At 48.3% G+C, this 129,398-nt stretch overlaps 5 protein-coding genes across 9 annotated transcripts in view; 3 read left to right on the top strand and 2 right to left on the bottom strand.

Moving 5' to 3' along the window:
- The first annotated feature begins 7,798 nt into the window (after window positions 1-7,798).
- Window positions 7,799-79,799, top strand: LOC126533863 (maleylacetoacetate isomerase-like). 5 transcript variants are annotated; one of them, XM_072289322.1, is made up of 8 exons: window positions 7,899-7,989; window positions 8,067-8,118; window positions 8,459-8,523; window positions 11,089-11,169; window positions 13,713-13,790; window positions 18,531-18,657; window positions 30,170-30,341; window positions 79,595-79,799. In XM_072289322.1, the coding sequence occupies exons 1-8, from the start codon at window positions 7,981-7,983 to the stop codon at window positions 79,707-79,709; spliced, it is 699 nt and encodes a 232-aa protein (XP_072145423.1). In that variant the 5' UTR covers window positions 7,899-7,980; the 3' UTR covers window positions 79,710-79,799. The 5 variants fall into 5 exon arrangements, with proteins under 5 accessions (XP_054928433.2, XP_072145424.1, XP_054928432.1 ...); XM_055072458.2 differs by lacking the exon at window positions 8,459-8,523 and having other exon boundaries at window positions 7,799-7,989; XM_050181059.2 differs by lacking the exons at window positions 30,170-30,341; window positions 79,595-79,799 and adding an exon at window positions 21,569-23,696.
- LOC129385546 (sulfotransferase 1C2-like) lies at window positions 58,177-71,399 on the bottom strand. Its single transcript, XM_055072191.1, has 5 exons — window positions 71,376-71,399; window positions 67,937-68,016; window positions 63,965-64,060; window positions 63,783-63,813; window positions 58,177-59,165 (listed from the first exon to the last, which is right to left on the bottom strand). The coding sequence occupies exons 1-5, from the start codon at window positions 71,397-71,399 to the stop codon at window positions 58,203-58,205; spliced, it is 1,194 nt and encodes a 397-aa protein (XP_054928166.1). The 3' UTR covers window positions 58,177-58,202.
- On the bottom strand, window positions 71,712-78,419 carry LOC126533871 (sulfotransferase 1C2-like). The gene is made up of 3 exons (XM_050181065.3): window positions 78,285-78,419; window positions 76,735-76,816; window positions 71,712-72,742 (listed from the first exon to the last, which is right to left on the bottom strand). Exons 2-3 carry the CDS (start codon window positions 76,777-76,779, stop codon window positions 71,780-71,782), a joined length of 1,008 nt encoding a protein of 335 aa, XP_050037022.1. The 5' UTR covers window positions 76,780-76,816; window positions 78,285-78,419; the 3' UTR covers window positions 71,712-71,779.
- An 11,702-nt stretch (window positions 79,800-91,501) lies between the features above and the next one.
- LOC126533870 (sulfotransferase ssu-1-like) lies at window positions 91,502-96,063 on the top strand. The gene is made up of 2 exons (XM_050181064.2): window positions 91,502-91,658; window positions 93,973-96,063. Exons 1-2 carry the CDS (start codon window positions 91,614-91,616, stop codon window positions 94,936-94,938), a joined length of 1,011 nt encoding a protein of 336 aa, XP_050037021.1. The 5' UTR covers window positions 91,502-91,613; the 3' UTR covers window positions 94,939-96,063.
- Window positions 96,064-106,405: 10,342 nt separating this feature from the next.
- Window positions 106,406-129,398, top strand: part of LOC126534665 (phospholipid-transporting ATPase ABCA3-like) — a 130,955-nt gene continuing 107,962 nt past the window's right edge. The window contains exons 1-9 of the mRNA XM_050181927.2: window positions 106,406-106,512; window positions 108,771-108,820; window positions 112,067-112,344; window positions 113,461-113,727; window positions 117,205-117,505; window positions 117,819-118,067; window positions 121,272-121,460; window positions 125,795-125,979; window positions 128,547-128,678. Coding sequence (XP_050037884.2) covers window positions 106,406-106,512; window positions 108,771-108,820; window positions 112,067-112,344; window positions 113,461-113,727; window positions 117,205-117,505; window positions 117,819-118,067; window positions 121,272-121,460; window positions 125,795-125,979; window positions 128,547-128,678 — 1,758 coding nt within the window. The remainder of the gene's footprint in view (window positions 106,513-108,770; window positions 108,821-112,066; window positions 112,345-113,460; window positions 113,728-117,204; window positions 117,506-117,818; window positions 118,068-121,271; window positions 121,461-125,794; window positions 125,980-128,546; window positions 128,679-129,398) is intronic.

Below are 129,398 nucleotides of genomic sequence, written 5' to 3'. Positions count from 1 at the left end.
GATCCGGATCATGAGACTGAAATAACCAGAAGAATAAGAATTGGTTGGGGTGCGTTTGGCAGGCATTCTCAAATCATGAACAGTAGGTTGCCACTATCCCTCAAAAGGAAAGTGTACAACAGCTGTGTGTTACCAGTACTCACATATGAGGCAGAAACCTGGAGGCTTACGAAAAGGGTTCTGCTGAAATTGAGGACGACGCAACGAGCTATGGAAAGAAGAATGATGGGTGTAACGTTAAGGGATAAGAAAAGAGCAGATTGGGTGAGGCAACAAACGCGGGTAAACGACATCTTAGTTGAAATCAAGAAAAAGAAATGGGCATGGGCCGGACATGTAATGAGGAGGGAAGATAACCGATGGTCACTAAGAGCTACGGACTGGATTCCAAGGGAAGGGAAGCGTAGCAGGGGGCGGCAGAAAGTTAGGTGGGCAGATGACATTAAGACGTTTGCAGGGACAGCATGGCCACAATTAGTACATGACCGGGGTAGTTGGAGAAGTATGGGAGAGGCCTTTGCCCTGCAGTGGGCGTAACTAGGCTGATGATGATGATGATGAACTTCTCTTCTACTGAACGCATTGATGAAGTTTTATTGCGGCAGAGTACTTCCGAAATAGTTAAATTGAACTTCAAATGCATTTCTCGACTTGGATATTAAATGTTTTTGGGCCCCTTTACGACCCATGAAATCTGCGTTAAAACGCGATAATTTCAGGGGTTTGCCTTTTGTGCATTTCCCGAGGAGAAATCTGTACACGCAGCTTCGGCAGTAGTCAAAACATGCTAGGGGTTCGTTTATAGTCAGACCTTTCGGTCGATAGGTTATGCTCAAAGGGACGTTTCTTTTTCTCTTTTTTTCCTTTTTCGACGCCCAGCGCAGATGGCACCGCCATGCATGTTCACTTATCGTGTCTCGTTCATTCTCACCTGTTCAAAAAATTACGGGTCCTGAAGCTCTATGTGTGCCTGAACACTACGGTCGGCTTTATTACACGGAACACGCATCCCCAGATGTATTGCTAATCGCGTAGTGCCCCCCCCCCCCACACACACACACAAAAACACACAAACACACATAATGTGGTTAGTTTCTCTACGGAAACATGAACCGATATCGTCGCTGTTTTTCGGCGCACACTTTACCGGCGCACACTTTACACTTCCATCTAAAAGCCGATATTCTTCATCGCACAGTACATCATCACCACGTGCACATGGTTCACGTTCGCTGCGAAGCATCGATTGCTATAGCAAATTAATAGACGACTATACGAAGTAAGCATGGTAGTTTCATGGGCCGTATGAACTTATATCACTCTGTATTCGCTTACTAACTAAATTAACAAGCATGGTTTCACTCGTGCACAGGCAAACATGAACATATCTCACTCGATGATCGCGGACATTCGCTGACGCGAGCAAGAGGGGCAGCATCAGCGAGCCGTTCGCGCTGCCGCTCGCTATATGGCCAGTTCATATTCGAACGCTGGACAAATAACAAATATAGTCACAAGAGTCGAGGAAGAACTTGGCAAATGGCCAAGAGTGGGAATATAGTGAGCTTCTAAGTGTAATAACGACAGAAATACGGAAAGAGAAACAACATTGTTCGTCGGAAAGGAAAAAAGAAACCGAAAGCTGGTGGAACAGGGAGATACGAGAAGCGATCGCCGAACGACAGAAAGCTTCCCGAGAGGACAGGGAGGCAACAAAAAAGCGCAGTTGCTGCATGATGAAGTAGCCAGTAAATGAGAAATATACCGGGAGAAAAAAAAAAACTACGGTTCAAATACTGGTGCAAGCAAAGATAAAAGGTGAAAGCGAACGTTGGTTGTCAGAAATACGTGAGAAAAAGAAGGCCGCACCTAGAGTTTTCTGGAACCATATAAAATTATTAGGCAGGAAGCCAACAACAATACAACAACATATCCTAGACGACGATGCAAATAAAATGGAGGGGGAAGCGACTATAAGTTACATCCGAAAAATAACAGCCGAATCTTTCCAAGGCAATGACGAGGTTATATTTGAAGAAAAAAAGAGCATGAAAGAGAACCAGATGGAAAAGGAGCTGGTGCTGACAAACTTCAACTGGAAGAAAGCCGAAGAGAAAATTTCTAAGCACACAGCCACGGGGCTAGGCTTGGTTCCCGTTAGGCTGATTAACGAACTACGACCAAAAAGTAAGGAAGCTGTGGTGAAAGCAGTGCAAAAAAACTTTAAAAGATAGACGAATATACCAGACAGTTGCGACAAAGTAGAATGAACTTAATTTATAAAGGTAATGGGGAGAAAGTTAGAATTCACTCGTATAGACCGTTGACCATTACATCGGTAATATACAGGTCAGCAATGCAGGCAACCAAATTAAAGCTGTAAGCATGGGCAGGGAATAATGACATTTTGGGAGAACTTCAGAATGACTTCAGAATAGGTAGGCGTTTGAATGATAACTTTTTTGTTCTTACTCAGTGTATTGAAATATCAAGAGTAGAAAGCAGACCGTTATATGTGGAATTTTTAGACATTACATGAGCGTATGACAACGTAGACCGCAACATATTGTGGGATATATTCTGGAAGGGGAAGGCTTAGGCGACGGTTGTCTACAGCTTTTAAGAGAGATTTACCTAGAAAATACCGTTTGCGCTGAATGGGAAGGGATGAGGAAGGAGGAGAAAGTTGATATCAACAAGGGACTAATTAGGCAGGGGTGCCCTTTATCCCCACGGCTGTTTATGATCTACATGGTGAGGACGGATATGGCGCTAGAAGGAAGTAATATTGGGTTTTCTCTCATACAAACAGGCGGGTACAGTAGAAGAGCAGCAGCTTCGAGGTTTATCTTATGCGGAGAACATTGTGTGGCTAGCTAACAGGCACAGTGATTTGTAACATCTGGCTAATATATGTGGACAGGAAGGCGTGAATTTAGGTATGAAATTTAGCGTTAGAAAATCAGGTATTATGGTATTCAATGAAAACAGTGAACAGACAGTGGCAATAGATCTCGAGGGCCAGGATATACCTCGGGTAACAGAATATAAATACCTTGGTAGATGGATAAACGAAGGCAATATATATATATATATATATATATATATATATATATATATTGTTACGTGTGGAAAGACACAGACGAGAGATGCTATTTACACGCTATTTACACTGGAGCCAGGCAGCCAGGCTGACACTCGCTCGTGCCGAGGGCACCGACCAACTTCGTCGTCGTTCTCGCGGCTGCTCGTCTCTCGCGGAATCATATCGTAATATTACCCCCCGGCGGCAGAAGCACCGTCACGGTGCTGTTAAATATCCAAGGGGCATGGAGAGTTGTAGGGCTTGAGTCGGGCAACGTGGACAATGTCACTGGTTGTCACAGCGGAGGACGTCGTGGGCGTGGCTAGAACGATTTCATAGGTGACATCGGTCACTTTGCGTATCACGCGATATGGGCCTGTGTAACAGAAAAGCAGTTTTTCACAAAGGCCGACTTTACGCGATGGTGACCAAAGCAACACGAGGGCTCCGGGCACAAAATGGACATCACGGTGACGGAGGTCGTAGCGTTGTTTCTGCTTGTCTTGAGACACTTGTAGACGAGCGCGCGCAAGTTGGCGAGCATGGTCAGCATGGGCGATAGCATCACGGGCATAATCGCTAGTTAAGCTGTGGCGGACGGAAGCACAGTGTCCAGTGGTAGCGTCGGTTCGCGGCCATACAAGAGGTAAAACGGGGAAAAGCCAGCAGTTTCGAGACGGGAAGAGTTATATGCAAAGGTAATGTAAGGTAGAGCCAGGTCCCAGTCACGGTGGTCGTCTGAAACGTATTCGGATAGCATGTCTGTAAGGGTGCGGTTCAAACGCTCAGTGAGGCCGTTCGTTTGGGGGTGGTAGGAGGTGGTAAATTTATGCTGTATTGAGCAGGCACGCATGATGTCGTCAATGACTTTGGCCAAAAAGGTGCGGCCGCGGTCTGTAAGCAATTGACGCGGAGCACCATGCATCAATATAATATCATGTAGCAGGAAGTCCGCAACATCAGTTGCACAACTGGTCGGAACAGCACAGGTTACGGCGTAGCGGGTCGCGTAGTCCACCGCGACTGCAACCCACTTGTTTCCTGATGTAGATTCCGGAAATGGGCCTAGAAGGTCCAAGCCGACACGATGGAAGGGCTCGGCAGGGATGTCGAGCGGCTGCAGGTAACCAGCGGGGAGCTGGGAAGGCTTCTTGCGTCGTTGGCAAAGTTCACAAGCGGCGACATAACGTCGTACGGAACGGGCAAGGCCCGGCCAGAAAAAACGGCAACGTACACGGTCATAGGTTCGAGATACGCCGAGGTGTCCTGCCGTTGGTGCGTCGTGAAGCTCTTCTAGAACGGTGGAGCGGAGGTGTTTAGGTACTACAAGCAGGAACTCAGAGCCGTCTGGATGAAGGTTACGACGGTACAGAGTACCGTCGCGGAGGACGAAGAGGCGTAGAGTAGCATCGGCCGGAGAGTGTTCAAAACGGTCGATGAGTGCTCTGATGTAGGCGTCACGGCGTTGCTCATCGGCGAAATGAAGCAGCTGGGATACCGAGAATACGCAAGAAGCACTGGCAATATTGGAGGAGTCAGAGTCGTCAACAGGGTAACGCGACAAACTGTCAGCGTCTTGGTGCAGGCGGCCAGACTTGTACACCACGGAATATGAAAATTCCTGTAGCCTCAAAGCCCATCGACCAAGCCGGCCTGTAGGATCTTTTAGCGATGAGAGCCAGCAAAGAGCATGATGGTCAGTGACTACGGAAAAAGGGCCACCGTAAAGGTAAGGACGGAACTTTGCAACCGCCCAGACAACAGCAAGGCATTCGCGTTCCGTAATGGAATAGTTGCGCTCCGATGGTGCTAGGAGGCGGCTCGCATAAGCAATAACGCGATCCTTGCCACGCTGACGCTGGGCTAAGACGGCACCTACGCCATGACCGCTGGCATCTGTACGTAATTCTGTAGGGGCATCAGGGTCGAAGTGGGCGAGAATGGGTGGTGAGGTTAGAAGAGTGACGAGACGAGAGAAGGCGGCGGCTTCTGCAGTACCCCACGAGAATTGTACGCCTTTCTTCAAAAGATTAGTTAGGGGCCTAGCAATTGTCGCAAAATCTGGAACAAAACGACGAAAGTACGAGCACAGCCCTACAAAACTTCGAACGTCTGCGGCTGTCTTCGGAACCGGAAACTCTCGGACAGCGCGAGTTTTGTCGGGGTCAGGCTGTACTCCGGAAGCGTCAACTAGATGGCCCAGAAGAGTAATTTGTCGGTGGCCAAAACGACATTTCGATGAGTTAAGTTGCAGCTTCGCCTTTCGAAATACATCAAGTATAGTTGTGAGACGCTCAAGGTGAGTGTCGAACGTTGGCACTCACCGAGAGACGAGAGATGCTATTTACACGCTATTTACACTGGAGCCAGGCAGCCAGGCTGACACTCGCTCGTGCCGAGGGCACCGACCAACTTCGTCGTCGTTCTCGCGGCTGCTCGTCTCTCGCGGAATCATATCGTAATAGTATATATATACATGTATGTATATGGAAACACAGGGAAAAACAATACCACTGAAGGGAAAGAGAAATGTAGCCATAATGAAGCACAGAGCGCTATGGAGATACAATAGGTACGAGGTGCTCCGAGGTATGTGGAAAGGTGTAATGGTTACAGGACTTACTTTAGGAAATGCAATTGTTTGCTTTAAATCACGGGTACAATCAGTACTCGATGGGAACCAAAGGTCAGTGGGACACCTCGCATTGGGCGCTCACGGGAAGACTACAAATGAAGCTGTGTAGAGTGATATGGGCTGGACAAGTTTTGAAGTGAGGGAAGCTAACAGTAAAATTGATTATGAAGAACGACTGAGGAATATGGAGGAAAGTAAATGGGCTGGGAGAGTGTTGAGGTATCTGTACAGAAAAAACATTGATTCACAGTGGAGGAAATGAACTAGGAAGCTCACCAGCAAGTATGCAGCCTCTAGGGTGAGCAACACAGCAACAAATAACGTGAAGCGGAAAGTCAGAGAGGCTGAGATAATCTCATGGGTGGCGGCAATGGAAAAAAAAAAAAAAACCTGCCATGAGTAACGACTTAATAGGAAGAAACGAAATCAGCAAATAAACAATTTATGATAACTCAAAGGGAAGCTGATTACTTTCGAAGCGAGATCAGGATGCCTGAGAACACGCACTTATAAAGCGAGATATAAGAATGTAAACGATAAAAGAAAATTAAATTATGGGGTTTTACGTGCCAAAACCACTTTCTGATAATGAGGCACCGTAGAGGGGGACTCCGGAAATTTAGACCACCTGGGGTTCTTTAACGTGCATCTAAATCTAAGTACATGCGTGTTTTCGCATTTCGCCCCTATCGAAATACGGCCGCCGTGGGCGGCTAGGTATACGATGGAGCATGTTTTATTGGAATGTGAAGATATCTGCCGAGCGGTTGATTTAGGCACATCTGGCCTCCATGAAGACCTTGGGTTCAGCGAGAGCAGGGGGAAAGTAAACATGTCCGCATTAGAGATTAGTAAGAGACGATTCGAAGATTGGTGGAAGCTAAGTAGGCAAACTACAAACAATGGAGGCGCACAATAACAACGTGCCCAATAGGGATTCAGAAAGTTTGGTACAAGAGCTTGGTGGCACAACTCACCGCTTCGTTCCAAAGGGGACGCTCAAAGCATCCATCCATCCAGCCTATATCAAGCGGCACTGGCGTGGTGCCGGCAGTTCGGTTCGGCCAGTCAAGGAGGCTGTCCACTTTCTTAATAAATAACTTCCTAACTCGAAACAGAATTAACCTCTGAAACATTTCGAAGTCATTAGCCACGGACGTACGCACGGGCAGCCTCAAGGGGCGACCTCACTAAAACTTATATGGAATGTTAATGCCCGCTTAATGCACACTCGAATTCGTCAGAGCAGAATTAAGTGTGCCGGCTTGCCATGGAAGTTTGTGTGTGGGGGGGGGAGGGAGGAGGGGGGGGGGAGTCAAAACACTCTCCACCCACGCCTCTTGCATCTGCCAGTGGCCATTTCGTGCTCGCCTGGGCGAGTCGTCGGGTTATATGATGGTGCCTCCGTAGAACTGTGGCAATTGATAGGAAAAGCACTGCTCACCCCTCTGAGCTATGAATTGCTTGGCGTGCTAAAGGAGCCCTCCCTCCCCCCGACATACTTCAATAACGGATATTATTAAACGAATTGGTGGCTTTCCGATTTTTGCCCGAACCTTTCGTTCACAATAAGGGCCGCGATAAACATTTCTGCGAGCTTTATTTATTTTAGGATACCTTTTTCTTTTATTTTTTCAGATCTTTTGGCGTCACTTTCGGATGTAATCACACCACACTCACAAGTCGATCAGTCTCCTTTCTAAAATTGACGAATGTACATCGCAAAGAAAATCACTGCTGTGTACTACTGTGCTCTTTCTTGTCCATGTTTTGTAAGCTTCAGGATGGAAAAATTGATCGGAACCAACTAACACAAAGAGAAAGAAATGTTGTGTTCATAGGGTATATCAAACGTCTTGTAGCGTAATCTACATATATATATTCGCCAATTCACGCGGCGTTCAAAATGTAGCGCGCAGAAACCGACGCTGCACAGATTCCTTACGTACGTTTTGGAGTGCGAACGTGCGGGATTCAAATCTGGCGCCACATCGATGACGTGCTGAGACTTGCAGCTCGCAAAACGTGGCCTCCAAGATGTCACAGGCGTTCCTTTGTAATCTTGGAGGCCACGTCAACCGCAAACCGTTTTTTGTAAGCGACAAAAGATGGCCCTACCACCGCAAGCGATAAACAAAACAAACATCACCACCGTGCAGAGAAAGCAGACAGCAACTGTTCAGTACGTGAGCTTGCTGTTGGCTGCTAACTTTTTCTGCGTCCGCTTTGCGTCTGTTCGCTCGTCGGAAAAACAACTACCATGTCGAGGGTGAGTTTTAACCGTACATTGATCAGAGTGTGAGGGGATGAAGCTACCAATAACTAATGACAAACTATGTATTTCAGCCGGTTCTCCTGTCCAGCTTTATTAGTTCCTGCGCCTGGCGCGTTCGCATCGGTAAGTTTTACGTTTCCTCTGATTACTGTAGTGGCCTCGAAACGTTTCCTTTACGGCGACGTGAGGGCGCATCGCGCGTGTCTCGCACTGAAAAGAGACAATCGTGTCAACTGCTAGGAAAGTTGCCTCGATGTATCTCTCAGAACAAAGCTACAGATTCGCAAACACGGCCCAACAGTCAGTCAGACGTGTTTTTTTATAAACTGTCGTTCGTGCCGCGTCGTAGGCGTGGCATCACGCCGTGGGTGCGCCACTTATACCGCGGCGCCAAAGTTCAATCTTGGCGACTGCATATATAATTAATAATGACTCTTAATGGAATGATATACGTTTATTGCAGTCTTGGAAGTGAAGAAAATTGACTTCGAATATCGGGCAGTGGACTTGAAGCCCAATGGTGAGCAGGTATGTGAACAAAATGCGCGCGCGCTGTAAGATGTTTTGCAAATTTAATTCCGAGAAGATTTGCAGAGATACCTAGATCTCTCTAGATGTAAGATAAAAATGAAGAAATCTGTTGTTTACAAAAGAAAAGTGTATCTATATAAACGAATATGATAGAGATAATATTGCTTGTGCACACGAATAAAGAATATAATCAAGTTGGCACTCTGCCACAGCAAAAAAGAACTATTTATTGCCTCATGAGCAGCTGGAGTACGTGCTTGATCACTGATCAAAGGTATAGCTCTTTAAAAAAATGGCTGGTGGCTAACATGTGCTAAAGAGACAATCACTGAATCTGCATGCACCCCTGCCATGAACTCGTTTGCATGCTCATGCACATTAGACAACAATATCTTGTTACTCGTACATCCTTCTCTCAAACGACAGTTTTTAGCACTCTTAAATGTTTAAGTGCTCTTGAGAATCTACCTTAAGATAAGAAACAACCACTTTTGTGGCTATATATATCTCACTGTTTATGGACCCACGCTACATATCTTTGGGTGCTTGAACAGGGCAAGTTTATCACTGGAAGTTTTTCTCCAAGCCACGTAGGGCATGTGCTCGACGAGGACAGTTGTGTTATCATGCACGCCTAACCTCTGTTGGCCGTGGGGGCTGGCATGACAAAGTCGTGATTTTTTTGCAAGGAGGAGCAGCTGTGGTTTGCATTTTGTCACTTGTGGGAAAAAGACCCAACACGAAAGTAAGATGTTTCTTTCAAAAAAAGAAATAAGGAAACAATGCTAACAGTAATTACTTCAGTCTAACAAAAACAGCCCTAATGTAGTTTTTCTTTTTTTTTTTTCAAAAGTGATGCCATGTTGATGACTCCTTATCGTGTCTTGCTTTTCAAGTGCCACAGTGATTTCGCGTCTTAAGTGGTACCACAATGGAAAGCTGACTTTTTGTACAATACTAATATACAAGTACAGGTCTTTCTGTTGCTTGCAAACCATAGTTCACAGCAGCCTTGTTCACTGAATGCGCCCACTAGGTTTAGCAGCTGAGAGGTGCAACCGCACTTCATAATAGTAGTATTTGCTAGAACAGAATGCCATGGCTGGCTGTGCTTAATTTTTGGTGAAATTTGTCACTCCTTAATGTTTCCTATTTAGGCAAACTGCACGTAAGGTGTTGAACGCAGGAGCTGCCAACCCGAACTGTGTGCGTTTCATTTTAGCAAAGCAGAAAATGCATGCTTGACAATTGAGTGCAATGCAGAAGGCGTCCTTAACAAATGTGTGAGCCAGAGAGTAGGTCTTTAAGTTTTTTGGATGTGCAACGAAGCCTCTGACGGCACATGGGCCTGATCAAATAAAACAGTTGTGCTGCATCTAGATTACTGCCTTATATCTCTGACGTCTGACTCAGCAGTGCTATTGTTCTTGTTTTCTCTCTTTTTTTTTCATTTTTACCACACCTGTGAAAGCTTGCGTTCCTTTGTAAGAGGTTTGTCTGTGAAAACATGTTTGATTGCAGCAACTCTGGTTAAGCAATGTTATGCACTTCTCTGAAAGAAACGTGCCTAATTTGGTAGGCTCATTGTAAAAGGAGGCAGGGTCGGCAACCAAGTCAGGATTACTTCAGCTAAATAATGGTTTGGCCTCTCAATGAGATGAAGCCTTGCAGAAAGGGAAAAAGAATGCCAGTTTTGTTTCATAGAACAATGCATGCATGCTGGATGAAAGTTGAGAGACATAGTTTGATTGAATCCAAAGTGGTGAGGACGAGTCCTGGCAAAAGAAAGTGTGGCATTCAGAGGAAGAAAAGCATTAGGGGAAATTGTCACCCACTTCAAAGTAACATGAAGTTACAAAAGAAACCCGTGCAGGTTTGTCGACAAGAAAGCTTTGCAGTTGGAGAAAAACTTAACCTGTTCTGGGAATTGAAAGCAAAACAATGATGGGACTATAATGCTTTTTGAAGCAATTGCTCTAGTATTGGAGAGGAAATCAAAATTACGAGAAATGTAATCTCGGCTCCCTGTTAAAAAAAAGAAAGAAACCTAAGTCAAATTTATTTGCTTTTGTAATGCTGCAATTGGATTGCCCATCTGCTGAGAATTGAAGTTGAACACTTGGGGATAGTAAAGGTTCTGGGATGTTAACGATCATTTACTGCAGCCCTGTTAAAGTATTATTGGCACAGTGAATTATCGGATACAATGAAACATGTAAATCTGAAATGTTTCTTGCCAATACAAACGTGTACCGAATATATGCTTACAACATGTATTGGACGTAATGAAGGTATCTTAGAGTCTGATGTGGATACTTTACCACAAAGTTCGACAATTTATTAACCCTATTGCTGCAACACATCAGCCTGCTTGGGCACTGTACACAGCGTTTATCTTCATAGCCTCCACCATGCTTCCCAATAAAAGAAGACCAAGTTTAAAGAGATATTGCATAGCCGGAAATGAAGCCAGTGTGTAGCCTGCTTAAGCTGTTCTAAATGCTACACTTTCAGAAGCTGGATGCTGTCACAATAATGATCACATGTTGCCCTCATTTTCAGCAAACTGCGAAATTCAAAACGGCGAACCCAATGGGCCAAGTTCCTGTGCTGCTTGCCGACGGAAAGCCCATCAGCCAATCAGTAAGGCTGCACATGTTGTCAATCTTTGCTGCAGCCATGCATAGTTAAGCAAACTTTGATTTCATACATGAGAACCAATCAATTCGCACCATGAACTTCAGCAGTGAAAAAAATTCAACAAAGAAATCAGACAGACAAAGAAGATGCAACTGAATTCTTTCGTGTCTAGTTTTTTTCCTAAGCTCTTTCACCGCTAGAAATCGTGATGCATTACTTGGTCAAAAACTTGCCCAATGTCTAGCCTTAAACTAATTGGTTGTTAGCTAACGCTGCTGTCTGGCCAAACAATTTCTGTTGCATAACTAAGGCCTACCATCATTAGCAAATCAAGTCGCGTCTTGCTTTCTAATTTTGTTGTTTGTCTTGCTTAGTATATTGCATGCGTCATCAGGCTGTCTGAAAAATGACCCGCCGTGGTTGCTCAGTGGCTATGGTGTTGGCTGCTGTGCGCGAGGTCGCGGGATCAAATCCCGGCCACGGCGGCCGCATTTCGATGGGGGCGAAATGCGAAAATACCCGTGTACTTAGATTTAGGTGCACGCTAAAGAACCCCAGGTGGTCGAAATTTCCAGAGTCCTCCACTACAGCGTGCCTCATAATCGGAAAGTGGTTTTGGCACGTAAAACCCCATAATTTAATTTTTAATTTTGTCTGTAAAATGGTGTACTGCCTTCATGCTCTGCACTGCTGGTGAAATGTATGCAGTTATCTCATAAATGCATTAGTTGTGTATTCTAACTGTGCTAAAGCAATGACTTTTGCATTCTATGCTAGTTTTAGTCTTCCGAGACTTGGACGAAGAAAATACATCATATAGGCAGCTGCTGAAGAGGCCTTAGGTAGGAATTTGGTATTTAGGTAGAGGCTTTCCATGTTGGCGAAATGCTAGAGTGGAATGAGAGAGATGACTGACCTTTTTAGTGCCATGAGCCGCCAAAGTGTAGCAACGTTGAAGAAATATTTTTGTCCTACCGTGTCACGATTTAAAACAACAAATGTCACAGCTACCAATACAGATAGAGATGTACAGTACTTTCAGTGGTTATGGCCTCCAAGAGAACTAGAACTACAACAAAAACGAAAGCACCTTTATGTTTATGACAATTCAACAGAAAACAAAATAACATGCTAAAGAACTGTCTGATAGTATAGAAAGGAACTCTTGCCTATTTATTGTTATTTAGTAGAAAGAAACAGAAAAATTCGGGACATTTGGCCATTCCAACAGGGCCAAGTCGGCATGAGGGACATTTGCACATAAGTCGGGAGTGTCCCAAATGTTTTGAGACAGTTGGCAACCCTAGTCGAATCCAGATGCAATGAACACATTCATTGCACAAAATGTGTTTACTGTATCAGAAGTTTGTTATAGTGGGACTTGCCTTCAAAACTACCAATCCATTACTCGAGAAAGTGCAAAAGAGACGCTTCATTTCGAAAAATGAAGCACAGACCATTTACTGGCATAAATAAGTGATTTATCTTTGTTTAGTAGTTCCCACCCGACTGTGGTTGTCTGCAAGTCTGTTGAGCTGTCGACGCAGATGTAGGTAAACCCCCTGATGTATACAAAATGCTTTAATGAGCTATTAAGTTTAAAGCAGACGACGTGAAGACCACTGGGGGCCAATTACTGGCTTGATGAGATATGGCCACACTACAATTCATTCATGTTGATCTAACCAAACTTAGCAGAGCACTGGGTCATTATAAGCAGATGGTTCTCTCACAGACATTTTGTTCCAGAAAGTGTTGATCAGTCAAACCTTCATTAGAAGTAGGATCATTAGAAGTAAGATTAGAAGTGGACTTTAGTGCCACTCAATGTCACTCCTTCTATGATCAATGTGGCATTGATGACAATTTAAAGCTCTGCACCAAACCAAGAACACTGAACTTCTCAACTTCTTGCAGCTATTTTCTTTAGATGACATTCAAACTACTGATGGCAAGCTGTAGCTCTGATACCAACCTTTCTTGCTGTATAAAAAAAATTTTAGCAGTGTTTTTTCAATGCAAAACATTAATTTGAATAAAGTTGGATGGCAACTAAGGAGCCGTACTTTCTAATTTGCAAAAATTATTAAAGGACCATCAATGAGAGATGCTAAAGTAGTGCCTGGTTCATGCAAATAATGTGTCATTCAACAGTTAACCCAGTGACAGAGAGTAAATGACAGCTAGAAGAGCACAAATTTATTGATGGTGTGTAAGAAATTATATCAGGGATTTACAGGAGAAGCTGTCACAGGTTGTGACTGTATTGAAACCTTTCTGCATAAAATATTGCAGAGTGAATAAGCAGAGATAACAGAAGAATGGCAATGCGAAAAGCAAAAGTATGTACAAGATTTTTCAAAGATTAAAGAATAATTGTGACAAAAGCTACATTTGAAGAGAACATTTGAAGCTTCACCCTCTCACTATATGAATGAAAATGAGCATTGCAAGAATACTTCAAGAGTGTAAGCAGCCGATTTAGTGACTCTCTGTAGTGTCCTGTATATGGAGTGTTGCATAAGTTATCAATGTATCATGCACAGGTGGCCATTATGGAGTACTTGGAGGAGAAATATCCTGAGCCAAGAATGCTGCCCGCAGACCCATACCAGAGGGCCAAGGTGAATATCTAACAGCAAGGACAACGTCCTTTATTACTGTGTCTCAAAAGAGCCACATTTTTCGTATGTTTCACATGTGGCTCATTATACCAGACCCGTGCAGGCCATACGGCACAGCCGAGAGCACGGAGCTACCAAAGTTTTCCACTTTCCGTAGTTATTGCTACAGCAAAATAGTACCCAGTGGTTCACCAAGGACCTTGCATGAGCTGATACTATTGTGGAACTGTTTCACATAACTGCCTAAATTATCTCCAAATTGCTTTAGACTGCACAATGGTAACACCTTCAAGCATCATAGCATCGGTGCGCGCAAGCCAGCAAAGAGGAACTGCTGCATGCTGGTTGTCAGACATTTCCATCTCGCCCAATGAAAATGTCCATGTACCTTATGCCATTACCTAACCAGTCATCACACCTGTGAAGGATATCTAACCTTTCTGTTAGTCTTTTCGGAGATGATGCATGTCCAATGTTGTTGTTTTTTCCTCGGATATTGTAAAACGAACACAACAATTTATTTTCGGTTATGCAGAAGGGTAAAGATGACATAGATAACGACAAATGCTTTTTGGGTATGGTCTTCACATTCCTTTCTGACGTCAGTGGCACGACGTGACAGAAACGCAAAAATGTGCCAGCGCACCAGTGGCACTGGAAGGGTTAACAATCTAAAACGACAAATGAATTAAACCTACCCTCTACATGATGAGCGAAACGAGAACAAGGTGAAAGCAGGAACCAACGTTTCAACAAGTGGACTTGTCTTCTTCATGACAAGTCCACTTGTCGAAACGTTGGCTCCTGCCTTCACCTTGTTCTCGTTTTGCTCATCGTCTTGCATTTCCATCTCCTGCCTTCCCCCTGTTTTCCCTGGATTTCTAAGCCTCTACATGTCTTTCGAAGTTAGCAGAGCTCTTTCTCAGGGACGGAGGGGTACAGTACATCTCCTCCCCCTCTAGCAATATTTTTTTCTGCCTCAGCTATCTTTTGTGGGAAACAATGATGCTTGCGCAGTATGACTAGTCATATAGCAGAGAGGGACCTAATGTTTCATGGTGCCTTTTCGAAATAATATTGTTGGAAATAAGTAAACTGCTGTAGTGTTCGGATTCGTCTCCTTGTGTTCTTCACGCTCCATGTTTTAGCAGTGCAGTATGAACAACCCCAACCTTATCCACACTTGCATTATAATACTAGAGTGATCATTTGTAAGGTTTCTTCTCATTCACTTCTACCTATTCGTATTTCATTTTGTGCCGATAGTATGCGTTAAAACCATCCTGCCATCCGTCCATGCCATGAAAATTACAAAGTGCAGCAATGGCTCGAAAAGTAGCTGCAATAAACAGCACTTTGAAACCGAGAAAAAGAACAGCTTAGGTGAGCACTTTCTTGGCTAAAGTGCAATGTACGCAACAATCAAACTTGGCCCTCCAGAATGTGTCTCTGCGTGCGTTTGGGAGAATTCATTTGGAGAGTGGTATGTCGTACGGTACACTGTCTACTCATGCATGCGTTGAAACTGCAAGGGAAAAAAAAACTAACCAACAAAAAAAATGATCTGTAACAAGCACAGTTGGCTGATCGGAGACAGCAGGTGTCTGTACAGGAAGTGCAATGACGTTACCAGAGAGAGAGAGAAAGAGACAGGATATTCGTCTAAAAATATGCCCCTAATCAGATGCTACAGAGCCCACTTCGTGAGCTGTCATCCTCCTATTCCACTTTCGCTTCATTTTCTTTTTGTCTGTTATTTTTTGTCACTGAAAAAAACATTGGCAGGATGCTGTACTACAGTTCAGAGTATAAACGGCACAAACGAATGACATGCAGAAAGAATACGAACAAAAATTTTTCGTTGCTTGTTTCCTTGCGATGTCTCATTCTTTATTTTTTTATACAAACTGCAAGTGCAAACCACTTCTGTGATCCAAGCAAGAATGGCCTTCGGTCGTGCAGAAGTGAACAACAAATACAAAGACTACCAAACATTCAAAAGAAATACAGAACGTAAATGTCATGCACTTGGACAGTACATTTAGCAGCTGCAAAAGTGACTATCCAATTCGTGCACGAAAGCATTGGCATCAAAGATACTTGGAGGCCACTCTGTTCTGACTCTTCTTTTTTTTTTTTTATGGTATATGAAAAATTGCTAGTTGGAACAGATTTATGAAGCACTGTGAAACAAACAGCAAACAGCCAGAAGAAATGTAGAGGAACTTGCAAGCTTCTACATGCCTCATTTGTGTGAAATAATCAATCAATTGAGCAATCCTACAACCAAACATTTATTATTTGCACTAGTGCACTTGAATACTAGGCCAAAACATGAACAAGGCAAGTGCGGCATAGAAAAGTATACGAAGTAACAGAAAGTTGCAAACAAGGGAGTAAAAAAGGTTGCGGGTTGAAATTTATAATGAAATGTGGCAGTGAATTGACATTACTATGGAGCTGATATTACTATGACATTACTATTCTGAGAATAAGCTGATATGAGTACAATGCTTATCGCATGTTATTTGAGTACTACTGATAGCAATGCAGAGTTGTGCCTTGCTGGGCTGGTTGGGTCAAGTCTATGGAAAGGATTAAGGAGTGATGGGGCTTTTAAAGCGGTTTTTTTATTTTTGGACCAAATTTTGTCTAAATATTGCCAAGCTTGTTTAGTTTCTTCTTCTTTTTCTAAGAATGCTGCATATTTTTTCTGCTGGTTCATTATTTGACGAGCTATTTTAAAGCTTTCTTTTCTCGTTTTGAGAACAATTGACAAGTAATCACCACACAAAATTATACAACTGGCACATGAATAAATACCAGAAAGCATAAGGCACGCAATGATGGAAGGATTTTTATGACTGGATCATGATTTTTTATTTTATAGCACACTGAAGTCCAGCATTCTGAACATGGGCATGCAGTGGTCACGGAAAAGACAACCTTTAAAAACTTGAAGACAAAAATATTTTTAGTCTGCTCCTGACATTGTGTGTTCCAAATATCTAGCTTCAGACTGCAAAATAATTACTCTTTATGCAATAGGTACTGAAATATCACAGTAACAGATTTGCTCGGTGGGCAAAATAAGTATTTAAATAAAATGTAAAAGAAAGGACTGACACTTGACAAAATGAAAATGAAAAAAAAAATGAAACTTGACAAAACTCACTGAGCTGTAGATGCTCAATCTGTTCAGAAGCTGCATGTTTTTTTGTGAATCTGGAGAAGTAAGAAATGTGGTGAAACTAAAGTTTCACTGGACAGAATTAATTCATGCCTGGAGGGGTTATAGAGTGTTCATGATGATGGCATTGATTAATCATATTGCAGGTATGCAGTGGACAACAGTGATAAATGTCATTCTTTTAGGTTTCACAGGAAAACAGTGGGGAGGGGGCTAAGAGAAGCTGGCATGGAGAAATAATAATCCATCATTTGGCTGATATGAAAATGCCTAATGTTTAAATTAGGATGTGCCAGGATGTAGTAAAGGTTGAGAGACATAAAACACACACACACACACACACACACACACACACACACACACACACACACACACACACACACACACACACACACACACACACACACACACACACACACACACACACACACACACACACACACACACACACACACACACACACACACACACACACACACACACACACACACACACACACACACACACACACACACACACACACACACACACACACACACACACACACACACACACACACACACACACACACACACACACACACACACACACACACACACACACACACACACACACACACACACACACACACACACACACACACACACACACACACACACACACACACACACACACACACACACACACACACACACACACACACACACACACACACACACACACACACACACACACACACACACACACACACACACACACACACACACACACACACACACACACACACACACACACACACACACACACACACACACACACACACACACACACACACACACACACACACACACACACACACACACACACACACACACACACACACACACACACACACACACACACACACACACACACACACACACACACACACACACACACACACACACACACACACACAAAAAGCAGAATTTAGCAATAAGCCTGGCAGCTGGGCCACCCAGTGAGCACAAGATTGCAGGCTTGATATACCTAGCTTCCAGAACCAAACTGTTGTAGGGGCAGAAGGCAGATACATGCTTATAAACTGTGATTTGTTCCTGTGCAGACTAAATAAACACTAAAAAAAAAAGTGAATTGAAGTTCATTTGTAAATTATGCTTTTACAATACCGTGAAAGGCACTCATACCGTGAGAGGAGGTTCATTAGCCCAGGATAGACGCAAGTTGAAGTTGCCGAACCAGCTTGCTGTGACATCACAGATTTTCAGGGCATCTGTGTGTGCCCTGTACATTTTTCATCCCTCACGATGGACTATTATGTATTGTAAGAGAAATAAAGAGAATTGCCCAGGTACTGCGAAGAGAAAACAATTTTTTTTTTCACAGCATCCATTGGCCTCCGAACTTTGGCTTGCGACTGTGCACATCGTTCATCCTGTTTGTTTGTTTTCTCAACAAGCAGGCCAAATTAGCACCCTACTTCTGTGTTCTCTGCTATAACACAGAAGTAGGGTGCTAATCTAAGTAGGGTACACATACTTTCTATGCAGTGTCGTGAGGTGGTGGAGCTTCTCGTTTCGGGAGTCCAGCCACTGCAGAGCATCGGCCTCATCCCTCTTCTCGGCAGAGTGGAATGGAAGAAGTGGGCTGACCGCACCATCACGCGTGGCTTCGCAGGTGAGTGAGAAAAACTGTAAGTAAACTGGGAAGGCTGGGATCAGTGGGCGGATATCGTACCAGCGTGCGTCACGTTTTGACAAGAAGAAGACTGACATGATAGCAGCAATGTCCCCTTCAGGTGGAAATTAATTTTCATTGGTGCTTTTGCATTTGATGCGCTCACTGTCTTGGAGTGCACTGTTATGCACACAGCACCTAAACAGAATATGCATGCAGGTCAAATGCCAAACTTTGCACAGATAGCAGTAACAAGTGTCGACTTTCCTGCATTGATCACAACAAGCATCATCAGTGCCTTCAGAGCCAAATCAAATGAGAAGTCATTCTGAGTCCTACTTGCTTCCATTGAAGGTGATAGTAACTGCATTGTTAGCTGTTTGAGAAAGTTCTGCTATGATTTAATAGATGTGCATCCTGTGCACAGGAAGTGAAGGGGGCTGAATGATTCATAAAGATAAGTGGTGCTTTAGCTAGTGCTTTCTATAGCTTGCAATTTCTTGTTTTACAAATTTGTCTGTCAAAAATGTTTTTGCCATCTGTGCTGTTCCTATGCCTTAATTTGTTTTCATGCTGAGAACACGCCGCCTTATAAGAAAACTGCCATAGAATGTTGGAAGTATGTGTCACGTCATAAGTTATGTGGTCTGAAAGCTGGCAGCAGTGGCTCTATTGGCCAACTATTCTGCAAGATCTTTCTTGACGAAGATATTGTGCACAAATTAGAAGTCAACCACATTTTTTTTTAATTTCGAGCAGATAACATTAATGAGCATGGGTGTTTATAGCCTCGACAAGCCGCATCACATGGTTGGCCGAAATTGACTCCAAACGTGTAGATAACAGGACTGGGTTTTACTCAAGGTATCACTACCACAGAGCCACTTGCTACAGCCTCTCAACCATATAAGTTTGCTAAAATTGCCCAGACTGTTGGCAAACTTGTACAGAGTGGTCCACTGTTAACAGGAACACTTGAGTACCGAGCATGTCCCGATTTCCCTCGCTTGCAAGAGTACATGGCCTAGATTTGCAGGAGACAACTTGTGGTTGATAGCTCTGACTCCCTTCGACACACCTGTGCAGCGCACTGACATTGCTTCCACAGACGCAGCTAGGGCATCAGCAAAGTGAATGCTACATATATGAGTGTTCCTTTTAACATTGGGCTGCAGTGTACATGGTAATTGCGCCACGAATGCAAGAGGCAAAATGTATTGTATTGCGCCCTAAGCTTAACAATGTCAAACATATTAACTGGGTTGGTTGCAATGCGCTCTAGGTGTGTCCTACACACTACTGTATTTACTTGCATAATGATCGCACTCGCGTAACGATCGCACCCCTGAATTTTGTCGTCAAAATTATATTTTTTTTCTTCTTTCCCCTGTAATGATTGCACCCCGAACTTGCCGCAGCAACATGTTGTGTGCCAAGTCTAGCTAATGATGATCACGCTTACCATCTGTCGAATGCTGTCGAATGCTACGCGAACGACTCTTCAAGACAGACCAAGCGGTCTGCATGCACCGAATGTTCTTAAGCAGATGCCCCATTTTATTCCTTTCATCACTTTCCACACTTCCTTGGCAAAAAAAAAGCTTCAACCAAATGTGCCTTGGCTTTATTATTTGCAGGCTCTATAATGGTTGTGGTCAACAACAACAAAAAAGATGCCTTTCGGTTCTCGTCTGCACTCGTGGGCATGCAACAAATTGTGAGCGGCAATAATAGTAGCCACTTTTACACTGATACTTTAGAAGTGTACCCTATTCAGATATTCGACCACCCTTAGCGGAAACATGTCGTATTAGAATAGTAGTGAAGACAAATGCCGCAGTTTCTGTAGCATACCCACCCTGTGTTTCTATGTCACTGGCAGCTAAGCACGCCCATCTCTGTTTCTGTCCCCTCAAAATGGGCAGGGCTAAGTTATTGCCACAGACTTGCCGATATTAACAATATTATTCATTACTGATATGGAAGAAATTGTTTCAATGCGTGTAATGTACTCGCGAAAAGAAAAAAAATCTCGTTTGGTGCGTTCGGCTTGCTCTGCTGGCCGCCATTTTTGTTTTGGTGTCCTGCACTGTTACAGCAGCAGCTGCCTGTTTGTTGACCTATTGTCATCCCGCACCAAATGCTGATGATGAAAAAAAAATTTTCTTTCCATGGGAAATTTAACCCGCGTACTGATTGCACCGCTGAATTTGTGGCAATTTTTTTTACAAAAAAGTGCCATCATTATGCGAGTAGGTATGGTATATGGCATGGAAGTGCATGTAATAAAACAATCCATTTCTTGTAGCTTTAGTTCGTCACCAATGTTGGTTTTGTTGAGGGTGACCAGATTGTTTGGGGTCGCGGATTGAGTGGATTTGGCACGAAGCCAATGAAACGACACACAACTCTCAAGCTGCCATTTTGTTTAATAGCCCAGAGAAAAAAAAGCAAGAGGGAGAAAAACAAGAGTGGCTTTAAGAAGGTGAAACGGCGACGGCACACCAACGGATACATGGCGCCATCTCGTGACTGGCCATTACACTGCTGACACTCCCCCATAATAGACTGTCATTTCACCCACACTTTTGATGCCCAAACATTCACAGTGTTTGAGAGTCATTCTTCCATTTAAGGCCTTAGTGAAGAGGTCAGCACAGTTGTTTTATGATTCGACGTACCGGAGTTGTAACTTTCCCTCTTTGACCTTTTCTCTCAGGAAATAATACTTGAGGTCAATGTGTTTGCTTCTATCTGAAGTAACTTGGTTTTTCGCAAGCGCAATTGCACCCTGGTTGTCAGCCATTAAAATCTGTGGTTCGTGCATGAATTCGTGCACATTAAGTTCCTTCGTGAAATTTTGGAGCCACATTACTTCCATTCCCTAAAAAAAAAAAAAAAAAACTTGCAGCCCTGGAAGCCATCTTCGCAGAGACGGCCGGCAGATACTGCTTTGGAGATGAGGTGACGTTTGCAGATGCCTGCCTCGTACCTCAAGTGTGCAATGCATACCGCTTCGGTGTTGACATAACACCCTTTCCAACGGTGCGGCGGATCTACGAGGAGCTTCAGCAGCACCCACTTATCAAGAAAGCTGATCCGTCATGTCAGCCAGACACCCCTCCAACAGGAGTGCCCAACCCACTCAACCTATTCCAGGGCCCTGGGGACCAATAGCACTACATAATAACCATATTGAAGTCTATATTTTGGTAAAATTAAACTAGCATTCTTAAGATGATTCTTGCATTCTTGGTTCTGGACATCTCGCCTTCATATAACTTGCCAAAAATTGTTTTGTCGACCCATATTATGGGAGGAATATATGGAAGGGATCAAAAGTGAGCTGGTATGAGCTTGCGAAGTATGCTAGGCACTAGCAGAGAAGGCACATATAAACAGCTGTCAGAGATTTCATAAACGGGATACAGAAAATGGTGACATGTTTCCTTCACTGAATGCAGCAGTTCAAGCAGTGGTTGTTTTCTGGACTAGCAAAACTGCTATGGTGATACACGCAGCAACGCCGTCCTCTAATTCTCAAAGCTGCTGCACGTGGCATCAAAAGATATGGAAACTAAGGGGTGTGCGAATATTCGAAACTTCCAAATAACGAATCGAATGGTGAGTCTCCGAACCGAATAGCCACTGCTTATAAGTGCGAATATTCTTCGAATACTTCTGGAATGTTTCGAAACATCGACCGCACCCAAGTAAACAAAAGGACAGCAAAAGTACAGTAAATTTTTACTCCCGCAGCTGTAGTATACACACATAGAACATGAGAACTTGTGTAGTGGAGCAGGCTATGTCACTTTACATACCTTACAGGCTGTACAGTGTTCATTCGCACACTCTGAAGACCTATGTGCATGCGAAGAAACTATTTGTTTACTCCTAATGCTCCATTTGTGCTTTTAACAAGCAACGCTTGACAGCATATTATGTAGCTACAGAAACTTTCTAGCTTTAGTAATACTGGGATATGAACATTGTTTTATATTATATGTGATAGCAGCTTTTTATTATTTAAATACTATTCGGTATTCGATTCGATTTGCTTCTGGCACTATTCGATTTGTATTCAGTTCGGTCTAAAAAAAACTATTCGCGAATCCCTAGGAGCTATGGATCTTATTGCAAGAACCTTGATGGGTGTTGCCATGAAGGCTGGACTGTGGCACATATCTGCCAATTGCACTGAAGCTAGCTGAAGATAGCAGATGTATAAGGCTTCTGCTCGGGTTTGTGGCTGTCCAGGAAATTACAATTTTATCGGCAAGGTGCAATGTAGCCTCGAACCACCTAGCCGCGCTGCTCTCCTCCTTGCACTGGTATGTGCAGAGCGCAGTTTCTCTCATCGGAAGCTTGGAGCAGTAGTGCTTTCATTTCAAATTAGTGCGATTCTAGTGCATTCTGGAAGTGCTTGCTGCGATGTCAGATGACTTAACATCAACGGGCTACCACTGTGCTGTATTTGGCTGCAAAGATAAGCTTCGGAAGCGAACATGAAGTACTTCTTCATCTGCGGCAACTTCATGGACTCCGCCACTGCAGTTACAGACAAGTGCCCACTTTGAATTGCCAGCCTAAACAGAACGGACTTGATGCCATGAGGTTCGTCGTGTGTATGTTCAGAAGATTTTGTTTCCAATGGGTGCACGGCGACGAACTTGGCACCCATGATCAAACGGGGGTGTGAATGAAAGGTGCATATTTGAGTTGGTCAACTATTGTGAATGACTGAAGTCAACTTTTTCTTCGTGCACGCACATTAAAGCTATTCTGTACAAATGTCTCCTGAGATTATCATGCTTGGTAACTAACGTTCTGGTGGAAGTTGACCTAGTATGTATCATGAAAACAGTACATGCCAACTAAGAAAATGAAGCTGTGTTCTTTTTCGTTGTCTAACGCATGCCGGCTACCTTTAATTCAGATGGGTTCTCCCATGCATCTGATTCTCACCGGCAAGTTCTCTGGCCGACGCCATTCATCGCGTGCTGTATTATCTCAGAAAATAAATTTGCTGCTGCAAAGAGTAGTTGTTCATTTTCCAGCTCTTCGGAGTCAGCGAGGTGCCCTTGCACAGGCCCCACTTGAGACCTGAGAGTGCACATATTCTTTCAACGCGTCGCTTGCGTCTTCTTGATTCTGGCATATTCGTGGCCAGTGTCATTAGGCTGTTTTATCCATGTTGACGGCCCTTCCGGTCGAGTTATTTTGCAGTTTTCTTTTGTAAAGCCAGTCCAGGTTGCCAGGTAAACAATGCTTAGAAAATCGTACCGCAGAAATTTTACAAGCACGAAGGCTATCAAATAGTGTTTCCTGGCAGCTTTGCAGTTACCTGTTTTGGAATGTACACTGGTGTGGCACACTGCATGGCACACGAAGGCACCTCCGATATCACCTGAGTGATACTTTCGTAGAGTTCAACGCTACACATACAATAATAACACATTGCACGTATGTTGCGTATCAACAATGTTCAGACTTGACTCCTACTTCAATCACAGGCCGAGCTGTGGCAGCACCTTTAGGCCCGTCACCGTTCGATAATGTGGCTATTCTTAAGCGAGAAGCTTAGTAACAGCAAGCTAAAAAGTTTACCAATCACAAAAGCTTGTTGACACCTCTCAGGAAAACGCAAAAACTTGGCACTCATCGTCAACGGCACGTTCGCGGTGCACCCTCTAGCGCGATCCCACATACCGGCATGGCATTGGACAATAAGCGGCGCTGTGATTCGCGCCACACTTCGCTCTGTTTGCAACGTGCCGCACGAGACAGACTGTCCTCGCCCGACAATATGTCGCCAAATTAAACGTATAGAGCTGCGCTCAAATTTCGCATTAGGGGGTATCGTCAGTGAACTTTTTAAGCTCATATTTCGAAGCAGTCGCTTTTCTAAACAAGGCAGGATGACAAGTCTCTGCATATCTCTGCGCACATGCTCAATTATTGTGAATTTTCACTTTTATAATGCAGTAGTTTGTGAAAATGATCAATATGCACAGTCGCAAAGTTGTTTGAAGTCAGAAAAATGAATTTTGGGGAAATCCATGTACTGCGCCCATCATTTTCATGCTGTTTGAGCTACCATGCTATCTATCTATCTGCCTATTTTCTCTCTATCTGTGGTTATCTCAGAAACGCTTTTCTGAGAAAACAAGGGTCGATTGTAATGACACGTGTTGCATTTGAGAGAGAAAGTTCAATTTTAGAGACTATTGGAAGCGGACTTCTGATTTAAGGCGTGAATTTTTAAAAAGGGATTTTCAAAAATTGGTGAGTTTGAAAAATAATAGATCTCCCACACCAAGGCTGGAGGATCACGTGACACATACGTCACGGGCCCCGCCGCCGCCTCTTTTTTTTTCTCTCGCTTTTTTGCTGCGCGGCGAACTTCTGCTGACGGTCTCGCGTGCGAGCTCTTGCGTTTGTCTCGATTCGCGTAGCGCACGATTTTGCGCGCTTTGCACGACAACACCTGACTAGCGGTGTAAGTCAGTGCTACACAAACACCGAGGCAGACACAAGCGGTTCGCAGAGCATGATTGCGCGCTGGAACGCGGAAGAAAACGACGTAGTTTCGGCGTCTGCGCTCGCGACTGCACGACGTGGGAACAAGCAGATAAAACAGAAGTGCATCTCTCTTGCTACGGTACGAAGTAAAACAAGAACTCGCAGACATTCTGTTCCTGTGTTTTATTATTTCTCCAAACATTAATTTATCTATTAAAGCAACAGATTATACAAATAACAGATGTTGCCTTGGATAATTCTCGAAGTCACGTGAGACTGTGAGCGACGTCACAGCACAGACATGTGCGTAGGCGCACTTGCGCTTATACGTCACCTCTCCGGCTGTGAGTGCGGCTTCCGGGAGAAGGGCAAACGGCATTTGGTTTGAAATTTCAGCTCTTTCCGCGGCGCGTAGCGATGCAATACTTGACAGACACTACCGTTATCGCACATTGTATGTACTGAGCTTGTCAGTGCAAAATGGACAGGCTTGGTGAGGGGCCCTTTAGGAAAGGCCTACCTGTCGACGGTTTTCGCACGAGATTTTTGCCAGTTGAAAATGAGGATGGGTTCTCAATGTTGAAACAGCGCTAGAAAAACAGGATGCTCTGTCATTTGACCTCAGTGCGCTCTTGGGCCTTCATAGCATTTCGCGATCCAGGATGGCAGTTCTGGACGCCGACGTGAGGACAATAAGGCTATTAAAGAAGGCGTCAGTGGGATTGTAGCTTTATAACAGTTTCAGACCCGAGCTTGAATGGTTCCCAAAGAATTGAAGCCTTGTTAACCATGCACGGGTTTTAACGTGATCGTGCAAAGCCAGTTACTAGAGGCCGATACCCCCGAATGTACCGTATGCTGTACTTTCGTTGTTCAATGTGGCAATAAAAAAAAAGCAATTGTGGCCTAGTGGTTTGAGCACTGGGCTGCTGTGCTCCGCATAAGAGGTTCAATTCCACCATCGGTTACACATTATTTTCTTTTTATTAAAGCGAGGCTAGACAGGAGTCTGGCTACCTACCTACCGCGAAGTCACCCCCCCCCCCCCCCCCAAAGAAATATACGGCAAAAAATGTTTCGCATTAATACGGGCATTCCTTGTGCAGCTGAGGCTGACGAAGCTTGCACACCTTGTCATCTCGCACATTAAAGTCTATGGATTGCGGACAACAGGCTCTATAAGTCACTGTTGCAGTATCTCTATGAAAAACGGCCTACATGGTTATATTTAGCTTCATTATGACGTTATGCCGCGTGGTAACCCAAGCGAAAAAAAAAAGTCTGTCGCATTTCACGACATAGTACGTTTTTCCTCGGTTCTTCCACATTTTAAATAAATAGTACTATAAGCGATTCTTGGCGGAACGTTGCCTGAGCGGCGGCTGGTCCCTCCTCGCTCTTGATTTGAAAGGCATTTAATGGCGGCGGGCTTGTGGCGGTCCCTGGTGCGCGGACTGCTCACTGTAGAAGGTCTATAAACCGGTGGATGTCCGCCGATGCGGATCGAACTGCTCATCCACCCGACCGTAACTACGTACTACAGTCGGGTGGATGGCATTATATATGCGGACTTCCGCAGAACTGATGTGCCAGATATATGTAACAATTTATTGAAGTGATCATCACAAATCGCATAGAAACAGCAGGTACCTTGAACAAATGCCAGACGCAACATCACGAGTTTCATGATGAAAAAAGAAACAAACAAAAAACAAAAGCGAGCTATTCCACGCGCCCAGGGTATCAATCCGTTGGTCAAGCGCTGTCGACTACAGCTTGGAATTCGGCCTCCAAATCGCACATCTCTCGTAACCTCGCTCCGGCACATCCGGGCTCCGGAAACGTCCACTCTACCCTCGCCAACCTTCGGAGCACGCCAATAAGGCCCTTCCACGTGCCGCGTTGACGCTCGACTGCGGACCGAACCAGCGCTCTTATCTCAGCGCCGTAGGCCTCCATCGCGTCGCTGTGCCGTCCCTCGCAGTAGAGCCGGAGGACGCGGTGCACCGTCACGTGGTCCTCGATCAGGTTGAGGACGTACAGCGACGAATAGGTATTCAGCTCGAACAGCGCGCCGCGCCTGCCGTCGGGGCCATCGACCGCGGGAAATCGACGAGTTCCGGTTCCTGAGGGCGTCGGGATTCGTACTTCGTACATCGGGATCAGAAGCGGCGGCGTGCCGGACGTTCCGACGGCGCCGTGTCCCTCACTCGGGGAAGGTAAGTTCTCGGACAGGACAAAGACGCCATCGCCGACAGGTCGTGCGCACTTGTTGATAGGCGCACTCGTCGTCCCAGGGCTACCAGATGATGCAGAATTGGTGCTGGGTGCACCGGATTGAACGGTCTCTCGAAGCGGGCGACTTAAGTCCGGTACTGTGACTCTTGCGCCTACGGCTTCCACGGGAACGCTGTGATCACTCTTCGGTCCATACGACGTTGTGAATGAATTAGGACACTGTGACCGGCCGGCGACAATGACGTCCGTCGTTGACTGAGTAGACGCACCACGAAGTTCAGTCTGATGGGTATCCCCTGTCGGATCGTTGCAGCCAGTAGGCGACTCGCAAAGGGTGGCGCCAGCTACGACCTCTCCTGGCACGTCTTCCCCGCTGTTTTCCTGAAAAGCGGTTGAGCCGTCGCAAACTTCAGTCGCACCGCTCGAAGCTCGACGCTGTGCTGGTTCGTGACCAGAACAGCCGGTCACGTCGTCCATCTCGCGCTCCCCTTCACTACAGCAGCTGGGCGGATCGTACTCGTAAACTTCGGTCGCGTCACTATTGACCTGCGAGCCGCAGCAACTCACTTGCCGTTTCTCAAGCGTCTCGCCGACATCGCTCACTATGCCCTCTTCCTCAGACTCAATAGACGAGAGACAAATCAAGTTTTCAGTCGCAATACTCGTTGATAAGCTTTGCGATTCTTCGTCTGATTCCGAGTCCTTAAGGAAGTGTGGACCACTCACGGAAGCTTCGGGAGCGTGCGCGGAAATGCCGAAACGTTCGGTGCCTTCAGAAGCAGCGTTAAAAGCGTCTTCCGTGCCGACTTCTTCAAAGGCGGCCGCCGCGGGGCACAAGAAATGTTCGCTGGTCGCTCCCCACTCTTCAAGTGACAGCAGTTCTAGTGACAAAGGGACAGCTTCTTCCAGTTCTCCACCTTCTGTCACGCTTGCGACCTCGCACTGGGCGCCCTTCTCAACAGCCTGGCTTGGGTTTGCAGTGCTGTCAGCAATAGAAATCGACGGAATACGAGCCTCAGGGCCAGTTGGCCGTTGCACGCATTCCTCCCCGGCCAAGCACGCGGGTTCCAAGTTTGTATTTCTGTCGGACGAACGTGAATTCTCGGCACCCACGCGAACTCTAGCAGCGCTGATCGGCGGTTGAGACGAACTACGGCCCGCTTCCGTTTCCGGGCCAGAAGTATGTCGCGTCATGCGCAGGTTGTGCGGCGCGCCGCTGGAAGACGGCTGCCGAACTGAAGGAACGTCGCCTCCCGACCTGATCTCGCCGTCCGAACCAAGGTCCGAACTGCGTCGTTCCTTGGTGCTCAGTTTGGGAATCCTGTACTTCGAAATCTCGCGACTTATCTTTACGGCAGATGCGACCGCGGTCTTGGGTTTCGCGGTAGCTTTACCCACGCTGCTTTTGCAACGCTTGTCACTACGCGCCTGGGCTACGCCGCCCCCTCGCGTTTTTCTCACCGAGTCAGACGCTGTAGACGCCTCACTCTTAATCTGTGGCGGGACACTGGTAGACACGCGCGATCTCTCCTTTCTGCTGGACAAATCTTCGGCGCAGCCCGTCCTGCGCCTCTTGTCGGAGCTGTCGGCGTCGTGCTTAGCGTCACATCCGGGCAACTGGTCGTACATCCGCCTGGCTTTACCGTCGCAACTCCTCCCTACATTCGGCGACCAGCGCCTGCAGACTGAAGCCGAGCGCCTGCTGTCCGTCGCTTGTGAAGAGGAACGTTTGCGTCGGTGCGGCTGTTCGCAACACAAGTCTTGGTGTTCTTCCGACACACCGCTCGCATTGTGGTCGAAAGCACGCTCACAGCCGTATATCGCCTGCGGCGTTAGTTGCGGCGAATGCGAACGCTGCCTGGGTAGTCTTTGACGCTCCCGGAAAGCCTCCGAGTGACCGTGCGATAATGGCGGAAACGATGCGCCATCGTAGTTCTCGCCGTTGCCAGACTCATCGGTCCCTCTTTGAGAGCGGCGCGATTGGCTGGAGAAACGGTTGTCTTCGAGCAAGGTAGAAACGAATCGCGGTGACGACTGCCAGGGGAAACGGTTGTCTTCGAGGTAGGTAGAAACGAACCGCGGTGACAATTGCCTGGGGAAACGGCTGTCTTTAAGGAAGGTAGAATCGAACCGCGGAGAAGATTGCCAGCGAGGGCCGTTGCAGATAAAATTTGGCCTCACCGGCGGCGTAGGCAGCAGCGGAGGCCGGCGGCCTGCGACGGACGCCTGGCGGATGCCGCGGCCACGACTGCGTGCTCGGAACGGCGGCCTCCAGGCGAAGGAGTGGGCAGCTTGCCACGGCGGACTGAAGCCGAAGACAGCGTCGCCGCCATTGCCGGAAACATTCGAACGCCAACCTGCGCCTCTGCGAGCACAACCGTCGAAGTTCCCGTCGTCGGATCCGTCCATTTCGCCTTTTGGAGGTGCTCCAATCAACACTGAACGCACCTCCAAAGGAAGACAGGCGACTGCTGCGGCAAGTCCTTCGCTTCACCGGTTGCTAGCTTCTTTCTTCGACGATCGAATACGCTGACCGTTCTCTCGATGATAGTGATCTAACGAAGGAAATGACGCTTCGAGAGCGCGAGCCCGCGGCCACCGCCTGTAGGAGTTTGCTCCAATCGCGGAGCAACCCGGCCTCGGAGCAGCCAATCGCAGACACGGCGCGCGCTTCAAAATGCGCCGGTCAACGCTACGCGCGCTTTCGCTGATTTTTGCCTTTGGTTTCTCCTTGTTTCTGGCTTCGCAGATGACTCGCGACGTCGAAAGGTTTCCTCCTTGACGGCCGGTGTAGCTCTCTCTGCCGGGTCAGCGTCCGTGGGTGTCCGGAACCTCCAACGTTCTCCGGTCAGTGATGTTGATGCGCGCCGAAGGGATGCTGACGCTCAAGGATGGAAGACTCATCGCCACCTCGTCGTGAAGTAAAAAAATTTTGACTGCGTGCGCTACGGCTTAGTTAATTGTTCTTTCGGTAAAAATAAAAATACGCTATACTGTTTAGAACGACAGAAAGCTGAGCTAGTTGGTAAGGATTCATTATGCAAAAAAGGTGAGGCGTGCAGACAGGACACAAGAGTAGAGAAGTAGACAACACGTGTTGTCCACTTATCTACTATTGTGTCCTGTCTGCACGCCTCACCTTCTTGCGCTATATTGTGTTATAAAGAAGGGAATTCAAGTTCATTCGAAATTTTAAGAGGCAATGTGGGGGGGGGGGGAGGGGGGGGGCAAGATGAGAAAATACGAGAAGAAACATGAATGGCACTGGAGGGAGCTACTGCAGCAACGCGGGCGCTGCTAGCAAAAGAAACTCGGGAATCCTCCACACACATCTGCGGCGCTGCTTTCTTCCGCGCCGGCGGGAAAAAGGGCTTTTACTTCTTCGGATCCTCCTCGCTAGTCGTCCCCCCACGTGAATGTCAACCCCGCTGTCATGATGCCAAGGAGTTTTCCTTCCGGTTCTCGGAACTTGCTGAGAACGGTCGGGCCACTCGTCTAACCGCCCGGACACTTAGGGGGCCGCGAACACGACGAACCACACACCCACACTTTTCGTGCACGCGTTCACAGGTTGCTGAATATCAGTGGTGCTCAGTGCGACGTCTCGAGGTTAATAATCCGTGCCGTCTTGCACAAAAGCCTTGGAATGTGTGAGCGGCGGCGGTCGATTTCCTTGCATGAAGCTGCGGCACCAGGCGTTCCGCATGCCGTATCTAACAGCTGCTCCCTGGCCAGGAAATCTTGAATGACTGGTGAACACATTTCGCTGTCCATGAGAAACGCTGAGGTAGACTGTTGAATGCTCACCAAAGGGCGTCGTGAGAGGACAATTTTACAAAATGTGACTTTTCCTAAATTCGTGACAATGGTTAAGGCCACGCATCTATAATATTGCAAATATCTTTATTTCCAGTGCAAATGGAAGTAAAGGGGAAGTAACTCATGACATTTTCTGGATTTGTGAACCAATTACCTTCTTAAGAAAGATTCTCCGAAACCTTACATTTTTCAAACGTGCTCATGCGTAGGACTGTTTCCACCTTTCTGTACATGCAAGCTTGTTGAGATTTACCGCAGAGAAAAACTTTTATTCGCATAACGAGCCTGTGCAATTTTATTCTTGTACTAACCTTTGAAGTAATGCATTTTTTTTTGCTCAGGACGTCAAAATTAGAAATATGTTACTTTATTGAAAGTGTACATTAAAGAAAAACTCTCAATCTCGTTAAAAGCGACCCACGTTTATTTCCTAAGACTGGGGAATAATATGAAAGAAAAGAACATGTTGCATTATTTTTATTCGAACAAAGTTACAAATGTTCTATTATTGTGTTTCGGAACTGTTTCAACTAAATGCTAGCGCGTAGTTTATTACTTCATAAGAATGGTCGATATTCCTCGTAAACGGGCGGCGAGCGTCTTTAGTGCCCTCCTGTCTTTTTGTTGCGATAGCTACACTCCAGGCACATTTCTGCCGTCGGCGTCGCCGTGATGTTCTGTAGAAAGTCCAAGGGCGGTAACATTGTCGCCGCGCACCGTATGCTGTATGTGCGAGTGACATCGTGCTAGGGTGAGCCGACGATGGCGGCTTCATCTCGCGCGCGCAAGGGAGGAAAGCGGGCACGATGCGCGCCGTCTTCCGTCACACGCAAGACACCGGGAGGAGGGGAGGGACGAAGAAAAGCGTTCTACTCCGGCGACTGCTGCGTACGGCGCGGCCGCGGGGGCCCTATATTGAAAGGCATCTGCGATGAGGATAGGGTGCGCCCAGTGCTGATAGCTTCGTGTGCGCTGTGTTTTCGGCGCTTCGTTCGCAATCGCGAGCGAGCTCTATGAAATATTCGCTCAGCGAGTCACCGCTGAGTCGTCTCCACAATGGCACTCACACCCTCAAGCCTCAGTGGGACAGTGACCTGTTTCAATGGTAAAGCTTGAACCCCTAAGGTAGCATGAGAATTTCTGAACACACAAAAGGCCACAGGCCTGCGCGGCATACGCAGCACAGTAACAGTAACCACCTCTATTCCAATTATACAACTTGGGCCACTGCGTATTTAAACATTATCGGCTAATCCCCTAGACAACTAGAACAAGAGGCGAGAAAAAGCCGAGTGTGGCGCAAGAAGTGAACAAAAATTCGTAAGTCTGCTTACATGTGGGAACGCAATAGCATTATATAGTCCCTTTGGTGAAATGTGCGTTCTTTTTTTTCTTTTTTTGCCCGCGTTCCTTGTCTGCGCAAGCCCTGCATTGTAACTGCGCCTCGGTAAGGCCAAATCAAAACGCGCCGAGCGTCTCAACGCGTTCGCTTGCTTGCCTGTGACGTCACGTGTGCGCTGACGTCACTGGCAAGATCCGCGGAGTTGCCGTCACGGAGGGGGAGCGTGGTCGTCTCGCACCCCGGAGAGCCGGTTTCCATTCCCACCCAAAGAGAAATTTGCCGCATTTTCTATTCAAAGGCATTGATTTACGTCGTTCACAGGAACTTCCCTGAGAAATGTGACGTCAATCCAAGGATATTGTGGCGTCTTTACGGCGTCGGCCATGTTTGGCACGATCCTTTAGTCACGCCGACGGATTTTCACGTAATGGGGCATACAATGTTTTCGCATTAAAAAGGGACCAGAGCGTACATTGAGCCTGGAAGAGTTGTTAGATAGTCAGTAACAGAAGCAGCAGTGTGTGGACAAAATGGAACTACATCGTTTATTGAGCGAGAAGCATTGGGATACATAGAAGTGACTAAGTAAAATGATGACGTTTCAGTAAACATCACAGAAAATTGCGCTTACCACCGATTCCCACATATACTCCGATTCGGCGACTTTTTTTTTCGAACTCAGCAGCTTTCGACAATATTCGTACAGACTACGGGGCCATAAATAAAAATTATGCTTGTTACAGTTGGCAGAATTAAGAATTATAAAAACCAGCATTACAAAAATAAACACCAATGACGTCAGTAACCTCATTACTGTAACGCACTGAACCGCGAAAATAATTCAGAACAAAACACGCGAACAAATATATCAACCAAATTTACGCAGCTCTAATCAACACTACGCCTTTGCGCAAACATCGACGTGCTACTGCAGCGCCATCTCGCATCGGTCACAGCAGCGCTACACTCGTCTAAACGTCACGGTGTCTTCGAGGCACACGAATCTCCTCGATCTTTGCTCCGGCTCCTGTTCCGGCCTCCGGAACCACCCAGTGCGCCCTGGCCAGTTGGCGGAGCACACCGGTCAAATTCTTCCAAACTACGCGCTTCCGCTCGACCGCGGCGCACGCCACCTTGCGGATCTCGGCTGCACAGGCCGCCATTGCACCGGCTCGCCTGCTTTGGGCATAAAGCCGAATCACCTGCTGCTTCGCTTCCTCGTCACGGCACAGACTCGCCACGTACAGAGCCGTGTACGTGTTCAATTGGAACAGAATGTCTTCCATCACTGGTGCAGCATTTGTCACAGCAGATTCGCGGTCGGCGGGCAGCTGCAAGGACGCGGGCAGCAGGTCTTCCACCGAGGAACTCATCGTCACCGTTGCCGCGTCCGACGAAGCCGACATCGTCGCGGCGCTGCAGCGTGACAGGGACGCTGTGTCTCGAGTGGGGAAGAACTCGGACAACACGATCACCTCGCCGTCATCTTCGTTGCCATTACACTGCGCTGTCGATGCGAAGGATTCGGTATCTTGCTCGCAGTCTACCTCGGTGGACAAAGAAACTACAGCGGAAGGAAGTGGCGCTTCGCGTTCGACGACCCGTTCGAACGAAGAGGAGACAGCTGGAACGACGACTTCCCGACTTCGGCTCGCCTCGCGACTGCTGCAGGTCATGTCGGTGGCGGGAAACGAAGACCGCAGCCACTGATTAGCCGCGGATGTGACGTCTTTCGCCGGACGGACGAACGGGGCCAGCGGGTCAGCCGACGCGGCACTTCTGTCAGAGCGTCCAGAGGGTCCCACTGCTGCATCAAGACCAGTGTCTTCAATTTCCTCTGCATTCTCATCATGAACCTTGGAGGAAGAGAACGTGGATCCGCCATCTGTGCGTGCTGAGGGATCCCTATTGCTCTTAGACGAAGGTCGGGCAACACTGTCCTCATCGAGACACTGGAAGCCCGTAAGGCTGACCGGATCGTGAGCTTCTGTGTCCTCGACATTTCTAATAGCAGACTCCAGATACTCATGCTCGTCCGTCAGCTTAGGCGCCTGGATACGTGTAACTTTCAGCATGTTTTCAACAGCAGCTCCCGCTGCCCTGTACTCCGAAGTGCTTGCTGCCTCATCGAGCTGGTGTTGAGTTCCTTCGTTTGGACAAGACTCAGTCGAGGTGTCAACCCTTGCGGTCAGTGCCTGGGAAGCCCCCACGTTCTGCGTGCATTGCGGAATGCCGATCTGCTCACCGGTGCGGACTGCGCCATTTTCTGCTGCATCACAGCGAAGCCGATTACCGCGATCGGCAGGTACCCTTGTGTTACGACTTGGAGAGGGAAGGCGCCCGTCTCTGCTGGAAGGCTGCAAGGACGCAATACGTTCAGCGAACCTGCCTCCTTCCTTCGATGCGGACTTGCCATCGTCCTTGCGGCGTTTGTCCTCCGCGATTCGCTTACGGGGTGAGCATGGATCATCGTCTGAGCGTAATTTAAGTTTGGGTCTGACACGGACTTCTCCGTGACACCCGGTATTCATAACTTTCCTTTCAGAAGCTTGCTCCGTTTTATTGCGAGCATCCGCAGTAGCTGATTTGGCCACCTTCAAAGACGTGCCTTCACCGTTGCTCTCGGAGGTGCCACGGTGGTCTGTTCGGACGCACAACTTGGTCCCATCCCCGTTTGCGCCTCGGACGTCGTCTCTTCCATCGCGCGCCGTGAGCGCGCTTCTCCTTGCCCTGGCTGCAGCAACAGCGGCAGTGCTCCGTCTGTCTCTCGACTTGTACTGACCACAAGACCATGTTTCTGCGTAGTCTCGTCTGTACCGGCTGCCACCATCCTCAGAGCCACATTTGCCGTCACCAGGCCTAAACGTGTCATGATGAGTCGTCCCCTTGCGCTGCGTGTGCTGTCCGCTCTTTCTCTCGTCTCCCGACGTCACCTGATTTCGCAGAGACGAAGTCTCATTGCGAGAACGCCCTCCAGCGGCGATACCGTCGCACCGCTCAGACAATCGGTGACGGTCAGATCTAGCTTGCGCATACGCCGAAATATCATCCCGGCCCAGTGGTGACTGGCGTGGAACGCACGGTGCGCTGCTGCCCGCTTGTTGGTTGTGTACACAGTCGGCCTGAGGGCAAAGAGGAGGCCGGTTATCGAAGCCACCCCGGTGAGAATGCCCTCTTTCGCAGTGGAATGGTCTCTGCATAGGAGTTCGACGCACGAGGAATGGCCTCCACTGCGTCGAAGGACCAGGAACTACCCACGGTAGCGGTGGCCTACGCTGCGCATGCGGCGGCCGCTGCCCAGGACCGAACCGTGGATTGAAGTCGCCGTCTCCGCTGTACGACGCGTCGCGTCCGCGAACCCCCCGCGGTAAGAACGGCTGCCTCCTGCCGTGGTATGGTACGGGAGGCCGCGGGAAACGTCTGCAGGCACCGAACTGGAAGTTGGCGGGTTCGCAGAAAGTTCTGACGGCGCCGTCGTCGTCATAATTTCGGGAAGCGCGGCGGCTTCCTCCGTCGGCATGGGCGTCTTCAACATGCCGGCGGCGACGGTCATTGTTCTGGGCTTCCAAGTATCGCGGCATCTCCTCCAGCTCCGAGAATGCCTCTGCCGGTGGCTGGCGAGCAGCCGTCGGCGAGCGTGTGTTGATCGTCTATCGCGCACCAGCCACTTCTCCCAGTCCAGGCGGCGAGTCGCCGTCAGGAAGTTGGGTCTTCGCTCGCTTCTGGCCGCGATAAAATTGCGAGACGCGTCTGAGAGTTTTCTGTCTCCTCGCGGGCACGCGAGCACGCGGTGTGTTGCCTACGATATACTGGCTAGTGCGCCAAGCGCCAGCGCAGACACCGAGAGTAATGCCTGCCGTTGGCGGCCACGTGGTGCGCTGCAGTACGCGCCCGTGCAAAACCCCTCAATTTTTCAAAAGTAGCGCCATTCTTAGATCTTTCCGCCACCCCGCTCACCCTGGCGCGTCCTCCTCCACACCTTTAAAGCCCCTCAATTTTCCAAAAGTAGCGCCATTCTTAGATCTTTCCGCCACCCCGCTCACCCAGGCGCTTCCTCCTCCACTGCTCCTGTCGCCCCAGCCTCCTCCGCTCCCCCATTGGCCAATCTGTGTCACGTGAAAGCAGGCCCCGCGCTTTTGTATATTTTTTTCTTTCCGGCGCAGAGCAGGCGCCGCGCTTTTGTATATCTTTTCTTTCCAGCGCGCTGCGACCCCCATTCTTGGGCCTGCGCGACGAAAGTACGGCAGGCGGTTTGAAGGAGCGCGGTAGTTTTATACAATGTGTTAGGGCCGAGTGCTTAATTGCGATGCCGTGCTGCTGCGCCTACGGTTGCCACAACAGACCCAGTGACGGCAAAAAGCTTTTTGCTTTACCATCCGCCGGGCGCAACGCAAAACGAAGAAAAGTGTGGATTCACAAGATCGGGCGGGCTGACTTCGAGCAAGTGGCAAAGAACGCGCGGCTTTGTGAAGTAAGTGCCACGGCTCCTCCAACCTCTTCTTTTGACGCCCGTGTCAAAACGGGCCTGTGTCCAGTGCGTTGGGGGCGCGTTAAAGAACCCCAGCTGGAAAAAAATTAATCCGGAGCCCCCATTATGGCGTGCCTTATGAGATCGTGGTGTTGGGATGTAAAACCCAAGAATCAACTTTTTTTCTGTCTTGTGTGCCTTGACTGTTCCAGTTAACGCAACACTGCTTCCTTGTGAAAACTTACAACGCAAAAGAATACAGACGCACGTAGTATACAGAGATAAAATTAGCACTTCAACAAAAGTGTTGCTGGTGCCAATGAGGGGAGGGGGATAATTATTTTCTGAACCTCTTTCCAGTTGTCCCATCAAGTTCCTTCTTTTTTTTCTATCAAATTCTAACCATTTGCACTGTAATCAATAAATAACGATTTCATATGCTGGTACGTTGTTCAAATAATCTATACCGCCTATGTGTGAAAACGTTGCTCGTGGCCACCACAACCTGTGCATGAGCTACGTACATCTGTAAAAGGCGCGGAACAGAAACGGCCCTGCTGCCAGGCATTGCTGACCGCAGACAGTCGGAATCTCTCACGCGCCGGCCGAACAAACGCATCCTGCAGGTACGTAAATTAACCTACGAAACCACGTGCACATACTTTCACGCTGTCAAAACCTGAAACTCTGGTAATTACTCGCGTGTCTGAGCACACCGCGTGCTTGTGTCGTGTTTCAGCAACACGAACTTTCAACGTGCGCGCGCTTTACGCCTTAAATACGCCTTGAATAATGGTGCTTTTCTCTATTTCTTCCGCAAATCCGACACGACATTCTTAAGGTCAGTTACCGACTGACAAAGCAAGATCTAGATTGAAAAAACTGCTCCGCAGGACTCGAACGAACTTTTCCGCGGATTTCCTCCCGTAGCGTGTTAGCCGTCGTCTGCTACGGCAGGCCCACCACCGGCGGCGCCACCGTCGAGGCCGCATCGAGCGGAGGAGGAGGGAAGTGAATGGCGCTACTTTGGAAGATTGAGGGGCTTTACACACCTTCTGTCGCCCCAGCCTCCTCCGCTCCCCCATTGGCCAATCTGTGTCACGTGGAAGCAGGCGCCGCGCTTTTGTATATTTTTTCTTTCCAGCGCGGAGCAGGCGCCGCGCTTTTGTATATTTTTTTCTTTCCAGCGCGCGCCGACCTCCATTGTTGGGCCTGCGCGACGAAAGTACGGCAGGCGGACTGACGGAGTGTGTTAGCGTAATAGAATGTGTGGGGGCGAGAACTGAATTGCGATGCAATGTTGCTGCGCCTTCGGTTGCCGCAACAGACACAGCGAGGGCAAAAAGCTTTTTGCTTTGCCGTCCGGCGGGCGCAACGCAAAAAGTGTGGATTCGCAGGATCGGGCGGGCTGACTTCGAGGAAGTGGCAAAGAACGCACGGCGTAGTGAAGTAAGGGCCACGGCTACTCACAAACTCTTATTTCGAGCCTAGTTCACGCCTTCCGCTTCGAAAAAGTGTGTGTTCATTCTCTGCGTGGTATTTAGAGCGTTGTTTACTTTTTTTTTTCTTTCGAATGTGCTCTCTTTCTTTCATGTAGTTTCGTCTTGCGGTGAAATGCACGCATCTGCAGCTGGCCTGTGACATAAAAGCGACTTTATTCAGAGTGTGTTCTGAGCTCCACCAGAAGTTAGCATATTCTCGACGCTTTTGAAAGGCTCAATATGACTTACGATGCAGTCTTTCAGCTTCGAATGCACGCCCGCATGTATTGATTTGGTTTGTGGTGATTAACGTTTTTAACGTTCCGAAGCGAATAAAGTTAGGATGCAGGTCGTAGTGGATGGCTCCGGATAACTTTATCTAGCTCGCCTGGGGATGTTTAACGTGCACTTTGATCGTAGAGTCGTACGTGGGCCGGTAAATTCCTCGTTGGCGTTTCATAATACTCGCGCGGGCGCGCTAGCGCTGCTTTAGAAGTTGGCGCCTCGGCACGATTGTATTTCTTCAATAAATTTTGTTTACTAGCTGTAACACCTTGTCATTATTTCGTATTATTGACGGCGCCTCCAGGGAACCAAAGCGGCAACAGGAACACCAAAGCTACAACCAGGGCTAGATGGGGCTCGCCGAAGCCTGTGTATGCCAGGGGTATAAGATCACGGACAGCCAATTTTGTATGCGAACATTCCCTGCGACGCCTGCATTATTTTAATGTCACGTGCTCTTCAGAGGCCTCCGTTAGCCATTACATGTGCCCTCCTGGAACAGTACTTGTAAAAAAAAAACAATATATCGTCACGATTACCAAAGCACCCCGCAATGAAAAAAAACGGCCCTGTTGCCAGGCATTGCTGACCGCTCACAGCCGTTCCGGCTGTGTGCGGTCAGCAATCTCTCACGCGCCGGCTGAACAAAAGTATCCTGCAGGTACGTAAATGAACCTACGAAACCACGTACACATACTTTCACGCTGTCAACACCTGAAACTTTGGTAATTACGCGCGTGTTTGAGTACACCGCGTGCTTGCGTCGTGTTTCTGCAACACGAACTCTCAACGTCGCGCGTTTTACGCCTTAAATGCGCCTTGAATAATGGTCCTTTTCTCTATTTCTTCCGCAATTCCAACACGAAATTCTAAAGGCCAGTTACCGACTGACGAAGAAAGATCTCGATTGAAAAAACTGCTACGCAGGGCTCGAACGAACTTTTCTGCGGATTTCCTCCCGTAGCGTTTTAGCCGTCGTCTGCTACGGCAGGCCCACCACCGGCGGCGCCACCGTCGAGGCCGCGCCGAGCGGAGGAGGAGGGAAGTGAATGGCGCTACTTAGGGGCTTTACGCCCGTGCGCAGAGCGCAGCTTGGGTTCTTGTTTGTTCAAATAATTGCGCAGTTATTGAATGCAGATAAACTACGTCTTCGCACTAGCAAACGACCGTAAGTTTGTTGCCGTGGTATCGTGGCTGGCCTCCAGACGGCGTTAGCTGTAGGGACCGTGCTAGAGACGAGACGACGAGATGTTCCTTTGAGGGATCACCAGCCGTTGTGCGCTGGCGCGAATGAGAGCGGGCGTGAGAGAGAAAATCTGGGGGCATTTGCTCCTTGAATGAATGACTCTGCCTAGGCACTACGGAGGAGGTTTCTTAGCGCGTGTTAGGCGTTTGTCCCCCCGTGCTCCCGCAAGGGCTGCAGAAAATAGCGTCAACCTTTCCTTTTCCCTTCAAGAACCACTTCTCTCTTTGTCCCCTAGATATGCCAGCATCGCGGAGTGCAATCGAGTTTGTTTCCGCTGCCGGCTTTCCGCGCGCTGAGGCAGCGGGCACGGACGCCCCGTTTGGTGATCGCTGTGTCTGAATTAAGGTTCAAGGTTCCGACTGGTGTTGTATACGTTGCGGGTCGTTTTTTTTTGGATTTTTTACAAGCATGACTCCATGAGGGCACACGTAACCGGCAAACGGACCTAGGCCTCACGAGGGCACCTGAGGTTGTAATAAAGCAGGCGGCGCAGGATCTCCAGGGCACCCAAGGGATTGCGGGGGCATCAAAGGTGGAAGCAGGGCGGCCCGTGGATTGGAGCCGCGTTGGCCGAAGCGTGCCAGGGGGTGTTAGCATAAAAAATTGGCCTTCCGCTGTCGCGGACAACCGATCTTATACAGCCCTGGCACGCGCAGGCCTCCGCGAGCCCCAACCCACGGACCAGTCCGGGTTCCAGCTTTAGTGTCCCCGTTGCCGCTTTGGTGTCCTGAAGGCGCCGCCAATAATCCGAAATAATGACACGTTGTTTCAATTAGTAAAAAAACACGATTGAATAAATGTAATTACGTCCAGCCGTCAACTTGTGACGCAAAGTTCAGCACTACCACGCCCCGCGACTTCTGCCTGCACGCCTAGGGACAAACGCATACAACACGCGCTAAGAAACTCCTCCGTAGTGCCTAGGCAGTCATATATGCAAAGAGCAAAAGTCCCCACATTTTCTCCCTCTCATACCAAAAAGTTCGCTCTCTCTCTCTCCACATTTCCTCTCGCACCCGCTCTTACTCGCGCATGCGCGCATACGTCCGGCGTCTCCGCAAGTGCCACGCCCCGCTGTACCTACTAGCAATTGTAAATACGCGACCGGGCTAGAGGGGCTCGGTGCGTTCCATACATAACAGCAAAGCATTCAGACTCTAATAACAGTCAACGCACTGTAGACTAGAAATACGTCTTGCAATGGCTTCGTTCGCACTTGCATATAGTTCGATGTTTTTTGACCGTAATTGTGCGTAACGGTTTTTATATAGGCTCACTGCTGAATCAAACAAGTTTCAATCCAAACGCGTGCACTGTGGTATACGGCTGCTAAGGGGTTGTTTAGAAAAATTTTTATTTTCGAGGTTATTTTCGGGTTTTTTATTTGCAACTCGTTGCGAGGAGTCTCACGTGCATGCTCGCGCGAACGAACGCTGTTGGTGCGCAGCGAAGCACAGACTGAATGCACAGAGTGATAACTTTTCTTGACCGAACTTCTCGCCTAGCTTCCACAGCGTCGACTGCTATCTATGGAACGGTGTGTGCATAAACTCACGGCCGGACAGGCCGGACTGCGGCCGTGATAAATATTCGCCGATTTCGCTGTGCCGGCATTGCATTCCTGCATGGCGTGCCGCCGCATCAACACTTTGCGGTCGCGTCGCGTTCTCCTCCGTGGCAGATGTAGCGCACGCGGTTCCCGGTCGTTTCTGGCGCTGTGTCAGAAAGGATTTCCTTCGTCTACTTCGACGCGTCCGATGTAGAGACGCGCGAAACATCTAGAAGATGATGCACTACCGGAATTGATCGCTCCAGAATATCGCCCTTAAATACAACTTACCTTTGAACATTAGCTTCGTTTTCGTGCGCCATCGTCGTATATGGTACTTACAGTCAGCTCGAGAAAGCGTTTGCCAAGCACATCTTGATGGGTAAGTGACTGTGCTCTTGAAGTGCAGCTTCGTGTACTGTAGCTGACATGCTTTGTGAGGGTTGGCTGGTACGCGTCGCACTTGCCTGCCGCGCCGCGGTGCACGCTTGCGGTCGGGAAGCTGGAACAAGAAAGATATGTTCGGCCTTCCTCTACTCAGCGTTGTGTACTGCACAGCAATTGCTCGTGCTCGAGTACGTATTCGAGCAACCCATGGCCACGCAGCTCATCGGCATTCTAACAACAGCTCAAATCACGAGCGCAACAGGGACAACGGACGCCGGGAGAGACGCCCGTCAACTCGCGATTGACGAGCGAGCAATGCGAGATCAACACTTGCGTACGGTTCTTCAATATTCGCCATATCCGCGTCGCTACCGCTTTGCCGCCAGGTGCGCGCGTCGTCTGCATAGGCGCTATTTAATAGCTGCTAACAACAAAATTGGGCGATTACCAGCCCTGCGGCTTGGCCAAGATTACTTTGAGAGTGTACGCTAGGCATTTATAGTCAATTTAGCCCAAGTGAAATTTCGTTGCAGCTGACCTTTAAGCACCCTTAGGTAGTGACATACTTTTATCTTGCCGCCGCCGCTGCTGCTACGAGGAGCATGCGAGGAGGCAGGAGAGAATGTCTGCGTCTCCGAATTGGTTGAGCGCCGTCACGTGGTAGTTTACGCGCCCTTTTCTCTATTTCTTCTTCTCCGCGTCTCGGCGCACTCGTCACCATGACAGTTGGCCGTCGAGTTTCCGGGGTGAGGCGTTCGGAAGAGATTTCGCATGTTTTGGATAAGTTTCGTGGCTAACCGTGCCATTGAAGAACTCAGCTTTTGTTTTAACGCGACAGCGTTAAGGAGCTCGTGCCGCAGAAAAGCTGGTGTGGGTGGGAATCGAACCAGGGTCTCCGGAGTGTGAAACGGAGACGCTGCCACTCAGCTACAAGCTCGATGCTTCAAAGTGGTACAAAAGCCCCCTCTATAGTGAATGCGGTGTTGCCTTAGAAACGTGCCGTAGAAAGTTATACTGCGGTGTATATCGGTAATTATGAGCATGTAACTTACAGAAGTCGCAGTTACACTAGTAGCGAAGTACGTTTCCGCTACATTTCTTCTACTCCGCTCTGCGCACACGCAGAGCCATCTTGCGGCAAACACGTAAGACCCCTCCTCGCAATGTGCGGCGCTGCCCCGACGCGTGGCGCGCCACTCGCCCGCTTCTCCCCTTCGGGCCGTGCGGGGAACGGTACGAGGATGCCCTTGCGCTTAATAAGTTTTCTCGCTCCTTCCCCTTCCAACTTCCAGCGTGCATCACTCGAACCCTCGTGTTTAGGCGACGCGGCTCCTCTTTCCGCTCACAGCGCGATTCCTATGTGCAGCGTCCGATGCGGGACGCTTTGACGTGATCTTTGCGCCGTAGCGCGTCTGGTGAAAAAGCGTCCCCTGCGATGTGTGCCGAGCTGCTTCCGAGGAGTCATGCGTCTGCGTGGTGCTCCGAAGCGATATAGAGGACGATGCCATTGAGGCGTCAGGCCCATCGTTTGGCTCGCGTAGATCGTTTCTCCCTCAAAGACACCGAGTTCTTTGGTTCGTTCCGCTTGCTCAGGCGCACGTTTCGTTGCCGCGCCGAACGCTGCGTTGCTCGGCGCTAACCGCGTGATTAGTGGATGCAAAGTCCGATGCGGGGCGCCTCAAAAGTGATCGCTGCGCCGTAGCGCATTGTCTTACGCCCCTTGGCAGGTCGACGGGAACGCTGTCGCGTTCGACTCTTGAAGGCGAAGCTTAAGCGTCCTCCAATTTTTTGTTTTATATTAGGGATTGATCTTATGAGTACTGGAGGTGCAAACGTGTACGAACAGAGCTTTTTCCTTTGTCGACAGGGGACGGAGCTTATGCACGGGTGCTATTCTGGGTGCTCGTTCAGATTTGTTTTCCTAATTGCGCCGTCGTCAACAGGTGTATGAAGTTATGGAGTCGTATATCGGGCTAGAAACGTAACATGCGTTATCGTTGTAGTACTGAGAGTGCGCAACTTTGTCAGTCCATGCTTTTGTTAAGTACTGCATATATATTTTGTGAGGACAGGCTGTTCATTACCAAGTGTAAATGACTTTTACAATTGTGAGTAGGCTTTCTCCCCTTTGCCGTCACGGCAGAATAAAGCGGTGCACAAGTTTGTTGGCTCATATTGACTTCGAACTGCGCAAACGGGGAAAGTGCTGATTGACGGAAACCATTTGTATGTGTATATTTCGTCCTTGCATACGCTCTAGCTTACAAATGAAGTACAGGTTCCACTGTGGTGTTTGCGCTTGACAGCCAACGGCACCAGTTTGTCATAAAAGGGTAGGACCAGTTTCGCTGCATAAAGAGAGGCCAGCGTCATGACGAAACGACGAGAATAGTTGATCCGCGTTGATCGCGCAGGTTTCTACACGACGCTCGCGTCATTCAGGCGAATATGTCGCACCTTGCGTTCAGTCATCATCGTACTAAGAGGACTAAATTATGAAGCTGCACAAGTTCGACGCAGGGCAGTCGATTGGGTGGACGCAAGTACATACGTACGCACTTCAAATAGCGCGAAAGACACCCCGAGTTGTTGAGTCGGCAGCTACATAGTGCTGCACACACGCAAACGCATCGGCTCTCGCGTGTACCGGCGAAACCTTGACTTCATCGCAGCTCTTTCTCGCCGGGTCTCTAGAAAGCCAAATAAGCAATCTGAACAATGCGATGGAAATAACTCGGGAAGCGGCTTGATCTGTGCAAACCGAGACAGCTAGTCGTGGGTGACATAACACTCAAAGCTCTGGCGGGTACATGAACATCGTGTAATCGCATATACATAATTGGCGAGACAAATAGTTCAGATTTTTGCGTTAGTACTCGACACTAAAAGAAATCTGTCCACCAAACTAGCCTCGAAAGGCTTCCAGCTGGAAGCAGGCAGCCAATGCGAAGCGGCAGGAGAAGTGCACATTTACTCGCCGAAAAAGCGCAAAAATCATCTGCTTCTGCGAGTTTCATGGCGTTACATCACCGCTATTAGCACAACACGCAGTAAACAAACCTTAAATACGGTATAATATGCCATGGGCAAACACTCAACAACAATTTTTAATGTCTCACCTCGTCTAACTCTATAGGCGGCCCCGGAGCGAATGACCAAATTGCGAGGGTGAACGAAGAGGGAAAGCGGGAGCACTGAGGAAGCTAGGAAGAAGAGAGGCGAGGAGGAACGTCGCTACCTTTAGTTCTATTGAGGGGTAAGCCCTGTCAATAAAACTAAAGGTATCTCCTCAAAACCCCTTGATAAGAAGGCGCCGAGTAGTACGGTCGTGCCCACATCGGCTCCTGCTTTCTTCGATATTTTCGGTGAGAAAGTCATTTCAATCTCGATGATTTCCGCACCACAACTTTCTAAACAAGTTTATGTTATCATAATCATCATCGTCTGTGAGAGCACTATTCGGCCAGGCAGCAGCAGAAACACCTAACAGCGGGCACGGTCGGCAAAACACGGGAAAAGTCGTGAGTTCGCTTCAAATATTACATGTCCGAGACGAAGGTCGAACCAGGTCACCAACAAGATCTCTTGATTTTAAGCTACAGACACGTGCGAGCTTCTCTCGGTCTAACACGAGGAGAATGGCGCTTGCATTACGTCCCATAGCTGCGTATATTCGTCTGAAAAGGGGGGAAGAGCACATGCGTACCTACCCCAAGAATTAGGAGTGAAACGCGCGATCCCTCGCATGACAACAAATCGCTTATAAAAGCGAGAGTCTCCCTCCTATCGTACCACCTTCTGGATCGGCCCAGGTCGTAACGAAACAGAATGTGACGCATCTTCGTCCGATCATACTAAATAAGTGTCCATGTCATCGTCGTCCCATTAATTAATGCTGTCGTCACACGCTCACGTCCACGCGCCTCACACTTTATCGCCTTACGCGAGTACGTTAGTCCATTCGATAGAGTTTCGCTGAACGCCAAACGATGCTGGATGGACTGTTGATGACCTGCAGAATACTTTTGCAGATAATCGATTCCCACAACTCGTGTGATCTGCAGTTCAAGAGAACAATACCCTGAAAGCCTTGTTGTATACAAACGTACTACAACTTCATCTCGAATTCGTTTGACCAAGGTAGCAATTATCGGTGAGTAGGCATGGTTTGCTTTAACAGCCATGCTACATGTTTTTCAACGCTTCTTTCGAACAACCATTACGCATCCTACGAGCAACCGAGGCGAAAGTTCCAAACAACTACAGCTACAAAAAAGAAATACACAAAAAAAAGCATTCAATGAGAAATAGTATTCTGCACAGCTGGAACAGTCGGAATGCCACAAAGCGAACAGCTATATAAGGATGTGAATACCTCGCGCTAACGAAAGTGTTATTCCACGACGCAAGCCAAGGAATCGCACGTCAGCAGGCAATCTGACTGCAGATAATTGATGGCGTTAAACGGGAAAAACGCATATCGCACGAAGCATCGTCCGATACGACGTGCGGCGCATCAGAAAGGTGGCTGTTTCGACTGTTCGAAGCATATGGATGTACGTCAGTATGTCGTGGCGCAGAAGGTGATTATGTGGGAGTAGGACACCGCATTGTTTTGACACGCGCGTCCCCAACTCGTTCGGTAGTCTTCTGCGCTGCCACACATTGCCCAACGTAGCCGCACAGCAGACCTCCAAGTGAGCTGGAGGGAGTGCCAGAACGTCGCGATGTCTCGCTTCCACGTGGCGCACCTTCCTTCAAGACACATATACCTCCTGGGCAACGATACCGAAGCTGTTTTCTATATAAATAGTTGTACTTTGAGACTTTCAACTGTTTGGTCTAAGGTTCCAAGGTCTGGGACCTTCAATGAAGATGTTGCGGTAAAATATTTCATATTACAGTGAAAGGTGCCGCGAAAAGTGGGATATGCTATGTCAATACTCATTTAAAGCACTTCTAAAATGCCTAATCGGCGTCTAAAAGTTCTTGAAACAACGCCTGAAAATGGACTTTGAAGCACCAATGAAGTTTCATAGGCGTCTAAACGCGTTCCCGCGTATAGGCACCTACACGACATCACCAAGCGCAGCAATAGCGCTCGCTACGCAACGTTTTCTAGACGCCTATAAGCTAAATCACTACTTGCCGAGACTACTACAAGACTTCATCGAACTTTTTGGTAAGGCACCTTCCAGACGTCTACAGGAAATTTTTGTGGTTCGTGAGCTGCGCTGAAAAGGAAACCGTCAGCGCGCGCACAAGCGTTTAGTTTCGCGAAAAGTGCTTCAGTTATTTATCCAAAATACGAAACTTAATGTTATTTAGAATAACGTTCCACAGCACACTAACACGAACCTTGAATCACTACAAAAAGAAAAAAAAAGACAGCTATCAGAACCATAAGAATGCCTCAAGCAAAGCGTCACACCATAAGAATTTCAAGTATACAAAATAATGCAAATGAAACAACTTCATGGATACAAATTAAGGCTGAAGATTTACCGTCAGCATACAACATGCAAGTTATGTTTGACACTCGAGAGAGAGAGAGAGAGAGAGAGAGAGAAGCAGGTAAAGGCATTGGTGTTAAGCAGGCGCATGCCCAGTCTGTTGCCCTGTACTGGGAGAAGTCACGTGAGTGAAAACAAGAAATAAATAAATAGAGAGTGCACTGGTAGCGCGTACGCTACTACACCAAGGTACACCAAGGTGTACACCAAGTCTATAAGCGGCCGCAGACACCTGTCGACTCCAATTATTGTAGCAACACGCACGGCTGTGGTCCGAGTTTCTTCGCTTTTCGAAACGGCTTCAGAAAACGACTCCCGACAACGGCGAATGTTGGCCTGGACTTGAATTCTGAAAACGGCCATTCCGCAACTCTCGTACGTGTATTTGCATAATCTTCGTGCTTGTGACTACCAACTTGCGAAGTTATTTATTACGCTTTATCTCTGCGGCCTGCCGCCTTTTCTTTCTTTCTTTCTTTTTTGTCACTTCCTCCCGTCTTCAACTTCTGTTTCCATGCGTCTTGAGTGCAATTCGTTCCTTCATCCTTGTGACTTGTTCGGGCGAGAAATGATTCTTCCAGTAGCCAACGATTCCCTTGCGGATGTGATCTTTGGTTGGCCGCAGCTTGATGGAGTCGCCTAGAGCTTCCTGCATCGCCCTCATGGCTTCCGTCAACGTTTCGTTTGGAAGTGCCTTGAGATTATTTGGCCAGTTTCTGACGTCCTGTATGGATGTCATACAGGATGTACTGGCATCCTGTATGGCAGAATTGCAACCCGTCTGTTTGCATATAGATTCTACTTCCGCAAACAGCACGACAAACCTCGGGCACAGATATCGCGGCTTCGCAAATGAATTTTGCACTGCATACGGGGAGTAACATTTACACGGAGATCAAGACAGAAAAGGTGTTTTGCTGTCGTCCTCAAAATAAATAGAAGTATCGGGCGGAATATGATGCCACCTTGGTTGACGTTTGCCTCTCTGTCCGTTTGTAATTTTTAAATAACTGAAAATCGGCAGTCTACCGCAAAAAAAAAAAAAGAAAGAAAAGAGAAAGACCTGGGCTAATACCACACATTGCGAGAGTAAACTGTCCAACAGCGGCAAGTTTTACTAATTTGAGACGTCTAAACGTGTTCTTTCATCTTGCACGAAAAAACTTAGTATCGCAAGCGCTTCAAAAAAAAAAAAAATTGTACAAGCTATGAGTGCGTGTAGGCTTACTGTCAATATACAACAGAGCTAGGCATCCAGGTAACATGTCAAATTACCAGATTTGGTGATCGACCTGGAGGGGTACCGCAATTTCTAGCCACTGCGACACAACGCAGTGATTCCATGAGCACCTAAAAACCTACTAGTCTATACTGAAAAGCCTCGACGAACGCAACTTGCCGCTTTTTGAGTAAGCACCTGCTGAACTGGAACAATCCACCTGTACACAGTTGTTTTGCGCAGCAAGGCGTGCCTAGGCCCATCATGAGCGAAAACTACGGCTGCACAATTTCGTATAGCCCATTTGAGCACGTGGGTAAAAAAAGAAAGAAAAACACACCCGTTATCCTCACGTAACAGTCGTGACCTGCGGACCGATTTGCTGAGAAAGCATGTTTCATCGCGTACCGGCTGCAGGTCGGTAGGCGCAGATGGGCGTTACGTTGTGAGATCGCTAACCCCTTATCGCCGAATTTCCTTTTTGCGTTGGCAGCTGCGACAGGCGTGCTTTGTGAATGGCCCAGTTCGGAGGTAGGTACGGAAGTTCGCACCTGTGCTATCACTACATACACCCTTGTTGTCGACTACATCGATTGTTTCTGCAGCGGCGAGCACCGTAAGCTTGCTGATCTTGCGAACGCATTTAGCTTGGTGAATACGCTTTCTTTCGTAAGATTGTCATTAAACAAAGGCACATACCCAGTGGGGTTAAAGTAGATGTTCAATAAAGAGTGGCCGATATTCAGCGTTACAAAGCCAGTGACCCAAGTAGGACAGACAGTTGGTTTCGAAAACGATTCTGTCAACACAGCAGCCCGATGCTCTGCCCATCGCACCATGAACTACTCGATGACCTATGTTGTCGACAAAATGGTTCTACATGGTTCTGAAGTGATCTGTGTTTGATCATTGCTGCATTACGATTTCCCTTTATCCTCAGATTATCCTGGTGGGCGCTTGAGTGAGCTTTTTTTTCTTTTTCTTCATTTATGCGTGCACCCAGCTATCCATATTGATTTATCATGGGTATGAGTTGCTGTCCAACTTAAATCAAGTAACTACTCATCCTTAAAATCAAAATTCTCTATTTCTCTACGATAAACTTAAAACCTAGATTTGTCGATGCATTGCCACACATATTCGTAAGTCTGCGAATCTCTTGCATTGTCCGCTAGTAGCACTATGCCGTCCATATACGTCAGTCCACAGACATTCTGTTGCATTTTTTGCCCGTTACGGGTGTAAGATCAATGAAAACCTAATTCATTGTTTTCCAATCATCTTTCTAAGCTCTTAACATAAAGCGTGAACAACAATGGAGACGGAGGGCATCCTGGTTTCAATCCTCAGTGAATTTCCACAACTGCTTTGCGGTTTAGGCCTTCTAATACAATTTGCAATCGGTTGTATTTCTGTAACTCAGCTCCACGAAGTCCTAATCTATGTATGCCCTCGTGTTTGAGAATATTCCATAACACTTCCCTGCTGTTACGTTTCGCCTACGACGCGCGGTATAGCCGGCGCGGATGCAACGGACGCCGGGGCTTCGTTCAAAGCGGCGGACATTTTGGCCCGTTCAGCGCCGCCGATACGCCTCCCCGCCAAGCGCGTCCAGGCGTGTTTCAGTGCCACGTGTCTTCGTGTGTGCGTGTGTGTGTGTGTGCCCACGCTTGTCAAAGCGCGGCAGCCGGGGAGAGGAGCTCCCCAAGAGTGAAGCGAGGAGGTCTGACCACGGCGCCGGCCTGGCGATGCGTCACTACACTCGTCTCAACCTGTCTCTCAGCGTGTCCGTGGCGCCGTCACGTGCGCCAGTGACGAGGCGTTCCTTCTCGCCCTCAACTCCGAGACTATAAGAGCAGCTGCCCCCGGACGCCGAGAGAGAGGCTCCGATTTCTTCTGTCGAGTTACGTGCTCTCCCGTCTCTCACTTCGGTCGACCTGACCGCCCGCTCTTTTGCGATGTTAGAATAAACCAGTTGTTCTGTTACCAGTCGACTCATGCTTTGCCGAGACCTTCGGATGCTTCCAGTGCCCCAGGCCGCCAGGCCAACGCTACCCTTGGGGCTTGCGACCCGATTGCAACAACGGGTGTCAGCGCTGAGTTTGCAACAACTCGTGCCAGCGGTGCGATTCTAACAACTGGCTGGTAGCGGTGAGATCGCGACAACGGAGGCCAGCAGCGAAGATATGCGGTTGACTGTATGCTGAGCAGCACAACGACCATCCGGGAGCAGTGCAACGAGCCCTGTGTGATGACTGGTTGCCTGCAGCGGAACGACTGCGCTGAGGTCTTGGCTGCGAGGTTTGGTGAGTGCGGGACTTTCTTCTTCTGAGTTTTGCCAGGCTTTTGTTAGTGTCAGAAACAGAGCTGGTAATTGTGGTTGTCGTTGCTGCCGGGTTAGTTTGCGGCAAGACAATAGAAGGCAGTAGAGAAAGCAGCATTCATAGCAGCCATGGATTTGAAGTCGTTGCGCAAACCGAAATTGCTGGAGCTTGCAAGAGAGTTGGGTCTCGAAGTCTCAGACAAACTCAGAAAACCAGAACTGCTAAGGGCTATTCTTGAGTTAGAGGCTGAGGATGACGAGCTGTCGGAATGCCTTGAGACCATTGAGGAGAGGGAGACGGCAAAAAGACAGGAGCGCGAACGTACAGAACAGAAAGAGAAAGATGAGCGCGAACGAAAAGAACAAAAAGAGAGACAGGAGCGCGAACTTAAAGAACAGAAAGAAAAAGATGAGCGCGAACGAAAAGAACAAAAAGAGAAAGAAAAAGAAGAGCGCGACCGTCAACACGCTTTGGAAATGAAGCGTCTCGAGGTAGAGATGGAACGCGCTCGTAATGGAAGTCAGGCACACGGTGCAGGAGAACGAGTATCGTTCAAAATGACTGACCTGATGCGGCCGTTTAAGCTTGGAGAGGACATTGGTTTGTTCCTGGTTAACTTTGAGCGAACGTGCGAGAAGCAGGGGTTCTCTCGGGAAACGTGGCCACAGCGCTTGCTCACTTTGTTACCCGGCGAGGCGGCCGACGTAGTCGCTCGCTTGAAAAGAGAGGAGGCAGAGGATTTCGACCAAGTGAAATCGAGTCTGCTAAAAAAGTACAGGTTGTCAGCGGAGGCGTTCCGTCGGAAGTTTCGGGAAAACGAGAAAGGCAGAAGTGAGTCATATACAGAGTTTGCGTACAGGCTTATGTCAAACATGGAGGAGTGGCTCAAAGAAGAGAAAGCGTTTGGTGACCACGAGAAAGTTCTGCAGTGTTTCGGGCTAGAACAGTTTTATAGTCGGTTACCTGAGAACGTGCGGTACTGGGTCTTGGATAGGCCAGACGTTAGTACGGTGGCTCGAGCCGCTGAGCTAGCCGAGGAGTTTGTGACGCGTCGGGCTCGCGGAGCTAAGGATGGTCAAAAGGGTGAATTTGGCTCCAAGTTTGAGAGGCCAAAGTTCACGCCCATGAGAGCAAAGGGGGACACACGTAGTGCGGATGCGAGTGAAAGCAGTCCGACCGAACGTAAGGAGACGGCGGCAGCCGAAGCCGAACGCAGAAAGCGGTTCGAGACGAGGCAAGCGCGCGTTTGTTATACGTGCCAGAAGCCGGGTCACTTTTCGGCGCAGTGTCCAGAAACAAAAACAAAAGTCGTGTTTTTGTCATTATGCAGCACTGACGAGAACATGAAGCTTCTCGAGCCTTACATGCGAGACCTCCTCGTGAACGGGAAAGAGTGCCGAGTGCTTCGCGATTCCGCAGCTACGATGGATGTAGTTCACCCCTCCTACGTAGAACCCGATATGTTCACGGGCGAGTGTGCATGGATCAAGCAAGCCGTGGAAGCTCATAGCGTGTGTCTGCCCGTAGCAAAAGTGCTTATTGAATTACCTTTCGGAGCGCTTGAGACGGAGGCCGCAGTGTCATCTATGCTGCCCCCCCAGTACCCGTACCTATTTTCGAACAGGTCCGATCACCTCCTGCGCGAGAAGGGGCTTTTGTTTGGTGAGGCTAGCGTTCAGGCCTTAACCAGATCGAAGGTTCGGGAGCTCGCTGCAAAGGCAGTAGTTGCGGGGCCGACGTTGTCGAACAATGAGAAAGGGTCAGAGGCGCAGCAAGCTGGTATTCAGAGCACGCCCGAACTGAATAAAATTGAGCCTGTAGCGTTAAAGGCACCAGATACTGGAGAGGAAATTCCCGATGCGGGAAAGTTAGAAGAGCTATCTGCAGATTTGCTCATCGCGCCTACGTCAGATGGACTTAATAGGTTGCTAAAAGTCAGCCGGTCGGCTTTGATAGCCGAGCAAAAGAAGGATGGCAGCCTAGAAAACATCCGCTGCATTGTCAAGGAAGGTATCGCCAAGAAAAATGCTCGCTTTGTGGAAAGAGGTGGGGTCCTGTACCGGAAGTATCTAGACCGCAGGGGAGTGGAGTTCGATCAGCTGATCGTGCCTCAGTGCTACCGTCAGGATCTGTTGCGCTTGTCGCATGGGGGTTCGTGGTCCGGACACCTAGGAGTTAAGAAAACTAAGGACCGTCTCTTGCAAGAGTACTATTGGCCAGGGTGTTTTCGGGACGCAGACCACTTTGTGAAGACATGCGACACCTGTCAGCGGGTGGGCAAACCAGGGGACAAATCGAGGGCGCCGTTGAAGTTGGTACCTATCATTACGGAGCCTTTTAGGCGGCTCGTTATTGATACAGTGGGACCTCTGCCGGTAACAGCCACGGGGTACAGACACATTTTGACTGTGATCTGCCCAGCGACAAAGTTCCCTGAAGCAGTGCCGCTTAAAGAACTCAGCTCAGTTGAGATAGTCAATGCACTACTGTCTATATTTGCGCGAGTTGGTTTTCCTGCGGAAATCCAATCAGATCAGGGCACAGTGTTTACTAGCGCTTTGACGACAGCCTTTCTCGAAAGGTGCGGGGTAAAGCTGTTACACAGCTCAGTGTACCACCCACAGTCGAATTCCGTTGAGAAGCTCCACTCCGTCATGAAGCGCGTGTTAAGAGCGTTGTGTTTTGAACAACAAACTGACTGGGAGCTGTGCCTACCTGGGGTGATGTTTGCATTGAGGACCGCGCCGCATGCGGCCACGGGGTTTTCGCCAGCTGAGCTGGTGTACGGTCGCTCGCTGCGATCTCCGCTTCGCATGCTTCGAGACGGATCACTGCCCTCTCCAATGGCTGCAGACTATCTCTTCCACAAATGGCCGCCTCCTGCGCTGGAGCCTCGCTTTGCAACAATATTCCTTTGAGGTGCGTTACAAAAAGGGGAGTCTCAACGGTAACGCCGATGGCTTAATTCGAAGCCCCTAACGTGGGAATCAGCCTCAAAATTGTTTGTTACTGATGTTTTTCTTCCTGAGGCAGGATTTTTAACATATTGCTTTTGTGTAGTGTTTCAAAGTGATGATGTGCTTTCTAGTGCAATTTTCCGATTTATGGACGCGTTCTGAGTGCTGCTAAACTACTGTAAGGAACTAGGCAGTAGTATAAAAGGGGAAAGAGCCTGGCAGGGCTTAGTGAGGGTTGTGCCATGCTTGCTGACTGAGCGGTTGACTTTCGGCGTAGTTCTAACGCTTGCCGGGAACGAGAACAAAAATGTCAACTCTCCCGAAGTCACATTGCAGTGTCCTGTGTGAACCTGAACGAGAGAACGAGGCCTTCTCCGTGCGCTGCGCTCAAGAAACGCCGACGGACGCCCGACTTCGGTTATGTGCATCATCGAGCGACATCCCTCCGGACAGCGGATGCAGTCCCCTGACCATCGGGATCTCCTTCCCCCGGCGGGGCGGTCTGTTACGTTTCGCCTACGACGCGCGGTATAGCCGGCGCGGATGCAACGGACGCCGGGGCTTCGTTCAAAGCGGCGGACATTTTGGCCCGTTCAGCGCCGCCGATACGCCTCCCCGCCAAGCGCGTCCAGGCGTGTTTCAGTGCCACGTGTCTTCGTGTGTGCGTGTGTGTGTGTGTGCCCACGCTTGTCAAAGCGCGGCAGCCGGGGAGAGGAGCTCCCCAAGAGTGAAGCGAGGAGGTCTGACCACGGCGCCGGCCTGGCGATGCGTCACTACACTCGTCTCAACCTGTCTCTCAGCGTGTCCGTGGCGCCGTCACGTGCGCCAGTGACGAGGCGTTCCTTCTCGCCCTCAACTCCGAGACTATAAGAGCAGCTGCCCCCGGACGCCGAGAGAGAGGCTCCGATTTCTTCTGTCGAGTTACGTGCTCTCCCGTCTCTCACTTCGGTCGACCTGACCGCCCGCTCTTTTGCGATGTTAGAATAAACCAGTTGTTCTGTTACCAGTCGACTCATGCTTTGCCGAGACCTTCGGATGCTTCCAGTGCCCCAGGCCGCCAGGCCAACGCTACCCTTGGGGCTTGCGACCCGATTGCAACAACGGGTGTCAGCGCTGAGTTTGCAACAACTCGTGCCAGCGGTGCGATTACAACACTGCCTACGTTGTCGTATAAGCTCCCTCAATATCTAGAAATGCAATCCATAAATCTCTATTCTGAGCTGTTGAAATCTCTATGCATTGAGCTATTACAAAAAATACTATGGTCTAGGCTTGTGCCTGGTCCGAAATCATGTTACAGCTCCCGCAAGACATTTCTTTTTCTCTCATTTTGACAAATCTAATTTTACGGTTTGCATTGTTATATTCTGTATTTCATTGACGTTATACTGTAGCTGGTCTATACTATAGCTCGTATTATCGTTATGACCTTTGCCTTTGTAGATGAAATTGAACCAGCCTTCACGCCTTCCAAGCGGAACTTCCTTCGTTTTAATCACTTGTTCTGTCGCATAGTCAGCAGTGCCTTGCTCTTTGGACCCAGCTGTTTGATTAGCGGTATTGAGACGTAATCGACTCACGTTGCCGCGTTATTAGGGATATTTTCTTCTGCTTTTCTCCAGTAAAAGATTTATACGTTACATTTTGATCTCACAGGCTTCGCTGTTGCTGGACCTGGTTAAGTCTGGACTACGCTCTCGTTCGTGCCGAAGTTATTTCTAGTAACGCCTCTGATGCTCTGCAGCGCATCGTCTCCTTCGAAAATGTTACCGTCTTCATCCTTTATGTCCGTTAGCGAATTTTAGTTGGAGCTCCGGGTGCTCTTATATGGTTCCGGAATCCTTTTGGTGCGCCTTTGTCTCTTTTGCGAATCTCACGCACCCAACGTTCACTTGTGTATTTAATTTTGTCTTGCACGAGCGCATTCGCCACTCTTTTCTTTTCTCGGTACTTGTTCCATCGAAAGAGTAGTTCTTCCTGTGCTTCCAACCTTCTGGCCCCTGTATAATCCCTCGATACCTCCTTACGCTCTTACTTGGCTTAAGTTATTTCCTTGTTCAGTCACCTGTGTGGTTTCCTCTTTCCACTCCAACAATTCTTTAGCTTCGTTTGTCTTAAATCCAGCTGCTTTCCAGTTCATTCTATTCGTAGGCTGTTGTAGGAAACGCCTCCACTTTCTTCTCTGTGCGTTCTGTGATATATTCTTTTTACTTTTCATTAATTTTAGCGCATTCTGGTACTTTTGGTTGCTGTCCTGCGTCGGTATGTCCCAAATATTAAATGGACACTAAAGGTTAGTATGAAGTCAAGTTAAATTGATAAAGCAATGCTCTAGAACGTCTAAGGCGTCAATATAATCGCGAACAGAGCTTTAGTAACCGAGAAATTGAGGTAAAAGCATGACACGATTTGAGCCACATTCCGGTACTAGCCACATGACGAAGGCACTCCTCATCATAATTTATGTCACTAGTACTCAACTACTCGTATCAAAAAGATCATTTCATTAGGTCATAAGACGGAAGAAAATCTTACTTGTCTACTTCTATTCGATCCTAAAAAAAAAATAACATTTTGACGTTACCCTTCAGTAGTATGGGTGGTCGAAAGGTTTCGTTTTCGCTCGGCTCTGCGTGCTCGACGCGCACGCTTTGGAGTTTCAGTTGTTTCGTTATCGTGTCGTGCTGCGCTGGTTCTGCTGGCTCGCGAAACTTGCATTTGGAACAAGCAGCGAGAATGCCACGTCCATGTGATATCGTGGGATGCGCGAACGGTCCGCGAAACTTGGCCAAGGGCAGTTGCAGCGGTGAATCCAACGTTACTTATCTCTGTGTGCCAACGAGTGAACCTATCCGTTCGAACTGGTTAAGTGCCGTACCTCTGCGACAGCGCGTTGGCAAAGAGCCGAAAAATCGCATAGCGTGCTCGCTGCACTTTCGTCCAGAGGATTACGAGAGCAACGCCGGCTTACTGAAGTCGTGTGGAGTGCCTTTCAAAGCAATGCTTTCCCCGTAGCGCAGTTCCTGCGGTCTTGCCTGCATTCTCCGAAGCGCAAGAACAACTGCAGGTCGAAAACGGGGTGGTGAGCGCGGCATTTGGTTTCCATGAAGGAAAAGCTACAAATGTACGAATATGTACAGCCATGACATACGGTTGCAGTCGTAGTAGTACGCAACGACGCCGGCAGCGCAAGCCCTCAGCAGCAGGTCACGTTCATCGGTGCTTAAATCGCTGAAGTCGAGCCAAGTATCGCGAGCCAATGTGTCTTTGTCGGGGTCGTCCATTGCAACGAGAGTCAAAGTTGGCGTCATAAGATAAACCAGCTTCTCGTCGCGCGCTTTCCCTTCCGCTAGCCACCTTAGTTCCGTTTTAGCGCTGCTGTCAGCTCTGCCTTGGCTCTGTTTCTGGCCGCGCGTTTGCGTTTTGTGCAGAAAAGCCGTAGCGCCGTTTGCGGGCGCCGTTTTACTCACCGACGGCGCAACGTCACCATGAGACCTTGACGTCGCCACTCCTCGATCGGAGGGCGGGCAACTTGAACTGCGCTAGAGGTGCGCGGACGCTTCAGAACGCATTTTCTCTTAAGATAACTATATTATTCGCATGAGACAAGCGTTTCTCGGTTTCTCGGATGGTATTTCAACAGTCCACGTTGACTTAATATTAACCTTTAGTGTCCCTTTAAGCTTATATGTTTATGACCCCTACCTAGGCTATCGACACTTGGACTACTTGTTCGTAGACGATTTCTTATACTAAGGCGTTGTCGATGCTCGCCTGCACATTCTCGGCATTGCCCCATTACCTGTCCGTGACACTTATCCTCCATGTTAACTACTATAAGGTTCGGTTCATCGCACATATCCAGCAATGGAGAACCATTGTAATCAGAATTACCGTCTAAATCATGCATTTGCACATTCATATGTACCTCCTACTAACGACCAACGCCAAATTTTCCTCTGGTAATTCTTGCAGAAAACTCCACAATCCAAAGGTGGCCACCGACACATGGTCTCCCTCCGAGCGGTGCGCCGTTGTCATCTCGGAGGCCATGATTCGAACCTCTCGGAACGTATTGGATGCGGTTGGATGTGATGCGTACTCGGAAGCGTACAACGGGCGTCTTTTTGTAGTGCTCAGAGATAACTAATGCGCCAATACCGGCAATTCTTTATTCTCGCGCCTCTGATACTCAAGGAATGTCCGTGTCTTTCCAGAGACTCATGACGTCGCTTCCATGCGTCTTGAGTGCAATTCGTTTTTTCATCCGTGCGATTTGTTCGGGCGAAAAATGGTTCTTCCAGTCACCAACGATTCCCTTACGGATGTGATCTTTCGTTGGCGGCTGCTTGATGGAGTCGCCAGGACCTTCCCTCGTCGACCTCGTTGCTTCCGTCAACGTTTCATCCGGAAGTGCCTCGAGTTCCAATGGCCAGTTCCTGAACTGCTCGTTGATGCCCTTCATGTTCTGGAAGCTGGTCAGCTCGACTACATTATCGAGAACACTTGGCTGTTCCCTCATCTCGTTGCCGTACTCTTCTTTGCCGAGGAAGTCGGCGATCCTCGAGATCCAACCAGCAGTGTCCTTCTTGACGTCTTCGTACGTTAGAAAAAGCACGTTGGGGTCACCACGGTGCTCGTACCAGGACAGGAGGTGGTCGAAGTAGTCGCCGAAATCGACCTCGCCGCGGACAAACATGTCCAGGAACTGGTCGAACGTGCCGTCCTGGAAGCCATATCTCGGCCGGCACTTCATGTGGTGATAGAAGGAGACGCAGCAATCGTACGGGTTCCGCGCGACGTAGATGTACTTCGATTTCGCGGAGTACGGCTGCAAGTGGAACGGTAGGTGGGTCTTGATGATTCCCGGTCGCTGAATGGACATCGCACCCTCGGCTCCCGAAATCTCGAGGAACGCCATCGTCTTTTGACATTCTGTTACGCTGGGAAGCCCACCGGCGCCGCCCGTGTAGATGCTGTAAACGATGAATTGCAACCAGGTTGTTCCGCATTTGGGGTAACCGACGATAAAGACGTCTTCGTCAGTGGGCTTGTAAGAAAAGGCGGACCGCAGGCTCTTCTCCGTAAAGGTCTTGGTAACGTACAGACCGTCTACTACGTGGTAGATGTCCTGCGCTGTAGATCTTGTTTGCGCCTGTGGGTGAGAAAGAAACACACTTTCGCGTAAGCAAAATAAAACGCAGTTTAGATGAGCTAACGGGCAATGAAGCCAGCGAATGTATCAAGGAAATTAGCTGTGGTTTTGAATAAAGTGTTGAAATAAAACAAAGAAAAAAGCGAAGTGGTAGAATATGAAAAGACCTCTTGCCGCCGGTGTAAGGTCAACCAACTGCTTCCGAAGTCTGCGTGACTCTATAGACGCACCCACGGTGGCGGCGGCTTCTGTGCTAACTTTGTTGCGTGTTTATGTGCAAACGCTAAACGCAACCCTTCGAGTGCTAGCCATTGCCGCTGGCGGCTGTGGCGATGTGCAGAATTCATTCGACCGCAGGTGTCGCGTATATTTAGGGCGTACACAAGTAGCCAAAGAAGTGGCCTTTTTGTAGTGATTTTGGACTCTCGCTAAGGATTTTCTGCTTCATCATGTATGTACATTCATTCTACTTCAAATAACTTTATTCATTTCATTCATTATGTATTTCTCAGTTTTCTTACTTGCCAGGACGTAGTTGTGGCACTTGGTAGCAGTTGTGCCTTCTTTTCTTAGCTTTTCGTGCTTTTTTGTCCCTGCCTTGTACTTTTGCTCTACTTTATTTTGTGTGCGCGTGTGCGTGTGCGTGTGCTTGTGCTTGTGTGTGTGTGAGCGTTTAGACCACCTGACGAAGCGTTTGTGTTCACTTCAGCTGCAAAACTTTGTTCGCGAGCTATACGTAGTTGCAGAGGCTTGATACACCTACGTTAGGGTTAGTACAAATCTATATCTTTAGTAACACTGACTTTCATGTCACATGTAGGCATAATACGATGTACATCTCTCTGTCGTGGCGTTAAGAGTGTGTGTTTACCATGTTTCTAAGAATTCTTCTTGCTCTTTATGTTATTTTCACTTTTATGTACGCGTCATTCCTGCTATGATATGTCGCATATTGTGGGCTCAATATATACAGTTAATTTCCCATATACATTCGTGGTTTAATTGTCGCACGGCTTCATTTAATTGCTGCTAACGAGAAAACTGAGCCCTTGAGTTCGCCATATACTCTTTCTCGAATACTATTTAAACTACCGAGTCTACGCAGTCATACTATCGCGTCGAAACGAAGCACGAAAACGAGAATACGAAAATAACAGTGTTTGACGCTCCAAAGCAATTCTCCAGATAAGAGAGGCGTAGCAGTTGAGTGTGAACTATTAGAAAGTCGACAGTTCATGCGCGTGGCTCTCTCCAACGTCTACACAAAGCCCGTTACACCGGCTACATAGAACTCAATCCCCAACCAAACGTGGCCGCTGTGGGTGGGAGTCCAACCTACGACCTCGCGCTCGGCAGCAGATCGCCATAACTACTCAGCCACCGCGGCTGGTTTTTCAGTCTTTATATCTAAATATGCTTCAAACTCTATTATTACAGCACTTTCGGGTGTTTCTGGAGTGCTCTCGCGGAGCGGTCTGCATTTGGCACGTAGAAATCGAGCGCTCATAACATATACTGTAGCATCGTGCTAATAACGGCTGGAACCATTTTTCCTTTCGCGAAACTTCATCACGCTTGCGACCGTCTGCAGGACTGATTTTCCATATTCAACGGAGCGAGACGTAACTTCGGGGGAGTCGTTTGTGGCTAATGACAACCAGCGCGTCACTCGACTGGTCGAGTCACGATTGGTCGCTAATGGTTGAGACTGGTCACGTCGAATTAACGTTCGACTAGTTCAAGCAGAGCGCCGCGCACCAGCTCAGAGCGGTCGGGGAAGCTCTCACCTTCGAGCTTATCTCACCTCTGAGAGAAGCTGACGGTTAGGCTTGGCATGCTTCCCTTGGCACGAATGCCAAGAGGCGAACTCGATCGCTCATTCACACAGGCAGAAATGGAAGTGGCATTGGGAAAGCTCACTCGAAACACATCCTCAGGTAGAGACCGCATAAACAACAAAATATTTCGCAACCTAAGCAAGAAGCCGGCAGAACACCTAAACACAATCAGCGAAATCTGGGCAAGTGGAACAATACCAGCAATCTGGAAGCACGTGAAGGTTGTCATGGTCCCTAAGCCAAACAAGCCACTGGGCATAGAAAACATGCGACCCATGGGCCTAACGTCATGCGCAGGCAAGCGTTCGAGCATATGGTTCTTAACAGACTAACTCCATACATGGAAGAAAACGGGTACATGCCCGACACTATGTGTGGATTTCGCCCCCACTTATCGACTTAAGACATCTTGATGCAACTGGAGGAGGACGTCATTGATCATCTAGGTGAGCATAGCAATAATAATACGAACGTAATACGAACTATATAAAGAAATTGAACGCCGAAAAAAGTTATTTGAAACATTCATTAAATCGAAAGATCCACACGTCCTGAAAACCTACAAGCAGCTTCGAAATAAAACAAACTCTAATATGAAGAAGGCTAAACGCGAGTACTATCAGAATAAGTTCACCGCAGCTGCAAACAATCCTTCACTGCTTTGGAAAACATTTCGAGAATTATTGACGGGCAACAAAACGAACTGTCCTCAGTCAATAGTTATCGACGGGATAACATTATCAGGGGAATGCCTAGCCAACAAGTTTAACTCGCATTTCCAGGTTTCTGCTGCGCAGTGTAGCGATGCTCCTGTGGGCCGATGTGAAGCATACAAAAGATGTTCTGATATGCCCACTATATTCCTGTACCCAACAAGCCCAGCAGATATAGCAGACGTCATATCTACATTAAAGAATAACTGCGCATGCGGAGCGGACGAAATAAGTACAAAGCCTATAAAGAGTGTAGCGCAAGTAATATGTCACCCGCTTTCGCATATCTGCAACCTCATCTTATCGACTGGTGAATTTCCCGTGCTCATGAAAATTGCGAGAGTAGTGGCACTGCATAAGGGGCGTGCGTTAGATAACCTCAATAATTTCAGACCCATCTCAGTTCTTCCTATCTTTTCTAAAATCCCTGAACGCATTTTAAATAAAAGAATAGTTGGGCACTTGACAAAAAACAAAGCAATAGTACCAGCACAATTCGGGTTTCAGAAACAAAAGTCTACTGAGCAAGCGCTTTTGCATGCGAAAGACCACTTAATTAAGAACTTTGAAAAACAGACTTACACTATTGGAGTGTTTTTGGATTTCCGAAAGGCTTTTGACTCTATTAATCACGATATTTTGCTTCGAAAGTTACCCTGGTATGGCATAAGAGGTGTAGCATATACTTTAATTAAGAGCTATCTCAGCTCCCGTAAACAGTTTGTTAGCCTAAAAGATTCTAAGTCCCAACTTCTTGATTTAAACTGCGGTGTTCCTCAGGGCTCAATCCTAGGCCCAACTTTGTTTCCTCTCTATATCAATGATATTGTTAACATCCCAAACACACCGTGCATAACTCTGTATGCAGATGTCACCAGCGTTTTCTTCTCTGATCATAACATACAAGAAGCATTTAACGTAGCCAATAGATGGATGGGGGACCTCAACTGTTGGCTAAATTCAAATAGAATACAACTGAACTGCGAAAAAACAAAGTACGTCATATTTAGACCAAGAGGAAAGCAGCTGATGGGTCACTACGAGTTAAATTTTGGGGGGCGCATTATAGAAAATACGAAGTGCGTAAAATTTTTAGGCGTATGGTTTAACGAAAACCTGTATTGGTCCATTCATGTGGAGACCCTCAGAGCCGACATTCGTAGAGCGACGGGAATGATTAACATGTTAAAGCATCTTATTCCAATGAATTTAAAGAAACAGCTATATTACACACTAATACACTCTCGTCTACACTATTCTCTTCTGGTCTGGGGAACTACTACCAAAACTAACCTTATGTCACTATATAGGCTGCAAAAAAGAGCCGTAAGGGCAGTTTGTAACCTACCTGTTCTTGCACACACTAAACCGTTTTTTGATAAGCTTGGCATACTCCATATAGACCACCTATTTTTGCTTAAGCTATCGCTCGAGGCGTTCCGTCTCCGTCAGGCTGATCACATACAGTTTAATCAGACCTTCGCCACCAAAGAAACTCCGTATAATCTCAGACATGACCCAATCTCTATACCGCTTACTCGCATGAACTACGGGAAACAGGCATTACACTTTCAAATATCAACCTTACTAAACAATAATCCCACAATTCTGGAACAATTACAAACCACGAAATCAAGCTTGAGGTTCAAGAAATCTGTTTAAACGTATTTTCTTCGCTGCTTTATTGTATAACTTCCTTATGTACTGCAATGTTACTGTTTTGTTTTCCTTTTTAACGTGTTCTGATTGAGATTCGAATTGTTAATCGTTTTTTATATGTTATCATATTTCGAAAATTGTAACACTTGTTGTGCTGTTGTTTGCTTCAGAGTGTCAACATGCTTTGGGTGCTGCAGCCTTTGTCAGGCAAGAATATTGCCTTTTGCTGCAGCCCCTGAGACAGCTGTATGTCTCAAACAACAAATAAATGAAAATGAAAAGAGCGCAAGCCTTGTCATGGACGTGAAAGGAGCCTTTGGCTATGTCTCTCACGAGGCAGTGCTGAAGAATCTCCAGGACACGCACTGTGGCGAAAGCACATACCGCTACATACGAAACTTACTCACCAGCAGAACAGCGAGAGTTGCCCTGGGCAGCCTGAAATCGGAGAAGTTTGAAATGGCGAAAAAAGGAACTCCTCAAGGCTCTGTCATCTTTCCTCCCCCTTTTAACATACCCATGCACAAACTACCAAATGTATTGAAGGAATACAGCGGATAGGGCACGCCCTCTATTCAGGCGACATTACCATATGGACGACAGGCGGATCCTTTGGAACTCAACAGGATGCTCTTCAAGAAGTGATGGATTGGACAGAAATCTATCTCGAGGCTTGCGGGCTCGCCTGCGCACCAGAAAAAAAATCAGAGATTCTCATACTAAAAGCGAGAACCAGAGGAAAACCACCAGAAGGTTAAATCCCAGGACCAGAACTGTGCCTGAATGGAATGCAAATCCCTATAGTAGAGTGGCTCAGAATCCTCGTCCTACGTATAAACAAGGACACATCGGGCGCCGCCACCCTACCCAAACGTCATGCACGTAGAACACCTGGTACGATGGGTAGCAAACAGAAGACATGGTTTGAAAGAACAAGGCATAGTCCAGAATCATTCTAGTCCTCATCATCAGCAGAATCACCTTACTTAGACCTCAAGAGTGCGGAAATCGCAAAAGTGAAGGCCCTCATCCGGAAGGCTATGAAGATTGCTATAGGAACTTTCGAACGCGACTCCACAAAACGACTACTCCGCCTAGGTCTCCACAAAACCTGGGAAGAGTTAGTCGAAGCGCACAAAGTCAAACAACTTTAACGTCTGAAACTCACTGAAACGGGAAGGTCAAGACTCAGAAGATTAGCATATACTTAAGGCATGCAATGGCGCGCCGAGAAGAGGATAATCCCAGAGACAATTCAAGAGTACATCTCTGTAGCCCCCCTTCCAACAAATATGCATCCAATCCACTATGAAGGTAGAAGAAAAGCCAGAATAGAGACTTTCCGAAAAACCTACGGCCGAAGTCCGGACACGCGATATACCGATGCAGTGAAATACTCTGAAACTCCAGCGCATGCTATCAGCGTTGTTGACATCAAGGGAAAAGAGAGTTCGGCAGCTGGCATCTTAACCAGAGAAATAGATACTGCAGAAGAGACAGCAATAGCCCTGGCCATCTCAACCTGCGGCGAGGGAGCAATGATGCTAACTGATTCGCAAGCGACTTGCCGAAATTTCCAGAAAGGGACAATATCCAGGCAAGCCCTGCAAATCCTCACAACGATGGTAAAAAAGTACCTGCCAGATATATACAGCGTTTGGACTGCAGGACACGAGTCCCTGCTGGGAAAGGAGGCAGCCGACGCCTCTGGCCGAACTCACGTTCAACAGGCTTTCTCTCAGGACGCACTAAGGAGGAACGATGAAGTCCGGAAATAATACACCGATATTTTGTAACACTACAGGCTAGACAGAAGAACTTATTCGCCACCTCCCCCCAGCCTACCTAGGCAAGAAGCAGTAACACTTAGGAAATTGCAAGCCAATACCTACGTCCACGGTATCTTATCGCACCGAATTTCACCATCTGAGCTCTGATACATCTGCAACTACTGCGCTGCCCCAGACACCCTATGTCATGTGGTATAGAGATGTGTATGAAAACATGGCACAGTAGACATCCAAACACTAACTGAGGAGTTGTGGGAAGCCAAGCTAGCAGACCCGGACCCGAAAAAACAACGCCGCCTGATGGAACGGGCATGGTAGATGGCTATGGCCCGCGGCTGCCTGGAATAAGGAGGCCGCCCACCCAGAGCGCACACTGTCCTTGCTCATAAAAAAGTTTATTCTCCCCCTCTCTTTGCAATGCTGCAAATCGTGCTGAAGAGTGGTAGGAAACAGCCGAGTATATATAAAAAAAAAACATCTGCAAGCCGCACACGCCTTTCCACAAGAGCTAAGGTGGGACAGAGGCGTAATTTAATTACAGAGTCGTACTTCGGAGGCCATAATGCTTGAATAGCGGCAGTTTAGACTACCATCTGATATCGAAATTTCAATCTCAGTGGCTAGGATGCTGCGTTGCTGAGGACTAGCCCGTCTGTTCAATCCCCGCTCCGGTAGGTCGCATTCCGGTGCGAACGGAATGCAAAAAACGCTCGTGTACAGCGGATTGGGTGTACGTTGAAGAAAACACAGGTGGTTAAAATGAATCCGCAGCCTTCCACTACGACGTCCCTCATAACCTACTCTGCAGTATCGGGACGTTACCTGAAAAAAGAAAAAAAAAAGGTAATTTGCACTGAGAATACGTTTAAGTTTATCGCTGGAAAATTGTGACAATCATCTGCGCAGTTTATGCTACAGCTATGCACGGCACTTTCTTCCTCCATTTTCTGCGATACAGACTACCTGTGAGAGAGAGAGAGAGAGAGAGAGAGAGAGAGAGAGAGAGAGACAACTTCATGTAGTCGCCTGCAGAACGACACCATGACTAAATGGCGTCGTAACGCGGGCCCTGACGTCTTCTCAGCGGGTGGTCTCTACTCAACTCCAGCGCGTGTTACTCCCGCGGTCGGTCACCCTGAGGGGCAACGTTCCGTCGGTTTCGCTCGGCCTTTGTCTTTCAAGAGCCGCCGAGACCTGCTGGACGGCCCAGGTTTGGCTTTCGTGGTCGTAGCATTCCGCCGCAGCCGCGAGTCGCGGCGGAATCGTTGTACTTGTCGTAGCCTCATTGGGGAACTTGGTGCAATCCCATAGGATGTGCGTCAGGGTGGCCCTCTCCCGCTGGCACACGCGGCACACATCACTCACATATAATTTAGGGTATGGATGAGTCATTAACACTGGGGTGGGTAAAGAACCAGTTTGCAATTGTCTGAACAGCACCGCCTCCGCACGGCTCAGCCCCGGGTGCGGGGGTGGGAAAGTCCTTCGAGCCAGGCGGTGGAACTGTGTGAGTTCGTTGAACGTTGTCATGCGATCCTTGGCACTACATCACGTTGGACGGTCGGTTGCAGCGGCGCGGTTGGTTAGCGCTCGCGCCACTGCGTGTGCCGTCTCGTTGTGGTTATCGTGCTTCTCGGATGCATCGTTGCCCGCGTGCGCCGGGAACCACTTGATTCTAACATACCGATTCTGTCGTTGCAGGTCAGCCGAGCACAGAACGCGCACAGCCTCACCACGCACTTTGCCCTTTGCATAATTCCGCACTGCACTTCGCGAATCGCACAACACTGTCTGGCACCCGGGGTCGGCAATGGCCAGGGCAATGGCCACCTCCTCCGCCTGACACGCCTCGCGGAGCCGTAAGCTCGCCGCTGCCCTGGTCGCGCCGGACGACGCCTCGATGACGGTAGCTGCGAACGCCGCGCAGTCTCCCTGGTATTCTGCCGCATCCACGAACCTTGCGTGCTCGTCCTTGGCGTGAAAGTCGATGAGGGCCACCTGTCTACCTGTCTAATTGTCTAATACATGCAAGTCTAATCTGTGCACCATACAGAGCGTGCAGACCCAAGCACTGCGGACACGTCATGGCCTCCCGAGATGTTCATCGATAGCAGCAACGATTGTCATCGCACAGAGGCACCCGGTCACTAAACGTACAGCCGTTGAGACGCTTATGACACAAATTCGACACCTTTATTTATCGCTGTATCACCGCATCGTTTTATGATTCGTTCGCCAACGCGGCGACCACGAGCTTCATTCTATGTTACTGCGACTAGTCACAAGGACTCATTGCGCTCAAACTTCAAACCTGTGAAGCGCCCAATATATGTGCGCTGTGGTGTCTCCGAACACCTCAATAAGTTTGCCTCTTAGTTCCTGGGATCGCGTTAAGAAGGCAGGCCTGTCATCGCTGGCCCTAAAGCCGTTGCCTGCACTTCTCCTGAATAGCTCTATTTTTTGACCGTGTACGCATTTTCAAACACAGTTCCACGTGCTCCAACTGCTCTTTACCAGAACAGTGGTTTCGCAGGGCGCCATTTCTTTTGTGTTAAAGCTTTCTCGCATTACGACATCACAAGAGCAACGAAACTGCATTGACTTTGAAAAAAAAAAAAGAACTTTTTGTTACGTCTTCCTTAAAATGACAATAGCACGTACACAGACGAACACAGGCGCCTGTGTTCGTCTTCCTTTCTGTTGTGCCGTCCCATTGCGCTATATTTCAAGACGCTTCACATGTCAAGACAAACTTTGTGGAAGTTGCTCACTTCGTTGGCACCCTTTGCAGCGCCTTCTCCTGACAAAGAATCCATTCTTCAAAGAAGACAGCTGTCCAGCACAAGATGACCTGCAAAACAATATTTGTTGGGCCTTTACAACTCTCGTTAAGTCTTCATGTAACTTTGCACCCGCGCGAGTGGATGCCCGATTATTCATGCAGTGACGTGTTTTATCGCACCCTTCTGCACCTTCAAACAATCCTCGCGATAACCGCATCAATCGTGTGCGACTTTGCTCATCTTTCTTTCTCTTTTCACGTGTCACTACATTGGCTTCCTGTATGAATGAATTGCATCCCGTCTGTTTGCATATAGATTCTCCTTCCGCAAAAAACATGACAAACCTCGGGCACAGGTATCGCGGCGTCGCAAATTAATTTTTCACTGCAACCGCGCAGTAATATTTCAGTAATATTTTCACGGAGGCCAAGACAAAAAGACATTTTGCTGTCGTCCTGAGATGACGAAGAAGTAGAAATATCGGGCAGGTTATGATGCCACATCGGTTGACGTTTGCCTCTCCGTTCGCTTGTAATTCGTGAATAATTGTAAATAGGCAGTCTTTCGCAAAAAGGTAATAAACAGACTGGGGCTAATAACACGCATTACGACAGTGAATTGTCCAACAACGCCAGGTTTCACTAAGTTGAGGCGTCTAAACATGTTCTTTCGTCTTGCACGAAAAAGCTTAATACCGCAAGCGCTTCAAAAAAAAAAAACAATGTACAAGCTATGAGCGTGTGCAAGCTTACTGTCAACATACACAACACATGTAGGCATGCAGGTAACATGGCAAATTACTCATCAGATTTGGATATCGACCTGGAGGGGTACCGCATTTCTAGCCACTGAGACACAACGCAAGTACTTCCACGAGCACCTCAATACCAACTAGTCTATATTTAAAAGCCTCGACAAACACAACTTGCCGCATTTTACGCACTTGTTGAACTGCAACAATCCGCCTGTACACAGTTGTTTCCCGCAGCAACGCGTGCCTTAGACAATCATACGCGAAAATTACGGCTGCACAACTTCAAGTGGGCTATCGGACCACGCCGGCAACAATTAAGCACCCGTTATCCCCACGTAACCGTCGTTACCTCCGAACCGATTCGTTGAGAAAGCACGTTTCATCGCTTACCGGCGGCAGGTCGGTAGGCGCAGATGAGCGTTGCTTTATGAGATCGCTAACCCCTTATCGCACAATTTCCTTTTTACGTTGGCAGCTGCGACGGGCGTGCTTTGTGAACGGCCCAATTGGGACCCATGTATGGAAGTTCGCACCTGTGCATCCACTGAACACACGTCTGTTGTCGACTACAGCGATTGTACGACCGCATTTAGCTTGGTGAATACGGTTTTCTTTTTCGCAAGGTTTTCATTAAAAATCCGCACATACCCAGGGGGGGGGGGAATAAATGTTCATTCAAAAACGGGCGAGATTCAGTGTTTCATATCCAGTGACCGAAGTTGGACAAACGGTTGGTTTGGAAAACGATTCTGTCAACACAGCAGCACGATACTCTACCCATTACACCATGAACTACTTAATGATCTAAGTGGTCGACAAAACGGTTGTTTATGGTTCTCAAGTGATGTACGTTTCATCACTGCTGCATTTCGCTTTCCCTTCATTATCAGATTATCCTGGTGGGTGCTTCAGTAGGCTCTTTTCTTCATTTATGCATGCATCCAGGTTTCCATATTGATTTAACTTGGGTATGAGTTGCTGTCCAACTTATATCAAGTTATTACTCACCTCTTCATTAAAAAACACAATTCCCGATTTCTGTATGCTTACTTAAGGCCTAGATTCGCCGATGCATTGCCACAGATAATGGCAAATTTGCAAATCTCTTGCATTGTCCGCTAGTAGCACTATGCCGTCCCTATACGTCAGCCCACAGAATTTCTGTTGCACCTTTTGCCAGTTACGGATGTAAGACCAACGAAAACCTACTTCATTCTTTTCCAATCATTTTTTCTAAGCTCTTAACATAAGGCGTGAACAACAATGGAGGCACAGGGCATCCTTGTTTTAATCCTCGGTGAATTTCCAGAACTGCGTTGCAGTTTCGGCCTTCTAGTACAATTTGCAATGAGTTGTGTTTCTATACCTCTATCAGCATCACCGCGAAGTCGTAATCTATCCCCTCGTGTTAGAGAATATTCGATAACAATTCCCTGTCTACGTTGTCGTATAAGCTCCCTTAAAAGCTAAAAATGCTATCTATGAAGGTCTATTCTGATCTATTGAAATATCTATTCACTGAGCTATTACAGCAAATAATATGATCTAAGCTTCTGCCAGGTCTGAAACTATGTTATAGCTGTCGCAGGACATTTCTTTCCCCACTCATTTTGACAACTCCAATTTTATGGCTTGCATTGTTATCGTATATATCACTGACGTTATACTGTAAATGGTCTATACTAACTCGTCCTTTCGTTATCTCCTTTGCCTTTGTAGATGCCATTACGCCTTCGAAACTGAACTTTCTTCAGTTTAATCGCTTGCTCTGTAGCACTAGTCAGCAGTGCGTTGCTCTTTGGGCCCAGCTGCTTGAATAGCAGTATTGAGATTTCATCTACTCCTGCTGCCGTGTTATTAGGGATATCTTCTTCTGCTGTTCTCCAGTAAAAGATTTCTGCATTAAATTTTGATCTCGCAGGCTTCTCTGTTGCTGGATCTGGTTAAGTCTGGACTACGCTCTCGTTCGTGCCGAAGTTATTCCTAATAACGTCTATGATGCGCCGCAACGCATCGTCTCCTTCGAAGATGTTACAGTCTTCATCCTTTATAGCCGTTTGCGAATATTTAGTTGGAGCTCCGAATGCTCTTGCGTGGTTCCGGAATCCTTTTGGTGCGCCTTTGTTTCTTTTGCGAATCTCACGCACCCAACGTTCAGTTGTGCACTTAATTTTGTCTTGCACGAGCGAACTCGCCCCCCTTTTCTTTTCTCGATACTTGTTCCATCGAAAGAGTAGCTTTTATTTTGCTCCCAACCTTTTGGCGTCTCTATGATCCCTAGATACCTGCTTACGCTCTCACGTGGCTTGAGTTGTTTACTTTTTCCACCACCTGCGTGGCTTCGTCTTTCCACTCCCACAATTCTTTAGCTTTGTTTGTCTTAACTCCAGCTGCATAATCCCTACCAGTTCACTGCATTCGCAGGCTGCTGTAGGAAGCGCCTCCACTTTCTTGTCTGTGCGTTCTGCGATATCTTCTTTTTACTTTTCATTAGCTTTAGCGCATTCTGCTGCTTTTGGTTCCTGTCCTCCGTTGGCATCTCCCAAATATTAAGCTTATATGTTTATGAACACTGCCTAGGTTATTGTTACTTGGAGTTGTTGTTCGTAGACGATTTCTGAGATTAAGGCGTAGTCGATGCTTGCCTGCGTATTCCCACCATTGCCCCGTTACCTGCCCGTGACAGTTTTTCCCCATGTTGACTACCATAAAGTTCTGTTCATCGCACAGGGCTAGCAATAGAGAACCATTGTGATTAGTACATCCGTCTAAATCATGCATGTCTGCATTCATATATACCTCGTACTAACCACTAGCGCCAAAGGTAATTTTTGCAGCAACCTCAACAATCCAAAGGTGGCCGCCGACCGGAGGCCTCCGAGCTGTGCGCCGTAGCCATCTCGGAGGCCATTATTCGAACCTCTCGGAACATTTTGGATATGGTTGGATGCGGTTGGATGCGATGCGTATGTGGAATCGTACAATATACATCTTTTTGTAATGCTCACAGATAACTAATGCGCCAATGCCGGCAACCGTAACAACGCTGCAGTTCTTTATTCTCGCGCGTCTGATACTCAAGGAATGTCCGTGTCCTTCCAGAGACTCATGACGTCGCTTCCGTGCGTCTTGAGTGCAATACGCTTCTTCATCCGTGCGACTTGTTCGGGTGAAAAGTGGTTCTTCCAGTCACCAACGATTCCCTTGCGGATGTGATCTTCCGTTGGCAGCTGCTTGATGGAGTCGCCCAGAGCTTCCCGCATCGACCTCATGGCTTCCGTCAATGTTTCGTCCGGAAGTGCCTCGAGTTTCTTCGGCCAATTCCTGAACTCCTCGTTGAGACTCTTCATGTTCTCGAAGCTGGTCATCTCCACTACATTATCGAGAACACTTGGCTGTTCCCTCATCTTGTTGCCGTACTGTTCTTTTCCGAGGAAGTCCGCTATCCTCAAGATCCATCCCGGTGTGTCCCTCTTGAGGTCCTCGTACGTTAGAAAAAGCACGTTGGGGTCACCACGGTGCTCGTACCAGGACAGGAGGTGGTCGAAGTAGTCGCCGAAGTCGACCTTGCCGCGGACGAACATATCCAGGAACTGGTCAAACGTGCCGTCCTGGAAGTCGTATGGCGGCAGGGACTTCGTGTGATAGTAGTACGAGACGCAACAGTCATATGGGTTCCGCGTGACGTAGATGTACTTGGCCTTGGTAGAGTACGGCTGCAAGTGGAACGGCAGGTGAGTCTTGATGGATCCCGGTCGCTGAATGGACATCGCACGCTCGACACCCGAAACCTCGAGGAATGTCATTGTCTTTCGGCGTTCTTCCGAGCTTGGAAGCCCGCCGACGCCACCTGTGTAGATGCCATGCACGATGAATTGCAGCCAGGTTGTTCCGCACTTGGGGTAACTGACGATGAAGACGTCTTCATCAAGGGGCTTGTAAGAAAATGCAGACCGCAGATTCTTCTCCGTCAAGGCCTTGTTAACGTACAGGCCGTCTACTTCATGGTAGATGCGTTGCGATGTTGTATCTCTTCGAGCCTGCAAGTTAGAAGACACTCTTCCTTGTAAATAAAGAAGTACAGTTTAGTGAAACAAACAGACAATGAAGCCACCGAAGGAATCAGAGAAATTAAGAGAAATTAACTGTGTTTTTGATTCAAATGTAGAAGGAAATTCAGTGGCAATTTTGCGGTAGATGCGAGATAAATGCATCGTAATACTCACGCATTACGTCGCACCTCTTTAAGGCCCCATATCCATGATTTAAATAGAGTTTACCACATTGCAAAGTGTTGTTCAGGAACTTACTCTACACACGACCTGCCTCTTCGAGGACGTCAGTGCAAGTGACGGTGGTGCGGAGTGGACCACCGTCAGTTGTACTATATATACGGGGTGTTTCAGAGAACACTTTCAAAAAAATTTTTAAAGTTTCCTGTGGCAGACAGCCCAATTCTAGTTCATGAGCTGGTCTCCTCGAAGAAGCGGACATTACTTGCATAATAATCAAAATACATAATCAATTACTTAACAATAAAACCACTAAATACATTTTTAACTAATTACCTTATGTTGCAATGTTGCCCATGTTACAATTTACAAATTCTAGCCGGGGAGTTCGCAAGGCGGATCCACTTGGAAATAAATCTCAGGATGACACAAGTTTGTAGATAATAATTCCCGAATTTTGCGGAGTAATGCATTTGTGTTACAGTTACTTTTGTGCTTGAATTCACAAAAGGACGTTCTGTTTAGAACTGTTTTGTTAAAGCCTTATTCACAGATGGCACGACTCCCCTTAATATCGGTACGTGGAGAGACGTTACAGTGCGAATCATATTGCTACATGCGTTTGGTATTTGATTGTTTGAACGAGGCGCGTGGGCGCCAACACTCGAGAAAAGAGGAGGAAGAGCGAACTGGGCTCGCGCTGTGAATCTAACCGGTCAGCGCTGCAATCGCTGTTGCAAATATAACCTGTAAATAATTGCTTGTCTTACTGACTTTTCCTTCGCGTAACATTGTGGTGGAGGTGGAACGTTCCCCGTCCCCGCCACGGAGTTCCGAAGCGGCCGCACCCTCGTCTTCTCAGCCATGGCTTCCGATGGAACCACCCCGTCGCCACCTACACCTGCGACACCAACCGCAACGTACGTTACGGTTCCTAGTCTCCCTGATCCTAGGACATTCTTCGCCCAAAACGACGTTGACGGAGACGACTGCCTAAGCACGTATGAGCGCGTTAGCCAAAGCCACCACTTGTCAATGTGATCTTTTATCTGGACGGGACACCGCGTGTCTGGTTTCGCACCCATGTGATCGAGCTCTCCAGCTGGGACATTTTCAAAGAGAGGCTTCGCGACCTATTTGGCAACCCGTCAGGTCACCAACAGGTTGCGGGAAAAGAGCTTGCCACCCGTGTCCAGTCGTTGACCGAATCGTATGTATCCTACATACAGGAACTGCTCGCGCTTTGCCGGAATGTCGACGAGCACATGACCGAGGTTGACAAGGTGGGCCATATACTAAAAGGCATCGCGGACTACGCGTTCAATTTGCTCGTCTACAACGACGTTTCTACCGTCCATGCCATCGTCAAAGCCAAAAGCTGCCGCGTCGTCCCACAGTTTTCCCGGCTCCCAAACACCCCCGCCACGTCCTCTTGCTACGCTCTTAACGCCACACGACCATTTCAAGAGAACGTCACACGTATCATTCGCCGTGAGATTAAAGCGACGAGTCCGGCCCCCTCTTCATCCACGGCATCCTGACGGTACCTTTGACCAAGCGGCCCCCACTATTTCCGTTATTCAAGCAGTTGCGCGACAAGAAATTGCAAACCTTGGCATCACTACCACCTGTCCTGTCTCCCGACCTGATGCGGCACCCTTTCCCATGTCCACAACCTGTAATGACCAGTATTTCGCTCCCAGACCACGCAGTCCTGCTGAATGGCGAACCGCAAACGACAAACCGATCTGCTTCCGCTGCCACCGCGTTGGTCACGTATCCCGCCACTGCCGCACCACCTGGATGCCGCCGTACTGGAGCTCATTCGCTGCTCCTCGCCCATACGCCCACGCTCGCCGTTATTCACCTCGCCGCCTGTACGCTGCTTCTGATGCCCCTGACAGCCGCTCCTCTGTGCGATCGCCGTCGCCTCAACGCCGTCACTCCCGGTCACCCCAGCCTCGCCGCTTTTCCTCGCCAAACCGACGGACGGAAAACTAGGCCATGCAGCTCTTGGAGGTAGTGCTGCATCACGTTCGTCCTATCCAAATCCTCTGTTGACGCTCCTCACCAACACGAACCTAATTGAAGTAGACGTAGATGTTGTTCCGTTGACGGCATTAATTTTGTCCATAATGAGCGCTAGCCTATGTCGTCGCCTCAAAAAAGTTCTTACGCGTGCCATCCCTCGAGCCGTACGCGTCGCCAATGACGCCACTGTTGCCGTCAGGGGTATGTGCACCGCTCGCATAGGAATAATTGGCCGCCAAGTTCCAGTCCTGTTCACCGTGCTCACCAGTTGCCCTCATGACCTAATCTTCGGGCTCGACTTTCTGACGACGCATTCTGCCCTCATCGACTGTACCACCGGTACGCTGTGCCTCGAGCTTCCTCTTCTTTCTGACATTCGCCCCGAACAACCGAACACCCTCTGCACTACAGCGTTTGTTCGCTTACCTCCAAAAGCCCTTACCTTTGTCAAATTGGCCTCAACGGCAACCGTGCCTGATGGCGACTATGTCGTCGCGCCTATTCGTGATGTCCTCCTGGCGCGCAACATCTCTGTGCCACACTCCGTCGTAACCCTTGCCGCTAATAGGATGTGTCTCCCCGTTATCAATTTTGGCTTGATGAAGCGATTGTAACGAAAAAGAGTAGCCTGCCTGCGCCACAGCACCATCGCTACCGGCATGAGCTCGTGGTTGCTGTCTTTCGCCGAACGCTTGTGACGGCTACCCGTTCGCGCCCGTTGCTAATAAATCTCTTAGCAAGTGGTAGAGGTGCTGGGTTTCGACCACCCTGGAACTTCGGAGTCACACTCTACCCCCCATCATGCCCGACGACGCACGCACTCCTACAGCTCCTCCAACGGCGCCGGCCACCTTGGTTTGTGCCGGTGCCTTGCGTCAGCGAGATCCCCCTATCTTCTCCGGCACAGATGACAAAGACTTGAAGATTGGATCTCGTCTTATGAGCGAGTGAGTGCACATAACCAGTGGGACGACGTTACCAAGTTAAGAAACGTCGCATTCTATCTTACGGACGTTGCGAAACTATGGTTTCTAAACCATGAAGCCGACCTAACATCGTGGTTGGTCTTCAAGACCAACTTTACCCAAGTTTTCGGTCGACCTGAAGGCATAGCGGTGGCCATGCTCCGGTCATTGACAGACGACCACGTCACTGCTTTTGCAGCCGACGCGTCTCCAGATACTCCTGATTACCCGCAGGATGCCTTGAATCTTGACGGCCCATTACATCCCATGGTCGCTCCGGACCTCGCACCTAACCAACCCGCCGCCCTATATCGCCCTGTGCCTTCCTACCGCGACATATTTGACACTGAAAATCGACCACATGGTCAGACGTCCCTTGTTAAGCATCGGATCAACACTGGTGATGCTGTTCCCATTCACCGCCGACCGTATCGCGTGTCCACGGCAGAGCAGAAAGTTATTCAGCAGGAAGTAAACGAGATGGGCTCGCCAGAGGCATTGTTGAGCCCTAGTCGAGTCTTTGGGCGTCGCCGGTCGTGCTCGTCAAAAAGAAAGATGGTGCGTGGCATTTCTGCTTTGATTACCGCCACCTAAACCGAATTACTAAAAAGGGCGTTTACCCTTTACCAGGAATCGACGAATCGTCCTTCACGTAACAATATTTTAATAGTGCCCAAATATTTCCCGTCACCGGGTCACTTTGATGTCGTGAGATGTCGTGAGAACTGTGTACTAATGAGGGGCTACTCCAGTGTGCACCGTGTGCAAGTAGGTGACAAAACAAACTTTGTGCAATGTGCTGACCTCTTTGGTAGCCTGTGCAGCGTGTTCTTGGGCAGGGGACTCCATCGTTCACAGCAGGCAGCTCTCCAACACCATATGGCACCTGCGAAACGAATATTTGGTGGCACGTTATAAATCTTGCTGCGCCTGTATATAAATCTCAGTTCTCGGTTACCGGAAATTTTACGGCAACCGGGAATGACGACCAGTCACCATCCCGTGCTCCTTCCCCTCAGCATTCACAGAAGCCTGAACATTAAAGGAGGGCAGACAGATCATCTTTGTCCCGTTATTGTTGCTTTACTGGGTAGCTGTTGGCCCAGTAGTTACGCTATGGAGCCTCCGAAAGCGCAACAAGTAATTAATTACATCATCATCATCATCATCATTGTCATCATCATCATCATCCTGGCTACGCCCACGGCAGGCCAAAGGCCTCTCTCATACTTCTCCTACTACCCCGGTCATCTGCGAATTGTGGCCATGTTGTCCCTGCAAACTTCTTAATCTCATCCGCTCACCTAACCTTCTGCCGCCCTCTGCAACACTTCCCTTCTCTTGGAATCCAGTCCGTAACCCTTAATGACCGGTAATTAATTACACTGCCTCCTAATGCGACCAGCTTCAAACGCGCGACAAGTATACAGCACGACTTCGGACGTGAAAAAGAGAAAGCAGAGTCAACACGTGATTGAGGCCAGCCGAGTAGGTTTCGTGGTAACAGGTACCAGCGACGCACATGCGCACACTATGGCCGTGGTGCCAAAAGCCGAGTCCATTCAGCATTCGACGGAACAAAAAGGGCAGAGCGCGTCTATTTCGGTTCAAGAGAAACCAGCTATCGGAAGTGCCATTGTGGCAGCTTTCGGCGACACCGGCATCGTGTGGCCTTCAGTCACCACGCCAGGCCGACTGGTGGGCTCTCAAGTTGTTTGTTATGCCACGTGACAGCCACCTCCACTTTCGGGGCACGTGATGAGCCTCATTTTTTCACGTCCGAGAAGCTGCGCCGCGCGCCTGCTTTTTTTTTTTCGCACCGGTCATATGAAATGTGCTCTGAATGAATTGAGGCTTGGTACCGTAACTATGAAATCGATAGGCGCCTAAATGAGCAACATCAAAAAAAGATAAATAAAAAATAAGTGGGACACAAAATATCCGTGACGATATTTGTAAGCCAGGGCGCGTTTTCACTTTTCATGACTTGTAAAAGCAGCTTTCATCAGCCAATTTCGGCTGGATTGCCCCCAAGTGAACACGAAATGCTTAACTGAAGTGAAGTCGTAACTTCAGAATTCATGAAAACAGAGCAGGTAAGCAAACGTTTTCCGATTTTCTTGAAGTTAACCGAAATTTCGAATTATCACAATTTTAACGGTCGTGGCTGGGATCAGTATAAAGCAGCACGCACATGCTAAAGCGTGAATAAAATACACAGCGCGGTGGCGATATCTTTAGACAAGTAGCACGAGAATAATAAGTGGCTCGCACGGCCACCCGACCAACAACACACGGTATAATGGGTCTTCGTGTGAAGAAGAAGTGAGCGTATAGGAGAAGTTGTTACTTACTGGCACTGCGAGAATCCTGAGCAAGCAAGCGACACAACTCAAATAAAGTAGAAAGCCTCAGTTATTCGTTGGTGGGTTCTTCAGCAGCCACCACGAAAGGACAACGAATGCACTTTCACCGACAAGACAACAATTCTACGCTCGATTAGAGCGATAAACGTTATCAGCGAACGCCTTCACGTATATCTCTGCAGTAATCTGCTGTACCCAGATATACCTTTGGTGCCACGTGTCAGTGTGTGCGTCCTTGCAGAGAACAATGAAAACAGAGGTGAAGTTCCCGTGTCTCTCTGCGGTTTTCAGCACCCTGTCGATTACCTCACATCATGGGAACTGCTCTCATGATTTACGACAACACACACACGCACACGCACACATGCACGAACGCACACACGCACGCACGCGCGCGTGCACACACACACACACACACACACACGCTCTGCATGGTCGTCGTGTGTTAGCAGTAACGCCTAATTAGTAGAGGTGAACGAATATTCGAAGGTTCGAATACGAATCGAATACTACACATTGGATGAAAGGGACAAAATTGGCATCCACACGAATTGTTGTAGCACGAAGGTACAAAGGAAACCCGTACGGGTTTCTTGGAAAGAAAGCCTCGCAGTTGATGGAAAAATCGTACCGGACGAGTAACGTTTGCTCCTGAAAAGATTGGATTGCAACCTCTGCAGTGCAGACCTATAGGTGACCGCTAATAGCTTTCTGTACGTTGTAGTTATGCTCTTTTAATATCTCATTTATGCATATGCCTGTGTGTCGTACACATTTCTTTTCACAGGACAGCGGGACCGACCAGACAACACAGTCAACATAAGAAAGCCTAGAGGCACTGCTCACCTCTAGTAGCGTCTGTTGGCTTTCTGACGTAGGCGCGACAAATAAACTCTCTTGACGTTCCTGGTTTTTTAGGTTTCTGGCCAGTTATACCCACTGCATTCCAATTATACAACTTGGTTTCGCTACGTGCACATGGGACATATACCCAGTGGTACCCACCTAACAGACAACTTGAGCCACTGCGTATGTAAACATTCTCGGACATGTGAGGGATAAGTATCCTGCAGCACAAATAACTTCGACTAAGTGGCAATCGGTGGCATGGCGTTTGCTCCAGGCCAACAGCTTCCCTAACCCTGTAGCCTACAGCCGCTGTTACCCAGGACTGTATACAGCCGAATGCAAAATCTGAAAAGGCAGGTCAGACTTTCGGCACATGGTTAGGTCGTCGCCCCTTAAACGTAGTCACGTCCTAGAGAAAGATCACTCTTCATTAGAAATCATGTCTTCAGGTCTTTGGATCGGTGGGAGACCGCGCTGCTCAGCTCCGATCCGGAAGTGCAAGTCCGACTTGTCCGGATGGCTGAAGACGCCACCAGGGCCCAGGGACTCCTGGCTGCCGCCTAAAGGGGGAAGAAGACAGAACAGGACCTCCCACCTCTTCCCCTTCCGTTGACGCCATCCTGGGCAAACAATAAAGTTATTCTATCTCTTTCTCTTTCGGTCAATCCCCTAGACAAGTAGAACAAGAGGCAAGACGTGAAGTCGGCAACAGAACCAGCTGAGAGAGAGAGAGAGCGAGAGAGAGAACAACTTTAGTGAAAATGCCTGCAGAGTCGGTTAGGCTCCCTCCACGCAGGGAGGACAAGCTTTTACCGCGACGCGGCCACAACGTCAGTCTCGTGCATAGTGCTCCTCGAGGTCTTGGTTCCTCGCTACTTCCGCGGGTCCGAGAGGGCCGCCGCCCCCTTCCTGGGCGTGCTGCCCCCCTTCTCCTCGGTTTCGCGCGGTCGCTGCCTCTCTAGAGCTGCCGAGTGTGCAAAACCCACTGAGGGAGCGAAAATTCGGCAGACTGCTAACATGTGGGAACGCGAAAGCATTATAGCCCCTTCGGTAAAATGCTTTTTTTTTTTGCCCGCATTCCTTGTCCACGCGATCTCTAGCCTGCATTGTAACTGCGCCTCGGAAAGGCTAAATCAAAACGCGCCCGCTTGCCCGCGTGCGACGTGACGTGTGCAATAGCGTTGGGGGAGCGTAGATCGTCTCGCACCCAGGAGGCCCGGTTTCGTTTCCCAGCCAAACCGAAATTTACCGCATTTTCTATTCAAATACATTAATTTACGTAGTTGACAGGAACTTCCCTGAGAAATGTGACGGCAATCCGAGGATATTGTGACGTGTCTTTACACTTTACGGCGTCTGGCACCATCCTATGGCCACGCCGACGAATTTTCGCGTAATGGGGCATAAACAGTTTTAGAATTAAAACGGGACCAGAGCGGGCATTGAGCCAGGAGCGTTTGGCTAGAGAGTTGTTAGTAACAGAAGCAGCAGTGTGTGGACAAAATGGAACTACAGCGTTTATTGAGCGAGAAGCACTGAGATACACAGAAGTGGCTAAGTAAAACGATGACGTTTCAGTAAACATCACAGAAAATTTCGCTTATCACCGATTCCCACATATAGACCGATTCGGCGACTTTTCTTCGAACTCGGCAACTTTCGACAATATTTATTCGTAAAGACTACGAGCCCGTAAATAAACATTCTGCCTGCTACAGTTGGCAGAATTTAGTTTTCTAAATACAATGATCATTAAAAGTTGACCCCGTGATAAAGCCACCTTCGAATATACTTCTTTTGAAACAATGATGTTATATAAAATCGCATTTACTAGTATAGTTGAATTGTCATAGAAGCAAGCTAGAAGTACAAAAACAAACAGCAATGATGTAAGCAAGCTCACTACTGTAACGCATTGCTCCGCGAAAATGATTCAGAACGAAACACGTAAACAAATATATCAACTAAATGTACGCGACCCTAACCAATACTACGTATTTGCGCAAACCTCGACGTGCTGCTGCAGCGCGATCTCCCGCAAACACGCGGTCGCAGAAGCGCTACACTCGTCTAAACGTCACGGTGTGTTCGAGGCTCACAAGTCTCCTCGATCTTCACTCCGGCTCCGGTTCCGGCCTCAGGAACCAGCCACTGCACTCGCCACGTACAGAGCCGTGTACGCGTTCAGTTGAAACAGAGTGTCGCCCTCCAGTGGCGAAGCCATCGCACCGCTGAGATAATTGGTGACGTTCAGATCTGTCTTGCGCGTTCGCCGAAGTGTCACCCCAGCCTGGTCGTGACTAGTGTGGAAAGTACGGTGCGCTGCTGTCCGCTTGTTGGTTGTGTACCCAGTCGCCCTGACGGCAAAGAGAAGGTCGGTCTTCGTAGCCGCGCCGGAGAGCATGTCCTCTTTCGCAGAGGAATGGTCTCTGCGTAGGAGTTCCACGCATGGGGAATGGCCTCCACTACGTCCAAGGACCACGAACTGCCCGCAGTGGCGGTGGGCTACACTGCACCAGCGGCGGCCGCTGCCCAGGATCGTTGGCGGGTTCGCAGAAAGTTCCAACGGTGCCGTCGTCGTCATCACCATTTTGGGAACCGCGGCGGCTTCCTCCATCGGTGTAGTCGTCGTCAACTTGCCGGTGGCGATGGCCCTCGTCCTGGGCTTCAAGGTATCGCGGCATCTCCCCTGGCTCTGAGAATGTCTCTGCCGGTGCTGGCGAGCAGCCATCGCCGAGCGTGTGTTGCTCGTGTCTATCGGGCACTAGCCATCTCTCCAGGTCGAGGCGGCGAGTCGCCGTTAGGAAGCTGGGTCAATTCGCTCGCTTCTGACCACGATGAAATTGCGAGACGCGTCCGAGCGTTCTTTACTGTCTCCACGCGGGCACGTGGCCACGCGGTATACTGGCTAGTGCGCCGAGCGCAAGTGCAGGAGCCGCGGTGGCATTGAGAGTGATGCCTGCAGTTGGCGGCCACGTGTTGCGCTGCAGTACGGGACCGTGCAGCTAGGGCCCCTAGATAAAACAACCAACTTGTTTTACCTAGGGACCTTGCGCTGTTTTGCTTGTTTCGTCTAGGTACCTTACGCTGTAATCCACTGCCGCGCCACCAGTCGGAGATGGCTGCCTGGAGTCGTCGTAGAAAATGCATCAAGAACGCGGTTGAAACGCCGCGGCCCGTGGAAGCCGACGCGTCTCGTCCCCGCCAGCTAGCGCCGCTCGGCCCAGCCAAGCGGCCGATGTTGCAACTGAGACTGTCCCGTTCGCTCCCATCGCAGCCGAACTGACGCGGCAGGCCTCACCGTTTTTTTATAGCGGAGCTGCATATGTCTACCCTACCTAGCATACCCTTTTTATGAAGAGGCAAAGCAAACCAGTAAGACATGCGCTGACACCTGGCGTAGGAAGGGGAAAACTAAGGAACAACCTTGTACGTAGTTGCATAAGATAATTACTAGAGGGACCCCTGGCTGCTAGTGTCTAGGGAGCGGCAATCGAGGCGGTTCCGCCAGCATGGGAACCCGCCTTTTGCGATGCACACTGGCGCCATCGTGCGCTGGCCACGAGAAACAATTTGGCAGGCGCCGCTGTGCGCCTCGACAGCCGCCCCACGCGAGACTCTCGACCAAATCAACGTGTGAGACAAGACCGAAACAACGTGTACACGCCGTCATATTTTGTCATCGTCAGCTAGCCATCGAGCCCGCTGGTGAATGCTTTGTACCCGGAAGTTTCTTCACCGTGACGAACGGCTGGATGAAGAGCTTCGGCAACGCTTTACAAGCTCCTCCTTGGCCTGAAACCGCTGCACCTGTGGCGTAAAGTGAACAATTAATAAAACAGTATGAGTACGCACAAAAACGCATGATTAGAATAGGGCATGACGTGTAGTTCTTAGGCAGAATATCACGGTTCACCACTGCATGTCTTGCTTTACGGTGTGTCATGTGTAAGGCGCTCATACATACACAGGCAGTGGGGAGGCCAAGAGAATGCCAAGTAGAATACGTTATTTACCCACATAAAGTGTGCGTACATCTACAAAAATGCAAAAGAAAGAACACGGTCAGAATGACCGAAATCGGTGATACCCCGTTTGTGGGGCGCCTGTCTTCTTAGAACGCGGGTACGAACAGAGCGGTTGACCACGTCTGTGTTTTTGAACTGGTGCATGTACACAAACAGCGTCGGTATTGTCACGTATAGTAGTGACGGCAAAGACCACAGTAGAAATACTGTTAATGACGAAACTAACTTTTATTGGCCGAACCTGTGCCCACAAAAACAGGCTGCACTTAAAGCACGACGATAGCGGCGAACACTGTCGGCGATCGTCGAAATCTGATAAGCAGGTCAAGCGCGTCAGCTTTTATACATGAGCCATCGAATGTTAGATAATAATCGCTGGTGCCTGCGTGTCTTCCAGAAAGTTCCACTCCATCGGCGACGACAGACAGCGGATAGAATGATCGATTACATTCGAGAAATTTCCGATACATGCGGGCGTGTCCCATGCTGAGTGATAACATTTGTTTGACGGTGAAAAGCGGTCACCCGAAAAAGATAAACAAGTGCACGTGTCAGTACGAAGTCCAGATGTCTGGGCGACAGCGAAGGCGCCCCTGAAATGTGTCAATTACACAGTAAAACGCACCGCTCGACTCCAGGAGATGCCGCACATTAAAACGAGCCTTAGTGCATACCGTACTACATGCCGATTCGCTAAACTAACATAAAAGCCTTCTGAAAGTAAATATTACTTTACTTGAGGCCGACAAGAATGACGAAACGACAACTAGCAACGATTGCTAACTATCACTATAAGCTACTTCCACAGTGCGCGATGTTTCCCACGTCAGCCCGGCAGTGCAGGTGAGCTTGGCTCAGACGGACAACTACGCCGACATCACGAGCATTCGCTGAGCGTTTATGAAGCTGCAAGTGTGCACGGTGTGAAGTTGCGAAATGACGGCGATCTAGCGACGCACGCACAGAGACAATAGAAAGAAACTTCCCGTTTCACTGAACCAGGCTGCGCGAGTTCAGAGATCGTTTGTTTCGCTAGCTCAAACATACATTTGCGTCTTCGTCGACATTATTCATATGAGTCAGTAATGACAAAAGCAGAGGGGTAAACTGCATATACCAATACATACCTGTCACAAAGTGCAGCCCTAATCCAGGCTTCACGGCGCTGTCGATCGCGTTTTAGCGACGGAAAGCGGAAAATCCGCATTGCCCTGCTGGGATGGTCACGGGAGGTGCCGCCGTAAACGAGACACGATATTAGCATCGCGCCAAATTTCGATGGCAATAATGTTCTAGAGGCGTTCCGTGCGCGCGGCAGTGAGAATGGCAAGGCTGACAAGTGAGTGAAATAACTTTATTCGAGGTCTGGCGAGGACGCGAACTCGTCGCGCACCCGGCTAGTCCCACGTCGGGATTGGCAGGTCCAGCCCACCGGCCCGGACACGGGCACGCCGGACAGCCAGGATTCGCTTGTCTAGAACGGGGCTACGCAAACGCGAGTCCCACTTCTCCTTGCTGAACTTGGAGTGCCTCGACCCGCACTCCCGGAGCATGTGTGTTAGAGTGGAGGTCTGCTCGCTGGACGGGCAGGCGTAGTCGCGATATACGTCGGCGTAAACCGTGTGGAACGGCAAGACACGGATATGTGCCGGTCTGTAAGAGTAAGAGAAACGGCTGGCGCCCTATTCCACTGACAAGTGCAGCGCCTGCCACGGCCGTACTTCACTCACTCGAAGGAGAGAGTCGAGTCCGGCCGTGCGCCTGCCAAATTGCTTCGGTCCTCAGCCGCTAGGGCGCTGCGCATGCGCAGTTCGGCGTCGCAAAAAGGCGGATCGTAGAAACGAAGCCAAAATTCCAGAACACACTAACCATCAGTGATACTGTTCTGTTAACACTAATGCGCCTCAGGCTTAGTCTCCTGTATGCAGACCTGGTATACAGATTCAGTGTGTCGGTGTCTCTTGCAGGAAAAGTTTTTCCCAAGACAGTGGCCATGCTGGCAGACATAAGCAGAATTTAGTTGATTGCATGGCTTCCTTGTGAAACAATTCAATGGCCTCTTCCACACACATTTGCACAGAGAGCATACAAGGGCACAACATGTATCCTTGAATGTACAGAACTACACATGCAGCGCCCAAAGAAATTGTACGCACGGGCTCAAAGTACAGCCACTTCAAAGGGGCAAGCACTGGAAAATTTCTTGTTGCGATTGTGCCCAGTGGATCGTTTTTTTCTCACGTGTATGGTGGACGTGCGTTAGACAGGTTTATTGTGCAGCACTCTGGGTTCTGCAAATCCCTTGAGTATGGTGACGCGCTGATGGCAGATCGGGGCTTTGTCCTAAGTGATGAAATGAAAGCGGAACACATCCGCCTGATTATTCCAGCTTTCTCACTTGGGAGGACCAGGCTTCACGAAAAATAGGTCACCTCAACAAGGCGAATTGCATCCCTAAGGATCCACATTGAAAGAACAATAAACCACATAAAGCCATCCAAAATACTGAAGCAGAATGTGCCTATTCACCATACAGAGCACTTGTGAATGACATTGTTACAGCGTGTGCTGGGCTTTGCAACTTCAATTGTCCTCTCATTCAGAGCAAACCGTAAATGTTTGATGTAAGATCTATCTTCTAATCTAATAAAACTTTCAACTGAGGTTATTTTTCTAGATAAGCAGCGTTTGTGCAATCTATCACTACCAGTGTTTAGACATGAAAGGCGAGAGTGGGTGAAGTCAACGGCGGCTTTTTGTGCCGGCTGGTACCACTCCACATGGAGATGTTCTAACGGGCTGGGAAGAATGCAGCTTCTACATTCGGTATCTGAGTGTTCACTGTTTGTTTTTGGTGAAAACTGCGCACAATACTGAATATAAGTTACAGCAGATCAGGCTGTGTCTGCTATACTTTTGCCAGCCGCAGTCATAAGCACAGATTTGTTTATATTGTTTCTCTTTGTTGCATGAATATTCTTCTCTAGGTGTGACACTACATCACACGCTAAACAATAAAGAAAACTATGCAGAATTTTAACGATGCATTGTTTATTCGCAGTAATGAAATGATGTTTTCAATTATGTCAGTCACCATATTGTAAGCAAGGCCACAGGTGGTTACAGGGCTTGTACAGACGATTAGAACAATAAATGTGAAGAACAGCAAAACAGGCACACAAAAGTCAATGCAAAGAAAACCAGCCTATAAACAAAAGAACTGTCAATTACATTCATGCAAACAAACAAGGGTATCAGTTAACAAACTCTCACTCACATGCTATACTCCGGGTACTGAATTTGTTTTGTTGCCCATGAATTTTCTACAAGCACTCAATTTTCTTCCTGTTATGGACCGCCCAAAACTCAATTTATTTGCTTTGATTTTCTGTGCTGCCTAAAAACATGCGGTAATCTTCCAGTGCTGCAGAATTGCGAGTTTCATTGTCGTTGACCAGTGCGGGCAAATATGAACAGAAATAAAAGCTGCATATCCTTGGGAGGTTGGACTTTATAAATTCAGTACCATACTTGACCTCAAGCAGTACAGTTTTTCTCTTCGTCCATACGTAGAAGAAACAATGCTGCTTTATTTGGCAGCAGTACATTGTGAACTGCACCTGGCTGTAGCAGCCTGAACGGCCTGATTTGCATAGTTGGTAACCCTCAGTTCCTTTCTTTAAATAATACTTCCCACCGTCCTAAAGGGCAGAGCAGTCTTCCACATATGGGCACTTTATTTCTAGAATTGATTCACTGTCATCGAGACTACCGAGCCTTGCAGAGAGAAAAGGGTGGCTGTGAGAGACTACAGTGCCTATCCTTTGCACCTTTTTTCTGGTCTCTAGCTAAACTGCCTCCTTGGCCAGTGGCTCACACTGCTTTCCGTGTTCTGTCGCCTTGCCTCCATAAAAGGTATCATTCAACAAACGAGTCACTGCCTTTTCTGGATTAGTTTGCTTCCGCTTTGGCACTTTGGATGTAGTTGAGGCAGTAATTCTGAGCCAGCGACTTCATTGCCATACGTTTCCCTTTGCCCTACTGTACCTTTCGCCTACTTAAGCCGCGATTCTTCTAATATGGCCACATATTTCTGATAGAACGCTTGGCAGTACAGGCAGTTCTCGGACCCAGTACTGCTGTGAGTACCATGAGTTGGTCGGCACACAGAAGCGGATGCTTCAGGTGTGCATAGTTCAGGCGGAGATTGGCGATGCGGCGGATTTAATGTCCAATGTAGAAGTGTGCCTTCAACATCACCAAGGTCCTTGAAGGGGTGGGATTGGAAATGCTGAACAAGGGTGCTATAATCTTTAAACTTCTTAAATTCAGAACAGACTTCTTTGTGGGCACCTCTCTTTGGTGGCATTCCCTTATGGAGATTGAAATCGATCTCTTTGATAACTCCAGGAACAACATTTTTCTTGGTTACCCAGTTCCACTCAGCGCTTTTATCAGTACAAGCAGCACCGGTCAAGCCGAGGCGCACAGGAAACTCTACCTTCCAAAGTAAACCTCCTGGAACAAATGCATTATTTTCTTAGTTCTTCACAAGACAAAAAGCATTCGCGTGTTTCAGTATAAGCAGGTTTAAAAGCAGAATGGTGAAAATGTCCTCTCCCACACATCACAGTTAGAACAAATGTTCATAAGAGAATGTCTGCCTGCATTGTCGGTGCTGTTAGAAGGCGTCATGACCTGTTTTCTGGCAGCATTAAAGAGGGGAGTAAGGTGTAACATTAGTTGAGCTTACCAACGTGGCTGCAAACACGTGCAGCACATGCCATGCAAGTACAGTCTGCTGTGATAGCTGCGCCAGTGGATGTCAAGCAGACCCAAGCTTTGTGAGCCGGTAAATTAAGTGCTTGATATCTCTGCATTTGACCCTTAAGAAAAATGTGGTCCCGAGAAATGTCTTTGTGTGCCAACAGGTAGCCAACTTTTCCGCTTTCCACATAATTGTACGCTTCTGTACTCTTGATAGCATTCACTTGCTCCAGATCACAAGCCTTAGCTTTCAGAAGGTAGTAGATGATATGATGCTCCTGTACAGGAGGCCACAGGACCTGCAAAATGCAAAAAGAGCATTTCATGACCGCAACAGCATGCGTCCATGGTGGTGATTTTCATGCATGCAATGCTACTAGCAGAACAACATTCAGTAAAAAAATAAACTAGGCTATGGGTCAGTTAAGATGTGAGAGCTACCACTGGTTGCAAATCTCGCGTTGAGATAGCTGCTTGTGTATGTGTGTGTCTGTCTGCCTTAATGTTTCTTCCTAGCTGCCTCGCTGCGTGTGTATGCATCTGTATCTGCCTGTTTCTATGTACGTCTATCTCTGTGTGGGTCTGTCCGTGCATGTCTTTTTGTCTCTGTATGTGTGTATCTGTGCGTGCCTGTCTACGGGCCTCGATAGACATGTGCCTTTCTACGGGCCTCGATTACACAAAGGCCTAAGGTGGGATTCGTACAGCGGCCCTCGCCATAGAACTCCGCACCTGATTCACAAGTAAATGCCGCGAAAGTGTTCGCACTGCTACAAAGTTCTGACGCTCATGACAATCGAACTCATGCGTAACAGATTGAATTCCGTGCTCTGGCGTTAGTGGCCACGAAATTTAACAATACCTTTCAGCAACTATTAGAAACCTTTACGTTTGAAAGCTGGTTTGTGTTGCTTATCGTAACCACTGGTCAGAGGGCAATTGGTGGCGATGTTTGTTAAAAAAGTATGCAGACATTGCACAGTAGATCCGGCACGGCTCATTCTTCCGCCGTCCCGAGACAAAAAACTGACACATCAGGGCATCCGCGCGCGCGCGCTACGCTTACTCGAACCTACGGCATGCCTCCTGTTTTCAAGGTGCGGGCCGCGAGATTTTTCGAGGCACTACAACGCGGACATAAACTATGTCGCGTACTGGAAGGCTTTTAATAGTTCATGACGTATTGTCAGGCGTGCCAAGCAAACTGGAGTAGGCATAGAACCAATGTTTCCGCATGCAAAGGTAGCATGGATTTAACCGAACGGTCCGCTCCGTCTGCGGACGTTGCGCTTGCCGCAGCCATTCCCTTTGCGGCACAATCTCGCCGAGAAGCTGAAGTTCACCAACTAAATTTGCTAGCTAAAATTCACCTTCCCGTCCTTCGTGAGAACTTCAAAGAAATGCTTCGCTTGGCAGCTCGGAGCCGTTGGAGCAGCAGGTGGCGCCACCGTACCTTGAAAATGGCGCAACTCAATTTTTTTTTCTGTGTGTGTGTTCTGGTGTATACGGCAACGTAGGCAGGGAAGTGTTATGGAATATTCTCAAACACGAGGACATAGATTACGACTTCGTGGAGCTGCTGAGAGAGATATAGAAATACGACCGATTACAAATTGTATTAGAGGGCCGAAACTGCAATGCAGTTCTGGAAATTCACCGAGGATTGAAACAAGGATGCCCTGTGTCTCCATTGTTGTTCAAGCTTTATGTTAAGAGCTTAGAAAAATGATTGGAAAACAATGAATTAGGTTTTCATTGATGTTACATCTGTAACGGGCAAAAGGTGCAACAGAAGGTCTGTGGGCTGACGTTACGTACGGTAGAGTGCTACCAGCGGACAATGCAAGGTATTTGCAAACTTGCCATTATGTGTGGCAATGCATCGACAAATTTTGGCCTTAAGTAAGCATACACAAATCGGGAATTGTGTTCTTTACTGAAGAGGTGAGTAATAACTTGATATAAGTTGGACAGCAACTCATACCCAAGTTAAATCAATATGGAAACCTGGATGCATGCATAAATGAAGAGCCTACTCAAGCACCCACCAGGATAATCTGATAATGAAGGGAAAGCGAAATGCAGCAGTGATGAAACGTAGATCACTTGAGAACCATAGAGAACCGTTTTGTCGACAACTTAGATCATTAAGTAGTTCATGGTGTAATGGGTAGAGTATCGTGCTGCTGTGTTGACAGAATCGTTTTCGAAACCAACCGTTTGTCCAACTTGGGTCACTAGATATGTAACACTGAATCTCGCCCATTCTTTAGTGAACATTTATCCCCCCCCCCCCCCCCCACTGGGTATGTGCGGATTTTTAATGAAAACCTTGCGAAAAAAAAAGCGTATTCACCAAGCTAAATGCAGTCGTACAATCGCTGTAGTCGACAACAGACGTGTATGCAGGCGTAGCACAGGTGCGAACTTCCATACGTGGGTCCAAATTGGCCCATTCACAAAGCACGCCCGTCGCAGATGCCAACGTAAAAAGGAAATTGTGCGATAAGGGGTTAGCGATCTCATAAAGCAACTCTCATCTGCGCCTACCGACCAGCCGCCGGTAAGCGATGAAACGTGCTTTCTTAGCGAATCGGTTTTGAGGTAACGACTTTACGCGGGGATAACGGGTGCTTTATTGTTGCCGGCGTGGTCCGATAGCCCACTTGAAATTGTGCAGCCCTAATTTTCGCGTATGATTGTCCTAGGCACGCGTTGCTGCCGGAAACAACCGTGTACAGGCGGATTGTTGCAGTTCAGCAGGTGCGTAAAATGCGGCAAGTTGTGTTTGTCGAGGCTTTTCAATATAGATCGACGAGTTGGTTTTTAGGTGCTCGTGGAAGTACTTGCGTTGTGTCTCAGTGGCTAGAAATGCGGTACCCCTCCAGGTCGATATCCAAATCTGATGAGTAATTTGCCATGTTACCTGCATGCCTACATGTGTTGTCTATGTTGACAGTAAGCGTGCACACGCTCATAGCTTGTACATTTTTTCTGAAGCGCTTGCGGTATTAGGCTTTTTTCGTGTAAGATGAAAGAACACGTTTAGACGCCTCAACTTAGTGAAACCTGGCGTTGTTGGACAATTCACTGTCGTAATGCGTGTTATTATCCCCAGTCTGCCTATTATCTTTTTGCGAAAGACTGCCTATTTACAATTATTTACGAATTACAAGCGAACGGAGAGGCAAACGTCAACCAATGTGGCTTCATAACCTGCCCGATATTTCTACTTCCTCGTCATGTCAGGACGACAGCAAAATGTCTTTTTGTCTTGACCTCCGTGAAAATATCACTGAAATATTACTGCGCGGTTGCAGTAAAAAATTAATTTGCGACGCTGCGATACCTGTGCCCGAGGTTTCTCATGTTGTTTGCGGAAGGAGAAGCTATGTACAAACAGACGGGTTGCAACTCACTCATACAGGAAGCCAATGGGGTGACACGTAAAAAGAGAAGAAAAGGCGAGCTAAGTCGCGTATACGATTGATGCGGTTATGGCGAGGATTGTTTGAAGGCGCAGAACGGTACGATAAAACACGTCACTGCATAAATAATCGGGCATCCACTCGCGCGGGTGCAAAGTCACAGTAAGACTTAACGAGAGTTGTAAAGGCCCAACAAATATTGTTTTGCAGGTCATATTGTGCTTGACAGCCGCCTGCTTTGAAGAATGGAGTCTTTGTCAGAAGAACGCGCTGCAAAAGATGCCAACGAGGTGAGCAACTTCCACAAAGTTTGTCTTGACATATGAACTGTCTTGAAATATAGCGCAATGGGACGGAACAACAGAAAGGAAGACCGAACACAGGCGCCTGTGTTCGTCGTCCTTTCTGTTCTGCCTTCCCATTGAGTTATGTTAGAAGGTGGTTCTCATGTCAAACTACCAACTAGCCAAGCATTCGCCTCTTTTGTCTTGACATTCGGAAAATTCAGGGAGAGTTCCTAATAGTTACCGTACTATGTGCTATTGTCATTTTAAGGAAGGCGTAACAAAAAAAAAAAGGTTCCTTTTTTTAGAACCAACGTCAAAGCAGTTTTACTGCTGTTTTTACGTTGCAATGCGAGAAAGCTTAAAGACAAAATAGACGGCGTCCAGCGAAACAACCACTGTTCTGGTACAGAGCAGTTGGAGAACGTGGAACCGTGTTTGTAAATGCGTACGCGGTCAAAAAAAAAAAAAAACCAAAGAACAATAGAGCAATTTAGGAGAAGTGGAGGCAACAGCTTCAGCGCTAGCGATGACAGACATGCCTTCTTAACGCGACCCCAGCTGGAACTCAGAGGCAACCTTATTGAGGTGTTCGGAGACACCACAGCGCACATATATTGGACGCTTCACAGGTTTGAAGGTTGAGGACAATGAGTCCTTGTGACTAGTCGCAGTAACAGAGAATGAAGCTCGTGGTCACCACGTTCGCAAACGATTAAAAAAAAACGATGTGGTGATATAGCGGTAAAAAGAAAAGCTGTCGAATTGGGTCATAAGCGTCTTTACGGCTGTATGTATGGCGAACGGGTGCCCCCGTGCGATGAAAATCGTTACAGCTATCGAAAAACATCTAGAGAGGCCATGACGTGTCCACAGTGCTTGGGTCTGCAGGCTCTGTATGGTGCACAGTTTAGACTTGTATGTATTAGACAAGGCTGGTAGACTGTATCGCAGAAATTCGACAAAGAAAGTGTCGTGTATAGCTTTAACGTAATATGCGCGGAAGGTTCTCACGAATTTCCATCGATGAACTTAAACACATCCTGCATGCACATTAGTTGCTACAGAACTGCTTGTTGGCCTGTTTGGTGTTTGCTAAAAGACATGTTTCTTTTTGCCGCAAGTTAAAGCACACAAAAACGGAAGACAAAAGGAAGCTCGTGTTGTCTTCTGTGTATCTTCCTTTTGTGCGTGTTTTAACTTGCAGCAAAAAAAAAAAAAAAACATGTCTTAATGCAAATTGTCTTTTTTTACTTTCGGGTAACGTCCCTATACGGCAGAGTAGGTTATCAGGTACATCGTAGTGGAAGGCCCAGCATTCATTTTAACCACCTGTGATTTCTTTAACTTACACCCAATGCGCTATACACGAGCGCTTTCGCATTCCGTCCACACCGGAATGCGACATACCGGTGCCGGGATCGAACAGACGGGCTAGTCCACAGCAGCTCAACACCTTAGCCACTGAGACTTGAAAAAATTTCGATATCAAATGGTAGTGTATTCTGCCGTTATAAATGCATTAAGTCCTCAGAAGTACGATTCTGTGATTCCGCAGGTCTTGAAAAGTAAGAAATACATAATGAACGAAATGAAACTCATAAATACATAATGAATAATGCTCATAATACATAATGCTCGCGGTCCGACCACAGAAACCTTCCGGCGGAAAGTCCGGGGTGCCATTGGCTACGCCGATAGTGACGTCGTTTCTCTCTCGCAGCAGAGCACGGGTGCAGCAGTCTCTCTCCGACTTCGCAATAGGTCCAAAAATATGTCCCTGTATTTAATGAAATGAAATGTGCGGCCCCGGTGTGTCACTTGGGAACTACAGTGCATAACCGAGTCATGAACACTGTGAATAACGCATTACGAAACACAAATGCGTAACATAATTCAGAAAGAGTTTGATGAACCCGCTGTATTAACACAATGCAACAGTCATTACACTTTTGCATGATGGTGATTATGCGAAGCCAAATGTGTGGCATTTGAAATAAACACTGTGATAAACCCAACCCAAACATCTGCGTAACCTCATTAAGAAACACAAGGACGTAACCAATAACTGAGAAAGAGTTTAATAAACCGTCGGAATTATACCAGCCATAAAGATCAGGGTCCCACATTTCAACTTTGATGGTTTACCATCTGTGCCGGGTGGGTGCATGTGCTGTTCTTTTTTCTTTCTTTAATTCAACATTTTACTCAAAAACGCAGTTCACTTCTCTGAAGCTTTCGTTTGCTTCATTGTCCGTTGGCTCCACTAAACTGCATTTTTTTTTACTTACGCGAAAGGGTGTTTCTTTCTCACCTGCAGGCGCAAACAGGCACAACTACAGCGCAGGGCGTCTACCACGTAGTATACGGCCTGTACGTTACCAAGACCTTTACGGAGAAGAACCTGCGGTCCGCCTTTTCTTACAAGCCCATTGACGAAGACGTCTTCATCGTCGGTTACCCCAAATGCGGAACCACCTGGTTGCAATTCATCGTTTACAGCATCTACACGGGCGGCGCCGGTGGTCTTCCCAGCGCAACAGAATGTCGAAAGACGATGGCGTTCCTCGAGATTTCGGGTGCCGAGGGTGCGATGTCTATTCAGCGACCGGGAATCATCAAGAGCCACCTACCGTTCCACTTGCAGCCGTACTCCGCGAAAGCCAAGTACATCTACGTCGCGCGGAACCCGTACGACTGCTGCGTCTCCTTCTATCACCACACGAAGTACCGGCCGCGATATGACTGCCAGGACGTCACGTTCGACCAGTTCCTTGGCATGTTTGTCCGCGGCGAGGTCGACTTCGGCGACTACTTCGACCACCTCCTGTCCTGGTGCGAGCACCGTGGTGACCTCAACGTGCTTTTTCTAACGTACGAAGAACTCAATAAGGACACACCGGGGTGGGTCTTGAGGATAGCCGACTTCCTCGGAAAAGAAGAGTACGGCAACAAGATGAGCGAACATCCAAGCGTTCTCGATAATGTAGTCGAGCTGACCAGCTTCCAGAACATGAAGACCATCAACGAGGAGTTCAGGAACTGGCCATCGGAACTCGAGGCACTTCCGGACGGAACGTTGACGGAAGCCACGAGGTCGACAAGGAAAGGTCTTGGCGACTCCGTCAAGGAGCGGCCGACGGAAGATCACGTCCGCAAGGGAATCGTTGGTGACTGGAAGAACCATTTCTCGCCCGAACAAGCCGCAAGGATGAAGGAACGAATTGCACTCAAGACGGGCGGAACCGACGTGGTGAGTCTCTGGAAGGGCGCGGACATTCCTTAAGTATCAGAGGCGCAAGAATAAACAACTGCACTGTTGCTGTCGTTGCCGGTGTTGGCACATTAGTTATTGGCGAACATTGCAAAAATACGCATTCCGTGTATTTCCGCGCGCATTTCGGCGTAGGCGTCGCATCCAACCGTATTCAACATGTTTTCAACGTATTCGGAGAGGTTCGAATCATCTGGCTTCCCGCAAAAATTACTAGATGGAATTTTCGCGCTAGCGGATTCAGGAGCTGCAGGAATGTCCAAGATGCGAATGACGGGCTGTGCAAGGATTTGCCTAAACTTTGTCATTTTGACTTGAAATGGTTCTTGAATTTGCAAATTTAAAATTTTCAAGAAAATATTGTGCCACAAATGGAACGATGCGCGATGACTGCGCTATCTGGCAAAGACTAAGTTATTGGCTTTGTTGAGAAATCTTTGAGTGTGCTTGGAAATAGATTGTCTACTATATGAAAATATGCAAATAATGTACAGAGAGTGAAATGAGGGAAGGAGCAGAATGGTAATTGCCACCAAAAATGGCACAACATCTTCTTACTCTTTTTTATAGGAAGTACAGTATGGAAACATAAGTTGAAGATCGGAGGAAGTGCAAGAAAGAAAGAAAGAAAGAAAGAAAGAAAGAAAGAAAGAAAGAAAGAAAATAAGGGCGGAAAGCCGCAGAGACAAAGAGTGATAAATAACTTAGCGGGTTGGTAGTCGCAAGCACAAACATTAGGCGAATTCATGTACGAGAGTTTCGGAGTGGCCGTTTTAAGAATTCAAGGTCAGGCCAACATTCACCGTTGTAAGGAGCCGTTTTAGGAAGCCGTTTAAAAAAAAAGCCAAGATACTCGGACCATGGCCGTGCGTTTTGTCACAGTACTTGGAATCGACTGGTGTCTATGACAGCTTATAGAGTTGGTGTACACCAAGTACACCTTGGTGTATCTTGGTGTAGTAGCGTACGCGCTACTAGTGCACTCTCTATTTATTTATTTCTTGTTTTCACTCACGTGACTTCTCCTAGTGCAGGGCAACAGACTGGGCATGCGTCTGCTTAACCTCACTGCCTTTCCGTGCTTCTCTCTCTCTCTTTCTTTCTAGCGTCAAACAATAAATTGTATATTGTATGCTGACGGAAAATCTTCAGCCTTAATTTGTATCTATGAAGTTGTTTTATTTGCTGTACTTTGTATGTTTGAAATTTTTATGGCATGAGGCTCTGCGTGGGGCATTCTTATGGTTCCTATAGCTTTTTTTTTTTAGTGATTGAAGATTCGTGTTAGTGTGTTCTGGAACGTTATTCTAAATAACGGTAAGTTTCGTATTTTCGATAAATAAGGGACGGACTTTTCGTGAAACTAAATTCTTGTGCGCGCGCTGAATGTTTCATTTTCAGCGCAGCTCACGCGACACAAAAATTTCCTGTAGACGTCTAGCAGATGCTTTAGCAGAAGTATGATGAAGTCTTGTAGTAGTCCCGGCAAGCAGTGCTTTAGCTTATAGGCGTCTACAAAACGTTTTATATCGAGCGCTATTGCTAGGCTTGGTGATGTCTTGTAGGTGCCTAAACTCAAGAACGCACTTAGACGCCTATGAAACTTCATTAGTGCTTCAAAGCCCACTTTCAGGCGTTGTTTCAAGAATATTTAGACACCGATTAGGCATTTTAGCAGTGCTTTAAATGAGCATTGGCATAGCATATTCTACTTTTCACAGTACTTTTATCTGTAATATGTAATAATTTAATGCAACATCTTCATTGAAGGTCCTCGAACTCGGAACCACATACCAAACAGTTAAAAGGCACAAAGCACAATTATTTGTTTAGTAAACAGCTTCGGGTATCCTTTCCCAAGAGGTGTATGTGTCGTAAGGAAGCTGCGCCACGTGGAAGCGGGACATAGGGACATTCTGGCAATCCCTCCAGCTCGCTTGGCGGTATGCGGTGCGACTACATTGCGCAATGTGTGGCAGCGCAGAAGGCTACCGAGCGAGTTAGGGACGCGCGTCAAAACACTTCGAGGTCCTACTCCCACATAATCACCTTCTGCGTCTCGACATCATGACGTAGTACATCTATGCTTCGAACAGTCGAAACAGCCATCTTTCTGATGCGCCGCACGTCGTATCGGACGATGCTTCGGGCGATATGCGTTTCCCGTTTAATGCCACGCCATCAATTATCTGCCATCAGAATGGGTGCGGATGTGCGAGTCCTTGGCTCGCGTGATGGAATAACACTGTTGCTAGTGCGATATATTCACATGCTCATATATCTGTTTGCTTTTTGGCATTCCAACTGTTCCAGCTGTGCAGAACACTATTTCTCCTTGAATGCTTTTTTTGCGTTATTTTTCTTTGCTGCAGCTGTAGTTGCTTGGCACTTTCGCCTCGGTCGCTCGTAGGATGCGTAATGGTTGCTCGTAAAAAGCGTTGAAAAATATGTAGCATGGCTGTTAAAGCAAACCCTGCCTACTCACCGATAATTGCTACCTTGGCTGAACGATTTAGAGATGAAGTTGTAGTACACTTGTACAATAAGGCCTTCAGGGTAACGTTGTCTTGAACTGCAGATTACACGCGTTGTGGGAATCGATTATCTGCGAAAGTATTCTGGAGTTCATCAACCGTCCATCCAGCATCGTTTGGCATTCAGCGAAACTCTATCGAATGGGATAACGTATTCGCGTAAGGCGATAAGCGTGTGTGTGTGTGTGTGTGTGTGTGTGTGTGTGTGTGTGTGCGTGTGCGTGTGCGTGTGCGTGTGTGTGTGTGTGTGTGTGTGTGTGTGTGTGCGCGCGTGCGTGCGTGCGCGCGCGCGTGTGTGTGTGTGTGACGACAGCAGTAATTAACGTGACGACGATGACACGGCCACTTATTTAGTGTGCTCCGACGAAGAAGCGTCACATTCTGTTTCGTTACGAACTTGGGCGATCCAGAGGGTGGTACGATAAGAGGGAGACTCTCGCTTTTATAAGTGATTTGCTGTCATGCGACCTGACGCACGTGAAGGATAAAGTTGATAATAGATCGCGCGTGCCACTCCCAATTCTTCGGATAGGTACGCATGTGCTCTTCCCTCTTTTGTAGACGAATATATGCCGCTATGTGACGTAATGAAAGCGCCATTCTCATCGTGTTAGACCTAGAAAAGGTCGCACGCGTCTGTAGCTTAAAGTGTAGAGCACGCGTAGTCTTGTTGGCGACCTGGTTCGATCTTGGTATCGTACATGTAATATTTGCAGCGAAGCTTTACTTCCGGCTCCCCCCGTGTTTTGCTGACCGTGCCTGCTGCTGGGCGTTTCTGCTGCTGTCTGGCCGTACAGCTGTCTCATACACGATGACGATGATAAACTTGTTTTGAAATTGAAAAAAAAAAATATTTCCTAATATGGGGGGCAGCTGCGGTCCTTAGTACAGGGCTGCAGTGCTGGGCACTATTGCCTTGGCCAGCTCAAGGAGACGACGCGCAGGAGCTTTCCCGCGCACCATGTTCGGTTTCAGAGCCCGCCTGCCCACCAAAGACGTGCGCTACTCCAACTTAAAGATCTATTGGATAACATCTCCTCCTCAACCATTCAGGCGGTCTTCTCAGCTAGACATAATAGGGGCTTTCGATAGCATCAGCACACTCGCCGTATTCTCCAGAGCTCAGCGTCCACGGACTGCGGAGGAAAGACTTACAAATGCATACGCAACTTGCATGTGTACGTAACTTGCTTCGCAACCAGACAGTCACCATTGGCATGGATTCCCTCCGGACGGATCCTCTTTACCCGTCCCCAACAAAGATACCACAAAGGGTTCCGTCCTCTCACGCACACTTTTCGATCTCGTCATGCGCAAGCTCCGTGAACAACTGGAGAAAATGCCCCCACATCAGACGCACTCTTTACGCGGTTGATCTCCCCATTTGGACCACCTCAGGCTCGGACGGCACCAAATAAAACGCACCACAAACCGCGGTAAAGACACACAGGGCAGCGCACATATAACCAATCGGCTTGTGCAACAACGCGTTAAAAACTGCTTTGTAATATCCTAATTATGTCGTGCTCGCTCTGTAATTATATTGTTTATATTTTTACTGTGTGAAATTTTGGTTGTTGTTGAATGAGCTGTCGCGTTCAACAGCGTTCTCTTCGTTTCTTGTACATATTGTAACACCATGGAACTGTATATTAGCACATTTCTTACCCTCTATTTCTTTTTGCATATGTATTCACGTATGTATTCTAATTATTGAACATGCTATAATCTTTGAGGCATTATGTAAATATGTAGCCCAATCTGTGCAAACCTTACAGATGTGCCGCTGGTCGGCTCTGTTCTATTCGGAATTACGCAACGAAACGACAAACTCGATCGAAGTATTCGCAGTGCAGCAAATACTCGCCTCCAATCCCGTCATTCCTTCATTAAAACGAAAAGTCTACGCCTCATTTCCCAGGGTCTAACCTCTCTGCTCGGTCGGCTTCTTGACGATCAAGTTTGGCCCGTCCTAGAGATAAATAGTAAACTCGGGGCTGATCCCGGAGAGGACGTGATTACAATTGGGCCGATCCTGAAGACAGCCCAATTCTAATCCATGGTCACGTGGATCACGTGGGTCGCATGACCACGTGATCCTCGTGTTTCATCCACGTGTTGCTTTGTCGCCGCGGAAGCACGTTTAGTCGCTTCGATTCGAAACGCGGTGCACAAGATGATGGCATTTATATTACCCGCTTCAGGAAAGCGCCGCCTCGCGTACATTCTCCAATTGTGTGTTGTATCTGCACAATATTTTGTTGAAGAGGCCCGCAAGGCTGCATTGTTTTACCCTGCTATGTGACCCTAACGCTGTTTTCCGTTTCTCCCTATGTGATTTTGCACCACCCATGCTACTTTCTTTCGACGTTGATTCCTGCATTTAATGCGCATTTTGCGGCTCAATCGACGAGCGCACGCAACTTCAGGCGTTTCGCTGTGAACGCAGGGCCATCTGTAGACAAGGGGCAATTGTCACGTGTTTCCGGTAGATGTATTCGATACCGACCATTCACCGAGGCTCTGCCATTGGTGAGAGGATGTTGAAATCTGCTTCCTTGGCTCTGCTCCCAGACAGTTGCGTGTATAGAGTGAATAAACACACACGACATGATTCGAATATTTCGCTATGAACATTGATGAAAATTTATGTAAGGGCGAAGAAAACAACAACAAACGAGTACATTTGCAACTCGAACAAAATTAGCAAACTGGGCAGCAAGCACTGCCAACATACACTTTCTAAGATCTCGAAGAGGAGGTAAAGAGAAAAACATAGCAGCAACGTTCTAAAATGTAACTACGCAATATGGTGCTGAACAGAACAAGTGTATGAAGAAGACTATGGCGCCTGAGATAGTGAGCTTGGATTACTTCACGTAAGCTAACGTGCATGTGACACTTAAATGCATGCGACTCTAAAAGAATTAGACATATCGCCGAGATCCGCGATCAGTTATAGCTGCCCGTGCAAGTCCTCTCAGGAAATTCCCTGCACATACCGTTCGTACCTACAGCTTCGAGAAAGGAATCGACGGACCCACACAGCCTCACTACTGCTGTCGTTAGAATTTGCGGATGGCACAGAGCCTACGGGTCTCACACACGACAAGAACTTCATCATCTTCATCGCTAGACATTGACGTAAGTAACACGTAATCTTGGCCGTCGTCTTCAACCTCGCGCAGGGCGGAAACGGAAGCTGGAGGCTCCTCGTAGCAACCCATCTCCAGCAAAATGCGATCGTCATCCTTCGCTTCGCTTTGGGTATTTTCCGCTGGCACATCGCCCGAGACTTGGCGGTCGCTGCTTCGGTCGTCCTCAGGCAAAGAGGTCAAAGCGCACAACAAATCCTTTGCTGTCGTATCGCTGTTCTTCGGCACTAAGTCGGGCGGATCAAAATTGCTGGGATGCTCGGAGTCGTCACGAACTGTTGCACTCCCGGAAGCAGAGGCAGGAGCGTCACCACTTCCGGAAACGCCGGTTGCAGCGCCTGTCAGCGCCGATCCCCGAGCTAGCCCAGGCTCGAACGCTGCGTCGGAATCGTGTCCAGCCGCCGCTGGACCCTCACCGGGAACTTGCTGGTCGCTGCTGCTACCTGGGCCATCGTCTTGAGCCCGAGAGGGCAGATCACGCGACGGTTCTTTCGTCGACTCTTCACTATGCTTCGGAGTCGGTGTCGAATCGGGCGGATCGAGCGGATACTCCTCGATGCGCGTCGAATCGCTCGAGGACTGCCTCGCGTCGTCTCGACCTCCGATGCTCCTGCCTGTAGTAGCGGCTGGACTGTCGTCCGTTCCAGACGTCCCATTTGGAGGAGTTGTCAGCGCCGGTTCTTCGGCCAACGTAGACTTACAACGAGTAGGCGCCGCGTCAAGATCGTGTCCACCTGCATCTAGTGCGCAAAATCTCTTCGTATCCCGGCCTGGCGCGTACTTACGGCGCATTCTGCCGTCAGGAAAGCGCGGTCTGTCATCGGGCAGAGGCAGCAGAGGGCGGCGACCTCGCGCCGGCGTCCCCTGGTGAGGTGAATCGCGATCAAAGTACGGCGTTTCGTAGCAGTACTCTCCCCTGCCTCGGTAGAAGGGCGGTCGGCGATCGAAGGAGACGGCAGCATTTAGGCCCCGACCGTAAGGGAACCAAGGCCGCCGCGGTGGTGTAGCACGACGCCTGAAGAACGGTCTCCGCGGAGGCCGGTAGCGACCGCCGCCTTCCCAAGGTGCCTGATGACCGTATCCGAACGCTGGCCAGCTGCCGCCTCGCCATCGGCCGTCTCCGTGCGGTCGTGGCCACTCGCCCGAAAACTGCGGAGTCGGGCGCCAGCCGCTGTCGTCGAAATCGACGCTTGGCAAGTCGTCCAACTTGAGGATTCCCCCGCCGCGTTGCTTCGTTGTTTTGGAGACGCCGGGAATGTAGGACAGAATATTCAGGGGCAAGTCGATTTCCTCCTCTTGGTCGCCTTGAAAAATCGTGCTTGTCGAAGGCTCCGGACCAGACCACCCGCACGACGGTGGCACCTCCGCTTTCTCCGCGTCGCCGTGTTCCATTTCTTCCATTTCTCCGTTTGTTGTAGCGTCTTCGACTCGCCAAACTCTTCAGCGCTCTATTGCTCCGCCCGAGTCTGCAGTCGAACGCGGCGTGCTGAGCCGCTGCTGCGGCCCTGCAGAGGACTACATCCGCAGCGTAAAGTAGTGCGAGTCACCTGTTGAAAGCTCCACAATAAGTCTTCCATATCCTGTGCCAGGAATTGCTACTTGCGCTATTTGACAAGCTCAATCCAGCGCTGTGGAAGCTACGGGTACGTGCCTCAACTAATGCGGCAGGCGAAGACATCAAAGTGTATCCGTCCGCGCTTTGCATTTGCTACCGGCGCCGCCCCCAACGCCTGTGGCGCCCGGAGGGTCCGTGGCGTTTGCCGCTGTGCGACACTTCTCGCATATGCGACACAAGAGAACAAACAACGATATTGCCCGCGCGCAAGCATCGGTGTTCGCATGCCTCGCAACCTTGGCTCTGCTAGCGGAACGCAGCTTATGAGACAGAGACAGTTGCTGCCGAAGAACCTATGGAGGCAGCGCGTTTTGTTATTTAACTTTCGTTTCCTTCATCATCGAGTTTTCATCGGCTCGAACCGCGACAATTCTCCGCTGGCTCCTCTAACGTGTTTGGCTGACGGAATGCTGCGTTTGATTTAGTTTGCGTTGTAATACGTGGGCATCGACGAAGGACGGGAATGAAACGCTGGTGCATTTCAGGGCGACAGCACGTTCCCGTGACGATCGCTATAAAACTGCTACGAGGTGAATGACAGCATTTGTGCAAGAAGGTGCCAAGCTGTGCCGAGACATACTGTCGGTTGTGTGTGACAAGACAATGTTTACTTATACAGTAATATTTATTTATTTCATTTCATGGAAACCTCACGTGGAACTTGCGCGTTGCATTCGACTCGGCGGGGATATCGAAAGTGTTTTTTAGACAGCAGTTGCCCTCACGCACTGAAATGAACAGTTGTTCACCATAAGATCCCGTCTAGAAAGTGCGCGTTTATGGAGGTTTTGTCAACGAGACCGCACAGTCTTGTATGGTGAGCAAGGATACCTTTAGGAGCCGCGTGGTCGTGCCGCACGGCTTCACTTTTTCGGACAACGAGCAAACAAATGCGCGCACGCAGCTAGCATATCGTCGGAGGCGCTTGCCCGAGGACAGCTCGAAAGAAAAAAAAAAAAAAAAGTGAGAGGCACGCTTAGCGCGTTTGTTTCTTTAATTAATAAGGATCGCCGTGCGTTCAGTATCGTCGCAATTCTTGCTAATCCCACCGTGGGACAAAGTGTCCTTCTGCGTTTCGGTGTACACGCGTAAGTCGTTAATGCAGTTCGGACTGCGCGCAGTGCCTGTCTTGAAAGAACTGATCACCCCTGACACTCGCTTTTTTGAGGAATTTCGCGAGGCGCATTTTTCGACATGCGCGTCAGTTTTGCAGAACCCCGTCCGCATTCGGGCATACACGTGACGCGCGCGACTGAGTTGATCGTCCCCTGTAGGCTGGGATCCTCGGACCCCATTGGGACTACATTTGTGTGACAGACCACACGTTCTTCCTCCACCTTGCGCGAGGACGCTCGTTCGGTCTCCACTGCGAGCGAGACTGCTGCGCAAGACGAATGCTCGTGAGTATACAAGGAAGGCGTTTATTTAAGCGCGTCCCTTCGTCGGTATTACGTCATGGGCGTGCGAATCGACTGGCTCCCGGAGCACTCGGGCATCGTCGGCAATGGTGCGGCCTGTGGGGCAGCGAGCGAGCCGTTATTTTCCCCGCTCATCTTGTCTGGACGCAGTCCCTCTCACTACCGCGCGCCTGGTGTCGGAGGAGGAGCGCGAACGAACTCGAAGTGCATGCAAAACGGGAGCTGAAGGCGGAAGTAGCCCACATTGGTAACGTTTAATAGCGGAGCCGTTCTACACTGTAAACGGAAATAAACCCACCTGGGAGTTTTTAAGAGGTGATGTGCCATAACACGTCCCCATCGTCGAATATTTACTCCTATGAACGGCTGTCCGCTATCGCGGACAGCCAATTATTTATGCGAACTCCCCTGGCACGCGCAGGCCTCCGCGGCCCCAACCCACGGGCCGCCCTGCTTCCAGCTTTGATATCCGCGCTACCCCTTGGGTGGCCTGGAGATCCTGCGCCGCCTGCTTTATTATAACCTCTGGTGCTCTCCTGAGCCCTCCGTTTGCCGGTTACATGTACCCTCCTGGAGCAGTTCTTGTAAAAAAAAAAAAAAATGCAGTCTATCGTCGCGACGAAAAAAGCGACCCGCGACGTGTACAACACCAGTCAGAACCTTGCCCCTTCAGACACAGCGATCACCAAATGGGACATCCGTGCCCACTGCCTCACCGCGCGGGCAGCCAGCGGCGGAACAAACTCGACCGCACTCCGCAATGCCGGCATGGGACAAACACATTCAACACGTGCTAAGAAACCTACTCTGGCCTAGGCAGAGTCGCATATTCAAGGAGCAAAGGCCCCGGTCGTGCCAAGCCTCAGCTAATTATCACCCTTTACTATAGATGGCGGTAGTTGTCTGGTCGGTCCAATGTTAGGTCGGTCTGATCGGTCGACGAGTCCAGCGCTTCCAGCGTGCCAGGCATCGGCCGGTGAAATCAGATGCGTCATGCCGGACACGCTAAGATCGCTAAAATTTTATCCTGCGCTTTAAACGTGACCCGCAGCAGCGCGGCAATCAGTTGTTGCCGCAGTGCTAGCTGCCAAGTGCGCGGCGAGCGCGCACTTGAAAAACGCAACACGCTCGCTTCAGTGAATCCGAACAGCATGCTGCTGCTGGTCAGCCAAGCTAGCGCGCGACGCACCCTGTTCCACTTGCTGCGGCGTGCAATAGGACATGTTCTATTCCCGCACCAGCCACACAAGACTGTAGAGCGTCCAAGTTTCGCCCATTTAGCGTAACTGCGCCACGCGTGGATCGCGTCCGCGTTAAGGCGGACTATGCCGCACATTTAGCTTGGCCACCCCAATACGCTCTTTTTGGAGCGGAAGCAGAACGCATCGAGGCCCTGCTGTTGAACTCAGACGACCAGATAGAGAAAACCGGATGGTTTTGGAGAATACTTAGCATTAAGTGAACATCGCGGGCGCGCAATAGCCTTGTCACAGCGCGCGAAGCTGCTAACAAAGTATACTAACTCTGTGACTAGCAGACGTGTAGGACCTCTTCTTCATTGATACACCGGAACGGAATACAAGTAAGGAAAGCAGACAGCACGGGCGCTGGTTCTCCACATTCTTCACTGTACGCCACTTCCACCGGGCGATAATTACGTCGTTTTTTTTTTTTCACTTTCCCTATGGAAAACATCGATTTTTGCGAGCTCTTTCTAACGGATTGAGCTGCATTTCAAACTTAAGATTTTGCACAGAGGCTACTGCATGTCTAAATTATCTGAAACTACTTCTTACGCAGGCGAAAATTTCGTTGCAGTTGGCCTTTAAGGAGCGATGCCCCGCCGTGATGGGAGCGGACCAATCAGAGCGCGAGCCGGGGGGAGGGGCATAGGTGCAGGTGTTTTGCCGGCGCGCGCCCTTTCGCCCCATGGATTCCGCTCGGCTCGAGCGGTAGCGGGAGCTCGTCCGAGATGGGCAGCGCCGACGGAGCGCAAATACCGAGCTTCGAGAGCGAGAAGCTCAAAGAGCCAGCCGAGGGAAGCCGCTACCGCCGAGGATCTAGAACGGGAAGCGCAAGCCAAGCGCTGCTGGAGGCAAGCCAACCCCCACTTTCAAGAAAAGGCTACCCAAGCTAAGCGCAGCAGGGGCAAGCTTACTCCCAACTTCGAGAGTAGGAGGACGAGCAGAGGCGTCGACGCAGAGAGATTCCTCCGACGGAGGGTGCCGATGGACGGTTCAAGGGAGAATTCCTTGACCGTGTGTGCAGCCACAACTGCAAGGTAGGTGATAAACGGTGTGTTTTGATCACAACCTCACGCAACCCAAGAGTGTGCGCAATCCGGAGCCGAAGCTCAAATCTTGCAAAACGACGACAACGAGGCAAAAAGAGTTTCATGAAAATCGCGCTAAACACGAGTTCAAACTTGAGAAAACGACCACCAGCTTCGCTGTTTTGACAGCTTTCACTGCGTGGAACTGGCTTTACTTTTTTATATTTGTTTGCTCATTTTATGATCCCGCCATTGACGCTCAGCCCTGCGTAGGCCACTCAGCCATTCTTTTGATTAAAGTTCGTTCTGTCTTCTCTGTTAGACCACCAGCTTCGCGCTTAGTAACTCGTATACATCCTACCCACGCGGTGCGCGTGAGCCGGTGCTCCTGTATTCAAAGTTGACACCACAGTATTAGAACACGTTCCTATCTGGGAGGATAGCGATATGCGGTAGGATTGTACTAGCCGGCGCCGGCTAGCAAAATGGCTGACTCAAAGAATCAACAGTTCAAGACCATGTCGCAGCCCGAGAGCTTCTCACTGCGCCGGGTGCCCCGGCTCCAGCGCGCCAGCTCGAGCCGTCAAGGGGCGTGAGTTCCCAACCGAACAAACCAATCGGGTGAGCTTCTAGCGCGCTCAGGAACGGACGGCAGCGAATGTTTTACGGCCTCGCCGTTGTTATCGGCGCCCTCGAAGGACTAATGGTATCCTCGACCAATCGCGCGGGTGCACACCGGTGCGGTTTCTCCAGGATGCCATACGAAAAGGGAAGCGGCGGCCCGGGTGTGCGAAGTTCGAGAGCGACTTCGCCGCGGTGTGGCTCTGATGTCCAAAACTGGCTGCGACGTAGCGCCGCAACGGAATGGACGAACGAAATCTCCACACGTACGTCGTAGAAAGGAAGATTTCTCATCCGCCTAAAAGTAGCCGAGGTGACAAAAATGTACGTACATTTCGATATGGTAATTAATGGGCATGGGGAATAGGAATAAATTTCCAGGTGACTTCTCGCACGAAACTGCATGAAACAATCTTGTTTACTAACCGTTAAAACACGCTTCTACGGAGAACTCAAAATTGAGTCCAAGGTGGTCAAGAGACAGCTTCCCGTTAGATCGGTTGAAAGGCGGCAGACTCGCCAGCATCAATGTTAGTTTAGCCTTTGCTTTCTAGTCAGGACTAGGGCTGTGGTAATGTTACAATTCTATTTCATGCTATTAATTTTCGCGCTTCGACAGCGGCCTGAGTAGTGCTCCAGCTACTTAACTGTCACCGGAATAGGCCGGTCATGAACGGTGGATGATAAGAAAGAGGTAGGATCGAGCGAATGGAGTGTTTTGCGTTAGGCTGCTTAACTGTCATTCTTTCATTCCACCCGATTTGTGTAGAGCAAGAGAAAGCAAGGAGTGAAAGGGATATTATCCAAACATCTCATGCGAGAGGAAAGGGGATGAGAGATTGAAAGAAAGGAGGAGAGAGCGTTCTCGTGCACATTAGAAGACAAAGGGCGTCTGCAAGAGTCCTCTCAGGTCTGTTCACATTAGTAAAGTAATTAGAGCGGGCCTGGCTTTCTGGCTTGATTATGGGTAAAGCCAGGCACCGAGGATCTTTATACTTCTGTAAAGGGTGGAACATCCTGTTGGCTGAGCGCACTCCGAATAGGCGGCCGTTGCACGCCGAAGCGGGTGCAGTGGCAGAGGAGACGTTCGATGGTCTCGTCGCAGTTGCAGTGGTAACGTATGGGGAAGTCATTCATCCCAATGAGGGAAGCAGTGCTAACACGTGAAATCTACACCTCGTCGTAGGCGACGCAGCACTGCGCAGTGTCGCTTTGGGAGAGGGCTGATGTTATATAATCGCAGCTACAGTGTCATTAAAGGGTTCTCTCTCTCTCTCTCTCGCAGCTACAGTGACGGATCAAGCATGAGCAAATGACGGTCGGAATTCTCCAGAGTTTTCGAAGTAGCTATAGCGCGAGGATGTGAGCAATAAGCCGAAATTCCTTAGCTGCGTCCGTTCTTGACGATCGGATGATTATGGCCGATCGGATGATTATGGATGATTACGGTGAATCGGGCAACTTCATGAGTAAGATGGCCATCGTCAAGGAGTTGCTCACCAGACCCCTGGAAATTTTGGTTATACACTGGAGGTTGTATAGGCGCCGTCTAGAGAGCCCCTTGCCGCAAGAATTTTCCAAATAAGTTCGTTGTTAGAGAATACAGGAGAAACTGAAATACTGCGTTGTCGTAACGCGAGGAGGTGAAACTCACCGCCAACGTAGACACTGTCTCTTCCTGCTTGCCTCGACTCGAACCGACAGCCCCGTTACAAAGGGGACGCTCATAACATCCATCCATCCATCCATCCATCCATCCATCCATCCATCCATCCATCCATCCATCCATCCATCCACCCTTCCATCCATCCATCCATCCATCCATCCATCCATCCATCCATCCATCCATCCATCCATCCATCCATCCATCCATCCGAGAAAGCTCGTCTTCGCGCATGCGCGGCAGTGGCCGCGGCATTGCATTAGCCTCTCTACAATGCCCGAATAAAGCCTTCCGTGTCACTTTGCGCGGACATTCAATAAGCACAAATTCCTGCTTCGACTCTTTAAGCTCTCACACACAGCTTCGTTGTATCTAGATTCCAACTTGTTGAATTTTCTTTTTGTTCTAGCACAGTATTTATCCCACAGTGGGTATGGGCCATATCTAGTGGAGGAAACCACGGAGCCTCGCGCGGTCTCGTGTCTCGGTCGCACGTCCCTGCCCGAGGAACGTGCTGGCGAGGACGGGTACGTTGCTCGCCCCGCCATTTGCTAGGTCCCTCACAGCCGAACAAGGAGTCCGCTGCTCAAGGCCATGGACCGCGACCAGGATACGGGTGAGTTACTCGGACGCACATTCTTAGGCTGCTGGCAATCGTCAGGCTGACACTCGCCGTGTTCTTTAGCGGCCAGTCGCTTATGGTTTGCTTCGGTGTAGCTTTCCTGGCGGTTAGCGAAATAACCGTTACAAAAAAGAAATGTTGAGGCTTGGCGATCTTTGTGCGAACGATCTCACTCCATGGTACTCTAAAGAGCTTCATCATCTCGAGCGCGTGCGTACACGCATATACTGCGTTTCACACTCAGCAGGCAATGCTGTAGAAGCTATAGGCAAGTATAGTGCGGTCACACAAGTCCCGCTCCACGCGTTTTGCAGTGCTTGAATTGTTCTTGAATTTGGACGCCTTACGCTGAATAATTACTACATATGTCGCATCTACAACTTGTATATGCAAAGTTTTATAAAGTGTTCGTATTAGTCGCGCATCTGTGTGCTGCCCGTATGCGACGCACTATGCAAATTTTGTCACTAGCGCAGGTGGTGCGCCGTGACTTCCGGTCGCAGGAACGTGTTACTCCGCTCGTTGGTTGGTCAGTCAGTTCGGACCTGCGAAGTCTTCCATGTAACAAATGCTTCCTGTTTCTTTCGCAGCCGAGAAGTATGCGACGATTGTGTATTAAATTACACGGCGCACAGTTAGGCCTCTTGTCTCATATGTTACGCGATATTTGTTTGGTCGCGAATGCGAGCTGCGGTGGAAGTCTCTCCTTATAGCATTCTTAACTTCGCATGCTACACTGCTACACTCCCGGACGACATTCTGTGGCAATGAAGGCAAAGCTGCGTCTGTTATACTGCACTGACTATTCAGACCGCTTCTCACAGCGCTTGCGTTTCTTTGGAACAGATACTGAATCAGGGGTAGCATCCACCTACGACAGTTTGGCATTTGCCGAAATGCGAAACTATCTTTCTTTTTCTTTCTTTTCCCTTTTTGGTTCATTTTGTGGTTGGTCGGTGGTCGATGATCGGTGGTCTGACTTGGCAAAGAAAGCGTACTTTCACTTGCTTGCTTGTTCGTTTGTCCATTGTTCGTTCGTTGCTCGCTCGCTCGTTCGTTCGTTAATTTATTGGTTTGTTCGCTCGCTCGCTCATTCTTCGTTCTGGCTACTCGCTTGCATTGGCAATCTTTCTTTTTTTACTTTGGCTTCGGTTTCTTCGTGCTCTGTTTCTTACTATTGCTGAAAGGTGGGACACTGCAGGGTCACTGCCATTATTAAACATGACAGCGCTAAGACAACCTGTGTAGCGCAAAGGCGAGAACCCGTCATGTGCACTTCATGTGTCTTCGTTTTAGCAATGTGACCACGGTCCGTATTATTTAAGGATTCACTTGGCTCGTTTCTATGCCGTACGCAACCGGTAGGCCTCGCTGATAACGTGGGTGGAGTGCTGCTCTCACCGCTGACGAAGCACATAAAGGAAAAGGGTAGTGTAGAATCGACTGGAGTAGAATCCTATCGTGATCCCGGCCCATGTTTCACAAACTTATGTCCTTATATTATGCTAAACATGTCTTGAAGTACACCTGTGCACAGAAAACGTTACGGAAAGCCAGACAGTGGAGTGCAAGAAGCGTCCTGTCTGCTTTATTGTAAGCGGCCTTTTGTCTTTGTGACGGTGTGCTTGGAGATCTGGTCAACATCAACGTTACCCAATTAGCCCTTCTCGCCATCTTGTTGTAGTTTCGATCGGTCTCTTCAGCGTACAGAGGGAGCCATTGTTAAAGAGAACGCTTGAGTGCAGATCATGTCCTAATTGCCCTCTCTCGCAAGAGTACAATCGCCTAGATTTGGAACAGATAACTTTCTAGTTGGCAGCTCTCACTTCTTGAGACACACGCCTGCAGTGCACTGACGTAGCTTCCGCAGCCACTTGAAGCTAGGACGCGGTCCAAGTGATGGCCGCACATTTTAAGTGTTCGCTTCGACAGTGGACCGCATTGTACATGTCCACGAATTTTGGACATTTGCCTCTTTGGCTATATATCTTGCAAAAGAATGGCTGAACTTCAGCAAACTCGAGTTAGGAACGTGGAATGTAGTCCCTTCTAGTAACATACACGTTTACGACTAAGTACAGCAAATACGTATGTCATTAGAAGGGACTGCGTTCTCGACGTTGCTAGCTGAAAGTTGAAGTTCGGCCGATCTTTTGTAATGATGTTTTGAAATAACGTTTAAATGCGGCCCACTGAGTTACGCCGTTGGATTGCGTTGAAGTTCGACAGATGACCGAAGGGGCAATGTCCCAAAAACCTGGACACGATCGCTATTCCTTTGCGTCAAAATGAGCCTCCACCTACGCATCTCCCTTGTTGCACAGTCCCCGTCGCAGCCATGTAGGGAGTTGTTGCCGTGCGCCTCTGCGGGAGGCTTAGCTGGTTTGGGAAAGAGCCGGCATAATGTAACGATTTTATTCTAGTGATAATCTTTATTGCGTTGCGTCAGTGTTCCACGTGTAATGCTCCGCCCACGATATCACCGGGATCGGCTGGCCGCCGACGAAATGTTAGAATGGATCAGAGCAGAATGAGAAGAATACTGAAATTATACCGGCCGGCTTAAATTTGCTTCCGGAAGGGCAAGCGCTGCCAAATGGCCAAGCCACAGCAAACTGCATCTGGCCGCTATAACGGCTGGTGCGTTGGGCATTCAGCGATAAATTAGTGCCTCCATTTGGCGGCTTTAGATGACGGCCCTTAGAAAACTGCTGCAGGGACTCTTAAGTGAAACATTTGATGGAAAGAAACGCTGGTATATCAGCATTATACGGGTTCACGAAGGTATGTTAGGTACTATAAAGCCGACTGCTGAAAAATGAGAATTCGCTCCGCAAGCGAACTACGAATAAATTTTGACCAAGTCGCACTATAAACTGTTGCCTCCTTCAATCTATCCTCTACTCTTGTCCTACAAATCGTATTCAAAATATGGCGGCTCTGACGGGTTTCGGGCTCTGCAATTTTCCCCGGCGCCTCCAATCAACATAAGCGTTGCCTTTGAGATCTGTTCCTGTCAACTCAAGGGAAAATGGTCGTGGTCACTGGGCGCTGGGTTTGGGCACCAGGTATTATGCTCACCCAACCCCCCTCACCCGCAACCCTTGCTGACCGCCTTTCAGGTTTCAGCAGACTAAGCCAGGCAGTTTAACTGCGGTCAGCAGTACACTGTTTTTCTTCCGTTTCAATCAGCCCGTTTCGATCAACAACCAAACACTGCTTCTCTCCTCTCCTTGGCAGACGTAGGTGGCAACAGCACCCGGGTTCGCTTCATTCCTTCGTTCCTGTTCTTCAAGCAGCTGTACGTGCTGCTCTGGAAGAACGTGTACATCAAGCGGCTGCTCCGCCACTACACCACCACCTTGCTGGAGATCGCCTTCATCGTAGCGCTGCTGTCGGGAATCCAAGAGGACTCCGTGGTCCGGGAGCCCCTGGACCGCCGACCCGACACCTACTACAAGCCGATACACTCGGACGCCTACTGGAACACGCAGGAGGACCTGGCCCACATTACGAAGGCATGCGCGCGCGCCTTCAAACCCCGACTTTAGCTCGGTTCCCAACTCCGAGGCAGTCCGCCGTGGTTGCTCAGTGGCTTTGGTGTTGCGCCGCTAAATGCGATGTCGCGGGATCGAACCCCGCCCACGGCGGCCGAATTTCGATGGGAGCGAAATGGTAAAACACCTGCGCACTTAGATTTAGGTGCGCGTTAAAGAACCCCAGGTGATCAGAATTATTCCGGAGTTCCCCACTATACGGCGTGCCTCGTAATGAGATCGTGATCTTGGCACGCAAAACCCCGTAACTTTTCATTTTTTCTTCGTCTTGCCGATAGCTTTTACGCAGAAAATGAAGAATAGGGGATGCGAAATACTGAAAGTAGGCCTATTTTTACACTGATTGGTTTCCCTAAACAGGACGGCTGACCTCTCGCTCTTGGCACCACTGCGCCCGATCAAAGTACAAGCTATCAATCAGCGAGAATCTGAAAAGCAAGAGATGGTGCCAATGATAGCGGCACCATGCCCATGTTTATACGGCGGCGTCCTCCATCTTGCGTTTGTGTCAAAATAGATGTGTGGAGAAGCAATCTTTCAGATTTTCGCATATCCCCTGTTGCTTTGCCGACGGTGGGTACCAGTAGGCTACAACCGCACGCGTATTCCTGTCGTGGCAACGCCAACTACAGGGGCGCGTGACATATAAGGATTATTTTACAGCCGAGCCGTTAAAGGGAGTTTTGCAGCTCTTTTCGTGTCGCGGTTAGGACCGCGGCGTGTAGAGGCAAGCTTGGTAAGAGCCAGCAACCGAGCGTTAATGAATTTCGAAAAAAGAAGAAAAAAATACTCTAAATTGTAAAAAGAAAGTCGCGTACATGAGCCCGACGCTTATGCTCGAACAATTCAAATATGCTTGATAATTTTTTTTTTCTTCGCAAACAATATTGCCGTCCCTCGTCGCATTCATGCAAACGCCGTAAGCGGCCCGCACTACGCGGGAGTGGGATCAGCCACATTAAAACTGCCGCGCGACTTATTAGAGCGCTACAAGAGATGCGATACGCTTTTGTCGCTTTCGTGTGAACGCGGCTTCTTACGCTCGCTGCGCGGTCGACGCGCGGGCCGTGCGCGCAGGCGTACTACTACCCGGCGCGCAACCGGTACCTGTCCCGCCTGGCGCGGGAAGCGTTCCACAAGCTGGGCGTCACCGAGGTGATCGGAGTGCAGACGCTGCGCCAGCTGCAGCTCGTCCACCCGCCCCACAAGGAGTCGAAAGAGACGCCGCGCCCGGCCCACTCCGTGGCGCTGAGATTCACCGGCGTGCCCCAGAACGACACCGACACCGAACCCGTCAACCTGTACGTCTCGTTCATGGCCGGCAACCTGCCTTTCGACTTGCAGGTGCGTGCCCCTACTGTGTAGCTGTACTGCGTAATAGGCTTACAATAAGCCGAATAGGGGGGCCGCGATTAGTGGCGTAGCTAGGTCGTCTGGCACCCGGGGCCCGTAGATCTTCTGTCACCCCCCCCCCCCCCCCCGCAACCCCCCCCCCCCTGGATGTAGTCGAGGAAGGCGAGGATATCGACAATTTCCGGGTGTCTTCAGGCGTATATGACCCCCCCCCCCCCCCCCTGCTGGCCCCTAGCACCCGGGGCCCTCGGCCCCCCGGCCCTCCCCCCGTTGCTACGCCACTGGCCGCGATTATACATGAGCTCTGCGGTTCGTTGACGATGCTATGTATAGTTTTCACGTGACGTCACAGACTCAGCGCTCACCGTGCTAGTACCCAAGCATGGCGGCCACGATGACGTCAGGGCACCGTATCACCACGCGCGTGCACACTGTTCTGCTTTTTTGACGACGACTGTTTTTTAATGGATTGTCACCGTTATCGCTTTGTAGTTCGATGCGAGACGCGCCTGTCGTGCTTTCATCCTGTCACGCTTCATGCTTACGCCTCGTCTCGACGTGCTAGTGCTCGTAAATGGCGGCTGCGATGACTTGTGTGCAAACTATCTAGAGCATCGCAAAAGAACGGGCACAGACAGGATCGAGATAAGGTTTGTTACAGACAGGTTACAACGGTGACGAAGTTATATACGAAGCGGAGTGCGCCACATTAGACGAACGCAAGTGGAAAATGTCCTTAACAAAGAATGGAGGAAGTGCGCTTTCATCTTCTTCTTGTAGAAATGGAGGACCCGGGGTGATTGTGCAATTATGAGTCGTAATAATTATCGCGCGTGTTTCGTAATAGGTGTAAAGTGAAATATTGTAAAATGTGTTGGTTACATTTTATTGCGTTCTCGTTCTTGGACGTTCTGTTTTGTATATACAATTGTTACCTATCTGTAATAAATCTGTCTTATTCTTATTAGCTCTTGTTATTGACTGGTATGTTCTAATATGAAAAACCCATTTTTCGCTTACTAACCACTGACAAGTGTCAGCAGCTGCATCTCCATGTAGCGGACAAATGAACCATCTTATCATGTTTGATATGGAAAAAAAATCTGCTCATCTGAGCGTAACTCTGAACACTGAGCTGAAGATGCAACGTCGTGCTAGGGTTTTCCACGTTGACGCATGCATTCTGGATTTTCGCATCACTTCACGATATATATATATATATATATATATATATATATATAAACGTTTCGTTATGACTTTTTGGTGTCCTTGACGACAAATAATAACGATTTCTGTCAAATTAGTTTTCAATAAGACTGGGGGCAAGAATGTTAATAAAGCTCTTTCACGCGCTTCTCATGTTTCTGACATGATATCCGGGTGAATATGTTGAGTAATCGCTTCGTAATTACACTTGAGAAGGAGTGATGACAATGTGCAATAAAATACACAGGTCCTAGAAGAGCCTTTTGCTCAGTATGTGCGGGTTCAGTGTGACATTTTTCAGTTTCAATTTATTATTCGTTCATGATACGAACCGCTGGATACAAATAAATATGCAGACAAGAGTCCCAACGTCAGAAGAGATTTCACCGGAACAGTTGCTTATTAGTGGAGTTGCCATTTCCAGGACAAATGTCCCGATTTCGAAGAAAATATCCCGATGTTCATGTCAGCCACGTACACGAGTTTATACCAAACTGCTTGCGCCTGGTTTTCTGCAAGATTGCTGTCCCGAAATCTCCCGAATTTACGCTGGTTGTCCCGGAAAGTTGTGACCCAGGTGTCCAGGTTTTTTATATTGTTTCCCGTGATTCAACAGAAGTACCTGTACTCTTCTTGCCGTTCAACTGCAGGTAGTATTTTAACCTTGTCAGAATGCACTAGCGGTTTGCTCTGCCTAAGTGCCCACGGCGTCCGAATCGCTCGTGCTGTAAACGGTCTTTCTTTTTCAAAATTGCAAGAATTCTGAAAGTGCCAAATTCATTGCACGCGCATCAAGTGTCATGCGGCGCCTGCCGCATTAGTTTAATGCACTCGCGAAGTGTCAGAAGCTTGCTGTAAAATTTATCCGGCTATTGCATCTTGTCACGCCGTATACTTTGTGTGTACTGTAGCGTGTGCTGTAGTAGTTCTATTGCACCAGGGTGTGAGGTCATTCAAGATCTATCAATAGGGCTGGCTATCAAGTCCCGTAATGTCTACATACGCTGAGACCATGCAAGAAGCAAAAGGGAGCGTTTGTTTGGGTCCTTTTCGGACTTCTTTTCGGGCCGAGCATTATGTGCGCTTGGCGTGCGCGGACACACTTATGCAGCTTCGAGAACCATTGATAAGTATAAGTTTATACCGGACCAAATATCGCTTCTCCAGCTAACTATAAGAATATCTTAAAGAAGAAAAGACAGGTTGAGGGACCAGCTAGTTGAGACGTTCTTAATAATTTATTTCAATGATGGAGAATAAAGCATCCTGCGTTTTAGTGGCCGATGACCAAAAAAAAAAAAACAGTTTTCAAGCCAATAAAAACAAACTGAAAGTATTTTCGTGCTCGATGCATTGTCCCAGAACGTGTCCCGATTTGTTGCTGTTTTATCTCCAGATTTCGTCGCGATTTTATTCATGTTTTGTCTATGTTTTCGTAACTCTAGTTATCATGATCAGTGCTATTTGCGCACTACTTGAAACGAGGACTGCGGGACGATAGACACAAGCACAAACTTTCAACTGGTTTTAATTGGTAGAAAGTCGAGTGGTTTATACATACATAAATGTGACGTAACTTGAAATACATCATAAAATAGGCATGTGCAATCAACAAGACACTTGAACATATGCATTCGCAATAGCAAGATAGATACTAAATAATAATAATATCATACCCAAGGCATACATGTCGATGGCCTACGCATCCATCACTTTGTTTTCGCAAAATCCGGCCCCATTGAGATAAATAATTTATTTTTGTGATAGTCCCAATGAAGCCACGCTGACGCAGTTCTTCCCAAAGCTATCTATAAGTTGTCTGAATAAACCACTCGACCCCCTACAATGAAAACCAGTTGAATGTTTGCGCTTGTGTCTGTCGCCCCCAGTCCTCGCTTCAAGTAGTGCACAAATAACATTGACCACGAATTGTTACCAACTAGTCCAAACCAGTTATCAGTTACAAAAAGAAAAGGAAAATACTAAAGCAAATAACGAAAGAAAATGACGAATAAAATAAACACGCTCACAGTTAGGTGTGACAACGCGTATACACGAATTAAACAAGATGAAACGCAGCACTGTAACTAACATAACATAATCAAGATTACGCACGGATTAGCGCTCAAACAGAACGTAGCAAAATACGTTAAGGTAATTTGATGGTAAATACTCTTAGGCTCATGCTTGAATGAGTATAAAGATGGCGGAGTGAGCGAGATCTAATTCGCTGTGCCACCGAACGGGGTCCCCCCCCACCAGGTGAACTACCGCCAGCGGCTGATCTCCCAGCCCGACGGACCCGCGGAGGAGGAGCGGTTTCCGGAGATGCACACCCTGCTGCCCATCATGGGGGCCCTGCAGCAGCGCCACCTGGAGCTGCAGGCCGAGCGGATGCAGGAGCCTCCGCCGGAGGAACTGCGCCTGCGCCGGTTTCCCTACCCGGCCTACATCGTTCACCGGGACCAGAAGAACTACGCCCTGGTGCTGACGCGCTTCTGCATCGGCATGCTCATCCCGTTCACCGTGCTCGTCGCCAGGCTCACCGACGAGAAGGCCACCGGTGAGGGACAGCGCTTGACGCTTGGCGTCGTTAGAGTGTGTCGAGAGAGAGTGTGTGGAGAGAGTGAGTGTAAAGAGAGAGATAGAGACTGCGCCACCACGGCGAGTAAAAGACGCAAGAAAACTCTGCAGTGGATGAAGGCAGTGCTGTTCTTTTCGCCTTCCGCTGTCGTGTGGGTTGGAATTTTCACAGTTTAGAGCCAATTTTAGTATCCAAGACTAGAAAGTGCACTTTACAATATGTGCACGGAGCAGAGGGTATGTGTAATATTTCAGCGCGACCTTCTAATCACGTCGCCGTCGTCCTCCGCCAGGTATGCGCGAGCTGCTTCGAGTGATGGGCCTCAGCGACTGGGTGTACTGGGTCAGCCACTACCTGAGCGCCTTCTTCATGCACTCCATCATCGTGTCGCTCATGCTGCTCTTCACCTGCGTCAAGCGCAACGAGGAAGGCCGAGCCTTCATACAGTTCAGCGACCCCACGCTGCTGTTCGTCATACTCAACTTCTTCTGCAGCCAGTGTCTCATGCACGCCTTCGCCCTGTCCATGTTCTTCGCGCACCGTGAGTGCGAGTTCGCGTTGATCGCTTTCCCCACTAACGCTCGTGGGGTTCGATTTGCTCTTGGCGCCAAAAGGCGCAGTACACTGAGTGAAGCGGGAAAACGAAAGAGATCCTTTATTGCGCCAAGACCGGGTACCCAAAATAAATGCGAGAAAAAGGTTCGCCAATAATAGAGACCCGCTGAAGAATCGAACGGGCTCGGCACCCCACGCGAGGATGCTGAATAAATAATGTTTCCTTAGCGGGTGCAGTCCCACGAATGGTCGGTTCACGCGCCGACGCCGTCTCCAAGCCAAACAGCGGGATGCCCGTTTCTCTAACGTCTGGGTTAACAAGCATCTAGAATCAGCCTAACTCGCCCTGTCTCTCATTGTAGCTGCTAAAGATTTATCATGACGACCCCTATAAGTGTTACAGGAGGAGGCCCTAAAGTAAGAACTGTAATGAGGGCATCCTAGAGGTACAGAATTGGTTGGTTTCAGGGAAGGTGAGTCTACAAGTCTTGTACATTATTATGGAAACAAGCAGTAGAGACCAAGGATACTACAGTGACCATAAGGAGAAATCTAGGAGCTGGCACACGGCATCGTGTTTGCATGTTAGCGTCCGTGCGCGTGCAGCCTTAGCAGCGCGCACCCATGCGGCATCACGTGTGTGTGACGCGGGGAAGCCAAACGTCAAGAGATGCGAGAACCGTATGGAAAAGGCGAGAGTCATGCGGAGAAAACTAACCTCAAGGGACGCGAGACAGTTGAGCGCCCCCACACCGTACGTTTCCAGGTACCACCTTTCTTTCTCGCACCAGATGAAACTCTATATACAGACGGCACGCGTAGGCAGCATCGCCAGGTTTCTTTCCAGTAGCGTTGTTGTGAACCTACGTGACCGCTGCTGCCCACATGAGCTCCGGTGTTCATGCTCCTTTTGGTTTCCTTGCAATGCAATAGGTGATGCGCAAGCCTGCGAGTGTGCTTCTCCTCACGTCTCGCCTGACCTAACCGACATGGTGGATCGTAAATAAGGCGTCAGTGTGCGGAGGTGTGCAACCAAAGGCTGTATAACTTAAACTATTCCAATATGTTTTTATTCCAATCTCCTGACGCTAAGTTTGCGTAACCGCCAACGCAAGCATCGGGCGGTCACCCACAGGGTTGAACAAACCAATCAAATGCTCCCCTCGTTCATAGGAGGCCACTTTTGTTTGCTTGAAAAACGAATAACATTGCCTGCACTGAGCGGCTTGTCTTATCTAATTGGCTCACAAGAGGCGTGGATCATGCTCAAGTGGAGAGGGATTCGATGGGGCCGAGTCACTGCACTGCATATCGATAACCGGATGAAGAGGGTGGTGCCGGCGTCTGCGATTGGTCCGCTTTCTCTTACTTAGCTTGCGGTGGCTCGTCGACAATCGGGGCAGCGTGTAACAGAAACTTAAGAATGACGCGAAAACGGATCCTCAGCAAAGAAGAGTTGGCAGAACGAGGTCGTAAAGGCGCCATGCTCTCTGGCAGGTGCGATTAGCCAGTGCCTCAGGGATCGGCGGCAGCCATTTTTTATTCCTTTCGGAAAGGGAATTCAGTTTCGTTCGGCATACTAATGCACCTTAAAAGCGTACACGTCTCTTTGACGCGGTGAGTTTTTGCGGTTTTGTGACGTCGCGTGACAGGCAGGTGAAGGGGGTCCAGCCCAAAAACTTTTGGCCAATAGCCGAGGGGTAATGGGTAAAAGGCGTCCAATCAGAAATAAGTATTTTTGTTTCGTCCGGTCAAATTATGCATTATCAGTGTATACACGTCACATCAGATGGGGAGCTATCGCGTTTTTCGTGACGTCGTTTGACAGACAGGTGAAGTGGGGGTGTTCCAAAAACGTTTTTGACCAAACGCGGTGGGCTGATTGCAGAATTAGAATAGAAAAGTTTGGAATAGTTGTACGTTACAGCGCCCCTGCTGCAGGAAGGAAATAACTAGTCGGTGGCGTCCCTAACTGAAACTGAAGCCAGAAGTCGGTCCAGCACAACATGTCACGGTAGATTTGAGTGTTTAGATTTGAGTCCAGGCGGCCGCGAATGCCCGCCCGGGCCGCTGTATATTGAAAGCAATCTGCGACGGGAACAGAGTCCGCCGCGCGCTGTGCTTTCACGGCGTAGTTCGCGTTGACTCGAGAGGCAGCACGAAGGTCAATTCACTCGCTGCTGCTGCCTCGCTTCCTCACTCCCGCGTTTGGACAACGAGTGTGCGCGTTCACCGAGTGAGATTTTGTTCATTCTCGCTTGTGCGCGAGCGATACCATGATTGATAATTTAATTAGTAAGCGAGTGTTTGTAAGTTTATACGACTGATAAAACTACTAGCCTAACTTCGTATAGCTGTCGACTTATTTGCTATCGCAATCGATGCTTCGCCTTTCTGGCGAAGTTACGACTTTTTTGTTTTCTTGTAGAACTCGCGGTTTTTATTGGGAATTGAAAATTTAATGCTCTTAAATTAAAGCTGTGTTTTAGCATTCAAGAATATTTTCTGATTCGCGAAAGATTTAGTTGCTGTGCCATGTGACAGCCTTTTAGGTCAAGTGGTGTTCGAGACGTGCTCGAACCTTCCATATCGCTGCTTCGTGTAAAAAAATCCCGTACATGTTGGCGCCAAATATGTCTATAAATAACACGCTGTAGAAAACTAAGTACCTAAGTGTCGCCTTTTATCGTTATCTAAACTGTTTCTTTAATTGAATGTAATAAAAGTATTTAGGCCCGTACAAATGTTGTGGAAGGCAAATATAAAAAGCGGGAAAATTAGTTCACGTTGTTCTCATCTTCATGAATTGGCGAAAATTTGCGCTTATTTCTGTATTTTGTTGTGCTGAATTCAAATGTTCTTTTTTGTAGAACGGGCAGTCGTAAGAAGTTTTCGGTTTCATATTCCTAGTTAAGTTGTGAGCCTTAATCTTAAGGACAGGTTGACTTTAGCAAGAAAGTTCTAAGGTCTCCCATGGGATTTGTTGACGCTGCCATTGCTGTCGTCACATTATGAAGACTAGCTCACAGATTCCGTATCACGCCTCCCTTTAAAGAACTCGTGTAACCGTAGTTGCCAAACTTAACAAGGGCGTTAATTGGCACCAAACTCGCACAAGCTGCAAGAAACTGCATTCCGAATTGTCGCATTTTATCGACTGCTGAGACCTCGCTTGTTAACGTCCTTGCAGCGCATTCCGCAATCGCGGGCGCCATGTTGTACTGGACCTTCAGCAACGCAATGCCCTTCCTGCTTCTGGAGCACGCTGGAGGGCAGGGCTACTATTACATCGCCCGCCAGGACAAACTGCTCACCGCCATCTTTCCCGGAATGAGTTTACACTGGAGCTTCCGTGTACTGGAACGCTTCGAAAAGTTCGGTGAGTGCGAACGAATACATGTAGCAAACCAAGGTCAGTGGCAAGGAAAACTGGCATAAAACAGGAGAGGTCTTGTAGCTTCTACGTGCATTTTTTATGCGGAGCATTGTTTGCCTACTTTAGGCACTTCTTCGAATATCTATCTATCTATCTATCTATCTATCTATCTATCTATCTATCTATCTATCTATCTGTCTGTCTGTCTGTCTGTCTGTCTGTCTGTCTGTCTGTCTGTCTGTCTGTCTGTCTGTCTGTCTGTCTGTCTGTCTGTCTGTCTGTCTGTCTGTCTGTCTGTCTGTCTGTCTGTCTGTCTGTCTGTCTGTCTGTCTGTCTGTCTGTCTGTCTGTCTGTCTGTCTGTCTGTCTGTCTGTCTGTCTGTCTGTCTGTCTGTCTGTCTGTCTGTCTGTCTGTCTGTCTGTCTGTCTGTCTGTCTGTCTGTCTGTCTGTCTGTCTGTCTGTCTGTCTGTCTGTCTGTCTGTCTGTCTGTCTGTCTGTCTGTCTGTCTGTCTGTCTGTCTGTCTGTCTGTCTGTCTGTCTGTCTGTCTGTCTGTCTGTCTGTCTGTCTGTCTGTCTGTCTGTCTGTCTGTCTGTCTGTCTGTCTGTCTGTCTGTCTGTCTGTCTGTCTGTCTGTCTGTCTGTCTGTCTGTCTGTCTGTCTGTCTGTCTGTCTGTCTGTCTGTCTGTCTGTCTGTCTGTCTGTCTGTCTGTCTGTCTGTCTGTCTGTCTGTCTGTCTGTCTGTCTGTCTGTCTGTCTGTCTGTCTGTCTGTCTGTCTGTCTGTCTGTCTGTCTGTCTGTCTGTCTGTCTGTCTGTCTGTCTGTCTGTCTGTCTGTCTGTCTGTCTGTCTGTCTGTCTGTCTGTCTGTCTGTCTGTCTGTCTGTCTGTCTGTCTGTCTGTCTGTCTGTCTGTCTGTCTGTCTGTCTGTCTGTCTGTCTGTCTGTCTGTCTGTCTGTCTGTCTGTCTGTCTGTCTGTCTGTCTGTCTGTCTGTCTGTCTGTCTGTCTGTCTGTCTGTCTGTCTGTCTGTCTGTCTGTCTGTCTGTCTGTCTGTCTGTCTGTCTGTCTGTCTGTCTGTCTGTCTGTCTGTCTGTCTGTCTGTCTGTCTGTCTGTCTGTCTGTCTGTCTGTCTGTCTGTCTGTCTGTCTGTCTGTCTGTCTGTCTGTCTGTCTGTCTGTCTGTCTGTCTGTCTGTCTGTCTGTCTGTCTGTCTGTCTGTCTGTCTGTCTGTCTGTCTGTCTGTCTGTCTGTCTGTCTGTCTGTCTGTCTGTCTGTCTGTCTGTCTGTCTGTCTGTCTGTCTGTCTGTCTGTCTGTCTGTCTGTCTGTCTGTCTGTCTGTCTGTCTGTCTGTCTGTCTGTCTGTCTGTCTGTCTGTCTGTCTGTCTGTCTGTCTGTCTGTCTGTCTGTCTGTCTGTCTGTCTGTCTGTCTGTCTGTCTGTCTGTCTGTCTGTCTGTCTGTCTGTCTGTCTGTCTGTCTGTCTGTCTGTCTGTCTGTCTGTCTGTCTGTCTGTCTGTCTGTCTGTCTGTCTGTCTGTCTGTCTGTCTGTCTGTCTGTCTGTCTGTCTGTCTGTCTGTCTGTCTGTCTGTCTGTCTGTCTGTCTGTCTGTCTGTCTGTCTGTCTGTCTGTCTGTCTGTCTGTCTGTCTGTCTGTCTGTCTGTCTGTCTGTCTGTCTGTCTGTCTGTCTGTCTGTCTGTCTGTCTGTCTGTCTGTCTGTCTGTCTGTCTGTCTGTCTGTCTGTCTGTCTGTCTGTCTGTCTGTCTGTCTGTCTGTCTGTCTGTCTGTCTGTCTGTCTGTCTGTCTGTCTGTCTGTCTGTCTGTCTGTCTGTCTGTCTGTCTGTCTGTCTGTCTGTCTGTCTGTCTGTCTGTCTGTCTGTCTGTCTGTCTGTCTGTCTGTCTGTCTGTCTGTCTGTCTGTCTGTCTGTCTGTCTGTCTGTCTGTCTGTCTGTCTGTCTGTCTGTCTGTCTGTCTGTCTGTCTGTCTGTCTGTCTGTCTGTCTGTCTGTCTGTCTGTCTGTCTGTCTGTCTGTCTGTCTGTCTGTCTAAACTCTTACGCCCACGCAGTGGCTCATGTTGTTTATCAGCTTGGGCCACCAAGCATGCGCTCGTGGTCGCGATGCCGCCATTGTCGTTCTATCGTCGTCATTCCAGCTTTGTCTTCTGAATGTCGTCATGCCGTCGTCGTCACGCCTTCTACGCCGACCGGGTGGGCCAAGTTGAGTCATAGTTTTAGCCACTAGGTATGTGCTTGTCGTCGGGATACCGTCGTGACGGCTGCATCTTCGCCATTCCAACTCGTGGATTGTTTCCTGTCATGCCGCCGTTGTCACCCCATCGCCGTCATAGAGATTACGTGGTCCAGTCGTCGTTACACCATTGTCGTCATACTCTGGTCGTCAACCGATTGTCCTGCCACCTGTTGTCATGCCTTGTTCGTCATACAGTCATCTTCATGCACTCGCTGTCTGTCGTGGTCCATTCCGTCGTCACCATTATAACTTCAGCAACCGACTCTCTTTCATGCAGACGTCGTCACACAGTCGTAATACCTTTGTCACGTTGGTCGTCACCCTGTCGCTTCACCACCACAACTTCTGTAACGTTATTCCCTTGTCGATTGCCATGATACCTTCGTCAGTCCATCGACGTTATTCCTTCCTCATCAATTTATTGCAATTATGGTGTTGTCATTCAATCATTGTTGTGCCACCGTTTTCATTTCATTGTCATCATTGCGTCGTTGTCAGACAGTCGCTATCATGCATCCGCGTCATCATGCCGTAGTGGTCGTGCCATCGTCGTCATTCCAGCTTCGATCGTCATCCGGTTGCTGTCACACTGTTGTCGTCGTACACTCATCGTCATCCCTTTGTCCACAAATCATCTTCGCGCTGTCGTTGTTACACCAACGTCGTTTAGAATCGTCACGTCATGGCCATCAGCAAAGGCGCCGAAACCCAGAGGAAGAAGGCAAAGGAAGTTTCTTAAATAAAAGTATAATACGCCTGAAGGCATACATTCGTTTCGCTGAAGATATGTAGATGCCGTTCATTTTTTCTTTGCGAAATTCTATTAAAGGGCCCCTCACCAGGCCGCATAGCAAATTTTGGTTGCACTCGTGTGTAAGTTGTTACGTGTGCTCTAGGGAGCGTTCTGTCGCAAAAATGTTTCAAATCGGATCATTAATAGCCGAGATAGAAATATTTAAGTGTCGCGAATTCATGATTTCACTAGGCGAGCTTCACCACAAATATAGACCTTCTCTTGCCCCATCTAGCCTCCGCAAGCGAAATTCCTTCCCTGCGTTCTCATACCGGACCTGGAGGATTGTGTGAAGCATACGTCACGGGCCCCGCCTTTATTTTTTTCTCCTCACTTTTTTTTTTTTTGCGGGGCTGCGCACTTTCGCTGACGGCGTTGCGCGCGAGCGGTTGTGATTGTCCCGTTTCGCGCAGCGCACGTTTTGCGCGCTGTGCACAAGGACACATGACTAGCGGTATAATTCAGTGCTACACGAATACCGAGGCAGACAAGCGGATCGCAGAGCATGATCACTCGCTGGCACACGGCAGAAAATGGCATAGTTTCGGTACCTGCGCACGTGAATGCACGACCGTGGGAACAAGCAAACGAAGCGGAAGAATATCTCTCTTGCGATCGGTGCGAAGTAAAGCAAAAAAACACGCAGACATTCCGTTTGTGTGTTTTATTAATTCTCTAAAGTTCAATTCGTCAATTCAGGCAACAGGTCACACAAATAACAGATGTTGCCTTGAATAATTCTCGAAGTCACGTGTCACCACGAGCGACGTCACACTGCGGACACGAGTACGTAGGCGCAGGGACACGAGCACGTCACCGTCCGTCTTGGAGCGCGGTCGCCGCGAAGGAAAGGGAGAACGGCCTTCGGATTGAAATGTCAGACCTTTCCGTGGCGCGTAGCGATGTAATTCTTTGCAAACACGATCGTTAGCGCGCATTGTGTGCTCTGCGCTTGTCAGCTCAAAATGGCTAGACCTGGTGAGGCGCCCTTTAAGAACAGACCCACTCACCGGCATCTTTTATAAAGGTAGTACAGATGGTAAACCGACTTTACTACATACCGTCTATTAGCGTTAGAGATCATCTGGAGATCAACCTACCAACGAAGCACCCATTGACTGAAGGGTTGAACTGTCTCCCATAAGTTAATGCTTGAAATGCTGCAACGTCATGGTAAAACTGCCTACGTCGCCGAAATTTACTTTGAGAGGCCGCGCTTTCGTGGGCAGAACGCGCGAGAAAGCTTTTTTTCGTAGTGCCGATGATTCAGTCATTCCCATGTGGTTGTGTGCGTCACATGCAGTGGAACGCGGCGCTAACTGGAGCAACTTCTACGATCCCGCCGCGACCCCAGACAACGTGACCCTCGCCGAGATCGTGTTCGTGGGGTTCACCTCCGACTGCATCCTGGCAACCTTCATCTGGTACTTCGACAACGTCTTCTGCTTCGGGCCGGGCGTCCACAAGCCTTTTCACTTTCCGCTGAAGGTCAGTGGCACCGCCGCGATCACGTGACGGCTTCCTACGCGTACTAAGCCGGTCGATCTAAAAGGTCTCCTTCGTTCTCGACCTAGTTGATGTCTGTTAAGGAGCGCATTCGCTACGACGGCAGTTTGAATTTGTGTTTTGTACAAAAGAAATAGAGCTCCCGGGACCCAATTATCATACACCTAATTAGCTATTTGGATGCGAAGAATGAAAAAAAAATGCTGGAAACAGGGTTACGGTTGTGCAAGTTGCATAACTCTGCTTTAATCTTGTTATGCTTCGAATGTAATTATAGAATAATCCTATTTAGTTTTAGAATATGACTGTTAGCTCGCCTTGGAAATGCAGAATTTGTGTTGCCACAACATCGGCTTTAGCACCCCCCCCCCCCCCACTTCCCTCATTTTTGCTGAATTTGATTTCGGTTGCGTTCGCACTTCTCCAAGGTCGGTGGCTTCAATTCTTCATTGTTCGTAAAACACACTTATAAAGCTTCGGATAACTTGCACGCGTAATTCACTGCACAGGCCGTAATTAGTCCGAAAAACTCGAACTTTACCTGCACGTTACCCGCAACGTGCCCTCTTAATTTCCACAATTATAAATGAGGTGCCTTGTTCAATTCACCGAGGACACCAGGGAAACCAAATACGAACGCCACATGACGCATAAAAATAGGAATAACAACGAGGGTTCATATTTATTTCCAACGCTTCTAATTCGGTTAGGAACACAGAAATTTAGTCACAGTTTGCACTCACCATGACCCCCCTTTCTGCGGAGTATAACACCTTGTCGCATGGCGTATCATATGTGATAGCATAGAAAAAAAAAAACAAGGAAAATCCCAGAATCTGTGTCCTCTCAGCAATGAAATACATGGCGGTTTGAGCACCGGAAGTAATGTTCGAGCTAGTTTTCCTTAAAAAAAAAAAGAAAAAGGCTCTCCCGTAATCGAGAGTAAGCATGATGTAAGCATGAGTAATCGATGTAAGCATGAAATAGCTACCGGCAAAGCAGATTACTCAGTCACAACCGCCAAAACCATCTCACAACCATCCACGGCGCACCGGACGCTACCGCCCTGGTCACACAGCGTGACGCCATCTCTCGGAGGCGGCGCAAAACCCACGCCGCGGAACTCACGGACCGATGGCGTCGAGAAGAGCGTAAGCAACCTTGTCTCAGAACCAAAAGATAAAACTCAAGTGTATGGTGCACTGTACCTGCCTTTTGAACGCCGCCATTGGAAATGACAAATTAAACTTCAGCGTACAAGAAGTTACAGCTTGAGTGATATTGTGAACAAACATTACGAGGAAATCGGAAGCAATATTTTTTTTGTAACTTGTTTAGGCAGTAACTGGCGTATGTAATGTGGTCCTGTGCAAGGCGTTGGGGGCAGAGACCGCGCTTCCTTAAGTTTTGTCTGGTTGCCCAGATGATCTCGTTTTAAACCCGCAACAAAGCCCGGATGCTCTCGTCTCGTTATCGCCTCATTCTCGTCCCATTCCTGATTTGAGTGCCCGGATAACGGCTCTGGAATTTTGCTCAAGGTCTTTTGAAGGTCGCCGACAACGGGAGCCAAAAGCATTTAATGCTTAAATATCTCTGACGGCAGCTCGGCACACAACGTGCAAGAAGTTCGTAAATAAACAGGTTAATTCCACAGTTTTTTCGCTTGAACTCAGTGCAAAAAAATATTATTGTGCTTATTTACTTTTTATTAGTCTACTGGGATGTTTCGATCGAGAAATTCATGCAGGTTGTTCTGTTAGGCAAGTATTAATTGCTATGTCATATAAGATATATATATATATATATATATATATATATATATATATATATATATTAATTGCTATGTCATATAAGATATATATATATATATATATATATATATATATATATATATATATATATATCTTATATGACATAGCAATTAATACTTGCCTAACAGAACAAACAGAACAACCTGCATGAATTTCTCGATCGAAACATCCCAGTAGACTAATAAAAAGTAAATAAGCACAATAATATTTTTTGTGCACTGAGTTCAAGCGAAAAAACTGTGGAATTAACCTGTTTATTTACGAACTTCTTGCATATATATATATATATAATATATATATATATATATATATATATATATATATATATATATATATATATATATATATATATAATGTCATATATGCATGTAGTGGAGGACAGCAGAGACTTTTCATTGCGAGAGAATAAATTTGGCAGCACAATTATGCAGCCATTATACGAGCATATACAGTAGTTAAGCAAATGAAAATGCCAACTACGTTTGCGATGAATATAGTTGTGGAGCTGCTATGTTCTAGGAGCTAATGACAGTGGAAAGCAACGAATACTTCGGCTTTCTGAATTACGCAGCTCAGACTAGAACTGTGCTACCTGGAACAGGCTACCTTTAAAAATTCCGTAAAACTTAAGAATTATCATACTGTATAACGTTTTCGACTGACTTCTATAGTAGCAACTTCACTGTAAAACAACTTCGCAACAACTTCGCTGTAAAAAAAAAAAAACGGTTTCTTTAGCTCGGCTACTGGCTTCCGAGGATGACCTTCGTCCCAATGCTACCGACATCAAGAGGAGGCGACGAGTTGCTTAACTTCGAAGCCGAACCCACCTACCAGGCAGTGGCTGTGGAGCTCGTCAACGCAAGCAAGGTATTACGCCGAAGCGGCGTGGCATTGTCAAATCGGTTACACACTGTCAAACACTTGTGTACACACCTTCAGTCGACTGCCTTGCCTTCTTTAGGGGTCTCATAGTGCCCTTGAGGAGCCCACAGATTGTTCAAGTAGGCTATTTTGCCTTTTTGAAGACTTCTTTAGGGCAATACGAGTCTATAGATTGTTTTGTGAAGCTGTGTAAACAGCCAACAGCCAATGCCCTGAATGTGTCTTTGAATTCTATCATGCCTACTTGAAGATAAGTAGCTCTGCTTACCTGCACGACGTTACGAGGCATTCAACACGCACGGGAAATAGTAAAATTGTCAAATAAACCACAAGTCACATGAACTCTCAGAGGTATCCTTTGTTTCCAGCCGCAACAGCCTATTGGAACAAGCTACCGGGGGTACTCGTCTCCTCTATATTGGTTGAGTCTTTCGTGAATGTTATTACAGACATCAACTTTAGTATATAACATGTTCATAATACATCACTGTACGACACAGAATTCGTACTTATATTTTATGATTAACCAAACCTAATTTTTCTCTGATATCCTTTCCTTGCACCCTTAACATGCCGTCCATTGTATCGCATGTACGCTTGTTTTTCACTCCTGCTTCGGCCCTCCAACCACGGCCTGCAGTATGTAATAATAAAATAATAATAACGAATACGGATGTAACTAACAATTGGATTTAACTTATTAAA

This window comes from Dermacentor andersoni, chromosome 7 (genome assembly GCF_023375885.2).
Source record: "Dermacentor andersoni chromosome 7, qqDerAnde1_hic_scaffold, whole genome shotgun sequence".
Classification (NCBI taxonomy): domain Eukaryota; kingdom Metazoa; phylum Arthropoda; class Arachnida; order Ixodida; family Ixodidae; genus Dermacentor; species Dermacentor andersoni.
This window is presented reverse-complemented; position numbering and strand designations above follow the sequence as displayed.

What these genes read in the sequence shown, in the direction of transcription:
- LOC126533863 (XM_055072458.2), top strand. Translation starts at nt 7,829, where the DNA reads ATGGCCCTACCACCGCAAGCGATAAACAAAACAAACATCACCACCGTG. An exon ending in GAAAGCCCATCAGCCAATCA is followed by an intron (nt 11,170 to 13,712) that starts GTAAGGCTGCAC and finishes TATCATGCACAG; the next exon opens with GTGGCCATTATGGAGTACTT. An exon ending in ACCCATACCAGAGGGCCAAG is followed by an intron (nt 13,791 to 18,530) that starts GTGAATATCTAA and finishes CTTTCTATGCAG; the next exon opens with TGTCGTGAGGTGGTGGAGCT.
- LOC129385546 (XM_055072191.1), bottom strand. Translation starts at nt 71,399, where the DNA reads ATGGGGAAAAACTGTCACGGGCAG. An exon ending in GGAAAAACTGTCACGGGCAG is followed by an intron (nt 68,017 to 71,375) that starts GTAACGGGGCAA and finishes ATTGTTTTGCAG; the next exon opens with GTCATCTTGTGCTGGACAGC. An exon ending in CTGCAAAGGGTGCCAACGAA is followed by an intron (nt 64,061 to 67,936) that starts GTGAGCAACTTC and finishes TCTGGTGCGCAG; the next exon opens with GCGAGCCCGCAAGCCTCGAG.
- LOC126533871 (XM_050181065.3), bottom strand. Translation starts at nt 76,779, where the DNA reads ATGGAGTCCCCTGCCCAAGAACACGCTGCACAGGCTACCAAAGAG. An exon ending in CTGCACAGGCTACCAAAGAG is followed by an intron (nt 72,743 to 76,734) that starts GTCAGCACATTG and finishes TCTAACTTGCAG; the next exon opens with GCTCGAAGAGATACAACATC.
- LOC126533870 (XM_050181064.2), top strand. Translation starts at nt 91,614, where the DNA reads ATGGAGTCTTTGTCAGAAGAACGCGCTGCAAAAGATGCCAACGAG. An exon ending in CTGCAAAAGATGCCAACGAG is followed by an intron (nt 91,659 to 93,972) that starts GTGAGCAACTTC and finishes TCTCACCTGCAG; the next exon opens with GCGCAAACAGGCACAACTAC.